Here is a 141773-nt window from a genome sequence, read left to right as displayed (position 1 = left end):
AACACCAAAGCCTGGGCCCCACCCTTGCAGCCCTTCTGATTCAATTACTCTGGGTGGGACCCTTTGGTAGTAGCATTTTTGAAAACTCCTCAGGTGATTCTAGTGAGCAGCCAAGGTTGAGAACTGCTGCCCAGCTCTAAACCCAGAAGAAATGAGAATATTTCTTGCACCCTCGTTCATAATAGGAAACAAACAAACAAACTGGAAACAACCCAAATGTTTATCAACAGTAGAAAGGATTAATAAACTGTAATTAGTAAATTACAGTCCTATAATGGGATACTATACAGTGAGAAAAGCAAAAACTCCATGCAACAACTGGGATAAATCTAAAAACATTGTGTTAAGCAAGAAGAACCAACTCAAATACAGTTAGTTGGATTTACACAGGTTCAAAAGCAGGTAAATGAAACCCTTTATTGTCCAGGAATGTATATGGAGGTGGTAAAACTATAAAGAAAAGCAAGGAAATATTTACTGCAAAATTCTGGAGGGTGGTTAGTTGGGGGCAGAGGTGCTTCTAGAGAGGTTTTGATAATGTTTTGGGATTTTTTTTTTTTTTTGACGGGGTTAAGACATTTTTTTAATTGGAGTTGCTTTACCATGTAACAGCAAAGTAATCAGCCAGAAACACAGATATCCCTCTTTCTTGGATTTCCTTCCCACTCAGGTCACCACAGAGCATTGAATAGAGTTCCTTGGTTCTCATTATTGGTTATCTATTTTATACATATGGATGTCAACACCAATTTCCAAATCCATCCCAGATAATGTCCTATTTTAAGCACAGAAAGATGTTATTAGTCTTGAAACTGTACAATGGGCAATTTAGACACTCTTGCTAAGAATGATATATTTAACACATATTTTAAGTCACCTGAAGGGAAGCATCTCTGAAGATCCTAGCCAAAGTAGGATCCTGCCTTACAACACATCTTTTTTATTCCATTGCCTGCATGCTCAGTCATGTCGGATTCTCTGCGACCCCATGGAGTAGTCCGCCAGGCTCCTCTGTCCATGGGATTTCCCAGGTAGAGTGGGTTGCCGTTTCCTCCTCCAGGGGATCTTCCCCACCCAGGGATGGAGCCTGTGTCTCCTGCACTGGCAGGCGGATTCTTGACCACAGAGTCACCGGCGAAGCCCTTTTATTCCATTTACCCCATTCAATTTTCTTCAAAGCACTTAGTAGGGGCTCAAACAAGTGTTTGGTGAATGATTACTGGCTGGACCTTCTCCTAGTCACCCTGTGCAAGTCACTCAGCCTCTCTGAGCCTCAGTTTCCTCATCTGTACAAGGTCAGCGTCCTGTCTCCCTGCGATGCCGGATGGGTAGTGGCCGGAGGCGGCTGGTCCTCGAATGCAGTTGCCTGGGCCTCCTGCTCTCCCTTTCGCTGCGGACGGACACCCGCGCCCTGGAGGAGGTGTAAGGCGCCGGTGGCGGGGCCTTTCTCCGTCTGGCAGTCCCTTCCCTTCCGACGGAACTGTCCGGGCGCTTTATCCTGCCGGTTCGCCCACACACCCCTCCCTCCCAGAGACGGCGACGTGCGAGGGAGCTTTGGGCGAGGCGAGGCCCAGGGGCTCCAGGTCAGCTCCCGGGGATGCGGTCCAGGACTATACTTAAGATGCTGCGGCGTCAGGTCCTCCCGGAAACGGACCGGCTCTGCCCCCCCGCCCCACCCCGCGCCCTGCGCCCGGGGCCGCGGCCCTGCGGCGCCCTCTGCTGGCTGTCATGTGGGGCTGGACGCGCGTGCCGTGGATGGGGATGAAAACTGGTCCAGCTGCTTTGAAGAGCAGTTTGGGAACACTTCTTAGAGCCAGGACGAGGTGGCCGAGTGGTTAAGGCGATGGACTGCTAATCCATTGTGCTCTGCACGCGTGGGTTCGAATCCCATCCTCGTCGGCTTGTGGCTTCCATGCCCTGCCTTTAGCTGGGGCTTCCCAAGTGGTGCTTGTGGTTTTTAAGGGGGGGAGGGGGGAACCTCTTCTGCCAATGCAGGAGACACGGATTCCATCCGGAAGATCCTCTGGCAACCCACACGAGTATTCTTGCCTGAAGAATCCATTTCCCTCAACAAAGGCAATTATTTTTACCAGCGTCTTGTATGACCTTCCAGAGATAGTCTGTATAGAGACAAGGAGGTATATATATTTCCCTCAGCAAAGGCAATTATTTTTACCAGCGTCTTGTATGACCTTCCAGAGATAGTCTGTATAGAGACAAGGAGGTATATATATTTGTGGATGTTAATATGTACGCCTCATTTTATATAACACCAAGGGGAGCCTATACTTTAGCCTACTTGCTTTTACCTCTCAAGTAACTAACTATACTGCGTGTCTTGAAAGTTGTTCCGTATCTTTACACGTAGCTCCGGTAACCCCTTGTAGGGCTGCAGACTCTTTCATTGTATGGATTATATCATAATCACACAATTTATCTTACAAGGGGACTTGTGATAGGCATTTAGATTAGAATATAATTTTTTGCTACTACAAACAAGGGGGCAATTTCAGTGAATGTCTTGTACACACATCTTTGACCTGAAGTGCAAAGATATCTCATAAAAAATATTGAGGGAATTCCTTGGCAGTGGTTAGGACTCTTTGCTCTCATTGCCCTGAGGGTCTGGGTTCAATTCCTGGTCAGGAAACTGAGATCCTGCAAGTCATTTGACATGGCAAAAAAAAAGTTGTTGATACATTTGTCCAAATGTCCTCTAACAAGGTTAAACTAAATTGTACTTCCACCAGCAGGGAGCTAGGGGCCCTTTTCAAAACCTGGTAGAGGCAGGGTGTTGTCAGCTTTTTTTTTCAATCTTTCCCCATCTGATAAGGGAAAGTGAGATCTCCTAGTTACAATTTGCATTTACGTGATTGGGGTGGAGCAGTTTTAACAGCCTGTATTCTTTTCCTTTTCTCACTGTCCTGAACTGCATCTCTGTCGTTTGGTCACTGATGTGATGAACTTCTTAATCAATAAAAACTCGTTGTATATTAGGCTAGCTGACCCTGTTGATTAGATCATTAACCACTGAGTGGATCAATCAGAGAGTTCATCTCTGCCGGGAAGAAGATATTACCCACGAAAAGTTCAATGAATGAATCAAGGCTCAACCTCCACCCTTACCCTTGATTTCAAGAAACAAAACCTCTTGAGTGTCTCCCACCTGCCTGGACACAGTGATTCAGCCCTGGGCCTGACTCAGAAGTCCCTCTGAGAATCAAAAGTCACCATCTCAGAATGCGAAAGGGTTTCAAGGGAAGTTTCTGGGTCCAAGTCTGTTGGGCGTGGCCCAGAGCTGGGGACTCCAAGATGGATGAGCATTTTTTGTTCCCATTTGCTGAGCATCTGCTGTGTGCCAAGTTCTGTGCTTCACCCGCGTAGGTGTCCCGTTAGCATCCCCAAGTGGTATTTGACACTCTTGGGGAACAGTTAATACATTACAATGCAGACAGATTAGCCATCTGTCAGAAAGGAGAAAACTCTAGATGTAATGGAGTGGAATCGTATCAAGACATGAAGTGATAAAAAGCCAGGTGCAGAACAGCATGAACAATGTGATGGCATTTGCATAAAAGAGGGAGAAATATGTGAGTATTTCTTAGAAACACAGAAACAGCCTTTGGCAGGAGGACTGGAAACTGGTCTCCGGGATTATCTCTGAGGAGGGGATCTGGGTGGCAACCAGGCAGGAGCAGGAGAAGATGGTCTGTTACATGCCCTTTCCTGTGTCTTAAAAAATGTTTAAATCACTTGCAAGTATTAACCTCATTAATTTTTAATAGGGTAGCAAAAGTTGTCCATCACAGATGATCTGTTAAATACATCAGTCCAATCAATGGAATACTTTGCAGCTGGCAAAATCTCAAATCCTGTCTAAGAGTATATAGAGCCTCCCAGGCTCCCATCTCTCTCATAGAAAAAGCCAAAATGCTCATGATACCATGAGGCTGTGTGGAACTGGGCCCCTCGTGGCCCCTTGTGGCCCCTCTGAGCTCATTTCCAGGATGAGGCTGCAGCCACAGCGGACCCCGCCAGCCTCAGCCACTTGGCACGCGATGCTCCCTTTCTGTGGAGTATCTCCCCCGGAGACGGCCACCCGGCTCACCTCACCTCATGGCCGTCTCCTCTGGCACCGTGCCACCCCCTCTACCCTCCACCAGTCTCACACTCCTTACCCACCCACCCACCCCAGTACTCCACACATATCTGACACTGTGTGTATTTTATTTGTTTTGCTGATTATCCTTCAGATCAGAGGTTGGCAAACAAGAGCCCCCAGGCCAGATTCAACCTGTGGTTTATTTCTCTATGGCCCTTGTGCTACAAATAGCTTTAAAAAAAAAAAAAGAAAAGAAAAGAAACCACTGGACACCCAGGGAGGTCCACGAACAGCTTTTATAGACAAACATTTTATCAATTTGAAGAAAGGAAGCTCTACCCAGGCAGGAAGTATCTGTTTGGTTCACTGCTGTGACCTAAGCCTGGTTTACAGTAGGTGCTCAATTAATATTAGCTGAATGAATGAATGAACCGATATAACCTTTTAAGTGAAAACAAAACATTCAGGTGATCAGAATATCTCATAGGCTGCCTGTTGTGCAGCCTACATGTAGGCCCAGACTGTACAATTAGACCCAAGAATCTGGTTACTTCTGAGGTGGAAAGCAGACAGGGGTAGGAAGGAGACTTCTTTTTCTCCAAACTGTTTTGGTTTTTTAAAAATTATTTTATCATTCTTATTGTTATTTATTTTTTGGCCATGCTATGAGACATGTGGACTCTTAGTTTCCTGATTAGGGATTGAACCTTCGACCCCCTGTGTTGGAAGCATGGAGTCTTAACCACTGGACCAATCCCTCCAAACCATTTCTGAGCGGTATGAATGTTTTATTTCAGACAAGATCAGGCAGATTCAGGGTGGTGTGGCTGTAGATTCAACGTCTATTTCAGATGCATGTCACCATTTCAAATAAAATACTTTTTCATGAAAAACATCCAACCACAAAACCCAGGCAAAATTTAACTGTCTGCCGCTGAGACCTGGTTTCTTCATCTAGTGAATGAGGATAGTAAGTCGGGTGACCAGCCGGCCCTGCTTGCCCAGGGCTGCGGAAGCTCTGGGATGTTCCTGGGCAACCAGAAAGAGGTGATTTCCGTGGTTAGAAGGCAGTCGTCCAAAGCCTTGAGGGTGGCAGGCGGATGTGTGGGGACTGGGTGGGGCCCTGAAGGTAGACGTCTCTACACCTGCTGGGCCAGCATCATACCTAGAGGTCCACCGATGCTCCAGACCCGACACGGGTCCCTGGGATCTCGCGAAAGTGCAGTGCGCTTCTTGCCTGGCTAATCTCCGTGCATTTGCCACGGGGGTGGCCAGGCATTATCTCACAGAGTATCTGGAGCCCTAATTTGCTTTGGCAGCCTCGCCCCTCAGACTGCTGATAGTGCCATTATCTCCACTTCTGGGCAGAAGGCTGAACCTGTTTCCAGGAAAAGCCCCAGGGCCTCCTCTCTCCCCACCTGCGCCCACCTGAAGAACTTTGTGCATCTCTGGACAAAGATGTCTGGGAGATACTGCCAAGGAGGGGAAAGTGAGAACAACCATGTCCTTAGGTCAAAGGCTGTCACAAGATGCTACCTTGCCTGGGGCTCATCTCCCCCTCTCTCTCCACTGCTCACCTGCTCCAGCCTCTTCCTGCTCCCTCTTCACGCAGGTTCTGTCCCACTGCAGGCCTTGGCCTTTGCTGTTCCCTCTGCCCGGAATGCCCTTTGTTGGCTCTTCCTAGAGCCGTTCCCAGCTCATCCGTCACCTCAGAAATGCTCCTGTCATCGCCCTTTGCCACTGCTGCCACACTAGCCCATCTGGACGCCCCAGCAAGCCCTGAGTGCTAGGCGAGGTTGTTGTTGTTCAGGTCACTAAGTCATGTCTGATTCTTTGTGACCCCATAGACTGTAGCCCACCAGGCTCCTCTGTCCTCCACTATCTCCTGGAGTTTGCTCGAATTCATGTCCACTGAGTCTGTGAGGCTATCTAACCATCTCATCCTCTTCTGTAAAACAGTCAAGATTATCAACCCCATTTTACAGATAAAGAAACCGAGGCTCAGAGAGGTGACATGCCAACATGCTCAAGTTACAGTGAGCAAGCAATGAAATGTCCCTGGCTTAGTGGGTTAGGATTTTATAATAAACCAGCCAGACACAAACAAGCTCCTGTGCCCATGGAGCCCACAGGTGAGGGAGGAATCTGCCAGTTTGAGGGACTCGGCTGCGTCAGAGGAGTGAGACCCCAAGGGACACCACACTGAGATCACAGGGATGGGCAGGTGAGAGAGGGAAGTGAGGAGACATTCCCAGCAGCAGAGACTGCTGACCACCGTGACTAAGAAGCCCGGGGGCAGCTGAGTGCTCCAGGATGCGAGAGCCCAGGCCCCTTGGGCCCACTCCCCCAGGTGGCTCCAGCCACCGTGGGCCAGAGCAGGCACGCTCCAGCCTCAGCAGCTTTGCATGTGATATTCCCATTCTGTAAATAACTTCCCCACAGGTGGCCCTGGCAGTTCTTGAGATTGCCAGTCTTTTTTTAAAATTAGAAATGTCCAAATGAGAGTTTAGAAAACTATGGTCTGGGGACTTCCCCAGTGGTCCAGTAGCTTCAATGCCCAGTTTCCACCCCTGGTCAGGGAACCAGATCCCTCACACTGCAACTAAGTTTTGTGCTGCCGTGAAGATTGACAATCCTGCGTGTTGCAACTAAGACCCAGTGCAAATAAATACTTAAAAAAAAAAACAAAACTGTTGTGTTTTTAATGTATTTAATATGTTAACACTTTAAAGACATGTACACACATCTCTGCAGAGCACAAAGCTAGGGTCCTGCCTAGCCCTACCACCTGTGATTATATAATCCTGAATAGATCCCTTTAGAACTACAACCACCACGTAGACCGGGAGCTAAAACCTGAACAAGCCGTCTCAGAAGCCCTCCCTGAAGGCACGTGTACACAGACACACACACCCTCTGTTTCGACTTCACCTTGCTGTTCTCATTGATTCTAGAGATAGGGTTGCCAAACAAAATGCAGATATCCACTGAAACCAGAATTTAGGGGGCCTAGGATGGTTATGCACACACTGCTATAATCAAAATGGATAAATTACAAGGACCTACTGTATACCAGACGGAACTCTGCTCAACGTTAAATGGCAGGCTGGATGGGAGGAGGGTCTGGGGGAGAATGGATACACATACATGTATGGCCGAGTCCCTTCAATGTTCATCTGCAACTACCACAACACTGGTAATCAGCTTTACCCCAATCAAAATAAAAAGTCCTAAGTGTGAAAAAAAAGAATCTCACATAACCACAATAAACTTTTAGTATCAGACTGCACGGGACAGACTTCTTTATCTGAAATACAAAATTAACTGGCCCTCTAGTATTTTAGGGCTTCCCCCATAGCTCAGTGGTAATATGCACCTGCAACGGAGGAGATGCAGAAGAGCTGGGTTTGATCCCCGGGTTGGGACGATCCCCTGGAGAAGGGAATGACTACCCACTTGAGTATTCTTGCCTGGGAAATCTCATGGACAGAGGAGCCTGGTGGGCTAGAGTCCATGGGGCCGCCAAGAGTCAGACGCAGCTGAGCATGAGCATACACAAGCACAAAGGGCTCGCATTTCTATTTGCTAAATCTGGCAGCCCTGCTTAGCGGCTGGCGCTGCAGCACTCAGAGCACAGTCCCTAACCAGTCCCCCACTGGTGACTGACTTCTCATCTTCTGCTTACCGGGAACAATAGTCCCAGGAAAATCCTTGCACAAAGGGCACTGACCTCGTCTACAATTGTATCTCTAGGGTGTGTTCCTCAAAGTCGCTTAGTCACTCTCTGCCTGGATTCCTGTGGCCAGAACGTCAGGGCGTCTGCTCCATCTCCCCCGACAGCAGCCACCTTCTCTCTCTCAGGCTATCCCTCGACCTTGCGCTTTCTCCTTGTCTCTCTCCATCTCTCTTTCACTCTCTCTCTGGGTGTCTCTCTCTATTTTTCTGTCTCACCTCGTGTACGCTTCTGTCTGTCTCCCTGGACTCTGTCTGTCTCAGTCTCTCCTAGTCTTTCTCTGTATTTCTGCCTCTCTCAACTTCTCATTTGACACAGCACCTCTCTCTATAAAATACTTAAGATGTTTTGAATTTTTTATAAGGGAATTAAAACCATTATTTTAAAATTAATGTCTTAATTGAAGGATTACTTGACAATATTGTGATGATTTTTGCCATACATCAACATGAATTGGTCACCGGTACACACGTGTCCTCTCATCCTGAAACCACCCCAACTTCCCTCCTCACCCTATCCCTCAGGGTTGTCCCAGAGCACTGGCTTTGGTGTCCTGCTTCATGCAAAGCTTTGAATTAAAAAGAAATTAACTTGGCTGCATCGGGTCTTAGTTGCGGCTCGAGGAATCTTTGCTGCACACAAGATCTTTTCATTGTGGCCCCTGAACTCTCTCGTTTCGGTGTGAAGGTTTAGCTGCTCCACGGCATGCGGGATCTGAGTTCCCTGATGAGGCATCCAACCCGTGTCCCCCTGCATCAACAGGTGGATTCTTAGCCACTGGCTGGCCGGGGAAGTCCTGTATATAAAGCACTTAGATGGGTGGGCAAAGATGTATTTGGAAGGATGTTCGCTGTAGCACGGCCCATAACATAGTTGTGAAAATTAATAAAGGGTTATTGTTGTTCAGTTGCTAAATCTGAATGATTAGGCTCTTTGCAGCTTCATGGACTGCAGCACACCAGGCTTCTCTATCCTGCGCTATCTCCTGGGGTTTGCTCAATTTATGTCCATTGAGTCAGTGATGCCGTCTAACCATCTTCTCCTCTGCCGCCCTCTTCTCCTTTTGCCTTCAATCTTTCCCAGCATTGAGGTTTTCCCCAATGAGTTGGCTCTTCACATGAGTTGGCCAAACCTCACTAAAACGGAGTTGGGAGGCCAGAAAGGGGAGCTCTCACGCATAGACCACTAGAAGTCAACACAGACCCCGACAGATGTCCCTCGCATCTGCGGTAGGAAGGGACACTATTTTACTACTGCCAACAGTAATAAGAAAGATTTCCTCCTTACTCGTCAACAGCTTGGCCACTGAGAGACTGTTACCATGCAGCCAATGAGAAGGCACTGTCCTTCAAACTCCCAGTTCCCTCCAAGGGCCTTTGTGTTTACAACAGCCTCTCCCAACTTCCCCTTCTCTGAGTTTCCTCTCCTTTATTTTACTGGACTCGCATTGAGTTTGCCACCTGTGCATGTCTCAAGTTGAAATTCTTTGCTGTTCCTGAATAAACTCATTTTATTAGTTAAAATCAACAACAACCGATTGTGTTACTGTTTTAGGTTAACAGAGTCAAACTGGAAACCTAAATACTCATTGATAAATAAAAGTAAGGTCCATCCTCACCAGGAGGGTCAGGCAAGCGTTAAAAATACCACAATGACAGGAAAGATGTTGAGAGATAAATCATGGAGTGAAAAATGCAGGTTATAATATAGACAAGAAGTAAAGCATTCACTTATTTTAAGTTTCAACCAAAACTATGACCCAAGGACATGTATTTCATTACTAAATGATCACTGATTGTCTGTGGGGTAGGATGAGGAGTGGTTTCCACTTTTTTGTTTTTCTGCTTTACCTGTCTTCTGTTATTTTCTAAACAATAAGCATTAGAGTTGTTTGTTTAAGGGGACCCTGGTGACTCAGCGGTTAAGAATCTGCCTGCAACGCAGGAGATCCTGGAGATGCAGGTTCAATCCCTGGGTCAGGAAGATCCCCTGGAGGAGGGCATGGCAACCCTCTCCAGTATTCCTGCCTGGAGAATCCCATGGAGAGAGGAGCCTGGCGGGCTACTGTCCCTCAGGTCACAAACTGTCAGACACAATTGAAGCAACTGAGCACGTATTACAGTTTTTAACATCGTACATATTTGCTCTTTATCATTTTATGTATTTATACACAGGGGCACACCATTTTTTCCTGAGCCATCTGAGTAACTTGGAGACATCATGTCCTTTACTTTTATCATTTTGGCGTGGCTGCTCCTCGTGGCATGCAGGATCCTAGTTCCCTGACCAGGGACTGAACCTGTGTTCCATGCAGTGGAAGCAAGGAGTCTTGACCCCTGGACCACCAGGGAAGTCCCATCACGTCCTTTAAACTCTTCCACGTCTATCTCCTAAGAGCAAGGACATTCTCTTATGCGACTGTGGTGTAACTCAAAATTAGGAAATCTCACACTGATAAAATACTGTTCCTTGTTCCACAATCCTTATTCAATTGTTAGCAATTGGTCCATGAACACCCTTTAGAGGAACCCCCGTAACGTCAAGGATCCAAGCCAGGATCACGCAGCTTTGCAGCTGGTTGCAGCCTCTCTGGTCTTCTTCGACCTTGACATTTTGGAAGAGGTGGAGCTGTTTCGTAGCCTGCCTCCCAGTTTGGATGAGTTGCCTGACGTTTCCTTACAACGGTCTGAGTGTGCGCCCTCAGTCGTGTCTGACTCTGCGACCCCAAGGATCGTAATCTGCCCGGCTGCTGTCCACGGGATTCTCCAGGCAAGAACACTGGAGTGGGTTGCCATTTCCTTCTCCAGGGGATCTTCCTGATCCAGGGATCAAACCCGGGTCTCCTGCATTGGCAGGCGGATTCTTTACTAGTGCCACTTGGAAAGCTGTTCCTTACAATTAGACTCTAGTTAAATGTTTTTCTGTCGGGACTCTCAGAAGTGCTGCATTCTCCACTGTGTCCCATCAAGCCACCTGTGACTTGTCCCATTATCAGTGATGTTAATTCTGATCCCTTGGTAAAGGAGGAGTCTGCTAGGTTTCTCCACTGCGAAGTCACTCATTTTCAGTATTTACTTTTACTTATTTTGCTGCGCTGTCTTAGTTGCGGTATTCAAACTCTTAGTTGTGGTGTGTGGGATCTGGTTCCCTGAACACGGGTCGAACCTGCGCCCCCTGCCTTGGGAGCATGGAGTCTTAACCACTGGGGCACCAGGGAAGTCCCAAGGTTAGTGACTTTTCCTTTGTGAATAATTTGAGGGGTGATCATTTGAGACCAAACAGTTTAGATGATTTTTATAAGCAGAAAAGGTATCATTAAAGTCTTGCAACCTTTAAGAACTGAGCTTGCCCACCCAATTCTAACCAACAACGGAGTGGCTGCCCTACCCCAGCAGCCAACAGATGTGTTCTAAGACTAGCCTGTCTTATAAGACAGAATTTCCTACACTAGCCTAAGGACGGCTTCCCTGGTGGCTCAGGCGGTGAAGAATCTGCCTGCAATCTCTTTGCAACCCCGTGAACCATAACTCACCAGGCTCCTCATCCACAGGATTCTCCAGGCAAGAATACTGGAGTGGGTTGCCATGCCCTCCTCCAGGGGATCTTCCCGATCCAGGGATGGAACGCGGGTCCCCTGCACCGCAGGTGCCTTCTTTAACTGAGCCGCCAGTGAAGCCGAACAGGCAGAAGGATCCCACATGAGCCTCTTTAGCTCAGAAGGGGAAGCACTTTCCAGACGTCCCACAGCCAGAGGCCAAGTGCAGAACCGCGACAGGCCCATGACCTCAGACCTCCGCGTGTGGAACCCGCTACTGCGATGTTTCAGGGCTGTTGCTAAGGCACCTGAGGTCTTGTTTCATGGAACAGGGTCACTTCTTACCTCACTGGAGCTCCCAAACGTGTGTGTCTGTGGTGGAGGACGGTGGGGACAGGGGTGGCAGGGAGGTGGGTCTGTTCTCCAGAGAAGACAGGCTCAGTAAGGCCAGCTGTTGAAGGGTCAGAGCTGATATCAGAGCCAGATGGGACTCCCTCGTGACAGACAAGAACTTCCCCTTAAAAAGCCCAACAGTCTTCTGGAGGCTCCCCAAGCAAACTGAGGTTAATAAAAACCGGCATTACAGGGTACCAGTTGGATAAATCATGAGATTTATTTATATTTCACTTTAAAAGCCAGAACATAACAAACGTCACTTTCTGGAAAGTCATCTTATTAGAAATACATGAAGTGCACTTAATACAATGAAATTCGTTTCTTGGTACCATTGTGAGACCACCATCAGGTTCCCTCAAATGAAGGTTTTGTTAAATTTCCCTCTAAACCTAGGCTGAGATGATCTCAATTCAGGGGGATCAGAGCGAACTTTTTCCAGAAATTACAGTGAAGAAGCTGTTAACAACACCCGGGCCCTCCCAAGCGACAGCACATTAGAGAAAGTTACTTTGCCCCACAGGGCCTGGTCCCTGCCGGTTCCTGAGCACGTGCGATCTCAGTGGCAGGGAGGGTGAGGCCCCAAGCAGCGGTGTCCAGGCCCAGAGCCCTGGGTCACCTGCAACTTCAGCCACTAACCAACAAAAATATCCCTATTCAGACAGGAGGTCTAGTAGGGAAAAATGAACCTAAATAGGGAGCCTTCTGGTCTACCAGAGGTTCTGCTCCTCCAGATGAGACAGCCCATGGCCTTATTTGTTAACATTGGTGAAACAGGGTGAACGTGAAGCTTCTTGAGCTGTTAGCAAAGCAAGTTTCCGGCGGACAGCTTCCACGACCAACTGCTCCCAGAGGTGTGCTGTACCTCCTGACCTGCAGGTCTTGTCAGAGAGACAGCAGGCGGGGAGGCTGACTTCCCCTAACTCCTCCGCCTTGAAGGCAGGTCTTCACACACTGATTTATGTGTTGAAACCAGTTTTATAAGGAAAAAATTTGTGATAGGAAAGCAACCCTCAGGTTAATCTAAGTTGCCAAATAAGAGATGAAAGAACTAGTACCCACTGGGGCCCTGGACCCCTCTTTGTGCTTCGAGGACAAGAATGTAAGCAGGTTCCCAAAGAGAGAGGCAAACATGAATAAATCATTGGAAAATAACTCACTGGTTTGAAAAAAATCAGAACCCAAAGCTGTGGCCCTCCCACCTCACTTAAGTTGACCCTTCTCCTTGCTTAGGAATAAATGGAGTTTAAGTTTCCTAAGTCAGAAACACTTCTTTTCACTAAAAATATGTGGTTACACCTTACCCTAAGAAGGCACCATGCAGGCATTTAAAGTTGAACCAGTTAATCCTAAGGGTGTGCAGGAATGGGAGGGAAACAACGCTCATCAGAACTTCCAGGATCAGACCACGGCAAGCTCAGGACACCTACTCCCACGGGACTCATGAACCGTTTCCCATGAGGCGACTCCAGCTTCCGGCGGCTGCTGCCAACAGCCAACAAACAGGAACTCGCACAGCACAGGAGCAGCTCCATCACCCACGAGATGCCTGACCGCCAGAGCCCACACCGCCCGGGGGCAAGGAGAGGAGACACTGGTCTCACCTGCGCTATCCATGACCCAGAAAAGGTCCTGGCTGGCTCGGAGGACCTGAGAGATCAACACGGGACAGGACAGGAGGTGCGAGCGTGATGCACGGACACGGGGGCAGCTGGGCTCCCTTCTGGAGACGGGACAGAGGCTCCTCGGGGCGGCTGAGGAGCAAGACGAGAGCAGACGGGAGACACGCAGGTGAGCGGAGCCCCCAGGGAGGGCGGGCCCGCTCCCTGTGCGAGTGACCCTGCCCGAACACCAGGCCCGCTGCACACTCGGGGGGTGAGTTCCATCCTCCACATGGAGCTGAGGCCGGGCGCACCGGGCGCCTGCTCACTGGTCGATGATGGAGCGCTGCAGCACCTGGTTCATCATGTCCTCTTCATCCACGTCGTAATCCTGCGGACAACACAGACGCTCAGCAACCGTGTGCAGCTGAGGGACTCACTGTGGGGCGGAGAAGGAGGGCGTCTGAGCAGAGCTCTGGAGGAGGGCCAGGGCCCAGCTGCACAGTCTGCAAAGCCAGCTGCCTGACCCTGGGCAGCTGCTTGATTTCCAGGCTGCAGCTGCCTCACCCTGACTGTGAACATGCCCTCGGCACCCTCAGACGGGTGGGCACCTGCGTGAAGCCTGGCACAGACCAGGCACTCAGAGCTGGAGTGCCCGGGGTGAAAACAGCCTCTCTGGTTCACTGAGGCAAAGCTATCTACTTTGGCCTGTCTTGGCAACTGTATTCATCTTTAACAAAAAGATGCTAATCTTGAAGTCTGAATTTCAGATACTCTCATTAGGACAAGAGTAAATTACTCTTTAGGACAACTCAGGTAAGAGTCATGCTTTCCATCTTAGGTCCTGAAACACAGCATTGAGACGGAATGCTATTCTCAAATCCTAACCTGACACCTACATATGTAAATAAAAGGTTTACCTGAGACAACTAGCTGGATCTGCCACCATAATGCCAAGACAACAGTGTGCCCTTCAAACCACTCAGCTCCAGGAGAAGGGTGCAAACTTGATGACCACGTTTGGCTCTTTTCTTTAATTTTTAAATTGAAAAAACATTTGGCTGCACCAGGTCTTCATTACGGCACACAGAGTATTCAGTTGTGGCGTGAGAAATCTAGTTCCTGATCAGGGATCAGACCCAGGCACCCTGCACTGGGAGCATGGAGTCTCAGCCACTGCACTCCCAGGGAAGTCCCAGAGTGTCTGATTTGACCTGAAGTACTTTAAGAAATAAATATGGGACAGTTCAGTTCAGTCGCGTCTGACTCTTTGTTACCCCATGAACTTCACATGAAATTCTGCATTTCCAGCTCCTTGGTATCTGGGCAGGAAGGAACCTGGCAACATAGTGCCCGGCTCTGCCCCCATGAGCTGGAGCCGCTGGCAGCATGATGAGTCATATACACTGTCCAGCTTGCAATTCCCCAGGACAATCACTTCCATGACTTGCCGGACCCATGGGCTTCTGGGCTTAAGGATCCCAAACCAGGTTCTGTAACAGCTAGAAGCCATATATGAAAGAAAGTGGATAAAAATCTTGGAAAACATAAAAGGAAGCTCACTCTGTCTCAGTCTCGATGGCTGGCCAGTTCCCTTCCTTAAACGCCACAGAGCTGTCATTTCAGGGAGCACATCACATCAGTGACAAACCCCCCGGGGGCCTGCAGTTCTCGGGTGAGGGGAGGGAGGGAGCCGTGTGGCCTGCCGGGTGCGAGGGGGCGGCCAGGAATCAGCGCCCAGGCTGCAGACTCACCACAAAGGTGTCGTAGGAGAACTGGTGCCGGCGCTGGAGGTGCTCGATGAAGTTGGCGCTGCGGTAGTTGGGGTCTCCCCAGGGCATCGAGGCGCATATGGGACACACCTTCCAACACAGAAGCATGGTGTCAGGGATGGCTTAGGTACTTGGTGCCTGAGCAGACCCCAGCCCTCTGGGGACTGTGTCTGGCCACCTTTCCTGACTCCCGGCGCAGCACCTGGTCACACCCTCAAGGGCACATCCACATCCCAGAAGACATCAATCTCCTAACGGACAGGCAGGGCAGGGTGTGGGTGGTGGGTAAAGGCTTAAGGCATGACACCACCCATTTCTAATCCCCTACTGAGGAGAGAACAGGGTGTCAGTGTGTCAGACCAGGAGGGGCCCAGACAGAGCCTTCCAACCCAGTGGGCAAAATGATAATAAAAGCACAAAGAAAACCAAGGAAATGACAGGTGAGCAATGTCCCAAGGAAGAAACACAGTCTTACATGCTATTTTTATAAAGTAAACGTTCAGATAAAGGGGTTCAGGGGGAAAAGCCTTCACACAAGAGGCTGATTCCGGCTTTGAAGAGTCGGAGGTATTGGAAAGACAAAGAGTACATGGCAAACAGCCAGTCAGTGTGGCTAGAGTGGAAAATTCCTGGAGAGAGGCCGAGAGGAGTGGGAACAGGGAGACCAAGGCCTAAGTGGGCTGGATTGGCGATGGCATGTCACCATTTACTTTACAAGGAAGATATGGTGACAGAGGGGGTTGACATGAGAAGAATGTGACATGATGGGCAGCTCCTCGAGTGGAAGAGCTGGTGCTATGGAGCAGAGCACGGTCAGGACCAGAGTCTGAGGAGGAGACTTCCGAAGGGCAGGGCTCAAACACTGACCGTTATGGAGTTCTGCAGGAGGGCAGAATGGGGAGGGGCAGGGGCTTTAAAGAAACAAAGTAATCAGAGGGATTTCAGGAAGACAAAGGAAGGGGGAAAAGGAGACAACTAAGCTGTAGTATCAGATACCACAGAGGAGTTTACCAATACCTATCAAGATTATGAATATAGTTAACCTTTGACCAAATTAATCCATATCTAAGACTTTACTAAGAATAATTTTTTTCTTTTGGTTAGAAGTAGAATTTACTGATGGCCTTGACTAAGGAAGGGACAAGGCCTTGTCCAGGGGCCTTGATTAGGGATGAAGCTGACCCTAGAGCCATTTGGGATGGGCCTACTTTTCAGCCCCCAGGTTTTCAAATTCATCTGCATTAAACTTAGCAAATCCCTACTTCTTGAAGATATGGATCTTCTGGTGGCCAGGGGAACTTGAGCTTGGCCTTGAAGAGGGCTTCACTCACACGTGCCTTGTCCAGCGGCTTGGTGCAGATGGGCATTATGGCTTGGCCCATGTGGGCCCAGGCCGCCGCGCCTTGGGGCTTTCCAAAGGCACCCTACATCCCGGGCTGGAGCCTAGACTGGGAACAGCATGAGGCCAGACAGGAATGTCCGTGGAAAAAGCCTGTCTCCAAGGTCCCTTAGGGCAACCCATCCAGGCAACAGGTCGCACACACTATCAGGGAGGATGCTGTCTGTGGTCACTGCACGCCAGGCCCCAGAGAAAGGAGCACAGTCTGCTTAACTGGCGTCAGTTCAAGACTTTGCTTCACAGACATAAAAAAATACAGGTGAAGGTATCTCAAAATCCATGGCAGGCTTTTCAAATGCACCATGAAAAACTTCACAACTATAGGAAATAATTTAATAAACTATTCGTTATCCCCAATGCCTAGATTTAAGTGTGGCACACTTTCTTCAGCAATAGATGAAGCATTTAAAAATCAGATAAAACAATTCACCCTTAACTCTTTCAGAACAGTCCTAAAAATACGTTTCCTTTACAATATTACTTATTATCTCACCAATCAATCAACCATGTTTTAGTAGCAATTAATATCCAGTCCTTAGATTTTTAGATACTGTCAGAAGTAACACTGACATTTGTCAATAAGGGACCAGTTAAAATCATGGTACAGACCAGTAATGGAAAACTGGCAGCTCATTAAAACAAGAATCCGATCCACAGGTACTGACATGAAACCAATGTCAGCGACACCGGTTACAGTGTGCAGAATGCGCTGTCACTGGCATCAAAAGGGGGACAAGAAAAGGAGGACATGCATGAATCATATTTCCGATCAAAAGCTAGAAATGTCCCTGGGTGACACATTTTGTACTTTCCACACACAGAGTGAGCACTACTCAGAGGCCAATGGGCAGCCCACAGAGGTGCCTCTGATGCCTTGAAGGCAGAACTGGTTTAAGTGCCAGGATACTGCTGGGTTCCAGTACTGATTTTGCATGAACCAGCTTCATCTGCTTAGCGTGGGTACCATTTGTAGGCTTCCAGAAATGAGTGCAGGGAAGATGGTGGCAGGAAATGAATGAAAGTATCTCTGTCATTTGATTTAACATCCATTTTAGTTTTCATAATTAGCAACATAGGTAAGTTTACCTGGCTAACTCTAAAATGGAAATGGGTAGTGGGGGCAGGTGGTGGTGGCTGTCTCTGTGTCTAAGCTCACTTGCTCTTTCAATCAGTAATTAGTTATTAAGAACTGTAACTAAAACATCTTGAAGCAGCAGCTGAAAACTTGGCTTTGGGGTGTAAGATAAACGGGAAAATAGAAATGAAACTAGAGAGAAAGTTGTATTAAGACCCCGTCTGTCAATCATGTTAAGAGGGTAGGGTAACACTGCTGAGATGGACCAAATTCGAACTTTTTTTTTAAAGAAAACCACGTCAGCCTTGATATTTAAATTAAATGTCAAAGACTGATAAGCACTTTCCTAATACTTCCATCTAAATTCTCTTTCTCCACAACTATGAAGAAGCTATTCAAACAGAAAACAGTAACTTCATGCAGAAACTTGGCAGACACCAGGAGATCCAAATTAACATTACCAACAGTGGGAGCAACAGAGGTCACTTGACTCCCCTGATGTGTACGCAGAGGACAGAGCACCCACGTGTGTAATCATGAAGAAACAGACAAACCCAAATTGAAGGACAAGCTACAAAACAAGCGGCCCACCCTCTTTAAAAAATGTCAAGGTCATGAAAGAAAGAAAAACTGAGGACTAAAGGGACTTAGCATTCAAATATAACACAGATCCAGGATCTGTGGGCTGGGGAAAACTGACTTGAAGGACATTTCAACTGTTAAAATTTAAATGTGAGCTGCAGATCGGGTATTGGCTTGTATCGATGTGACAATTCCTGAGTGTGAAAATTAAAACACACAAAAAATGTGGTTTTCTAAGAAGGTACACTTCTTCCTAGGAGATACGTGTTGCAGTATTTAGGGGCAAAGGATCACGGTATCTGTAATCTACTTTCGAATGGCTAGCACAAAATATGTATACAGAGCATGGTTAAGCGAATACGGTAAAATCTTAATCTGTGAGTCCAGGTGAAGGGTACATTAGAGTTCATTAACTAATCCTGTAACTTTTTGTAAAGTCTGACTTTTCCCCCCATAAGAATTTAAACAACAAAACCCACAAAACAAAAAAACTCAAGTTTCTCTTACCACAGATTTGGTGTCCGTGCTATGGGATAACTTGCAGTGTTCCACAAGTCCTTCTTGATCAAAATTCTTCTCAGGACAGTAAGGACAAGGGAAAGTGTACCGGTTTGGGACACTTCTGGAAGATGAAGGCAGGAAAAAAGAAGAAACTTCTCTGTGGGCACCTTTCCACACAATTTCAACCACTGGCCCCTCCCCAAAGTAGCAAAGTTCACTAAATGCATTAGGACAGGGATTCTGGTGATCACTTCTCAGTCAGGTCAAATGTTTTGAAAGTAACAGTCTAGCCCGCATTTGAAGCGAACATGCGAGTCCTCCATAACCACCCGAAAACAAAAACTTACACCAGCTTTAGCCAGCCTAACAACTACACCTCTGTTCTCCAAAACTCATGAAGACAGACATCGACCAGAGAGAGTGACAGAACCATTTACCTTGGCTGACGAGACGCGTCCTTGGTGGTGGCCTTCACACCTTCCATGATGTAATTCTGGTATTTGGAACAGGTAGCCACATGTGCCCGGATCTTGGACAGGAAGAACTTAGGCAGGAAGGATCAAAGCCCACAAGTTAGCTGGGATCTTGTACCCAATCCAACACAGTGCCAAAGCAAAGGCAAGATGTAAACTAGACCTATACTGCCCTGGGGAGGCAAAGAACCTCACAAGACTCCTGGCTCCATGGAAGGGACTGAAACTCTGATTTTCTGCAGGGTTTCTATTAGTATCAAGGCGGATGTTTTACTTGAGCAAACCAGGATATCTGCTTCCACTTTAAAATCACTCTTGGAGAGGTTTGTTTCATGATATGCTCTCTGCTCACAGAGACACTCCAAACCCAGTTAAGTGTCTAAAGTTTTCTACCCCAGCACTTAAAATTAGCCTCCTTTCAGCATGCCAAGAACCATGTTCTAAGTGCAGCAGAGACAAGTGATGATTTACATAAAAGGGATAAAGGCCAGTAATCCTAGTTAAATAATATTCTGTCACCAGATTGTGATCAATGAAATTACCAAAAAAAAGAAAAATCAGATTCTGAATTCTACCTAATAAAATCTAGTCTTTGCAAGACAGAAAGACAAAATTTTACTTCAATATCTTGAATTTCTAAATCAAAAGAAACTGGAAGGAAAAATATGTTTCAGTACTTGCGCTCTGGCTTATCATGATGCTTCTGTCTTATCGCTAGCTAAAGAACTTGACTTCAAGCTGCCAGTCAAAGAGCTCCAGGTTAAAGGGGATGGGAACTAGCTCTACTCAGAACTATAGCCACTGTGTACCTGTAGCGCCAAATCCTCTGAAAGGAGGCAGGGTAAAGGGACACCCAGTCCATGCCTGCTCTCACTAAGGTTTAAACTGAAGAGACTGACATGCAAGGGTGTCCGGTAAGTCATGGAGTGAAAGAAGTTTTCAAAAGTGCAAAGAAGTTGTAGAAATACATATTATAGTAGGATCCTATTTTGTAAAAATCCTACATCTGTTTATATAAAACCCACACCTGTGTCAGAGAGCAGGAAAATGTTTTGCAGCCTTCTAAACTGAAGTATTTTTAAAAAGGTAATCTCTGGAGTGGGGAACAAACCTACATTAATTTATATTTTTGTGCTGTCGGGAATTAATGAAATCACAATTATTTAAAACCCAGTAATTCTGTATATATCACTTTTGAAAATAATAGTATTTCTCCTGTGCAGTTATAATTATTTTAAAATAAATATTCTTGACTCTAATACGGTCATACAAAAAAAGAACATAGATGCATTTCAAATACTGGACACCGCTATTATCAAATGTCCTCATACTGACCTTTGTACTACAATTCCTCCTTGCCAAATGCCAAAAGCTGAACAAGTTTTATATCTGTAGTAAAATATATCACAAAATTTCCCCTCAAACTCACTGCAGCAGGTAACTTTGAGGCATTGACTTCATTTTATACTTTAAAAAATGGAGAAATATCACTTTGTCATATTCTAATTAAATTTGTGTATGCTGCTTTGGGAAAAATGGGTCTTTTACAGAAAAAAAACTGGGATAACTGATTTCTATGGTTTTCAAAGCTAAGCTATGTAATATGCTAAACCAATTCTTTAAAAGAAAAAAACAAACCACACAACCAATCAGGTTACCAAAATGCAACAGCAGGGCCACGGCCAGCCAGCATGCACACGTGCTGCTCGTCACTCAGCCACGCTCTAAGTTCCGAAACAAGGCGGCAAGCCTGTGTTACCCATCTTACAGAGGCCGACTGCTCCGCCCCACTCCCACATACATTTTTACGGCAGCCGTGGCAGGAAGTCTCTGTGCTCTCAATCTGCCGCTCGAGCTCCAGGGCTCGGACGCCAGGCGCCAGAGCGCTGCGACACACGCCACAGACAGGCTTCTTCGGCTTCAGACACTCCTGCAGGCATGCAGAGCAAAAGCTAGAACAAGACACACAGAGAACCGGCGTCATGCATCGTGGAGACAAGACGACAAAAATGGATCAACTTTTCAAAATGACATCAATGGATAATGAACTAAAAACTACTCGATCTCTGCTCTCGATTCAGTCCTTCTGGGCAAGAAGAATGGTGGCGGTAGGTAGGCAGTGTTCCTTGCAAAGGACACACAGGTCCAACGACAGAAATGAACGCAAACTACCACGACACATGGCAGAAGGTGCCACGGCACAGTCTTCAGTCCTTAGCCCTGGCCACCGAGGGATCCTGCTGGGCTTTCCCGAGCTTCAGCTTCTCTTCTGTGAAGTGGAGACCGCAGTGCCTGCCTCGAGAATCTAGGGAGGATGGGTCACGTACAGTGGACTCTGAGGACAGTGTCTAGCACGTATGAAATGCACCATAAGCAGGAGCAGCCATCAACAGAGGTGAATGCAAAGCGCTATGGAAACACAGTTAAGAGCAGCCAGCTGTAACCCGAGAAAGACAGCAGTGGTTAGACTGCAGACAGCATACACGAAAGAGCTTAGAAGAGTTCAGTGGCAGAGGAGGGGAAGAATATTCCAGGCCCCTAGACTTCTATTTCTTTACATGCATTGTGCATGTTTACCACTCTGCCTCATAAGCCCCAGGTACTTAAAGCAAGGTACCAACCAAACCAAAATCGAGTTTTAGAAAAATAATTCTGGGATTAGCATGGACAATAGAGTTGTCAGTTTTAAAATTTTTTTTTTTCAGATGAGAAAAGAAACCAAATAGATGGCCAAAGGCAAGAGATCATGAGGGCCTGACTGAGGCAATAAAGAATTCAGGAAATGATTTGGGGATGGATTCAGGAGGACTTGGCAATTTGCTAAATTTGGAAAACAAAAGAAGTTAAAGATGACCAACTTTCTGTATATCTGAAGCCTAGACTGGTGGTGATGCTGAGATAAGGTACAGAGAAAGAAGGAATAATGAGGCAGGAAAGCACCCCAGCTGCATTTGCAACTCAGAGATCTAAGGCAAGATAGCAAGATCTGCCAGGAAGAGCTCTGGATATGTAATCCAAGGTAATCTGCACATTTGTTTTTTACTGTCTCTAACATTTTTCTCCTTTTTGTCCTTTCGCTGGACGTCAATGCTGCTTTTTATAGCTGTGACTCAGAGATCAATGTTCACAAGCCACTCTGTGCCTGTCACACCTAACAAACAAGCCTGCTTTTAAATGGCCCCTGTATCTTGGACGGGCTTCCCTGGTGGCTCAGTGGTAAAGAATCTGCCTGCCAATCCAGGAGACACAGGTTCGATCCCTGGGCTGGAAAGATCACCTAGAGAAGGAAATGGCAACTCACTCCAGTATTCTTGCCTGGGAAAACCCATGGATGAGGCGCCTGGCAGGCTACAGTCTATACGGTCGCAGAGTCGCAAAGGACTTAGACAGTGAACAGTGTTGGTCTGGCTTTCAGTTTCCATTTCCTACTGATGGGCCTTTTTCAGTCTTCTAGATGCCCCACCCTTCCTCTTATAATTCTCCGCAGACAAGTCGTCCTGGGCACCCAGCCACCTGCCAGCCTCCAGCTGTTCCACTAATGTGGAGAGGGATGTAAAAGTCAGGGCTTGAAACAAGTTTTATAAGAACCCAATGCCCCGTGCGGCTAGAGCTGCAGTGATGCCGTTTTCAAGCACAAGAGCTAGCAAAAAGCAACCAGGCAGAGCAAAATGCACTGGGTGGGAGTTAAGGGAGATGTGGGGGCCCTCACAGAGATCCTGCCATCTGTTTTGAATCAGCATCGAACTGATGAACACATGGAGCTAGTATGGCGAGTATAGACAAGAGCCAAGGTTTGCATATCAGTACTGCCCCTTGACCTCTGACCTTGGAAAGGTCCACCTGGCTCAAGGAAACCTCAAATTTTGCTGCTCTTTAGTTGGTAACCTGGGCTGGGTCAAGCCTATTTATAAGCCTATTTATAAATGTAAATTAAATCCAGTGAAGTAATCCAAAATTAGGTAACCCTAATGAGGGCTGATTCACAGAGAAGAGAATTCAACTGGAAAGCTACCTAGGGGCAACTTCAACTCTCACAAAGTGTGCCTTCACCAGTTTCTTAAGTTTGTGCGGCCTTTACCCGATCACTCCCCCATCCCCCACTCACATGGGCTTTATCTCTGTGATACTTTCCCAGTGGACAATGAGTTTGACTGACAAGAGTCTGAACACTGCTAGTACTTATTTAATGATCAATTCAGTGGACTGTGAACTTTGAGGGCAGAATCACCTTGCTTCTTAGGATGTTCGCCAACCTGGCACATAGTGTGTATACAAGTATTTTTAGATAGTTGAATATAAGATTGGAAGATGGTTGCTCAAACACTACACTGGGTACTTGGGACAGAAAGAGGTGCAAAACACTGCCCTCATGAACCCTAAGTTTTGCTCTCTGAAAGGCAGGAGGAGGAGTGCCCCGGAGAGAAGCAGGGAGATAACTGAAATGGGGAGACTGACAAGGGAGGTTACTAGAACTGGGCCTTGAAGTCTGGAAAGGATTTGGACAGGAGAGGGGCTGAAAGGGCAAGAAGACTTCCAGGCTAACTGAACTGCAAGCAGAACAGCCTGAAGCTGGAAAGAGCGTCGGGGTGGCTGAGGAGCCCTTGCCAGGCAAACAGACACCCGGTCCATCGGGGAAGGACAGGCAATGGTGAGCCAGCCCCGAGGGAGCCTCGGTGCCCTCACCTGCAAAATGGCTGCCACGTCTCTGTCCCCACAGGACTGCTTCAGGAGCAAGAACGCCCAGCAGGCGCCTTCTGTGCCTCCTGACCAGCGGAGGGGCCCTAACACCAACCCCAAGCGATGCCCGCCGGGATAAGCGCTGCGGGAGGCCACAGAGCAAAATCCAACCCCCAGCGGCAAAAGGCGACAATTCTTTCCACTCAGCCGTTTTGCGGGTCTGATGGAGCAAGGCTTCCATTCAAATCTGGCCAACCTCAAAGCCCACCCCAGAGCCAGTTACTGCACATTCTCACACAAGCTCCTTCGTCCTCACAAGCATTCTACTAACAGCATGGAGGCTCTGAATTTCAAACACAGCGCAACACGCCCCGCACGCCTGCGGGAATGCGGACCACCGCTACCTGCCAGCCCCCGACCTCCTCCCCGTGAAGGGCAGACGGGTCAGGTCTCCTTCAGGACTCCCCCTTTGTCCTTTTGGTCCAGTCGAGCGTGTCTCCAACTTCCGAGCACACTGAACTGCCGGGCAGGGCCGGACACTGGACATGGCATACCTGAGGCGCCACGGGCAGCCTGTTCGCGGGGACCCGGCGGGGCTCGGGCTCCACCAAGCCCCCAGCAGGGCGCCACTCCGCCATCACGCGTCGGAGGGGGCCCGGGACACAGCGGACGCTCAACCGAAGAGCCGGACGCTGGGGAGGAAGCGGGGCGGAAGAGAAGAGCGCCCCGCCGACGTCCACGGGCCCCCGGGAGCCCCGCGGAGACGCGCCTCGAGGCCAGGCCTCCCGCTCCCGCCGGAGACCCTTCCTGCTGGGGCCTCTCTCCTCAGCTCCATTTTCCTCCCCCCTGCCCACCACCACCCCTATCGGGCCCCAGCCCGCCACTTACACGTGTCCGCAGGGCACCTGCACCGGCTTCTCGTACACCTCCAGGCACACGGGACACGTGAAGCGGCCCAGGGGGTCGGCCTCCGCCGCGGGTCCTGCCAGCTGCGCACCACCATCACGGGCCTGGGGCTGCGCCTGCGCCGCCATCTTGCCGCCGCGGAGCGCCGCGCCTCAGCGGCCGCGGAAGAGGCGAAGGGGCGGAGCGAGAGCGGTGAGGACCGCTCGGGGCGGGGCTTATGGAACGTATGCCGGGATTGGGGCGGGGCCAGCGGGCTGGCCACGCCTCCCGGCCCCTCAGACGCTAGGGAAAAGGGCAGACCCGGATCCAGAGACTGGTATGAGGGGAGGAGGGATTGTGCTTTAGACACTTTTGCCCAAAATTTAAATGGTTGGTACCATTGCTTAATATTTACGTATGCACTATTCTTTAATCTTTCTCTTCAGTCGAGTTTCAGCAAACAAATTTTACAGGGAGATTTGATATCACTCCCAAGCTACAAATAGAAAATCAACACCACTTATTTCCACAAGGCACGGGGAACAAATACGATAGAAACTGTATAGTCTTATGAATTCGTGCCGGATACTGTTGACGTAGAAAAGGGAGATTAAGCGTGATTAGAGAGGTGTTGAAGACAGGCTATCACCACATTGAGACGTCCTAGTGAAAGCAGAAGTGATAAAATTACTTAGTATTGTCTTCACGTGCCTCCTGGCCACGGGGTCCATCTCTAGCTCTGTAGAAGATGGGGAGCCTGGGGTTTGGAGAGAGAGACTAAACCTCAATCTTGAAAGCAGCAGGCCTAGAACCCAGACGTTCTGAATCTCATCTTCCTTTACTTCCCACTGTACCCAGCTGGCTCTCATATGCAGCCTGTTATAACGGAAGCTACTTTTTTTTTTTTTTTTTAAGGCCGGCTTTGCTAACGGGTCTATGCGGTTGTCTTACCCAGGAAAGTCAATGATCAATTAAACTCTATCCTGTAAGGCCACAGAGGCCTCACAGTAAGGAGTCTGCACAAGACAAATAAATCAGTTTGCTAAACCAGGTTAACTGAATGGAAATTTGCGCCTCATTTGGGCCATTCCCAGTCCTCTGGATTGATTCTGCTTGACCTGCTGGCAGCAGGAGGATTATTTTTAACTAGCCATGTGGGCCATCTTTTCACTAACCAGTAACTTGGTGTGTAGGCAGCAGCCCAAGAGAGCCAATGCTTCCATTTTACCATTTCTTTTTCTTGTTCCTATGACAGGCACTGTGCATCTGACATCTCTCCGGCCCAAAAGTGCCCTGTCTCCCCTTCAGGAATGGGGGTGCTTCTGTGGTGGCAGAGATGTGTTGTAGGTGTTTGTAAGCTTTTGTTTTGGCCTTGTAACTGCCGCCAGACTGTGCTGTGAGCAGGGAGGGTGGTGAGGGAAGGGGAGTCCCAGACTCAGGCTTCAAATCCACTGAGCGCCTCCAGTTTGAGCTCTTGAAATGAACTTTCCATAAATTCATACATACCTTACCTGCCTCTTGAGAAACCTGTACAATTAGAGCTGGGTATGGGACAACGGACTGGTTCAAAATTGGGAAAGGAGTACATCAAGGCTGTATAGTGTTACTCTGCTTATTTAACATATGCAGAGTACATCATGTGAAATGCTGGGCTGGATGAAGCACAAGCTGGAATCAATATTGCCGGGAGAAATATCAATAACCTCAGGTGTGCAAATGATACTACCCTAATGGCAGAAAGCAAAGAGGAACTAGAGAATCTCCTGATGCAGGTGAAAGAGGAGAGTGAAAAAGCTGGCTTAAAACTCCATATTCAAAAAACGAAGATGATGGCATCTGGTCCCATCACTTCATGGCAAAAAGGGGAAATATGCAAACGGTGACAGACCTTGTTTTGCTGGGCCCCAAGGTCACTGAGGACAGTGACTGCAGCCCATGAGCTTAAAAGACGCTCGCTCCTTGGAAGAAAAGCTATGACAGACCCAGACAGAGTATTAAAAAGCAGAGACATATTTTGCTGACAAAGGTCTGTATAGTAAAAGCTATGGTTTTTCCAGTAGTCATGTATGGATGTGAGAGTTGGACTATAAAGAAGGCTGAGCACCAGAGAACTGATGCTTTTGAACTGTGGTGCTGGAGAAGACTCTTGAGAGTCCCTTGGACAGCAAGGAGATCCAACCAGTCCATCCTAAAGGAAATCGACCCTGAATATTCAGTGGAAGGACTGATGCTGAAGGTGAAGCTCCAATACTTTGGCCACCTGATGTGAAGAGCTGACTCATTGGGAAAGCCTCTGATTCTGGGAAAGGTTGAAGGCAGGAGAAGGGGGTGACCGAGGATGAGATGGTTGGATGGCATCACTGACTCAATGGACATGAATTTGAGCAAGCTCTGGGAGGTAGTGAAGGACAGGGAAGCCTGGTGTGTCTGCAGTCCACGGGGTCACAGAGAGCTGGACACGACTGAGTGACTGAGCTACAACAGTGAAAGAGAAGAGGACAGGGTTGAAATAATAGTATATTAATAGTGAACTTAGGGGTGCTTATTATTCTAAGCACTTTACATGAATCCTCACAGCAAGCTGTGACAGGTTCTACTATTTGCATTTTGTGTGTGTGCTTAGTCTCGTCCAACTCTGAGACCCCATGGACTGTAACCCACCAGGCTCCTCTGTGCATGGGATTTCCCAGGCAAGAACACTGGAGTGGGTTGCCATTTCCTCCTTCAGGGAATCTTCCTGACCCAGGCATAGAACCAGCGTCTCCTGTGTCTCCTGCCTCAGCAGGGGAATTCTTTACCACTGAGCTATCTGGGAAGCCAATTTGCATTTTACAATCACGCAAATAGACGCACGGAGGTATTAAATCACCTTTTAACACAGATGGAACACAGGAGTCAGGATTTTCCCCAGCAATCCAGTGGCTAAACTTCTAATACGGCGGGACCAAGGGGAACTAAAGGCCCATATGCCACAGGGTGGGGCTAAAATTTTTTAAAAGTAAAAAACAACCACAAAGGAGTGCCAGTTGCTCTCAAACTCTAGTGTACATCGCAGTCACCTGGGGGGAGATTCTGAAAATAAGAGTTGCTGGGGGCGGCCACCCAGAGTTTCGAATTCAGCTGGTCAGTAAATCTAGAGCGTGGCCCAAGGATCTGCCTTTCTAACATTTTCTCCAGGTGGTGCGGGTGCTGCTGGTAGGGGCTGCACTTTGCAAACCATTAACCTACATTATCAGAGAAGGCAATGGCACCCCACTCCAGTACTCTTGTCTGGAAAATCCCATGGACGGAGGAGCCTGGTGGGCTGCAGTCCATGAGGTCGATAAGAGTTGGACATGACTGAGCGACTTCACTTTCACTTTTCACTTTCCTGCATTGGAGAAGGAAATGGCAACCCACTCCAGTGTTCTTGCCTGGAGAATCCCAGGGACGGGGGAGCCTGGTGGGCTGCTGTCTATGGGGTCGCACAGAGTCGGACACGACTGAAGCGACTTAGCAGCAGCAGCAGCAGCAGCAGCCTACATTATACCCCACACCCCGCCCCAGTCAATATTTCTGTTGTTGTTGCTCACTTGTGTCTGACTCTTTGGGACCCCATGGACTCATGGGACCCCATAGTCCACCAGGCTCCTCTGTCCATGGGATTTTCCGGGCAAGAGTACTAGAGTGGGTTGTCATTTTCCTACTCCGGGAGATCTTCCTGACCCAGAGATCAAACCCGTGTCTCTTAAGTCTCCTATGCTGGCAGGCGGCTTCTTCACCACCGAGGCAGCTGAGAGTCTAGCACAGGTGGTTCCTAGCCCTGAAATCAAGTAGCTCTCCGAGTCTTATATCTCAACCTCAGGTCACATGTAAGTGTATTTATTACTATGCTTATCTAAAGTAGGTAGAACTTACACCATTATGCATTTCTACATTTATTAATCTAGGGGTAGGTAATTTCATCTCAATGTCAGCAGTTCTTCAAGACTGCCAAATTGCTAACAGAAAGCGGTAGGAATTCCCACGTGCACCACTAGGGGGCAAACAAGTATTTCACAGGCTCGCCACACCTGGCCCAACTAGGTGGAACAAGGCTTCCCTTGTTCTTAAATCTTCCCAGTTGCTTAAATGTTGACTACTCCTATCCCTTATAGCTTACTCATGGCAAATAGATGGGGGAAAAAAATGGAAACAGTGACAGACTTTATTTTCTTAGGCTCCAAAATCACTGTGGATGGTGACCGCAGCCATGAAATTAAAGATGCTTGCTCCTTGGAAGAAAAGCTATGACAAACCTAGACAGAGTATTAAAAAGCAGAGACATCACTTTGCTACAAAGGTCTGTCTAGTCAAAACTATAGTGTTTCCAGTAGTCATGTATGGATGTGAGAGCTGGACCATAGAGAAGGCTGAGCACCAGAGAATTGATGCTTTTGAACTGTGGTGCTGGAGAAGACTCTTGAGAGTCCCTTGGACAGCAAGGAGATCAAACCAGTCAATCCTAAAGGAAATCGACCCTGAATATTCAGTGGAAGGACTGATGCTGAAGCTGAAGCTCCAATACTTTGGCCATCTGATGTGAAGAACTGACCCATTGAAAAAGACCCTAATGCTGGGAAACATTGAAGGCAGGAGATGACAGAGGATGAGATGGTTGGATGGCATCACCGACTCAACGGACATGCATTTGAGCACTCCAGGAGACAGTGAGGGACAGGGAGCTCTGACATACTGCAGTTCATGGGGTCACAGAGAGTCAGACAGGACTGAGCAACTGAACAGCAACAACTTAGGATGGAAATAAAAACCAAAAAGGAAAAAAATACTGGAAAAAAAAAAAAAGAACACAGTCTTGGATTGCAAGGACTTTTAACATGAGTGACACTGGCATGTGAAATGTCTATTTAACTAATAACTTCTGTGTGTCAGGTACCCTGAGAGGTGGTGGAATCTGGGCAGTGAATGATTCAGCTATAAAAAGGAAAGACACAGGAGGATGACCACATAAAAAGGCTGCTTCCAGAATATTGCTGTGCATCAGTCACTCCACCAGCTCACCACTTTTGCACAGCATTTTGCAATTTGTATTATATCAAGCCATGCAATGAAGTACAAACAACATTAACCCAGCAAGATCTGATAATGACTATAACTGAAAAGTAGATATTATGGTTGCCCCTGGGAATGTCTATTCTACTTTCTGTCTCTTTGAATTTGCCTATAATAGGCATTTCTGGTAAGTGGAATCAAACAATGTTTGTCCCTCTGTGACTTGCTTCTTTCACTTAGCACAGTGTTTTCAAGGTTAATTCATGGTGTAGCATTCATCACAACTTCATTCCTTTTTAATGGCTGAATAATATCCCATTGTGTGGAAATACCACGTTTTGTATATCCACTCATAAGTTGATAGACACTTGGGGCCTCCCTGGTGGCTCAGACTGCAATGTGGGAAACCGGGTTCGATCCCTGGGTCGGGAAGATCTGGAGAAGGACATGGCTACCCACTCCAGTATTCTTGCCTGGAGAATTCCGTGGACAGAGGAGCCTGGCAGGCTACAGTCCACGGGCTTGCAAAGAGTCAGACACATTTATTGACTAAACACTTTCACTTGGGTTGTTTCCACTTTATTGTTGTTGTTGATTTCTTTTTGGCTGCACCACGTGGCATGCGGGATCTTAGTTCCCTGACCAGGGATCAAACCTGTGTCCCTGCAGTGGAAGCACAGAGTCCTAACCACTCAAACTCCAGGGAATTCCTTTTTTTTTTTTTTTTTTACAGTGGTGTCATTTCTCATAGGCACCCTTTGTTGGCAGAACTAGGAAGTGTATATATATATATATATATATTTTTTTTTTTTTTCTTTTAAGTGGGGGCTACTCTCTAACGGTGATCCACAAGCTTCTGCTTGCTGGGGTTTCTCTTGTTGTGGAGCACAGGCCCTAGGGTGTGCAGGCTTCAGTAGTTGTGGCGAATGGGCTCAGATACCCCGTGCCACGTGGAATCCTCCTATACCAGGGATTGGACCCGTGTTCCCCGCATTGCCAGGCAGATTCTGTTCTTAACCACTGGCCCACCAGGGAAGTCCCTAGGAAGTATGTTTACGTACGGTGTTTATAATTGAGAAATTTCACTTAGAAAGCTGGACCTCTAGCTTCTCCTCAGAAACCTGAATGCCGGATCATGATCAGCTGGGAAACTGGCGATAATCAGCTGGCAGATGGTAGGGGTTCAACAACATTTGTTTTCTCAGTGAAGTATTTATTGCATGCCTACTGCAGGCCAGGTACTAGGTTGTATGACAGTTCTAATTTCTGGCACTATGTAGTATGAGACGATAGTACTCTAGTAGCTAGTTACACCCACTGTATATGCTTGTAGGCAGTGGAATTTCAGCAGTCCTCACTTTTAACTGCTTTCTTCCCTCCAGCTGGAAGGAAAGCTGGATACCCTTACATGTCCAAAGCCCATGCCACCTCCTCCTTGGGGCTGTCCCCAGTGTGCCATCTCTGACGTCACTTCTCCATTCTCTAAGCTCTTTGTCCTTCTCACAACATTCATCACCTTCTCTCCTGAATCACTGGTTTTCAGTTCAGAAAGGCCACTCCAGTGCTCTTGCCTGGAAGATCCCATGGACAGAGGAGCGTGCTAGGCTACAGTCCATGGGGTCGCAAAGAGTCGGACACAACTGAGGGACTTCATCATCTTTCTTTCTTTACTCCTAACTTATTAATCTTCTCTTTCTGGTAAGGAGACGGTACACTCTTTGAGGGCAAGCACTGTATCTGTCTTTCTTGGGTCTATGTCCTTAAATCTAACATCAGTCCTGGCACATTGTAGGCATTCGATGAAAATTTCAGTTAAAAACAGTTGCTGTTGAACTCTCTGATGGGTACAGCGTAGTGTAGCATGGCATGGAGTAGTAATAAAATTGTAAGCAAAACAGACATAGTAGTTTTGTCCTCAGAGAGTTAACTGACTTCTACGGGAGAAAGATATTCATAAAAATCATATAATTTGTATTTGTAGACTGATTTGAAAAACATGATCTCTATTTGCATTATTGTCCCCAGTTGGCTTCATACATACACACCCTTAGAAAATATATAGTGTTGGTTGATGTTGTGTTTTCCACTTCAGGGTATTGCTCTCTTTTTTCCTTCCAAAATATATCTTGCAGAGTTATGTAGGGTTACATCACCCTTTTAAAGTGATATATAGTAGTCATTAGTGTGGCTACACCATTCCCCAATGATGGGCACTTAGAAAGTTTCTGGGTTTTGTTTTTGTGTTACAAACAATAATGCAACAGGTCTTTGTGTGCACTTCTGCTTTTTCTCTGGTAGATTCCAGGAAATCAAACTGGTGGGTCACAGGCTTGCTTTCCTTTTTCATTTTTTGTTCTGCACATGCCTATGTCATTAGAATTCATACAGCACTTTTGTGATTTAAAAAAATACGCTAAAAAATAGAAAGAAGTAGGTAGATGGTTCATGTTGCTGGCTTTTAGAAAGTAGAGGTGCCTGATCACTGTCACATGACTGTTACATAATCCGCTAACCATTATGTAATAAAATCTGCAAAGGATGCTCCTGCGATTACACGTCACCAAGCAGAGAAATCTCAGGCCTCCAGCCCTGCATTCAAGATGAGAAATATGTCTCCCTTCAGAGATTTTGGTATTTTTCTGATACAAAGTGTCACCGAGAATCAGTGACCAGGGTTTCCTACCACTAAAGCCTTCTTAAAACTTTTGTTTTCTTTTTGGCTGTCACAAAACCACAGAGCTGGAAGGGACTTATTAACAGCCTCATGCACTCTTGTAATGGTTTCAAAAGTACAGTTTTGCGTTGTTGCAAAGGCGGAGTTTGGGTGGGACCGTTTTTCTCAGCTGGGCTTCCTATAAACACCATCACCTTAGGAGTGATTAAGACAGGAGCTTAAGCATGAGCTGGTGACAGCAGAGGTGCACAGCGATCGAAAGCGATGCTCAGACAGCAACAGATAAATACAGTGACTGCTACTCTGAATAGCAGGTTGTTGGTTCTCCAAATGCTCTCCAGGCACCATGTCACTGACTCCTGAGACAAGACCCACTGACTTTAGCTGGGGACACCAAGGCCTAGAGAGGGAATCCTGCACTCATACAACACCTGTTGGACAGCTCCTGATCAGACATGTGCAGCGCTCATGGGAAACACAGGTATTATGAAACACAGGGGACTTCTCTGGTAATCCAGGGGCTAAGACTCTACACTTCCAATGTAGAGGGCAAGGGTTCTATCCCTGGTTGGGGAACTAAGATTCCCATGTGGCGCGTGTCAAGGTCAAAAAATTGTTTTTTAACTTTTTAAATTATGAAAGATGTTCTTGTGGGGTGGGAAACCAGGGGAAGGTGGGTCTTTGCCTGAAGAAAGCAGAGAAAGCTTCAGAAAGGATATGACGACTCAGTTGGGGCTGGAAGTCAAGAAAACAAGGAAGGGAGGAAAGGAAGAACATTCATACCCGGTGAACAGCATATACGGGCACAGAGGCCAAAGTGGTAGAAGAATATGGTAGGTACAGAGAGCCAAGACCATGCTGGAGAAAGAGAACTTGGCATGTTGTGGGCCCTGAGTCTTCAATAAATATCTGGGGTGAGTTAGAGAGAATGAGGGGTTCAGTGGTGAATGTGTTCAACAAAGTCTTGCGTATGTGCTGGACACTTTGCAAGTACTAAGGGTTCAGCGAGTGATGAACCACAAAAGCAAAGTTCACAGTTAACATGGTGTGTGTGTGTGTGCTAAGTAGCTTCAGTTGTCTGACTCCTTGCAACTCTATGGGTTGTAGCCTACCAGGCTCCTCCGTCCATGGCATTCTCCAGGCAAGAAGACTGTTGCTGCTGCTGCTGCTCAGTCGCTTCAGTCGTGTCCGACTCTGTGTGACCCCATAGATGGCAGCCCACCAGGCTCCCCCGTCCCTGGGATTCTCCAGGCAAGAACACTGGAGTGGGTTGCCATTTCCTTCTCCAGTGCATGAAAGTGAAAAGTGAAAATGAAGTCGCTCAGTTGTGTTCGACTCTTAGCAACCCCATGGACTGCAGCCTACCAGGCTCCTCTGTCCATGGGATTTTCCAGGCAAGAGTACTGGAGTGGGGTGCCATTGCCTTCTCCGCAAGAATACTGAGTGGATGCCATTTCCTCTTCCAAGGGATCTTCTTGACAGAGGGATCAAATCCGAGTCTCCTAAGTCTCACTGCACTGGTTGGTGGGTTCTTTACCACTAGCCACCTCTGGGAAAACCATCAACGTGATGGGTGGAAGACAAACCCATGAAGTGAAGTGTGACAAGCCGCCAGAATTGATGCCAGTGTAGTCTACACTGCAGGTGTCTGGTGAAGTGACAAGCCAAGGAGACAGTGTTTGGCTTGGTCTTCCTCAATGCTGGTTTCCATTCAGGGAATTTGAGGGCTGAGGAAAGTCATTTCCTTTGACTTACCCAGATTTTATTTTATATTTTATTATTTATTCATTTATTTTCTGGCCATGCCATGCAGCTTGCAGGGTCTCAAGTTCCTTACCAGGCATTGGACGCAGTCGCTCAGCAGTGAAAGCGTGGAGACCTAAACACTGGACCACCAAGGAATTACCAACTTAACCAGATTTTTAAACAGTGTATTTAGAGATTATTACACTAATGCAACTACTGTGGGGTTGGAGAAGACTCTTGAGAGTCCCTTGGACTGGCAAGGAGATCCAACCAGTCCATCCTAAAGGAGATCAGACCTGAATATTCACTGGAAGGACTGATGCTGAAGCTGAAGCTCCAAACTTTGGCCACCTGATGTGAAGAACCGACTCACTGGAAAAGACCCTGATGCTGGGAAAGATTGAAGGCGGAGAAGAAAGGATTGAAGGAGAGGACAGAGGATAAGATGGTTAGATGACATCACCGACTCAATGGACATGAATTTGAGCAAACTCTAGGAGACAGTGAAGGACAGAGAACTCTGATGTACTGCAGTCCATGGGGTCGCAAAGAGTGGGACACGACTGAGCAACTGAACTGAATGTAACTACTTTAATACTTTTAGTAAGTGGCTTCCATACTCACTTGAATCCCAGGAGGCAGTATATTATTATTATTGCATTTATAGGTGAAAAGGCCGAGGCTCAAAGAAGTAACTATTCCAAGGTTATGTTGCTCGTAAGTGGTAAAGGCAAAACTGGAACCCCCTCTTAGACACAGCCTGTAACACCGCAAGTCCCCTCAAGGCTGGATTCAGTCTCACGTGACACTGGGCATCTCATTTGCTTTTTTTTAAGCCTTCGTATTTCCACCTGCATAATGGGGGTGAGGGATCCAACTGTCAGCTTCTAGTCTGGCGCGGTCGGGAGCTCATGGTCAGATCGCAAGGATAACGGGGAAGACCGGGAGGTGGAAGCCGCGAATTTCTCCATCTGAGCTCACAGCTCCAAGTTACCACCTCCAGGCTCCAGCCAGGTTCCCATGACAACTCGGCCAGCCGCCATCCTGGGACGGAGGGCGTGCGTCACTTCCGGCCCGTTTATTTCCGGGTCCCAGCCCCAGCCCCGCGGCGGCGGGCCTTTAGGCTCCGAAGCGGGACGCCGCCGCTTCTCGCTCACCTTTCTGCCTCCGGCTTCTTCTCCGCCTCCGGCGAGTGCGGGCCTCTCCCTGGCCCAGCGCGCAGCCGCGGCCTGGCCTCCCTTTGGGCCCGCCTTCGAGACGTCACTTCCGGACTGAGTGCTTCCGGGTCGCCGCGGCCCCAGGGTACTGGTCTCTGTCTCCCGCAGCCGGCCGGAGCTCCGAGCGCCCAGCCGGGCCCGGCTCCGGCGGCGGCCGCGGCTGCTTCCTGCTCACCTCGGCCGGGGCGTCCTCGGTGGCGGTGCCGGGGTAAGGGCGGTTCAGCCGCGGGCGGAAACGGCGTCTGGGGCTTCCCTGGGCGGAGGGGGCGCCCGATTCGGCGGGGCTCGGCCGGTTCGGGAGCGGGGTCCCTTCGCGGCCGGTGAGGGGGCGATGGGCGAACCCGCCTTTCCGGCACTCCGGGGCCCCGGCTGCTCCTCAGGATCCCGGCTCCCCGCGAGGGCTGCCTTGCAGCCTCCTGGAGACCGGCGGTGGGAGGCTCGGGGCAGCTCAGGAGGAGCACCCCTTGTTCGGCGACGGCCGCAGCAGCAGAACACCCCGATTCCAGCCGCAGGCAGTTACCGCGCAGTTGGTCATCAGCCCGGGCTCCGGTGGCAGACCGGGGTTTGTACTCATTATGTGACCTTGGACAAGTCACTCCATCGTCTGAGTCTCAGTTGGCTGGTTAGTTCAGTGGGGAGTGAACCTGTCTGCTCGGGGCCGGGGTGGGGATGAAGGGAGATGCATACGAAGCACAGCATCTGGCATACAGCAGCCTTCCAGTAAATGATGCGTGCGTGCTCAGTCGCTTCAGTCGTGTCCGACTCTCTGCGACCCCACAGGACTGTAGCCCCGCTAGGCTCCTCTGTCCATAGGATTCTCCAGGCAAGGATACTGGAGTGGGTTGCCATGCCCTCCTCCAGTGGATCTTCCCAGCTCAGGGATGGAACCCGGGTCTCCTGCGTTGCAGGTGGATGCTTTACCATCTGAGCCACCAGGGAAGCCCCCCACCCCCACCCCCGCCAATAAATGATAGCTGCTGTCGATTCGGCCACAGTCCCTGGGGAGGGCCCGAGATTGGGACTAGGGTGTTTTGCACAACTGATGTGGCGCTTAGAGGCTGTAAGAATTACCAGACTGGGAATAGCAGTTGCCAGCTTCTGTGTGCTGCAGGGAGGGGAGCCTGCTTGCTCCAGAGCCCCTCTGCCAGTGGCAGCTGCCACTGGGGAAGCCCAATTTCAGCATCGGCTGAGGCTATTTTCAGAGGTCGGGAAGCCCTCTCTCTGAATCTCTCTGGGATTGGGTTGGGGTGTGGGGACCCTTTGGTGTTTTCACTGCCAGTGGAAGGTTGCTTAGGATGTGTCTCAGGGGCTTGGGGATGAGTGCCAAGGAGTGGGGTGTGGAGGTGGAGGGGGTTGATGGGCACTCCCCTTGCTGCTGTTTGGAGGCCCAGGGAACTCTGAGCGGCCTGAAGCTAGACCAGGGATCTGTAAACCTGTGGACTGGGGCAGTGCCGGGCCCAAAATAGCTTCTGCCTGTGCAGGGAGGAGGAAGCCTTCAGATGCTGCTTGGGGAATGTTTCTGCTTGAATGGGCCAGCTGAGGTAAAGCCAAGCTCATCCTTTGCTATCCAGAATCATTTCAGTTCTGTTCAGTGAGGTTTTAAACAGATCCAGCTTTCCTCTGAGATGTTAAAAAAATAATTGAAATACCACCACCACCCCTCCCCCTGCCCCCGATTGCAATATCTCTCTTCAAAGGGGGGCCCAGATTGTGGGTGCAGGAAGGTGCTGACCAGGTCTCTTGGCTCTGAACACCCACCCGATTCTGTTAGGGATGTTCATGGTACCATGCTTTTTTTTTTTTTTTTTTTTAATTCTGCCACCAGCCTGGCATGTCTTGGCATTCCAGTCCTTGGGTTGCTTGGAGAAATTAACGGCTTCTGTCACTGCGCTGTCTTGGTATCCTGTAACCACGCTGTTTTTGCAGAGAGCGTGTTTTTTGTTGTTCTTGCAGAGTGCTAGGAATAAATTGCTGGCTCTGTGCTCAGAAGAGACATCAGCTATGACCAGCTACAATGCAGCCTGTATTCTCAGAAAATGAATTCAGGAGGGATGATGTCAGCTGCTTTACCACTGGCCAGGCGCTGGTCAGCCTCCCCTCTCAGCCCTCGAGCTTACGTCATAGAGAGATCTGTGCTCTTCCAGTCCTGCTCCGTGTGAGAAGATGGGAGTCTTGCTGCCACCGAAATTTTTAGAACTCAGCTCTGCTGGCCCTGCCATAGGGTGTCTGACTTAGTCAAGCCCTTCTGAGAAGAGCTGTCCAGCAGCTGGACGGCTGTGCCTGAAAGCAGTGCAGCTCAGAGCTTGAGTCAGGGTTTTGGCATCAGACCCAGGTTCAGATCCCTGAGCCCCTTCTCCTTGTCCTTATGGCTTAGGGCGAGTGACTTGGCCCCTCTGTGTGTGCACGCTGAGTCGCTCAGTTGTGTCAGATTCTTTGTGAGCCCATGGCCTATGGCCCGCCAGGCTCCTTTGGCTGTGGGATTCTCCGTGGCCGTGGGAATACTGGAGGGGGTTGCCGTTTCCTCCTCCAGTTGGCCCCTCTGAGCCTCAGTTTTTCCTTGTCTAACCTTGGGGTTGTCGAGTGGATTCGTTGATTTTCACGGGGCACTTAGCAGAGGGCCCTTCTGTGCTGACTCTTGGTGAATGGCACTCATGGTACCTGCAGATGATGAAGTAAAGGAGGAAGATTCCAGGCCAGGGGCTGGCCACCCCAGGTTCCAATTCCAGCTCTGACCTTTTCAGGCTCTGTTGAGCAGGTTGTTTAGTGGCAGAGCCTCGGTCTCCTCGTAGAACTGTGAGGATTAAACTGGATGATGCAGTCAAAGTGGACAGCCCGAGGCCTAGCGCACAGTAGGACCACGATCATTGTTCGCCTTTCCTCCAGGGTCTTGTAGCATTTTCTTTCACCTGTTTCCTCACCAGTGTAGGCTGGTTCAAATTTCCCCTTAGATGTGTTTCCTGCCCTTCACTTTAGGACTTTGAATACCAAACTGGGCTGTTTGCAGTCCTTTTGTTTGTTTATTTGCCAGCCACAAACAAGGGTGGGGACTGTGGTATGGTTACAGCGCCGAGCAGACGCTGAGCTGAGCTTGAGGGTGGCTGACTCTGTTTTTTTAAAAAAAAGTCAGTCTCTATTGGCTCAAGCCTGACTTTGGAGAAAAATCATAACAGTGTTTTGGAGGCTTGATGTCGCTCTGTCTAAATTGTTCTCAGATGTACTAAAAAACAGTCCCTGGGGCCAGAGGCTGGATGGAAGCCTCTTTTGGATAAATAAAAAAAAAATGGTAAACGCATATGGGTTTTTTTTTTTTTAGCAAGGACAGTGATGTCTTCTCTCAGGTTGCAATGCAGTTTTATTTTTAAAGCGAACACACATACTTTGATACTGAGCAGTAAGCCTGTTCAGCTAGAATTCAGGGCAGAGCTCTGTCTTCTCAATCGCTGTGCCCTCCTGTCCCCTGCCTACGCCCTGTCCTCCCAATTGCACCAGCCTGGGGCCTGGCACCATGGAGGCCTGAATATCACTGAGCTCAGGAATCATGGGGTGGCGGGAGGAACACAGCTTTCCAGTCCTTAGGCCAGGCTTGGAAGCTGGGGTCCGCCTTTTCCTAACCCTGAGCTTACATAACCCTGTGGCAGATCATGTCATGGAGCCTTGCTTTCTTCCCTCTCCTGCTGGCCTTCCAGAACTCTAAGGAGAGCTAAACGAGAAACGCAAGCATGGTGAATGCTGACGTGCTTAGCATCATGTGTTTTGCCTGTTTTATCAAATACCTACTGTGTGCCAGGTGCTGTGTTAGGCATCATGGTGAACAAAACAGATATTGTCCTTGCCTTTGCAGGGTTGACTGCTTACTGGATATTGAGGGGAGACAGACAGGAAGATAGTAAATGAATAAAGTTGAAAATTTCCCAGAGTATTTTTTTTTTTGGCCACACCCAGCAACATGCAGAACTTACCCCACTAGGGTTCGAACCCATGCCCCCTGCAGTGAACTGTGGAATCTTAACCACTGGACCTGCCCGGGATGCCCAGAGTTGATGATTTCAGATGGTGATTACCCCAGGATGATGGGATGACAAGGGCCGGGCAGGTGCGCTTTGCTGAGCTGGGGTGGTCAGGGAGCGCCTCAGAGGAGTGATGGTTGAGCTGAGACCTGAATGATGAGAGTGAGCCTGCGACAGGAAGAACATGCAGAAGGGACAACGTGTGCAGAGGTCCTGCGGCCAAAATGGGCTTGATGAGCGTGAGGAGCAGGCAGAAGGGCCTCTGTGGGTGGACCTTAAAGGGCAGGGATGGCTGTTCTGAGGGCCACAGCGACCTTGGGTAGGAGGGAGAATCTGATCCCAAGTGGCACTGTTCACCTGGGTGCAGTTCAGGTCTGAGCCTTGGGCTTCCTTGGCAGGGCAGTGGGTGGGAGAAGGTGACCTCTCTGTGTCCCTAATTCTCCTGCATGTCTTACCCCCTGGGCGTCTCCCCAAAACTGGAGAAGCCAGAGGAATGTCCATTACCGCCTGCATGATTTTATGGACTTCCTGATCGTCGCCAGGCTGATGGGCACCTAGGACTTCTGAGCCGGACTCAGAGCTGCTGGAGGACTGTGCAGGTCCATCCCATCCCACCGCAGCTTGTTTTTGGTCCCTCACCATCTCCCACAGCCAACAGGAACCGCCCCCCGCCCCCAACAACTCCCACAGCCAACAGGAACCGCCCCCCCCCCCCCCCACCCACTCAGACAGCGGCAGGGTTTTATGAAGCGTGTGCCCTGCCCTGGCACTGTGACCTTTCCTCAGTCACTTGGTCACAATCTCTGCACCCACGGAGCTTGTGGGCAGGAAGGGCAGGACAGGTGAGTGTGAAAGCACATGCCCACCCCAGTGGGAGATGTTTGCCTCACTCTGATCTCACCTCTGGGAACGCTTGGTAGGTGTTGCACCTCCCGACACTGGGAACGTCTGCTGGTGTGCCTCGTGGGCCTACTCTGAGCTGGCATTCTGGAGAGCATTCTTTTCCTTTCCTTCCCTTGGCTGTACTGGGGCTTCGTTGCAGCGTGCGGGCTCTTTGTGGCGGTGCACAGGCTGCCCTGGTTACCCCGAGGCGTCTGGGGTCGCAGTTCCCTGACCAGGGATGGAACCCTCACTCCCGGCATTGGAGGGCAGGTTCTTTACCACTGGACACTGGGGAAGTCCCTGAAGAGCTTTCTGTACTGACTGCGGAGAATCCTTCTGCCAGCTCTGGACTGTAAGAGTTATTAACCCCGTTTTTCAGATGAGAAAACTGAGTTGAGTACTTGGCCCACGTAACCTGGAGAAGCAGACCCAGGGTTCACACCCAGGCAGGCCAGCTTTGAGGTCTGCCTGTGACCCCCGTGGGCCATGTTGCCGCCCCGGCCCCGGCAGTATCCCTCGATGGATACGGATGTGCTGCAGCACCGTAGCGCCAAGAGTACTGATGGATCTGTGCCTACTCTACTAACAGGTGGCCAGGAAGATGGCAAGAGTGTGTGAATCCTGTGCGTCCAGCCTAGAAGGTTCTGTCCTCTCACAAGAGGGAACCGTAAAAAACAAAGGTGGAGTGGGATTCCCTTGTGGTCCAGTGCTTAGGACTTATGCCTCCACTTTAGGGAGCACAGGTTCAATCCCTGTCGGGGAACGAATACCCCAGAAGCCACAGGGCATGGCCAAAACCACCACCCCACGCCCCACGCGTCCCCCCCCGGCAGAGAAACAAAGGCAGATCAAGGGACTCTCCAAGAGTCAACAGCCAACGTAGCCTTTTTTTTTAATGATCACAGGTGTGATCATGCTCCTATCCTCCTTGCTTTGAACCCTTCAGGGGCTTCACAGGGCTCTTTGAATGAAATGTCTGACTCGTTGAGACCAGGGGCTGGGATCCTGCTGGTGTGGGCAGCCTTGTGTCCTGTGACCCTCCTCCTCTCTCTGCTTCAGCCTCACTAGCCTGCTTGCTGTTCGCATGCCAGCTTCTTTCTGGCCTCAGGAAAGGGGTGTGGCAGTGAAAGGCATGGACTTCGTAGCAGCCTGCCTGGGCGCTCACCTCAGCCCTGCTTCCTGATAGGCCTGTAGCTTTGGGCGCGTTTCTTGGTGTGTCTGTGTCTCAGTTTTCCCATATGTGAAATGGGGGTAATGATGCCACTGACCTCCTAGGGCTGTTGGAGACAGGATGAGTTAGGAGGCGTGTGCACCTGGCGTGTGGCAAGCACTCATAGTGTTAGCCCGGGGCCTGACTCCCTGCCAGCACCTCCCGCTTTGGGTCTAACCCTCACTTTCTCAGGGGCTTTTTAACCCTCCCTCACCCCTGTGAAACCAGGCTCGATGCCCCTAATCCTACTTTCCAGCAGCATCAAGGACCTTGCCCGTCCTGTTTCCACTCCTGTCCGGTAAGTGTGTTGAAGCCCTGGTGTAGCTCAGGCCGGCTCTGCTTCTGGTTTGGCCTCGGCAGCCACCAGATGGGACGTGGACCATTTCGAGGAATGACGTGCTTCTCGGTCTTCCCCTTCCAGAGCATTCTGCGGGTCCAGGCAGGCAGCATGTTGACGCTTCTGGCAGTGTCCCTGCCTCTAAGCCAGAAGCCATGGAGGAGATAAGGTAGCCCCTGTCCCTGGATCGGATTGGATGGGGAAGCCCAGTTCAATGGATGCAAAATACAAGGATGACTTGTTCCGGAAGTATGTGCAGTTCCACGAGGGCCAAGGGGACGCCACCCCCAGCAGTGATGAGTCCCTGCGGGCGGCAGCCTCCACCCTGCTCAGCCTGCACAAGGTGGACCCCTTTCATCGATTCCGGCTGATCCAGTTCTATGAGGTGGTGGAGAGCTCCCTGCGCTCGCTCCGCTCCTCCAGCCTGCGGGCCCTGCGCTGCGCCTTTAGTGTGCTTGAGACGGTGGGCATCAACCTCTTCCTCTGCCCCTGGAAGAAGGAGTTCAGAAGCATCAAGGTAAGGTCTGGGGACGGGCCCTGCATGCTGCTCTCCCCTCTTGTGCCTTGCTGTCCATCTTGGGAAGAGGGTTTGTGACCGTGTAATCTCTTTCCTCTGCTTGGGCCTTCCTGGCTTCCAGGCTGCCTCTGAGATGAGGACCAGAATTGCCCACCTGGCCTCCGTGCATAGTGCCTTCTTCGCTGGTTGCCCACCCCTGGCAGCTCACATCTGAAACTGTGAGGTTGGAAAGGAGGGCAGCACCCAGTTACACAGGGCCTTGGAGCCCAGAGTAGGGGCTGGAATTTATTCTAAGGGGGCAGGGAAGCGGGCAGGGCCGGGATCCGGTTTCCGCTGGAGAAGATGACTCCTGGTGGTTGTATGGGAGGTCCACAGCGTGGAGGCCTTGAGGAGGCTGCCCCAGAGGGAGACAGGGATGAGGGGGGAGGAGGAACTGGAGACGGAGAGTTCTGAATCATTCCAAAGGCGGTGGTGGCTCAGGAGAGTTTCCGCCGGGTCAGGCTGAGTCTCACCGAAATACCAGAAAGGGTACTCGCATTGCTCCTGGGTGTTTCTGCCTCTGACCCAATTCCCTTTCTCCATCAGTGTTTGCCCTGCACCTCCCTAAGGAGCAGGGCCCCTGCAGCCCATGTGGAAGGCCAGTGGCTTTGCTCCCTCCCCACCCCCACCCCCCGGGTCATTTCCCTCAGACCCCTGCGCTGAGTTGTTGGGGAGCAGTAGCCTCCACTTGCTGCCCTGAGATGGCCCCGACCCCCGCTCCCCACGTGCCCGTGTGCAGACTGGGTGCGCCCCGCCCGGGTACAGTCTCCGCGGTGTGTCTGGGAGAGAAGAACCCAACTCTGCTCCTCTGCCCTCCCTTCCCCTAGACCTACACCGGCCCCTTCGTGTACTACGTCAAGTCGACGTTACTGGAGGAGGACATCCGAGCCATCCTGAGCTACATGGGCTACGTGCCCGAGCTGGGGACCGCCTACAGGCTCAAAGAGCTGGTCGAGACGCTGCAAGTGAAGATGGTTTCCTTCGAACTTTTTCTGGCCAAGGTGGAGTGCGAGCAGATGCTGGAGATCCACTCGCAGGTCAAGGACAAGGGCTACACGGAGCTGGACGTGGTGAGCGAGCGCCGGGGCAGCGCGGAGGACGCGCGGGGGTGCGCAGAGGCCCTGCGGCGGCGCGCCGAGGCCCGCGAGCCGCTGTCGGCCTCGATGGCGCGCGTGGTGCTGCAGAAGTCGGCCAGCGAGCGGGCGGCCAAAGACTACTACAAGCCCCGCGTGACCAAGCCCTCGCGGTCGGTGGACACCTACGACAGCTACTGGGAGAGCCGGAAGCCTCCCCTGAAGACCTCGCTGAGCCTGCGGAAGGAGCCGGCGGCCGCCGAGCCCGGGGACGAGTTCAAGGACGAGATCGTCCGCCCGCCGCCCTCGCTCCTGACGGTGGCCGGCGCTCCGCACGGCGGCGCCGACGACCTGCCGGCCCCCGCTCCCAGCAACGGGCTCGGCCTGCTCCGCGGCCCCTACCTGCCTGGCCCGGACGACGTGGATCTGTACACGGACGCGGAGCCCCGGGCTGCCTACCGGAGGCAGGACGCCCTGCGGCCCGACGTCTGGCTGCTGAGAAACGACGCCCACCCCGGCTACCACAAGCGCTCGCCCCCCGCCAAAGAGTCCGCCCTCTCCAAGTGCCAGAACTGCGGCCTGGCCTGCAGCGCCGCCCTCTGCTCGCGCTGCGACAGCCAGCTGGCCTGCTCCCCGGCCGCCAAGCCCAGCGCCTTCCCCGGCAAAGCCTCCGGCCACGACAGCCTGGCCCACGGGGCCGCCCTGCGGGAGAAGTACGCGGGCCAGACTCAGGGCCTCGAGCGGCCGCTGCACCTCCACTCCAAGTCCAAGCCACCCGCCGCCGCCGCCGCCACCTCCCGCTGTGGCTTCTGCAACCGACCGGGGGCCGCCAACACCTGCACCCAGTGTTCCAAAGTCTCCTGCGACGCCTGCCTCAGCGCCTACCATTACGACCCCTGCTGCAAAAAGAGCGAGCTGCACAAGTTCATGCCCAACAACCAGCTGAACTACAAGTCCACCCAGTTCTCCCATCTCGTGTACAGATAGATGCCACCCCGCGCCTCCCTGCTCCAAGGGCTACACCTCCGACCTTTCTGGTGTCACGGGGAAGCAGTGTTAAGGCATAGATCTCAGAAACAGAGCCCTGCCCTTGACCATGCGGGTGTTGGGAGATCCTGGGACCGGCCACCCCACGTGGGAGTTCCCTTACCGACTCAGATTATTTCAACTGATGGCTGCTTTGTCGTCTGGCAGGAGAGAGGGTGGCGCTTCCGTTGGGAATCCTTTTTGGCTAATCTCTCCACTCCTTGTTCTTTTTTTTGGGGGGGGGTGGTGGGCTTGTTTCTTCAAGATGGTTTCTATCTCTGGGACTCTTGCCGACCCCTCACTCCCATGGCAAAGCCAACTTGGAATGGGAAGGCCCCCCCCCCCCCCCCCCCCCCCCCCCGGGTCGCTTCCAGATGCACACCTGGAGCGGTGAGCTAGAGGCCTGTTGGCTTGTGAAATGAGCCCTCCTGCCACACCGGGCCTCCTCCACTGGCTCATCCCTCCGCCGCCGTCCCCAAACACCGGGACCGCGCTGGGCCCCCCCCCCCCCCCCCCCCCCCCCCCCCCCCCGCCTGCCTTCCCTGCCTCTACGCGTCAACGGTGACCTGAGCCCAGGATTCACTGAATGTCATGCTGTTGCCTCCACGGCTCAGTGCAGCCGTGGGGTCTGTGAACTTCGCCCTCACGCTCTGCAGTGTGGACCTTCCACCGCGGCACTGACCTCCCCCCTCCTCCTGTTGTTTGCACATCTTTCTCTTCCTGTATTGTACATAGATATTTTTGAGATTTATTTTTAAATAAATATTCAACTTGCCGTGTGTTTCAAAGTGGTGAAAACATTACCGATGTAGCTATTTATAAAGATGCCCCAGGTTCTTTAGTCTTCCAGGGGAGGGGCTCATGCCCTTCCACCTTGTTGCCTCTGCTCGCCACCGCCCAAAGTTCGAGTGGAGCGTGCAGGCTTGGAGAAGGAACAGAGATGATGTCCCCTGGGCTCGTGGAGAGCCGCTGTCTTCCCTGCAACCAATCTCAACACCTACCTCCAGTGCGCACCTCGGGGGGCTCGTCCGGGCTGAGAGGTCTCTGCGCCTGCAGACTGTGACCACCCAGTGACGAGTCAGGAACCTCACCCTGCGGACCTCCAGCCTGGTCTTCACCGCTTGCTGAGTGTGGGCCTTGCGCTGCAGTCTCCTCGAGTCTCAGTTCAGAAGGAAGAGGGTTTGGATCCCCACCACCCCTCCACCTCAGTCCTCTCCTCTTCACCTGTTTCCAGGACTCCTCTGTAACCTACATGACCTTTTTGCACTAGAGGTGGGCAGGAGTCGGCGTGCGCCCAGCAGACGGGTGCCTCCTGAGATTCTTAGCCGAGCCTCAGCGCTTCCAAACCCGAAGGCCCCTTAAACTCCTTATGTGAATTAACTGACCCCGGATTATCCTTTTGGGTTACAGAGGAGGAGCGGGGCAAGAATCTGAAAATAAAACTGCTTCCGTGTGAACTAATAATATATTTTAGCCATAAGTGTTGGTGATGTACAGAATGTTACGGGGATTGACCTGCAGTGGGTTTTGTGATGGGAGGAGGTATTCAGCTCCTGAGCACATTTCCATCTGGCTGAATCCTGAGGCCACTGTGAATTTGCTGATGTTCTTCCAACTCAGTTGAGAGATTTTAAGGTTTTCAAAATCTTCTATGGCTTTTATATATATATATATATATATCTAGTAGATCACTTGTAGATATTCCATGTGTATATAAAGCTGAGTTTCAACCAACTTGATTACTAAGGCCCTCCCACTGGGGGCACCCATCTTTGATGTCCTCCTTCCTTTTCACATCTCAGAGGTGTCAGTGCCTCTCCCAGTCCTGACTTTTCCAGTTTTCCATTTTCAGACTGCTCTAGCACTACACTAACTCTTAACCAACCGTGATGCCACGTAACTCACAGAGCAGACAGAAGCAGGAATAACCCACTTGTTCTGGAAGAGAAAGTCCAGCGTGGGTTATCATCACGGAAACACTGTGTTCGTGGGTTGGAATAGGAAATGCTGTGACCGTGCTCCTCCTCGGTGTGTATCTTAATTGTATGAGGTTGCTGTGATTGAGATAAATAGATGCTAATTTAAAAATGCAGATGTTTGCATTTGATTTCTACCAAGAGTTGAAATGTTGAGAGATGCTTTAAAAAATAATAATAAAGTGTCTTCCATTGTTAATGAAGTGTTTGGGCTTTTATGTCTCTTCCCCTCTGCCGCTCTGAAGTTTGGGTTGCTTGGGTTTGTTTTTTTGCTATTTTTGTTTGTTTTTTGCTCAAACCATGTTTTGTTCTTTAGTGACAGGACTCACATTTTTTCCTCCATGAAACTCACAAATGATAACAGCCAGCATTTGAGTGCTTGTTCTGTGAGACAGACTTTAAAAAAAGAACAAAAAGATTTGTGTATGTGTTCAGGTTGCTGCGGCCTCTGCTGCGCGGCCTCCTCTCGCTGTGGTGGTTCGGGGCTGCTCTAGTGGTGGTGCGCCGGTCTCATCGCACTGGCTCCTCTTCTTGCCAAGCACAGGCTCTCGGTGCCCACGCTTCAGTAGCTGTGGTGGGTTGGCTGTTTCTGCAGTACAGGAGCTGAGTTGTCCCCTGGCACGTGGGATCTTCCTGGGCCAGGGATCAAACCCGTGTCCCCCGCATTGGCAGGTGGATTCTTTACCGCTGAGCCACCAGGGAAGCCAAGCCAGGCATTTTATATGCTGAGACTTTTGAGATCTCATGTAATAGTCTGAATCCTCCTGGAAGATAACCTAAATCCCATCTTACAGATGGGGGAACCAACGTGTGCAGAGTTCAGCCATGCTTCCTAGGAGTGGGACTGTAGATTCCAGCAGAGATGATTGTTAGTGGTGACAGACAGGAATTAAATAACAGTGAAGGGTATTGTGTTAAAAAAAAAAGCAATCCTATTTAAAAATGTTTGATTCATTTAAATGCCTCAAGAGGATCCTGGTCAGTGTAATGCTAGCTTATCTCTAAGAAAGAGAAAGCAGGGCCAAGAATCTTTAGCAGAATCTTGGGTTTTCAGTTCTCCTCTATTCAGGGCAGACCATACTACTTACCCATTATAGCAATGATAGGTGATTACTTTAAAAATCAATTTAAGCTTTCTTTTTAAAATGAAGTTTCCAGAAACTGATATAACATGCCAAATCAACTAAACTTCAATAAAAATAATAAGTAAATAATGAAGGTTGACTTAACCTACATGGCAAAAATCTTCAGGGCAGTGTAAAAAGCAGCTGTGGTTTGGGTACGTCCTGGCTTTATCCCCTGGTGGGGTGTCTGTGCCACCATACTGCCCACTCTGGGGGCTTGGCCCCCATGAGGCTGCTCAGCTGTCCAGGAAGAGACTAAACAGTTCTCTCCAGCTCACTCACTGGCTGAACAAATATCCAGGCCTTGGGCCAGACGAAGGCCCAGGTGCTGGGTTTGATTTTAGCGACAGCATAGGAAGTGGCACTGCCATCCTGGCTTCCTGGAGATGAACACCCAGCCTGGGAGAGCTAAGGAAGCCAGACACTCGCTCCTGACGCTCCTGTATCTATCTGAAGGGGAGCAGAGACTCTGAGCAGCTTGTTTGATTTGCATATGTAAATGACAAGCATATTTAAGCATCACCAGGCCCACCAGCTGTACAGCATTACCATGAGCCTTGTTGCCAGCTCTGAGCACCGACCTGTGGTACCCCACATGCTCAGAGGGATAGAGCCGTGGCAGACACTGCCAGTTAAACTCTGGTAGCGGCTCACCCACCCTCCCTTGCTAATAGAAACCCGGAGGTTTAGACATCTGGCCAGCAGGATAAAGACTGCCTTTCCCAGCCTCTCCTGCAACCAAGCACGGTCATATGGTTAGGTCTGGTCCATAGGATGGAAAAGTGCTGTGACTTCTAAGACTTGTCCTTCAAAGAAAGAAGATTGTGCCTCCCACCCTGACCATGCTGGCTGGAATGGAGCAGCTCTGTGTGACTCTGAGGCAAAGGTCAAGGCATGGGGGGCATGGCAAGTGGCTGGAAGGGGCTGGCTTCCTGACACTTAGGAAGCCACCATCTTACCTGGCCTGCCCCACCTACCTTCAGATTTTATATGCAAGAAATAAACTACTCTCTTGCTTAAACCCACATTTTTATTTTTTCCATTTGCTCATTTTAGAAAACTTGATTTACAAAGAAAGCCAGACTAGAATAATGATGCCACATGTACTCTGAACCCAGGGCTTCAGTCGTTGAATGGTTAACAACTTCCAGCCAACCTGATTTTTTCTGCACCTGTCCATCCACTTCCCCGACTCCTAAATTCCTTGGAAGCAAATTCCAGACATCTGTTTCATTTCGGAACATTTCAGTTTGCGTATCTAAAAGACAAGGACTCTTAATACCCTGACCGTATTTAAATTTTTATAACAATTCCTTAATTAAGCAACAGATATCAAGTCAGTGTTCCCAGGCCTAGTTGTCTCCTAACTGCACACTTTAAAAACTGCTTGCCCTGGGGTCCCAATAAGGTCTCACACTCCAGTGGATAGATCTTTAAATCACCTTTATCCTAAAGGCTGTCCCCACGGAGGGACACTTCTCGTTCTTTTTTTTTTTTAATTATTCCTCTTGGAATGTATTTGTTGAAGAGACTGGATTGTTTGTCCTTCAGAGTTTGCCAGCGCCTAAATTCTGCTGTAGGCAGCCCCTGCTGCTATCAAGTTCCTCTGTTCTCTCAGCCTCCTGAAAATTGGCAGTTGGATCTTTTCTTTTTCGATTCCTTTCTGTTTATTTGAACATGTTCAAAAGTAGAAAAATAAACATTTCTTTTGCAGCGCCATCAATAAGGGGTGAGAGAAGGTCACAAGGGAGGATTGGGGCTTATGAATAAAGAGGGTCAGGGTCCCAGACGGGGGAGGGCTGGGTCCAGGTCTCCAGACGTGCACATCTCCACTGGCAACACCTCTCAGGTCCTTATAAGGAGACTGAAGGGGGGGTTGAAAGGGACAGAGGCCTCGAGGCAGCCTTGGGACCCCTTGGGCCTCCTGGAGATGCAGCCAGTGGTGCAGGCGGCCCCCGGGGCAGGAGTCCCACTCTGGGCCGAGCCAGGATGCAAGCCTGGCGCTCCGGGCAGACGTGGCACGGCACGTGCAACGGCTGGTCACGGACCGCCCCCAGGGACAAGTGGGCCACGGCCCCCACGACCGTCAGCATCAGGACTAGCTCCCCCTCCAGGCCACAAGGCGCTCCACACCTGCAGCTGCCTCAGGTCCTGGGTCTCGGGGAAGAGGTGAGAGCTGCGGCTCCCTTTCTTCAGTGAGAGTGACTCTGCCAAGGCGTGCTTGGCGCTCTTGAAGCCCTCCGGCTCCCGTGGCAACAGGGAAGGGAACCAGCCCCCGTGGCAGCCCATCCCCGCCACGGTGGGCTTGGATGTGGGGACAGGGCCTGTTCTGGCCAGGTCCAGCCAGGTCCAGTCTCACAGTCACCAACACCAGGACCCAAGCTGCAGCCACGGCTAAATCCCAACGGCTTGTCTGGCCCCAGGGCTCTGCTTTCAGCCAGGCGCACGGGGCAAGCCCAGCTGATGTGTGTCAAGTGAAAAGGCAAAGGAAAACAGGAAATCTCCACTTGGACTACAGAGGGGTGAGTGCGTGAGGCCAGGCGCCCAGCCGGGTGAGCCGGCCTGTGCCAGGAACGAACGAGAGACTGAGATTCAGCTGCAGAAGAGAACTTTGTTTCTGAGAAGACCCCGCGCCTGGAGAGACTCCAGGTTAGGACTCCTGGGTAATGCCTTTAGCTCGCTGACTTTGGGGAGCCCCCGAAGGAGGCTGACGCAGGTGGAAGGATGGGAAACTGACTCAAGACTCTCACGTTGGGGCAGGGACATAGAGGGGGTGGGTAAGACTGCCTGAGCGGCAGAGAAGGGGCATCCTTTGAAGGTGCAGAAGTTTTAAAGTCCGCTGTGGCCCTCTTTGGCCCTCTTTTCCACTGCTACTTTTGTTACCTATGCTTTTGGCATTAAATCCAAGAAATTGCTGCCAAATCCAGCGTCATGAAACTTGCGTTTTCTTCTAGGAACTGTTTTTCAGTTTCAGACTAAAACTACATTTGGATCTTTAATCCATTTTCGGTTTTGTGTATGCTGTAAGGGAAGGGTCTAGCTTCATTCGTCTGCATTTGGATGTCCAGTCTTCCCGGCACCCGTTTGTGGAGACGGTCCTTCCCCCACTGAGTGGTCTTGGCATCCTTGTGGAAGATCTTCGGATCACACGCGGACGGGCTTCGTTCCGGCCTCTCTGTTCTGTTGGTCTCTGTGTCTGTCTGTATGCCAGTAACACTGTTTTGATCACTGTAGCTTTGTCTGTATCGTGTTTTGAAATCAGGAAGTATAAGCCCTCCAGAGTTTCTGTTGTTCTTCAAGATCGTTTTGGCTAATCGGGGTCCCTTGAGATCCCATTTAAATTTTAGGAACTTTTTTCCCCATCTGTGCAAAAATGCCATTGGGGTTTGGATAGGGATTACATTGAATTAGTAGATTGTTTTGGATCATATGGACACTTTGAATGATAGTCAGTCTTCCAACTTGTGAACACAGGATGTCCTTAATTTGTGTCTTCTTCCATTTCTTTCAGCAATGTTTTGTAGTTTTTGGTGTACACGTTCTTCACTGCCTTGGTTAGATTTACTCCTAAATATTTTTTATTCTTTTTGATGCTATTGTAAGTGGAATTGTGTTTGTAATTTCCTCTTCAGATTGCTCTTGATTTGAGTATAGAATCATGAATCATAGAGAATAATGTGTTGATTTTGCATCCTGCAACTAATTCTTATATTAGTTCTAACAGGTGTGTGTATGTGTGTAAAATTTTTAGGGTTTTCTACATGTAAGATCATGTCATCTGAGAACGGATATAATTTTACTTCTTTCCTTCCAATTTGAATGCCTTTTATTTTTTTCCAGCCAAACTGCTCTGGCTAAGATTATCAGCACAATGTTCAATAGAAGAGGGAAGAGAGGGCATCCTGGCCTCTTCTAGAGGAAACACTTCCAGTCTTTCAGCACTGAGCATGAAGTTGGCTGTGGCATGCGTGTTTTGGTATATGACTTTTATTATGTTGAGATAGTTTCCTTTCATTCCTAGTTTTTTTTTTACCGTGAAGGTGTGTTGGATTTTGTCGCATACTTCTTATGCGTTAATTGCAATGACCATGTGGTCTTGTCCTTCATCCTACGTGCTCTATCACCTGGTAGCTGACTTTTTTTTTTTTTCTTTTCAGTAGCTGACTTTTGAGGCTTGCTCATTTGTGGGTTGGGTTTTTTGTTGTTGTAAGAACACTTCATAGATGTTGTCTTTTTTTTGTCAGGAGGCACATGGCGTCGAGTTCTGTCCCTTTGGGATATGAATAGCCTTTAAGGCTGTTACTCAGTACTTAGATCGGTTATTTAACTGGAGACTGCAAAATGGAGATATTCCAATTGTAGTCTTAATCGTTTGGCAACTGGAATACTTCTATAAAAAGAAACTTTTCTGCGGTGCTGTGAATCCCTACCCGGGACAAAACTGTATAAAACTGAATACATGGGCACACACACACAGGAGAGCATGTCAAACTGATGTAATTGGAGCAAGGTCCATGCATTTTACCAGTTGTGCCAAAGTCAGTTTCCAGTTGTGATATCCCCCTATAGCTCTGCAAGAGGTCACCTCTGAGAGAAACTGGCTGCAGGGTACATGGAACCTTTCTGTACTATTTTTGCAACTTCCTATAAATCTAGGACTTAAACAAAAGTTAAAAAGAAACTTCCCTCATCAACTATTTTGCTACTAGTGATATAGTTTAAGAAAAACAGGATAGATGTTTACTTCTTTCCCTTTATTTTTACTTAGAATAATGAGCTGGTGCCTTAGAATCCCCTAATGGTGACTGTGATTCTTTTTAAACTTATTTTGTATTGGGGTATAGCCGATTAACAATGCTGTGATAGTTTCACTTCAGAACACTGAAGGGAGTCAGCTGAACATATAACATGTATTCACTCTCCTCTAAATCCAGTGACTGATTTTTAAAAAGTATTACTCTGAACTCATTTATTTCAGTATATCTTAAGTATTTCAACCCACTCCATTATTAATGTTATCGACTTTCAAGTCCCATCTTTGCTCAGTGGGAACCTCCTCAGGCTGGCTCCCGAGTCCTTTTGACCTGACCCTGAAACCCCACTTGCTTCCTCACCACCTGTTATAATGGGGCTCCAGGTTCACCTTATACATTTCCTGCCCAAGTCCTGGAATTGAAGGTTTCTCCAAAGAGCCCTGGGTCCTCTCCCTGTGAGATGACGTAAAACCCAACCCAAACAGCATCAGAACGTGTACTGTCTCCCGCCTCGAACTCCGCAGGGAGGTCAGTTCTAGGACCAGTTAATCCCCTCGTCGGACAGAGGCGTTAAGGACCGGCCCGGCTTCCTGCTCAGCAGGTGGGCAAGGCTGTGCCTCGTGTTAGAGTTGCCGCTGCAGGTCCACTGCATCCGCACGGGATGGGAGACAAAGGCCAGACAGTGGGAAGAGGGCGCTTCCCTGCTGTGAGTGACTGTTTTCAAGTGTGAGGCAACAGCTGGAAATTCCCTAAGATGTTGCTTTCCTCTCCTGCCAGGACTGGGTCAGAGGCCCGTTGCTCAGCCTTCTCAGGTGAGACAGCGGAACAACCAGGAACGGCTTTACCTCCGCTCGGCTCCTCTGGGTGTCCTGTGCTGGTCACGGGGCCTTCAGCTCTGTGCGTGACCCTCCCCTGCAGCTTTCCAGCCTCTCAAGGAAAACCCTTTTTCCCTTGCTTGCTCCCCTTCACCTTGTTCAGTTCACTCAGTTGTGTCCGCCTCTTTGCGACCCCATGGACTCCAGCAGGCAAGGCCTGCCCTGTCCATAACCAACTCCCAGAGTTTGCTCAAACTCATGTCCATCGAGTCGGTGACACCATCCAACCATCTCATCCTCTGTCGTCCCCTTCTCCTCCCGCCTTCAATCTTTCCCAGCATCAGGGTCTTTTCCAATGAGTCAGCTCTTCACATCAGGTGGCCAAAGTATTGGAGTTTCAGCTTCAGTATCAGTCCTTCCAATGAATATTCAGGACTGATTTCCTTTAGGATTGCATAGTTGGATCTTCTTGCAGTCCAAGGGACTCTCAAGAGTCCTCCCCAACACCACAGTTCAAAAGCATCCGCGTCACCCCGAGTGCCTTTCCTGGACAATGAGAAGGTTGAAACGTGAATGACGACACCCGCTTCCCCGGGTGCCAGTCTGGCTCCCCTCACCCTGACTCTGGTGCTCTGTTCCAGGCTGACTGGGCTCAGCAAACTCCACTTCCCAGCCTCCGCCCAGCCACCGGGGCCTTGGAAGAGCCTGCTTCCTATCTGCCAGAGTTCCCACCGCTCCTGGGCCCACTGGCATCACCGTCGTGCAGTTTCACTAGGCGGGAGAACCCCTTCTCTGAGCCCAGTCTCTGTCACAGGGGGACGGGAGCTGAGGGGAATGGGCGCTCCCCCCAACCCTGCTCCCGACCTAGTTTCCCGCTGACACTGGCAGGCGTTGATCGGCCACACGGTTGGCAGTCCAGGAACCAGAAGGGGCGAGCATGTGATAGATGCTTTCCCCGAAGCCTCCTTTGGGGCCAGGGGCGGGAGAGGTGGGGTAGCAGCGGGAGGCGTCGCAGGGTCAAGGGGCCCGAGAGGTCCAGTCTTGGCCTCCTGCCGGAAGGCTGGTCCTCGGGTCAGGACAGGTTCTCTCGCCTGGTTTTGTTTATCTCACATGTGTTTTCTGTTTGCACCTGTGACCAAAGGCTTCCCAGATGGCTCAGTGGTAAAGAATCCGCCTGCCAGTGCAGGAGACTCAGGAAGCACAGGTTCCATCCCTAGGGTGGGAAGATTCCCTGGAGAAGGAGATGGCCACCCACTCCAGTCTCCTTGCCTAGAGCATCCCATGGACGGAGGGGCCTGACGGGCTACAGTCTATCGCGTCACTAAGAGTCAGCACACACGCACAGCCTGTCACCATAAGCAGCTTAGGACGCCTTTTGGAAGTATGAGAGGGTAAAAGCCAAGTGAGCCTCAAGACTTCCCACTGAGCAAACATTGCCTCCACCGTCCACCCAACTCTTGCAGCCGTGTGGGCTCAGAGCCTGGTTTCAGCCAGGCAAAGGCCCACCAGGGGCTGGCCTGCAACCCCAGGGGCCCCTGGTGAGGATGTGTCCCTTGCATCCATGCGAAAGCACTCGTGGGCTGGCTGGAGGCTGGGCGTGGCCTGAGCCCTTCCCACAGAGAGACTCTATGCTTAGGCCACTCAAGATGGTTGCTCTCTTGCTCTGGGTACATCTCCTGTTCGACCAGCCCCTGCTTCCCTCACATGACTGTCCAGTTCTCTTAGTTACAGGGCTTAATCAGATCCTGGTAACTGAGCCCACCTGTCATCAATCCCCACCCCGCCCCCACCTATAAAAGGTAGCCGCCTCCTCCCTGGGGTACTGAAGGCCGCTGCTGTGTTCTGCCCACCAGCTGCCATACATACGGTAGGGTATCGCTCCACCTTGTGTATCGACCCCTTGTGTACAATCCCTCCATCTGCCAAACCATTACACCTTCCCTGGTGGCTCAGACGGTAAAGAATCCGCCTGCAGTGTGGGAGACCTGGGTTCGATCCCTGGGTTGGGAAGATCTTCTTGAGAAGGGATAGGCAACCCACTCCAGTGTTCTTGCCTGGAGAACCCCATGGACAGAGGAGCCTGGTGGGCTACAGGCCATGGGATCACAAAGAATCGGACACGACTGAGCGACCCACACACACAGCAAACCATTGGTGTCTCTGCTGCTGCCTCTGGGCGATGGTCTCAAGGCTCGTTGGCCGGTGGGGTGCAGCCCCACAGAGACAGAGGCAGGAATTGGGCCCCCAGAGCCCATGCTCCTGCCCATCACCCCCCACGTTCTGCACCCACCTCTGGCCTAGAGAGCCGAGCCACATTGGCAGAGCTGGGCCTAGGGACGCACGACCCCTGCCTTTGCAAAGCCACGGAACACAAACACAGACAGTGGTTCAGGTTCAGCAGCTTTTGTCTTTATTTCTAAAGAAGCATCCAGTGACATTACTGTTTTCCATCTACTTCTAAACTCTTAAAGAGCCCAATGAGACGAGGCAGTGGCTCCAGCGCAGCAGCCGCAGGCCCCTCCACCTCTGACTCCCCCTCCCCAACCCGCAGCCCCACCAAGAGCAGCAAATCATTCCTCAGAGACCAGGACAGGGAGTGCCTGGGGGAGGACAGAGGAACAAGGCTGGCCTCCCCACGGTCCTAGCAAAACAGAGTGCTTTAAAAATCCTTCATTTTTACAAAGAAAACCACTCAAAAAAATACAAGATTCTGATTAACCTTGAACACACCAAGTTTTGCAGGAGCTGTACTGGAGAAAACGTTCTACATTCCCAGGTGGCGCAGTGGCAAAGAATCCGCCTGGCAAACGTAGGAGACTCATGAGACGCAGGTTTGACCCGTGGGTGGGAAGATCCCCTGGAGGAGGAAATGGCACCCCACTCCAGCATTCTTGCGTGGGAAATTCCATGGACAGAGGAACCCTGGAGGCTACAGTCCATGGGGTGGCAAAGAATCGGACATGGCTGAGCACACACACGTTAACACACACGTTCACACACACAGCCACACACCTCGAGGAGGCCCAGCGAGTAAGGCGCCTTCTCAGCTCCACAAAGCAGGGCTGGGCCCAGAGAAGCTGCTCTCACGCGTGGCTGGCCAGCTCTTTGGACGGGCCCGCAGCGCCGGCAGGCAGCCTTTCCCTTCCAACCACCAAGCTGCACGCTCCCCATCAGCCCCGAGGACTCAGGGGCCCGTGGCTGTTTTCCAACCACTCAGCTTTCTCCCCCAGAAGCCGGGACGCTCCCGCAGAGCAGCTGGGAGAAGTCCTGCTTCTGGGTAGGAAGCACCACGCGTTCTGTTTCCCGCCAGGATTAGGGACCATGTCATCTGGGGTGAGCATCGGTGACGTGGGGTGGGCCGGGGCCATTAGAAAGTCTGCCTTCGCCTGTCGCACAGGGCAAGACGGTGGAAGTCCCTACAGGTCTGGCTCCACTTGTGAGAGAGACGGCGGGAGCCTGAGCAGCAGGGAGCTGCCTGTTCCTCCTCAGCCTTCGCTCTGACTGCGGTGTTTCCATTTGACACATATTGTCTGGGGCTTTGGAGACCGGGCTCCCGGTACAACAGCTGTTTAATAATCCTGGCTGCTCCATCGGGAACCTTTCAGATTTGGTTTCCTACCCACCACCCAGCAGGAGACACACACGTCTGCGTCCTGGAGCCAGTGAACAGGGAAGCCGAGAAGGTGCTCTTTTTGGCATTTAAAGTCTAACTGACGGCCAGTCACTGCTGAGAGTCCTCCTCACGCCAGACTTGGGGACCAGCTCCAAGGCCAGACCCACCCTCAGCCAGGCCTGTGCCTTGCACCGCCCCCAGCCCACCCCACCCTGGCTCTTCTCAATAAAGCAGAACGATCCTGACTGTGGCCTACCCGCTTTGGGCTCTGCCAAATGTGTGGGCCCCTGGGGGCGTGTGGACCTGAGACCCCACAAGGCCACCTCTGACGCAGGCTGCAAGGAAAAGGCGCCCCACTCAGCGATTTTTCCACTTGCCACTGCACACAAGGAGTCTGCAGGCAAATGAGGTCGACCTGGCGGGGGGCGGCGGGGGCAGGGGCTGCCAGGGCCCCACCAGCACCCTAGTCTGAAGAGGTGGCTTGCCTGGGGGTGGGGGGCCCTTTGGCCGGTCCCTGGGCCGAGGGTCTGAGCCCCAGATGACGGGACTGAGCCACCTTCCGCCTGGCTTTGCGCCAGCCCAGCCCAAACTTGACCTCTGGGGGCCCAGGAAAAGCCAGCTTCTTCCCCTGGAAGGCCTCACGCCCCAAACCTCCAAGTACGGTTGTTCCCAGGGGTCCTACAACCACAGGGCTGCTCAAGGGGCCTTCGGGTGTGGGCTTACTGCTGCAGGACTCCCCAAGACAGCCTGTCCTCAGAGCTCACTGGCGGACTACCTTCCCCAGAGGCACTCACGCACTGCAGCCCTCACCTCTCTCTAAAGTCATTACCTTCTCTGTGTCCTATAGATCTCCTGTCCCATGGCCTGGACCTGAAAGGAAGTAGGTAGGAAGTTACAGTTATGCTGGGCTTTAAAAAAATCTTCTCGGCATTTACTGCCCCAAACAACAGACTATTAGGAAAGGGAAAGACAAAGTCAAAGTCGCTCAGTTGTGTCTGACTCTTTTCGACCCCATGGACTATACTATACATACAGTCCATGGAATTCTCCAGGCCAGAATACTGGAGTGGGTAGCCTGTTCCTCTCTCCAACGGATCTTCCCAACCCAGGGATCGAACCCAGGTCTCCCCCATTGCAGGTGGATTCGTTACCAGCTGAGCCACCAGGGAAGCCCCAGGAACGGTAAAGGTAGACAGCAGTTTTTGATTCTCAGGCAATGACAGCTGAAAGAAGTCCACCAGAAAAACCTCTCCACCGGCTCTGGCCTATGCAAAGGTGAAAGGGCAGCAGCTGAGGAACACGGGTTCCCTGCATCCTGGCGGGCTGCTCTCCCACACTGCAAAACCTCGACTCAGCCAGCAGAGGGCAGCAGAGGCTCACGGAAGGCCCAGGCTGGTGCCGTCCAGACTAGGAAAGGTTCCTCGGCAAGCACCTCCACACAGCCAAACCCCAGACACCTTCCACCAAGCCCCTCACGTGCTTCTCTACTTAACGTCCTTCTCAGGTCTCAGCTACAACTGGGAGGCCAGGTGACACCTGGTGACAAGGGCACAATGAACTGAGAAGAACCTATTTCCATTATCTATGAACTCACAGCCAAAAAATATTTTCTGGCAGGCTATTGAATTTACAATGTAACTTACACCTTAAGATCTGACTGAATTTCAAGGCGGGTGGGGGGAGCAAGTTACTGATGAACTGAAGAATGAGAGGACAATCCGGTCTCTGAGCCCTGCTGCCCTCCCCCAACCCTACGAATGGACAAAGGTCTCCTCCGCTTGATCTTTTAGTTTTCCACTAAAAAGAAACCGGAAATGATGGAGACCAGAATCAAGCCTGGCATTAATCTTCCAGTGGGGAGATTAGGTGAAGTAAAATCATCCTATTTGGCTCAAATTATGAGGTTAACGTGGGACGTGACAAAAGGAAGTGGTCACCTTTTAGCAATCAAGTACAGATTTACTTTTCATGCACAAAAAGGAAGCCACGGGCTGCCTGCCTGGCTTCACACCTATACTTTGGGGAAAGGGAAGGGGTGAAGGCAGGGGTCCGGCCTTGCACGCAGGGCACGTGAGTCCTTAAAGGCCCTGAGGTCCGTCCCTCCTCACACCCTGAGCCACCCTGCCTGGGGCGGAAAAGACGGAGACAGCTCTGCTGCCAGCCCAAGATCCACGCCGGCCCACCGGGTCCCCAGCAGAGCCAGGGATGGGCTCGTGATGAATTACACCACGCCAGGGGGTGCCGAGTTCCGAGGCTCCAGCTGGGACCCTGAGCCACATACAGAAATTGCCGTTGGCCTGGGGATGCACAGAGCAAGCAGGTAGAGAGAAGTGTTCAAGGGCCGGTGAGGCGAGTGGACGCCGCCAAGTCAGTAACTCCAGTCATCTGGTCATGATGGGCAGCTCACCCCTTGAGATGGCCCAGGAACTGGACCACGGTTCTGTGTGTGTGAGAGCGAGCGAGCGAGCACGTGGAAGGGCCGAATAAGTCCGGGTGAGGAGCGGATGTACCCGGCTCCCGGCTACGGGAGTCCCGGGAGGGGCTGCAGGGAGGACCCAAGACGGCAGAGAACAGGGAGCAGGAAAGAAGAGATGCTGATGAGCTGACGGCGCAGCCGGTGAACGGCGGGCGGAGCCCAGGGAAAGGGGCCTGGGCAAACAACGACCACTGAATGAGGAATCAGGTCAGGGAGGTACTGCTAGGCTCTCACTGCTCCGTCAAAGAGCATGAATTTAAACTCAATTCAGACAGCAGCTGCTTGCTAGCCCGCATAAACCCCGCGCCTCCAGGTTTCCCCTCCAGAGGGCGCTCTGACCCCGCAGAGAGGCTCACTCACCCCCCCCAACCCAGGGCTACAGCTTCCAACAGGGCTCCAGGAGCTGTGCCCGCGCGGTTCCAGTGTAAACATTCACAGCATTCCCAGAGAAGGCGGGAGCCGCCTGCCGCCCGGGGAGACAGCCTGTGAGGTGCCAGTCGGAGGTAAAACAAAAAAGGCCTCTTGGTTTCTCTTTCTCACGGAGCTCAAGCAACATCACGAAGGGGTGGGCGAGGGTCCGAGGGTTCTGAGCCTGCCGCTTGGATGAGAACTGCTGCTGAGGAAGCCAGCGGCACCGTGATGAGGAGCAGGCAAGTGGCGGCCGGCTTGCGGCCCCGTGGGTCCCGACGCCCACCCGGCAGAGAAGGGCTCCGTGATGAAGGCAGCGGCCAGGGACGGCGGCGACTGCGCACCGCGCTCTCGGGCACCTCAGCAGCAAAGATCTACCTGCACGCGGGCCCTCCGGTCTGCGGTCAGGCCCAGTAAGGAGCGGGGAGGGGGCACTGCAGGGCAGCCGGCCGGCCCCCAGGGTCTGCGGAGTCCTGGGCTGGGACGACCCTGGCCCGGGTGTCACCCTCCTTCTGTCCGCCCTGAAGAGCGGAGAGCTGCCCGCGCGCGCGCCTTGCGGGGGTCCGTCCCGGGCGTCCTGGGCATCACTCGGTCACAGCAGCTCCTGCTCGTCGTCCTCCGAGCCTGAGGGGCCCTGGCGCACCTCTTCATACCACTTGTTCGTCAGCGTTTTCATCTGGATGCGCCCGTGGTGGAGGTCCTGGGGCGGGAGACGGGGCAAGCCCTTGTCAGTGGGTCAGGGTCAGGGTCAGGGTCAGACTCAGGGGCAAGCCCTTGGCAGTGGGTCAGGGTCAGGCTCAGGGGCAAGCCCTTGTCAGTGGGTCAGGGTCAGGCTCAGGGGCAAGGCAGGGAGGGACAGCTGCTTTGTGCCTTGTGGGAGGAGACGGCAGGCAGGACGCACGGGCAACTTCAAAGTGTTAACTGACTAAGGGCAGGCTGAGATTTTTCTCTGTGGGCAGGAGGTTAAGGGTCTCACTCATAACAGGAGGAGGCGGCAGGATGGCGCGATGTTAAAAAAAAAAAACCCTGGCCTCCGCAATCAGACACACCTGGGCTCTGCTCTCAGCTCTGCCCCGCACTGGCTGTGTGACCCTAGGACGGGGACTCCACCTTTCTGGGCCTCAGCCTCCCTAGCTATCAGGTCAGACAGCTCACTGCGTCTGCCGCGTGGGCTGGTGGGGCAGCCCACCACCCACGCACCGCGCTCCCGGAAATGACGCCATCATGGAGAACACCTGGCTCCCACTGAGCGCTCACGTGCTGAAGGCACCCTGACGCTGCAGGAGGAAGGCGGGGCTCAGTACCAGAGCGGAGCCGCCGCAGGGGCAACCCCAGCCCCGGCCTGCACGGGCAGGTGACCGTTTCAGCAGAGCAGACCCAAGCTGGCCCAAACGGGCATCACTCCCGGTCACCCAGAGGCCAGTGGTGCCCGGAGGGGTGGATGGTGCGGGAGCCCTGAGCCTCGGGCCACGGCAGGGCTGAGATTCCTCAGCCAGGTTCGGAAGCTGATCAATATACCAAATCTATCATCCAGGGAAACCAAACTGTCAACAAGCCTATTATTATTAAACTAGCACTAAGTAAGGCAGCAGAGGAGAGACAGCAGATGCCCAGCCCCACAAGCCTATCCAGCCCTCAAGCCTGGGAAGGAGAAAAAGCTGAGTGGGAGGACACCCCCAACCCACCCAGCCTTCTTGCCCACCCTGCTCCGGTCCCTGGCCTGCGTCCCACCTCCTGGGTCAGCCGCCGCGTGAAGAAAGGGTTCAGGTACTTGGCGTCCAGCCACAGGAAACCTTTGAGGTCCTGCCGTCTGATGTAGTGGGCCTCGTACTCCTCCTCCGTGAGCTCCGACAAGTGCTCCGACTCAACGGTGTTGCCCTGCGGGGGGAGCGGAGGCAGCCCAGGAGGCGTCAGCTGACCCTGCTGGGAAGCCCGCACACCACCCAGCCTAGCTCGCAGGCCTGCGCCCCGGGCCCCTGGGTCTCCAGCCCTAACTGCAGCAGCCATGGGCCTCCTGGGAGCGCGAAGGGCGGCGGGAAGGTGTGCAGGAACACGGTGGACACCCGGGGAAGTCAGATGGTGACTAAGTCGGCAGCTCGGGGCTGGGGCTCAGCCTGTAAGTTCTCTGGCTGCTTGCCGTGTGCAGTCAGGACAGGGAGCCGTTCTGGGCTGTCTCTGTACCAGTGAACTGAACAAGGAGGTGGCTTTTGTTGCTTTTTGCCTGCAGTGGCCCACTGTGGGGAGTTTGCTGGTCAAGTGGAGAGAGGGCAGAAGGAACAATCCTGATAGGACCTGGAGAGGGAGGCGCAGGACCACCGACCCTCTGCAGGGGCCACCAAAGGCAGTTTTGCACCGTTGCCCCCAAGCTCAGTGCCCCCCAGGCATAGGAGGTGGGAGAGAGGGAGGGCGCAGTGCTTCTCACACTGGGGCCACCGCCAGAGTCGCCTTGAACTTCGGGAGCCTAGAACACAGCGCCCACTAGGCCCTCCTGCAGCTCCTGACTCAGCAGGGCTAGGACGGGACCCAAGAGTTTGCATTTCTAATGAGCTCCCGCTGATGCGGCTGGTCCAGGAACCCCCACCTTGAAGACTTGCGGTGGCAAGTGTGGTTAAGAGTCTGTGGGACCTCAGCTGTGCTCTGGTCTGTGTGTGCCTCAGTGCTCTCATCTGCAAAGTGGGGCTCACGAATGGTGACCACCTGCTTCCTGCAGGTTATCAGGAAGACTTGAGGCAGGCCAAGCAAAGCATAGGCACCGCAGGAAACAAGCCCCTCGCGACAGCTGCTTCCCCTCTGAGCACACATCCTGGTTCTGTTTGAGCTGGGCTTGGCCAAATGCGGCTGCAGTTCCTAGCAATGGGTTAGAAATGCAAATTCTTTGGGCCCCCGCCCCAGACCCGCAAGACCCTGGAGCCCTCCACCAATTATGACCCCCGCTGAAAGGTCTGAGAACCTACACGTAGGCTTTGGTTAAAAGCAGACAAGACAGTGGTGGAGGGGGTGGGGGCGAAGGGCTGTTGAGAGCGCAGGGCACTCACGAGCCCGAGGTCACCTGAAGGTGCTGCCGGGCACAGCCCTGGCTGTAGAGGCCCTGGGCAGAGCCTGGAGGCCAAGGTTCCCCCAGACCGGACTGGACTTTGTTAAGTGGCAAGTGGGCACATCGTTTCCCCATCTTCTGGCTGAGGACTTCTGTGCCTTCCATGACTAAGTCAAGTTACTGACGGCCTGGGATAAGCGAACTAGAAAATGCTGTGTTTCTGGAAATGTGTGTGCAGAGCAGAGGGCGGTGCAGGAAGGCCCGACTCCCCCTAAACCCCGCACCAGAGCTCTGCACCCAGGCTGAGGGAAACACAGGCAGGAAAGACACCACCTCAGTGATTCCAGGCACAGGGGCTTGGAAGAGGCAGGGGCGAGCAGGGGTCCGGGGGCCTTGGGCTCATTGCAACTTGCCCTGAGCACCCCCAGCCCCAAATCAGGACCTCTCCTGTCCTGGGCAGAGTGCCTGCTCATCTGATCCTCCCAGCCACTGTGAGAGCCTTTCTCTTCTCACGCCCCAACAGGAGGCTCTACTAAATGCTGGGGAGTGAGGTGATTTTGTCATTTGGTGACCTTGAAACCACCCTCCAGTCCTGGCCGAGGGGGTGGGGTGGTTACTGGCGGGGGTGGAGGGGGGGGGCGCTACTGGGAGGCCCTGAGACGGGGTTCACGTCTGGCTGCAACCTACACATCACCACCTGCGGGGTTTCCATGAGGCTGGCAGACAACCCACCCGAAAGAGCCAGGTTTCAGACCCTGAGTCCAACCTCCTCCTTGGCTTGGGAAGCTGATGTGTACACAGCTCAAGTGTGTGTGTGCCATGAGCGCTCGTGCACCCTGAGAGCGTGTCTCGCCCCCGCGTTCCCACCCCCGCCGTCGCCACCTGGCCCGCCCGGCACTGACCATCTTCTCCGTCTTGCTGAGGTTGACGTCCTTGCGGCCCCTGCGGCGCGCCTTGGCGCCCTCGATGTCCACAAGGCGGATGAGCGGCATAGTGCTGCCGCCCAGCAGCAGGATGGTGAAGAGCACGATGACAATGGTGGTGGTGCCGATGAGCTGCCGCTTCTCCATGGGCTCCAGGTCCAGGTGGAGGCTCAGGGCGTAGGGGATGGCGCCCCGCAGGCCTGGGCGACAGGGAAGGGACAGGGTCGGGGGGCGCCATGATTCTCGGGGGCTCTGGGTCCAGCCTGGCACCGCGGCCGCTTGGACACTCTCCCGCACCCACCGGAGCGCGCAGCCTCAGCCCGTGCGGCGCGGGGCAGCCAGGAGACGGGGCACAAACACGGGGCCTGGGAGACGCCCCCCTCCGCCCCCGCTTCCCACCGGCCGCCAGGTGCATCGTGGTGGGGATTCATCCCGCCTGGCAGTCACGCTGGTACAGACGAGCCCTCCCTGCGGTGGGGGGTGGGGGGGACGCTGCGCTCCGTGTGCGCAACCTCATCGGAGCCCCACAGGAAGCCCTCAGAGCTGGTCCTGTCACGCTCACGGCACATGGAAGAGGGCCCGGGGCTGCGAAGGAGATGTCCTCCCAGGGCCCGTGCCCTACGGGCAACAGCCCAGGATGCCATCTAGCGCCTGCTGGGCCCGAGGATGCTGCGCCTCCGGGCAGGGAACCGCGGGGGAGCCTCCCCCTGATTTCCTGCTTTGGTCCCCAGGAGGCTGCTGGCTGGACTGGGGCATGAATGCGCTGAGAAGTGGCAAGTTCTCACTAGAAAGTTCCTAGTGCCCGAGAGGGAACAGGAGCTCCCTCAGTGACTGGGAGCAGAGACACCAAAGAAGGACTCAAGGGAGGGTGAGGGCCCTAAGGAGCAGGGCGGGGAGGAGAGGGAGGGCGGAGCACAGGGACAGGATCTGACCCAGACGGGTGGCTGGCGCATCACAGCGCGATCTGGGCCAGCTGCTGCAGCCTGGACCTGACATGGGGACACAGCAGAGAGGAGCAAAGGGTGGATCTCAGAGAGACACGGGGAGTGGAAGCAGCAGGTCCCAGGAGAGGGAAAGTGTGGCTGACCAGGGAAGGGCCCGGAGGATGCCCAGTGGGCCGGGCACGTGGTCAGGAGTCTGGCTCCTGGGCTCAGCCCGGCCCCTCCTGTCCCCGCAGCCTCCCAGGCTGGGCCAAGGAACCAGACGCGGCAGGGCCTGCCCTGACGGTGGCTGAGGATGAAGCACCTTGGCACAGAACAGCATGTGCACACAGCAAACTGAGGGAGCCACACCTCTGCTATAAAACAAGTTATTGTCTCCTGTGGAAGAAAGGGGGCTGCTGGTAAACAAGCAGCCTGGGCAGGAAGGTAGGTTCAGTCCTAGACAATGAGCTCACAAGGGCTCCATGACACCCAAGGAGGATGTAGACACTGTGGTCTGGATCAGAGGAAAGGCCGGGTCAGAGGGAGGGTGGCAATTTGAGACCACAGGACAGGTGGGCTTGTGAGGGCTCAAGAGATGAGGCGGGTCTGAGACAGAGTCCTGGCGGGGGCCAATGTAACTGAGGTGCTGGTGCAGGAAGAGGGGAGACCCCTGGGGAGAGGAAGGAGCCCAGGGAAGAGGGGAAGCGGGGAGCCTCAGCCACCACAGGCTGGGGAGGAAGGAGCCCCAGACTGAGAAGGTCTGGACGGCCTCAGAATGCCTAGAACCAGAATGCCTCCCAGTTTAAACCACCCCCACATCCCCTAGAGGTCTCTCTCCACCCGTCCCTACCCCCAAAGAGCTCACATAACTGGAAAATGCCTTTATGGGGGGATTTTGAAGACCTTGGATCAATTAACTCCCTTACAATTTTTTTTTCCCCTCACTGGCAAAAAAGATTTAAGAAAAAAGTATCCTTCACTATCTATACATAAATACACAACTACCTGCATGTCCTCCACACACACACACACACACACATATACTTTAAACAAGATCTTTTGAAAAAGAAATCTTCAAAAAATGTACAGATATGCTGTTGGACAGAAAACAGCCTATAAAGCATATTGCTATACTCTGAACCCACAAAGAAATAAGTAAATTAAAAAGTGTCTACAGATCCAGTGCTTTAGGAGCCAAAGATTTATTTATCCATCCTTTACTAAAGGAGAATGAGACTGAATGGTGGCTGAAATGGTCAAATAAATTATCAGAACTTAGTGACTGAATAAAAAAAAAAATCCAAATCTAGCCTGTAGTACAAAAAGGTTTGAACTTTAACCTTTTAATTTTGAGCTCCTAGACTTCCTGGGTGGTTCAGTGGTTAAGAATCCGCCTGCCAATGCAGGAGACCTGAGTTTTGATCCCAGGTCCCGGAAGATCCTACATGCCAGGCCTAAAGCCTGTGCTCAGCAACAAGAGACACCACCATAATGAGAAGCCCTCACGCCGCAACTAGAGAAAGCCCGTGAGCAGCAACAAAGACCCAGTGTGGTCAAAACATAAATACATAAATAATAAAGTTAACTTCAAAGTATTTGAGCCCCTTGTCTCTTCAGCCTGGACAGCATGCAGGCAGAGCGACGCCATGCACAGCCTATGCTGCTGCCCCTGGGACAGGGGGGTGGGCAAACCCCAGCCCTGCCCCCCAGGGCCCCTCAGAACGGGGGTGGAGGGGGGTGGGCAAACTCCAGCCCTGCCCCCCGGGGCCCCTCGGAACAGGGGGTGGTGGGGGCCCTGCCCCCAGGCTGCTCGATGTCCAGCAAGCCCTCTGCCCTTAGATCTGGGTCTCCCCATCTGTGGGGCAGACACACTCCCCTGCTGGTGGCGCTGTGGAGAGGGGCGCGGCCAGTGAAGGGTCATGTGGATTTTGAGGGCTGATGAGGCCCCCTCAGTTTGGAAGGGCTCTGGGGACAGCTATGTCCACTCTCCAAAAGGCCAGTTTGTGCCTTAATGACACGGTCTCCTCCACGGCTCACTTGAGATTGGACTTACCACTGAACCACATGATGAACATCATCTTCGGGGTGATTTTATGATCACGGAAGAAATTCAGGAGGTAGGAGAGGGGGAAAATGTTCACGGCTCTGCCAAACAGCACAAGCACCTGCCAACAGCAACAGACGAAGTCTTACATGGAAACCTCCGGTTCTTCAAGCTTATCGAGGTGAACACACCTGCTAACACCCCCGTGATAAAGGCAGCATCCCTTTGTCATCAAAGACATGAACTCAGTGCTAGGCAGAGACGCGGGGATGCCAGTTTCTACGTGTGGCAAGGATTAAAGCTCTGGATGTTATGTGTCTACTGTGAGAAAGAGAGGACTAACAAGGTATCAATGTCGGCTTTAGCAACACCAAGAGGAATTCATTTAAGGGCCACCTGGCTCCTCTGAAGGTGCCTGGCTGTGGGATGGGCTAGCTCTGGGGAGACAGACAAGGTGTTCCTGCCTCTCCCATCGGGGCCCCACTCCTCAGGGAAAGGAGGGAAGATGGCCTACCCATGCCCGTAAATGCTGCTCACTGAGCACAAGGAATATGCAGGTAGGTTCTAACAGGAGGTCACATACACCCTGCCAGATCCTAGCCATCTCCAAAGGCAGGTCAATTTTAACAAAATATAGCATTATGTAAAGTCCAAATCTTATCTAAGTGGCTTTTTAGAACTACTTATTAATTATCTTTTCTTCTCTTCATCCTGGTTCTCACTACCACTAACTTGAACAGAACAATATAGCCATAAGCTATATTATGGGGAGTCTAAGTTTGTCCTTTTAACCAGCATGAATTGAGGGTGCTTTGGACTGTGTGTCCTGGAAAGTCAAGTTAACATTAATTGCCCCCAATCACCTAACACTTATATGCCAGACAATGTTCTAAGCATTTTATATGCATTATCTCGTTCAATTTCCATCCTTCCGAAGGTCTTACGAGGTAGGTATTACTGTCTCTGTTTTAGAGACAAGGAAACCGAGACAGAGAGGTTAAGTATGAAGTGACTGGTCCAAGCTGACACAGGCAGAAAGTGGTGGAGCCAGGTCCCCCAAGCCTGGCTCAGTCCCCTGTGCCCACGCCCTTGACCGCTGAGTGAGCCTAAGGTGTTCCATCTGAGTGGCACAGGCCGCCTCCAGGGGCGGCAGGGCCAGACTGACCAGGTGCTGGGGGGAAACTGAGTCACCATCCCAGGCACCCCCTTCGTTTTCCTTTCCCTCCTGGCCCATGGCTGAGCTCGCCATGTCCCTGTTTCACCCTCTGAGGGCGAGTCCTCCACCCCCAGGTCTGTGTTCCAGGTGTGACTAAACTGGCCTCTTCTACCCAGTGACCACATTACAGGCTATCAGACTTGCTGTAAAAGACTTGGGCTCCTGTTCTCTTGTCCTGCGTCTGGAGGACAGATAACAATAACAAAAGCCACAAGGTCGTGCTGACTAAGGCAGAAGCTCCCAGACTGCAAAAAGAAAAACATCTTTCTTCCGCGGGCTCCTTATCCTCTATGCCTCAGGTTCCCCATATGCCAAACAGGAAGAAGGCCTCATGGTCTGTACATGGTAGGTGACGGTGATTTAAAAAAAAAAAAAAGCCTGCCTCTCAATAGCTGTGTCTTGTTAAGTGGAGTTGGTAATAAAAGTTAACTCAGGATGAATTACAGTAACTCAACAAGGTATGCTTTACAAGTGTCTTAACAGGATCTAAAAGACAACACAGAGACCCAATTTGGGCCGGGAGTATGACTCAGCAGGAGGACCCTGGGTTCACACGGAGAGAGCAGAGACACAGGGGGCCACAGGCGAGGGGCCTGGGGCACGAGGCGAGAGGCCTGAATGCTCCCCACTCACGCCACTTTCATCAGATGCCTGAGCGAGCCGGACCTTTCTTTCAAGTGCTGAAACATTTGTTTTTCTCCCGTTTCCCAAATCTGATTTTAATTCAAATCACTAAACTTCCGTTTTCCTCTCTTAAAAGGCGTATCTTAATTCGTTTTCTACTGCCAGCACCCCTCTCCTGTCCAGTTATAACACTTTCCCAAGTCTACTTGATGGTAAGAATCACTGGGGATGATGATGCCTCAGGATGAATCTCCAGAGGACGGAAGGGCCCTGGAATCTTTACCTTGAACAAGTGTCCAAAGTCACTCTTATAAATGGACACATTAGAAGGAAACCATAGTAAGAATTTGGTATATTCATTACAATCATCCAAAAAAATGTGAAAAGAAAATCATCCCCAGTTTGCCAACCATTGTGAATATTTGGTGTATTTTCTTACAGATTTTTTTTCTAAGATACTGCTTTTACATGGTCATAATCAATTACACATTCGATTCTGAAATCTGCTTTTGCCATCGAACATTAAAAACTGGCATTTGTGTATGTGTGCACACATGTGTCCCACACCCTCAGCACGTGGGATCTCAGTTCCCCAACCAGGGATCAAACCCGTGCCCCCTGCAGTGGGAGCATGCAGTCTTAACCACTGGGCTATCAGGGAAGACCCAAAAGAAGTGATAATTTCTGAAGAAGACTAACAATTCAGGGCTTCCCTGGTGGCTCAGATGGTAAAGAATCGCCTGCCAATGCAGGAGACCCAGCTTTGACCCCTGGTTCAGAAAAAGCCCCTGGAGAAGGAAATGGCAGCCCACTCCAGTTCTTGCCTGGGAAATTCCATGGACAGAAGAGCCTGGCAAGCTACAGTCCGTGGGGTTGCAAAGAGTCTGACACGACTTAGCAACTATACAATGCAACAGGTCACGTAAAATTAAAAACCAAGCAAAAATTCTTTTCTTGGGATATTTATTTGATTTCACCCTTTCCCATTTATTGTATGTTTATGATTTTTTAACGAAAAGAAACTTGCAACAGAGGTTGTCTATGTAGCTGTTGACTATGACCAGTTAACAGTTACATAAATGAATCTACAATATGTGGTTATTGATCTACAAATAAGTCATTAAATAAAAAACAAGGAAAATACTTACTATGCACCAGATGACAAAGGAAATTTCAAACTTGTGAGGGAAACTAAAAATGGACAGGCCAAGAAATGCAAACACACAGGTTTCTGAAACAAACCAAAGAACGGATTATTCAGCCTCGACTATTTTCTCCCAAGACAGGATGGGCTCGCTATGCAAACACACATTTCAGATGTCAATCAGAATCCAGTGTAACACTTTGCTTATTTGCTGGAAAATCTTGGTCAAGCTTGTCCTTTGAGTCTCTCATTTTTTTTTTCTATCACAACAAGCAACATGTGCTTCCTATTCAGAATCTCTTAATTTAATGAGCCAGCTGTCAAATACCCATGCAAATAAATACTTTCCCACCCAGGGACAAGGATAAATATATGAATCTGTCCATTTGCTGAACACTGTGATTAGCAAGGATCCTGACTGCGGCAAACTGGCAGAAACTCAGAGCAAAGTGGCTGCAGACACCACATGACCAGTGTGAAAGGGCCCTTTGTCAACTTCTTTGCTAGAGCGGACAAAGCCCACTGACTTCACATATTTAATGCCACCACAAGTTTAGAAGGCTTACACCCTGCAGGATTTGCAGGAAGAGATATGTTTCAACTCTTGGCTCCCCTCCACAAATCCAAGAGAAGCTGACATTTACTCTTGCCGTACAAGCAGCCACTTGTGTATCCTAAGAAAAAGCACCTTATAAATTTCTAGCACTAGGCTCCCTGCTTAGATTGTGACATCCTCCAGAAGAGCGCTGGAGCCAGGGAGACAAAGACTCTATTTTAAAAGCTGAACATCATAAAACATCAAGGCTGTTTTAAAACATTTTAGCAATGGTGTCTTTTTTTTTCCTTCTTCAAATGTGTATCCCTTTCGAACAAGTCTACAAGCTGGACAGTATACATATCCTTCTCGTGCTTGAATGTTTTTCTTATCAAATATTTTGGTCACCTTTTGAAATCAGCTCATTTAGAAAACGTTCCAATCTAGGTAATGCTGTTCTCCGGTAGCATGAATACAATTATGTGGATAAGTCATAGTTAAAAATGAATCTGTGATGGATATTTAGATTGATTCTATTTCTAGTATTCAGAAATTCTAGTCTACAACAGGGACTTCCCTGCCAGACCATGGTTGACTCCATGCTTCAAATGCAGGGGCTCAGGTTCCATGCCTGATTGGGAACTAGGATCCCATACTCCTGGGCGCACCTCCCTCGACCTTCCCCAAAGAAAAAGCAACTGCAAACACCCCTGTGCACAAGCTAAATTCCTGATGGTAGAATCACTGGGTCCAAAGAATGTGTGCCTCTGAAATTCTGACTGATGCTGCAAATGACTCTCCTAAAAAGATGGCAACAACGTACATGCCCATCAACAGGGCCTATTTTCTATACATTCATGCCAGAAGTGGGGAATCACCAAATTTAAAATCTGATGGGTTCAAAATAGACTCTGACGGATGTTTTGCTTTACATTTCTTTGTGGTGAGACTCAGAGTTGTTGGCCATGACTTTCCGAGAAAGGTGCTGTGCAAACAATACCCGCTGGGCTAGGAAGGGACAGACCAGCTTCCAGACTCACTTCTTAGCTACGAGACAGTGCTCAAGCCATTGGACCTGAGCCTCCCTGTCTGTGGAATGAAGTCTCTGCACAGCTTGCCCCTGACCCCTAGCCCGTGACTGTGGAATTACCGCTTGGATATGAGACGGCCCATAGAAATGCCAGAGGTGGTGCTGACGATGATAAGCAAGGGAGTCACTTGGGGGCCTTCACTCCCGGGTATAAACTTGGCGGGGGCTGGTGGGGGGTCCAGGTTTCATCAGAGTTTGGTGCCACACTGAGACTGCTGGAGAGAAACGTCAGTGTGGCCCTGACCGCCTCCTCTAATGCAGGATCAGCCCAACATGTCCTTCAAGACACTTAAATGCTTGGGACATTTTGGGAAATGCTCTGCTTGGGACATTTTGGGAAATGCTCTAACTCTCTCTCAGAAATTCACAATGCATGTTAGCTGGAAAGTCTCACAGTTCGGAAACTTGTTAAACTTTTTTCAAAATACTTATTTATGTATTTATTTCTCTGGCTGTGTCAAGTCTCAGCTGTGGCACGTGAGCTCCTCACTGCATCGTGCAGGATCCTGAGTTGCGGTGCACGAGCTCTCTAGTTGCGGTGTATCGACTTGAGCTGCCGGGCGACGTGAAGATCTTAGTTCCTCGACCAGGGATCTCACCCAAGTCCCCTGCACTGGAAGGTGGACTGAGCCACTAGGGAAGTCCCTGTTAAACTTTATTTACCCCAGGATTTCCCAGACTCTTTTTTTTTTCATTTTTTGGCTGTACCTCGAAGCACGTGGAACTTCCCCGACCAGGGATTGAACCTCGTCCCGTGTAGTGGAAGCATGGGGTCTTAACCACTGGACCACCACGGAAGCCCCATGGAGTCTTTTTTTCACTGAACTCATCAATCTCAGTTCCAAGGAACAGATTTTTGGAAATGTCGCTTTCACATATTGTAAACGTACGCGTCTCAAATGTTCGTAATTATAGCAGTTCTCATTATTTTTGGTTTTAAAGTTACAGGAATCAAAAGTTCCACCTGTTACATATTAGAACTCTTTATGGAATGTGAAAGCCAGAGGAACTAACGAAAGATAAGGCAGTGCGGTATCTGGCCCTGAGGGCTTCTGCTGCCTCTTCTGCCAGGGAAGATCTCAAAGGACTCCTAGAACAGAGGAAGGAGGACAGCAGCTCTGGGAGGCCCCCACGGGACCGCAGAGGCCGAACTCACCGCACAAGAAGGCCACAGTCCTCAGGGTTTGCTGCATGAGGATCTGGGTGACCGGGGACAGGTTGTGGTGCGTGTAGTGAGACATCACGATGCCGGAGAAGAGGATGGCCATGATGCCTGCAGCAGGACAGAGGGGCGAAGCGCACAGCCATGAGCAGAGCAGAGAGGCACCTCCACGTGACACGCAAATCCCGTCTCATGCTTCCTACAGTCCCCGCGGCCTCTAGCATTAGGTGCTTCAGGAAAGAGGTGAAGTAATACCTGAGGCTTCCCAGAGAAATGTTACGGGCCCAGCTCTCTGGCAGCTTCATTACCAGCTGGGTGACCTTGGGTCAAGTTTCTTCCCTTCCCCAAGCCTCAGTGTTTACTGTACAGTGGGACTAACAGTACCTGCCCACGGAACTCTTAGGAGGGTAATGAAGAGAAGCCATGTCAAGTGCCCCTCACGAGACCAGGGCAGAGCAGGTGTGAGCCATCATCATCATCAGTGGATAGAAGGGGGGCAGGTATCATTCTTGGGGGCAGAAAGGGGACATAAGAATCTGGGTATAAAGAATGGGTGGATTTTTACATTGCTGTACTTTAATTTTTTAAAAAGCATGTATTTATTTGGCTGCATCGGGTCTTAGCTGTGGCCCTAGTACTGTCAGTGCATCATGCAGGCTCAGTACTTGTGGTGCACGGGCTCAGGTGCTTAGTGGCACGTGGGATGTAACTTCCCCAATCAGGGATCGAACCCAGGTCTCCCGCACTGCAAGGCAGATTCTTAACCACTGACTACCAGGGCAGTCCTTGTCGCACTGTAATTTTTAGTTTTCCCACAGTCACCATGAGTCAACCTTATATATCAAAAGAAAGATGTTTTTCTTTTTTTTTCTAAGTGACGTGTTTTTTCTTTAATGGTCTCCATGAGAGCATCTGCAACTTTTCTTGTGCTCTGAGCATGTGAGTTTCAGCTTTTGTCCACTGCCCTAATCACTGCTGAAGCCACTTAACACAGGGTTTCCTCTCCGTGTTTTCTTGGTGAAGCAGCAGCAAAGAGATCTTTATTTCATGTAAAGAAGCTGAGATTTTTACAAAGCCTTTTAACAAGCTGCCAAGATACATGAATTCCAAATCAAAGTCTAAATGCAAAAACTTAACTCACTTCTGCCATTTTGTAGAAACAGATTACCAGCTAACTTTCCAGTTAAAAATAACTGAAAAACACGGAACTGCACTAGAGATGTTTCAACTGGTAAGCTTGATATATAAATGATACTTTACAAAATATAGGAAAACCCCACTCTTTGTGGCATCGAAAAGGTATTTACTGGCCGGAGAGATAGCACAAGCTGGAACATTTAATCCCCTGGCCCTTTTAGGAAAACAGCACATTCTTGTCTGCTTTTTCCTTTTTGCTCCAAAAGGAGGCCAGGCTGGGAAATTCCAGCAACGTTGCCCATGAGCCACACCTGATGAGCTTGGAGAAGGAGGAGGAGAGGGCAGCAGACTTCCTTACAGGCGACTTCAGAGCAGCGACGAGCCTCTGGCAGTCAGGAACCATTCTGCCTCTGCTCCACTAGATAAAACACGACCTCAAACCTCTGACTATCCCCTCGATTCATCTGCTCCTCTTGGTAAGTTCCTGCAGGCGACCACCTGGAGAGCTTCTTCCTGACTCTGCACCCAAATCATGGACGCCACAGGCAGTGTGAGGTGACAGAGGGACAGCCCAGAGCCGCGGGGCTGGGGAGGCAGATGGCACAGCTCACTTCCATTCTGTGGAGCTGCTCCCAAGGGCCTCTTTTTCTTCAGCACAATCCAGTGCTACATGGTTCTGGTCTGGGCTCTCAAAGGGCTTTGTTTCGCTCGCCAGCTTCAAGAAGGGTTCATTGCAAATTCACTGCAAAGCTGAGACTTGGGGGTTCTTACCCTGAACGGAAAGTCAACCCCAGAGGAGCCTGAACCATGTAAGCTGTAAATCTCAACCACGTAAATTGTGACAGGAGTGGGCTTCTGCCCATATTGTCATTCTGCCCACAGACAAAGGTTGTCACAGCCCTCGGGAGGCCTGACATTAAATAGCCACTCCAGAAAGCCCCCGACTCAGGCTTCCCTGGTGGCTCAGATGGTAAAGAGTCTGCCTGCAGTGCAGGAGACCCGGATCTGATCCATGGATCAGGAAGATCCCCTGGAAAAGGGAATGACTACCCACTCCAGTATTCTTGCATGGAGAATTCCATGGACAGAGGAGCCTGGTGAGCTACAGTCCATGGGATTGTAGAGTTGGAGACAACTGAGCGACTAATAGATGGGGAAACAGTGGAAACAGTGACAATTTACTTTTTGGGGCTCAAAAATCACTGCAGATGGTGACTGCAGCCATGAAATTAAAAGACACTTACTTCTTGGAAGGAAAGTTATGACCAACCTAGACAGCATATCAAAAAGCAGAGACATTACTTTGCCAACAAAGGTCTGTCTAGTCAAGGCTACGGTTTTTCCAGTGGTCATGTACGGATGTGAGAGTTGGACTATAAAGAAAGCTGAGCGCCAAAGAACTGACGCTTTTGGACTGTGGTGTTGGAGAAGACTCTTGAGAGTCCCTTGGACTGCAAGGAGATCCAACCAGTCCATCCTGAAGGAGATCAGTCCTGGGTGTTCATTGGAAGGACTGATGTTGAAGCTGAAACTCCAATACTTTGGCCACCTGATGTGAAGAGCTGACTCATTGGAAAAGACCCTGATGCTGGGAAAGATTGAGGGCAGGAGGAGAAAGGGACGACAGAGGATGAGATGGTTGGATGGCATCACCAACCCAATAGAGATGGGTTTGGGTAGACTCCAGCAGTTGGTGATGGACAGGTGATGGCGTGCTGCGGTTCATGGGGTGGCAAAGAGTAGGACAAGACTGAGCGACTGAACTGAACTGAGCGACTAATACTTTCACTTTGCAGAAAGTCCAAGGCTCCAGGAAGTCAGATCCGACAGCGAAATGTGGAAGCTCCCTTGGGACTGAGGCCACTGCCCCCTGGGAAACAAGGAGACAGGCTCAGTGCAGAAGGGGTCAGGCTGGCCGCATGAGTCTGGTGCACTAGGCCAGGGGTTGGAAACCCTAATTCAGGGGCCAGACAATAAAAACAAAGATAAAAACAGTAAGTGGGTGTGCGGCACGTGTGGAGAGAAGGCACAGGCCCATCCGCAAAGGGATGACAGCAGCTCTGTGGGTGGGGGCCGAGTGCCGACCAGTCTTCCTTTCCTTCTGGTTTTTGAGAGATGCCAGAAATCTGCTTCTTAGGAAACCTTCCAGCGTCTTCCTTCTTGGGCTGCACCGTACAGCCTGTGGATCTAGTTCTCCAACCAGGTATTGAAACCCACACCCCTGCAGTGAAAACACTGGGTCCTAACCACCGGACCTCCAGGAAACCCCAGAAATCGTCCAACTTTTAATGACAGCAACTAACTCCAATGTTTAAAACTTTCTGAACAGATAAACCCCATTTGGGGGCCGAATTTGGACCATATAGAAATGGGCTCTCTGGCCAAGAAAAGAGTGGACAGCCAGCCATGCATGACCCATGCCAATCCAGTCTGGAGTCAGGGGAACTCCCAAGTTCTGGGGGCTGACGGAGAGTCAGGGTCAGCAGTGGGTGCCAAAGCCCCAGGGTCAGCTCACACACCCTCTCTAAGCCTGGATGAGGTCACCACCCAGAAAACCCTCACCCACTGCAGCTGCTCAAAGATACTGAAGGGGAAGATGGTGCCAGCAGTCTCTGTCCTGGAGATAAAAGACCTGAGAACTTAAAACATGACCTGGAATGAAGAATCCCGACATGTTCACTTCTTTCAGAAGGCAGCATTTAAGGAAGTGGACCGCAGTGCAGCAAATGATCAGCCTCACAGAAGGGAAGGAGAGAGGGAGGCGGGAGGAAATCCATTTCTAGTCTCAGTTAAACCCATGGCTTCGACTGTAATTGAGGAATACAGGGATTCAAGTCCAAAAGGCAGAAGCTGAAAGAGTACCGTGTGTAATTTCTACTGCATTGACCTTTACTGCGGGTGAAACACACTGCGCTTCTCGAAGGCTACGGCCGAGTCAAGCCCTAGCCAGTTTTGCTAACGACCCAATCAGAAACATACTGCACTATAACATCTGGACTCAGAGGTAAACAGTAAAGCAGACTCTCCATTCACACCGCCTGCCCACAGGCAACTACTAGTAACAGCTGGACGTGCAGACTGCCAGCTCTTTTACTGCATAGCGCTGTTGTAGAGTTTATCCATCTCTAAAAAGTAATAAACAGGGTCGTATTACAGATATGGCATGGACTCCTAGCACAGTGGTTTTTAAAAAGTCGTTCAACACTTAGCTCTGCCCGTGTAACAGAATCCCAACTCATTTCCAGGTCTAAGAACCCTATGCGGGTCGGGGCCTTTGCCCCTTTGGCCCAGCCCGTCTTCCTGCTCTTCCTGGACCGAGTCCAGCTCCCCTCCGCGCCCCCACCTGGATCCCTCAGCATCTGCTGCCGACCCTGCCTTCCCTGGCGCCTCCTGTGGCCTCCCTGGCAGCCAGCTCCCTCTTGCCATGTGGGTCTCAGCCCCACGGCACCACTTCGAGGACAGCTTCCTGACCTCCCGCCTCAGGATGCTCCTGCCCCCCTGCTGCTCTATTACGTTACTCTGATTTCTCTTTTTCACATCATTTCTTTTTAGAAAGGTACTGATCCATGGCTGCACTGGGTCTCTGCTCCTTCGCTCGGGTTCTCTCTGCTTGCAGGGAGCGGGGACGACTCCTCGCTGCGTGCACAGGCTCCCAGTGCTCAGGCTTCAGCAGCTGCAGCTCACAGGCCCTAGAGCATCCGGGCTTCAGTAGTTGTGGAACTCGAGCTCAGCAGCTTGCAGCTCACGGGTTCTAGAGCTCGGGTTCAGTACCTGTGGCACACGGGCTTAGCTGCTCTGAGGCGTGCGGAATCTTCCTGGACCAGGGACTGAACCCGTGTCCTGAGTTAGCAGGCAGATTCTTACCTCCTGCGCCACCAGGGAGGTCCGGGGGGCACCCGTATTCTCATGTCCACTTCCTGCCTGCTGTCTGAGATCACACAGCTAATGAGAGGTAGGGGCAGCATTCCAACCAGGTCTGTCTGGCGCTGTGTTCTGAACACACAGACTTACACAGGGGGCGTGTGCTGTTTGGTGGGCCTGGTGACCTCAGCGACAGGAAAAGCAGAGCACAAAGAGAAAGGTGCGGGGGGGGGGGGGCGGCGGCACTGAAGTCACCCTTTCCACTGCTACTGTTACAGTAACAGGCCGAGCCCCTCTTCTCTGAAAACCCTGCGTGACAAACATCCCACCCACAGAGTGTGGGCAGAGCCAGCCTGTTACTCAGAGGTGAACGAGCATGTTCTTGGCTTGCATGGGCTCTCTTTGGCCCCATTAGCGTGCAGAGCAGAAGTTCCTAAGGAAACGAAACCCCTACAAACAGAAAACACTGCCTCTCTGAAGAAAGGACAAGAAAAACATCCCCTTGTTTTAATCACAAATTTCCAAAGGACGCATGAAATGTATGTTTGCCAACAGGTACTCAGTGTTCCCCTCAAGGAGGGTGGGACACGATTTAGAAAAACCCATGTAAACACAGTCACTAGGGCCAAGTGACTCACAGGTAATGTTCATTTAAGAGCCAAAAGATAAGAGAGGCATGGGATGGCAGAGGCTGGGATGGAGTTATCCAAGAGAACTGGCTTGGGGTTCAAAACAAACAAGACCCTGAGGTTCACAAGCTTCTCCAGCGAAAACGGCCAGAGTCCTCTCTCCTTCCTCCTTGGCAAGACCTTCTCACAGAGAACCCATGTATGACACCAGACAGCGACCCAAAGGAAAGAGGATTCTGTTCAACAGCAGAGGAGGAACGGAAAAAATTTCAAGAAGCCAACAGCCATGTACTACATTTGATAAAAGCCATAGACTTTACATAAACTATAAACCCATGAAGTTCAAGAAACCCCGAGAGGAACAGGAGGCAAACTGTCGAGGCACATCAAAATCAAACTGCCACATACCTGTATCAACATGGCTAGCTTTCCAAATTAAACTAAAGTGTTGGTGAGGATGTGAAGCAGCTGAAACTCTTCCATACACTCTGGTGGGAATGCAAAATGGCCCAGTCGCTCTGTAAAACACCTCACAGTTTCTGATAAAGTAGAGAATACACCTACCGTAAAACCAGGCAGCTTTACTTCTACGTGTTTATCCAAGATTAATGGACATAAACACATTAACAGTCAAAATCTGGAAAACCCCAAATGTCCTTCGGAAGGTGAATGGAAAAAACAGCTCAGTAAGAATGTATAAACTATGGATACAGCAAAAATGTGGTGTCTCTCAAGAACATTATGACAGCTGAAAAAAATAAGTCACAAAAGACTACATACTACATGATTCCCCTCATATGACATTTATATTCTGGAAAAGGCAAAGGCATAGTGAAAGAATGCAGATCAGTGGGGGACGGTGCCCGGTGACTGCCCTTGGCAGTCAGACCCCATGCTCCGAGGGAAGGCCTTGCAGAGGGCTTGCTTCGAGAAAGAGGCAACCTTGGAAGACATATTTTGATCTCTGCTACGGATGGTAAAGAGAAAAAGGCGGCCGGGGGAACCCTGAGTCCCTGCACCCAGCCAGACCTAAATCCAGACGCGCCCTAGAGGTCCAGGGCGCCCTGTTCACTGCCTGGGCTCTTCTGAGCTCGGGCTCTTCTGAGCTCGGGCTCTCAGCCGTGTGACTGGGAGTGACCCAAGTGACAGCAGCTCTCTCACCAGGCAGGACAGCGTGCTGCCCACCCCGGGTGTCGACACTCCCCGTCACTTACCCGACAGTGAGGTCCCTTCTGCGAGCCCATATGGAAGGTAGGCAAAGATGATCATCATGCCGAACTCCAAGGAAGGCGTCTTCCTCAAGTCAACGTGCTTCAGCACGTGAACGACAACCGTCAAGGAGGAGAACCCGAGGACCCTTATGGGTGAGCTAGAGAAGCCACAGACCCACGGCCTTCCAAACAGAAAGGGTGAACACTGGGTACAAAGATGCGGGAACAGCCAAGGGAACGAGCGAAAAATGCGTCATTACGGACTTTTTCCTCGGTAGGGAGGACTCTTGTTTTAAGGAAGGGAATCTGACAAAATACTGAAAGATGTAAATTCCTGAGACAGGCAACAGGGAGCATTAAAGCCACCCAGGTCAATTCACTTGGAAACGCTGACCTGGAGGGCCCGGGAGCAGTGGGGGCAGAGCTGGGCCGGCAGACGCCTGAGCACAGCCCACCCTGCCAGCCCCTTCCAGGGCGGCATCCCCCTTCCACGCCTCCTCCTCCATCAAACGAGGTCACTGCGCGGTTTCCAGAAGCGTGGGGATCAGTGCGCTACTGCAGGGCCTTCTCTCCTGTCCCTGGACCTCTACAGACCCCTGCTCCTGTGAAAGGAGAGTCTTCTACGTGCGCTTCTGTCGTCCGCAGGCCTTCATTAAGGCAGAGGCTCTCCCCCCTCCTCTACCCTTCTAAAGAGAGAGAGAAATGCAGAGGAAAATACTGAACTGGAAAAAGTCTTCTTTTCCATTCTGTTTATTGGTACAATATGAGAAGCTGTCAGTTGACTCAACAACACCTTGAGACTTCTGGACGTAGGAACTGAAGAGAAAATTCAACAGGACGGCAGACACGCGTGCCTGTCTGAGGCAGAAGCAGCCCTTCTGGCCGTCTGCTAGACAGACTGCTCGTGGAGGAAGGCCAGGTGGCCATCTCCCTTGCTCAGGCGCACACAGAAATGGTCTGGTGCCTGTTCCTGTCTTAAACATGGCATTTTCTACAGCAATAAAGGTGTCAGCGGCCTTAACAAGTTTCTTTGTTTCTCTGGCTGGAAGAGCTTATGGGTCGTTAAGCCACAAAATCAGTGCGAATAACTTAGATGGAGCTCATTTTGAAAGCCTCTTTCCTGATTCATCCAAATAAATACTTTCAGTGGGGTAGAGATTTGCTCAATTTGACATTTCCAAAGGAAATTAATTTCCAATTTTCTTAATGTAAAAAGTGAGACAGCAGAAAATGAAATTCATCTGAATGTGGTGTTCATACTCTGGGAACTGAGAAGACCCTAAAATCAGACCTGATATTCAACCGTGTACATGTTTTTTAAGCTTTGAAAAGTGACATGCTACATTTCACAGGTTAAATTTTAAAATCCTTGAGTTTAAAGTGCTCTTCAAACCAAAACTAAGCATAAAAATCCTCCTTAAATATGACTTTAGACTACCACTGGTTCCCCTTAAGGAACTGGAGAAAATGATGAGAGATGGAAGTAATCAGGAATAATCGTTCTGGCCACGCGTGTTCATCATATTAAAAGGATATCAATGCAGATATTAAGCCAGTGAGGGTGCCGAGTGCCGCAGAGCCAAAGAACATTTTGAGGAAGTAGCCAAGGGCTTGTAAAAACGTCTGCCACCCACTGACATCTGACATATTTTTTCTTGTTAAACCTTCAGCTGTGCTAGGATATAAAAGAAAAAAACACAAAGAAGTTAAAATGTTATAGACAAAGTTATCAGAAATTAACTTAGGACTCAAAACTTAACTTCTTGCTTAATCTCTCATTCATTCATTCTATCATTCAACCTGTTAGCCAAACATTTATTTGTTCACCTGCTTTGTTCTAGGCACCGTGTTAGTTTCTAGGGGTCCGGAGATGAGAGCAGGTCCCTGCCCTAAGGGAGTCCTGTAGTCTAACAAGGGAGAAAAACAGATGGGGGCACTTTCCTAGTGGATCAGTGGCTAAGACTCCAAGCTCCCAATGCAGGGAACGCGAGTTTGATCCCTGGTCAGGGAACTAGATTCAACTAAGAGTTCTCACACTGCAGGAGAGATCCCATGAATACAAACTAATACCCAGCATGGCCCAAAGTGAGACGACACAGACACACGCACACACAGACGGGAACTAGGGCCATCTCCGTGCCAACGACAAGTGGGCGCTTGCCAAGGGCCTTTGCCATATGCCTCTGTGCGGACTGAGCCCTGTACTGCTGGCCGTCAACACACATCCCCTGCAGGGACTTCAGGGTGGAGAGTGCACTCTGTGCTCCAGGGAAACTGGTGGAACAGGTCTTCAGATAGTTATTTACAGGAACTGACTGCATGGTCCCAATCCTTGCATCTCCTCGTATCTAGAGCACTAAATCCCTTCCTGATGACATCAGCTCCTCGTGACTAGCAGAAAACCTTTTGTCAAGTAAGTGCTTGACTGCACTGAGTGCTCCCTTCACCAAAATCACATCAGCTGACCTTCCCCCCACGCCTCTCTTTTGATTTTTTTTTCCTTCCACTACCTCTTTGGAGCAGTTTCTTAGAGCTGGCTGAGGTGCCGTCTCCCAGGATGCAGTCCTCATTTTGCTCCAAATAAAACTGAACTCGCAACTCTCAGGCTGTGCATCATTTTCAGTCAACATCAGGAAAGAGCAGAGGAAACACGTGGAGGCATCTAACTCAGACAGGTGGGGGTAGAAGCAGGCTCTTTATGGCACACAGGCTGGGTTTCGGCTTAGGCTAAAGAAGAGCTAGCCAGGTGAAGAAACGAGGGAACGAACTCAGGGCAGAGGGGATGGCATGCGCGGAGGCACGGCGCCTCCAGGTACTAGCAGCACACAAGTGCTGCGCTATGCCTAGTCTCTCAGCTGTGTCCGACTCCGCGACCCCCAAGGACTGTAGCCCGTCAGGCTCCTCTGTCCATGGGATGCTCCCGGCAAGAATACTGGAGTGGGTTGCCGTGCCCTCCTCCAGGGGAATCTTACCGACCCAGGAATCGAACCCAGGTCTCTTGTGTTGCAGGCAGATTCATTACCGTCTGAGCCACCAGGGAAGCCCAGCAGCACGTTGCAATCACACAGATGACTGCGGATAAAACACAGGAACAGGATGTGGGGGGAGGGGTCCATGGGGAGGACAATGTTAAGAGGTGAGGCCAGAGCAGCAGGCAGGGCGAGACTGTGAAAGGCTGTTGATAAACCCAGCTAAGGAGCCAGTCTTTTATCCGGAAGGCCCGGAGGAGTCACGGGGAGTGTTTTCAGGATGGAGTGGGGGTGGGGGAGTGGGGCTCCTGTAAGATGCACATCTGAAACTGAGGCTGCGGCATGAAGCCATGAGAATGGAGCCGCCTCAAGAAGACATGTCTGTGGGTAAGGCCCAGAGTGAGGATTGGAAGGCATTAGAAGGAAGAATGGAAAGGACTTTCCTCTCACTGTTAGACAGCAAAGTAAAATGTCAGCAGCCGTTAATGCAATTGTTGGTTTCATCCCCAAAGGTAAAACCATTTTACCATTAAAATATTTATTCTCCTTAAGTATCTTCCTCCTGCTAATTACACCTCTCAAATCCATCCACTTCTCTCCCTCCCTCCGCTATCCTCCTCCAGGCCAGGGCTTCTGCCTCTCCGATCTTTGCATATAAACACCCTGCTCTTTCTAGGAGAACCCAGCACTCAGGGGCCTGAATGATCCCTTGAAAATGCATATCTGATCAGGTTACTCTGTGTGTCAGTCATCAGTCAAGTCCCACTCTTTACAACCCCAAGGACTGTAGCCCACCACGCTCCTCTCTGTCCATGGGATTCCAGGCAAGAACACTGGAGTGATTGCCATTCTGTTCTCCAGGGGATCTTCCTGACCCAGGGATAGAACCTGGTCTCCTGCACTGCAGAGGGATTCTTTCCTGGTGAGCTTCCTGGGAAGCCCCGATCAGGTTATCAGCCCCGTCAAACCCCATCCTCAGTTTCCTGCTGTGTTTAAGAGGAAACCCAGTCTGACCCTGATCCTCCCACCACACCTCTCACCCATCTCCTATTCAGGCTGGTCCCCACCGCCACCTCCCTGCAGGTCACCTGCCATTCTTTGGGCTCCAGCCGACTGCAGTTTCTTCTCAGAACCCAGTCAGTGACCCTCCCTCAGGGACATCTACCTTCACACAGGCCGGCCCACTTACAGGCTCTCCTGGTGCCTAACTTCCCCTGCACAGCACTCAGAACTAGTGAATCCTCCCATGAGGACCCCGCCTGCACCCACCTTACTCGCTGCCGTATGTCCAGGGCCTAGGGCAGAACCCAGGACACAGAAGGTACTCAACAAACTTTTGCTGAATCAGTAAACAAAACAAAGACTTGTCTAGAGTAACATTCGGCCTCATTAATCAGTGTTTCATGAACTGGTATCGGTTTTTTTAAGTTTTTTTTTTTTTTTAATTTTTATTTATTTATTTTTGGCTGTGTGAGCAGGGACTCCTCTCTAGTTGTGGTGTGCAGGCTTCTCACTGCGTGGCTTCTCTTGCTGTAGAGCCTGGGCTCTAGGGTGAGTGGGCTTCAGTAGTTGTGGTGCATGGGCTTGAGCTGCCCTGCAGCATGGGCGATCTTCCCGGACCAGGGACTGAACCCGTGTCCTCCGCACTGGCAGGCGGATTCTTGACCCCTGAACCCCCAGGGAAGTCCCGAGCTGGTATAATTTTTTGGTGGGGGGCAGTTCTTTGTTTGGCTGTGCTGGGTCTTCGCTGCTGTGGGGCTCTTCTCTAGCTGCACCGAGCTGGGGCGGCCTTCCAGTGCGGAACACAGGCTCTGGGGCGCACGGCCTCCCAGACCATGGATTGAACCTGTGTCTCCTGCACTGGCGGCACTTTCTTTACCACTGAGCCACTAAGGAAGCCCCACACTGGTATGCCTTTAAAGCAGGATCATCTCAGGAATTCCCTGGCGGCCCAGTGGCCAGGACTCCGGGCCCTCACTGCTGAGGGCCTAGGGCTCGACCCCTGATCAGGGAACTAAAATCCCACAAGCTGTGTGGTACAGCCAAAAAGGATGGCTTGGTCAGATAACCTCAGCCTTTTGTGCTGATTCACAGTGCAATATAACATAGTAAAGGTTTTAAAAAGTCCTGAAAAAAAGAAAACTAACTTTTCTCACATAAATGTTTTCCAAACTCACTCCAATCGCCCCCATTGCTGTTCTTTACTAGCAGATCATGGGTTAACATCCCACCCAGGGGAACACTGGGAACCAACAGGGTTCTTATTGGGAAAGTGGTCTTGAAAGCAAAGGGCACCTCCAGCCCTCAAATGGACCCGCGGATGACCTGAGTAGCGTCCCGCCCTCACCCCATTTCATGACCACGGCTAGGACGCTGGCTGGCGTCACTGCTTTCCTTTCACGCAAAGGAGGCTGAGGTCCAAAGACAGAGGCTAATGGGTAGAGGGCACAACAATGGTTAACAGCAGACCCCGGGCCAAGGCCAGTGGTTCCTGAACTCAGGATGAATGAAGGGAGGATTCAGACCTCTTCTGGCCTGGAGACTTTGTGCATTTTATTTTTCTTTAGGCCATGTTTCTCACCTTAAAGAACAAACAATAATACTGATTCAGGATCCCTTTCATGAGCTTTAGCTGCAGCTGGAGACAACAAAAGGTTTCTACAGCAATTATTTCAAGAATAGACTGTCACAGCAACAAATCAAAGCTAAAAATAATTTAATGAAGCTTAACGAAGAAAACAGAAGATACTTAGCTTTTCTGGCATTTATGAAAGTGAAAACGTTAAAAAAAGGGGGTAGTTCATTAACATCTTCAGTTACAAAGATAAACGGATGATCATCAGATCGCTTTGAAAACAGTCATTTATGAAGCATACACTGAAAACCAAGATGTGATTCTTCCCTGTAACCAAGGAAAGCTGACACCTCCTCCTTCCTATACGGCAAACACAAGGCAGGCCTGCCACGCCCCCCCTCTCCCCTACCTCTCTCTTCTACCTGAAAATGCCAACAGGCTCACAGGATAACCGATCTGAGTGAGAGAGGCTGACTTAGGTCAGTGACGCCCGCCCCAGCCTGTGTACCAGCATTAGAGGAGGTGAAGGCTGGAAAATGCACGTGGCCCACGGATCCAATTTTGGGAACTGTCATCAGAGGTGATCCTGGCCTTCAAAAGTACTTTTCCAGAAAGAATGTGTGGCTAGTTACAGTAACTCCATCCTTTCTCATTTAAAAAAAGAAAGTATCTCCTATGCTTTGGCCTTTTTTTGTGGCCAAGAGACCTGGAAAAGCTCAGAACTAAGATTTAGGAAATCAAGAGATCTAGGGAAAAAAAAATCAGAGATAAATCAGTTGAATTTAGCTCCTAATCTATAAAAATAACTCCTGACGTCACCTCCAATTTAGGCAAAATTCTTTTTTTATAAAAAGTGACTCATTCATGGCTGCGTCAGGTCTCAGCTGTGGCACGCGGGCTCTCTGCTGCGGTGCGTGTGCTCCTTAGTATGTGGGATCTTGGTTCCCTGACCAGGGATCGAACCCACGTGTCCTGCACGGGAAGGTGGATCCTTACCTACCAGACCAGGGAAGCCCCTCAGCAAAACCCTTTATCACAATGTTCAAATGCACAGCCAGGACACCAGATCAAAGGAAGACCCGAAAGCTAAGAAGTTTCCAAAGCAGTTTCCAAAAAAAAAATGACTGCCATCAGATTATTTTTTAAAGGTCTTACAGCATGATATATGATGCTCTCCTAATAAAGCTATAAAAAGTTTTAAGAGAAACGTAAAAAAGCCAACAACAGGGAACTGGTCAAAGAGAGCACGGTAAATCCATAGAAGGAACACTCTACAACTGATAAAATGATGTTATAGAAGACTATTTTATCAACTCTGCTCAATGGAAATGTTACAATACAGTATATTTCCATCTAAATAAAATACATGTATACATCTGAAAATACATGTATACATCTACCAAACCGTCAACTGTAATTATCTCTTGGGAGTTACAACACATGTATTGTTTTCTTTTCTTTTTTCTTCTTCCTTTTGGAGTTTTCTAAACTTTATATGCAGAATGTTTGTATTATTTTAGAATATATACATATATTTTTGTTTTAAGGTCTGGTGAGCCCCTCTTTCAATTAAACAACATTTGCTAAGTTCTTCCTGCAAAAGGAGGACAAAAAGGGACAAATAAGAAACAGCAGCTGGGGGACAGGAGGAGAAGATGAAAGGGTCTCACATTAGCTGACGGCAAATGCTTCCGTTTTTAAAAAATATTTATTTATTTATTTATGGCTGCATTGGGTCTTAAGCTTCTCTCTAGCGGTGGTGTGTGGGCACATAGGCTTTGTTACCCTGTGTTATGTGGGACCTTAGTTCCCCCAATCAGGAATCAAACCCGCATCCCCTGTGTTGGAAGGCAGACTCTTAACCACTGGACCACCAGGGAAGTCCCCTAATGGCAGATGCTTTTCACATAGTGTATTTACCTAGTCACCTCCCAAATCAAATCCTACGCTGAGGCATTATCACCCTCACTTTAATATTGAGACACCAGTGGCTCAAAGAGGTGAAAGAGCTGACCCAGGGTCAAATAGCTATGAGTAGCCATCACTGGAACCCAGGTCAGTCTGACTCCAAGATCTGGGCTCTTTCCACTAAAAAATATTCTTTTATTCCAACACAATAATTGTGAATGTAGTCTATAACGGGGCTTTTAAGAAAACCAGAGTGGTTATGCTTTGCAAGGAATCCCACAGCAAAGAAAGCAAGTCCAAAATCAGAGAAAGGAGAAGCTACTCTAACAGAACACACAGCGGCCCCTCGAACGCTCCTCACTTGTCTCTGACGCCCGCTCTGACGGCTGCTCTGTCTGTGCCTTTGCTGTTTTCTGGCAGAACTGTCGGGCCCTCCTGGCAGGACCTGTTAACAAACACCACAGCTGCAGAGTGCAAGGGCAAGGAGACAGCCCTGCATCCAAGAAATGCATCTGAGATGTACTCAGACTCACTTCCTTTGCCCAAGGACTTAAAAAAAATATTTATTATTATTTATTCGGCTGTGCTGGGTCTTAGGCGTGGCATCCAGAATCTTTAGTTAGCGCATGTGGGATCTAGTTCCCTTGACCAGGGACTGAACCCAGGCCTCCTGCCTTGGAAGCAAGGAGTCTCAGCCACTGGACCACCAGGGAAGTACGCACAGTGACTTCCTGACATTTCATGACACACCTTTAATTTCTCAGCTGCTGTCAACATGGGCAGTAATACCAATGAGCAACTGAAAAAGACCTGCAGTTTCCAAAGCAGCCTTCACACTAGAGCAGCTTAAGCCAGGATGTCCATCAGTATCATTACCTTATCTTACGGTGGCAAAAAGGAGGGTGCCCTGAACCGGCTCACAAGTGGGAGAACAGGGCCTCTGCTGACTGCTTTCGTCTGGAATAATCCTGTCCAAATACTGATCCCTCAACTGGCTGCTCAGCTCTCCTCCGGGGACTCACCCCAGACCTACTGAATCAGGAGCTCTGAGGGTGCCGCCTGGCAATGCGACCTTTAATAAGCACCCCGGGGATGTTGATGACAAGCTGGGCTTAATTTAAGAGCACTGCTAAGGACTTCCCTGGCAGCCCAGTAGTTCAGACTCTGTGCTTTCAATGCAGAAGGCACGGGTTCAATCCCTGGTCGGGGAGCTAAGATCCCCCATGCTGTGTGGCCCAGCCTAAATAAATAAAAGCACTGCTAAGAGGTAGGTCCTACAGGGCGGATTCTCCTCTAATCACCCTGGGCCTTGACAATATTCCTGAGGCACATCAAGGTTTGTCGGGACAGAAGGATGGACAAGCGGTGAACGAATCACCCACAGGACGAGCAGCTGTACGTGCAGCTGCATGGGGATATCTGCGTCTGATATGAGGCCCTTTAGTTCCGTCGCTTGAGGAAAGCACACTTACTTGGTCAGGACAATGGAGACTGCGTCATTGAGAATGCTCTCTCCAAACACCAGCATGTTGAGCACTGGGTCCACATGAAGGGCGTTGAAAATAGCAATAGTGGCCACTGGGTCAACAGCAGAAATCAGGGAGCCAAACGCAAAACTGTCAGGAAGAGAAAAGGAAGGGGCAACTCTGTAATGCTTGACCCCTGGTCCAGAGGGTGAAACAAAGTCAAAGACTATTTAGTGTAACGTTAATAGGACACCCTGCAGCTGAAGAGCTACAGAAGATGGTGTCTTGCTTTCCACTTAAAATACCTGCTGATTTGACACTGTGGGTGGAGCAGTGAAAGGCCCACTCTACAAGGAGCTGCTAGGAATGGCCTGGTTTTCCACCGCAAGTACCAAGACTTCATCTTGAGCAGTGACGGAGGGAAGGCTTCTGCTTAAATACATGATGGACATCCCAGCCTTCTGGGTCAGGGCAGCTGGAGCCGTGATGCCCAAAGGGCCCATGTGCTCCTGGGTCTGACCTGTGCTCTGCCCCTTGTCACCAGGCCACCAGAGTGCCATCTGTGACTGCTGCCAGCCTCCACTCAGATTTGCAACATCTAAGGAGTGCTGGAAGTCAGCAGCACCTCCAGCGTGCTCCAGGGGCTGGGCAGCTTGGGTGGCAGACATCAAAACCAGGGCTGCCTCTCACCAGGCCAGTGCGCTCACCCCAGCACCCGTGAAGGCCGAATTCCTCCAACACACATGCGTTAATCGCCTAGTATGTTTCAAGCGCTGAGGCTAATAACAGCAGCAAATACGTATGTGGTACTTACCATGTCCCAGGCACTGTTCTAAGCGCTTTACAGATAGTGACTCAATAATCCACACAGCAACCGTGTGAAACCGGTTTGCACCTCACACTGCCCCGCTTACACAGGAGAAAACTAAGGGACAGTGAGGTTAAGGAACCTGCCCAGCAGGATCCAAACGCAGGCCAGCTGACTCGCAGCGGGGGACCTCACCCACTGCGCTGGACACAGCGATGCCCAGAGGCCGAGACCAGCTCAGGAAACGGCCAGTGCTACCCAGAAAGTCAGGGTGACGAGAGAGGAACGTGGCAGGATGGTGTGGGTGGGGACCACTTAGATCGGGCGGTCAGGAAAGGCCTCTCTGAAGAGATGAGGGTCACTGAAACAAGGGCCTACGTGACAAGAAGCAGGTGGCCAAGCCAAGGCACTGGGGGCAGCGACCAGAGTAAGCCCCCGTGGAGGCGGAGCAAGCTTGGTTGCCTGAGAGCCAAAACAGGGAGCCTGGCAGCAGTGTAGTGAACCAGAGTGGCTGGAGATGTGGAGGCTGGGGGGGAGGCAGGCCAGGTCACCCCTGGGGGCTGCCTAAGGAACTGGGACGATCATCCTCACATCCATTTGTCTTTTTCCCCTGAGAGTTCTTGTGAGCCTTCGATTCCCTCCAAAGGCCACACCTGGCACTGTTTTCCTGCAGCTGTTATGCAGCAAGTCTCAGGTAGAGACATAAGCCGGAGCCCATCCACCCACTTCCCATCCTCCCTTCTGGGAGGGAAGAGGGGCTACTTGGCCTGGGAACCACGGCGTGCTGTCCCCTGGATGTCCCCAGCAGCTTCCATGATCATCCAGCTCTGAGCTCAGGGAGAGGAGTGCTGGAGGAGGGGACTCCTGGCTGCCTGGCCAGCTCCAGAGCTCTTCATAAATCAATAACCTGGCCTTCTGGTTTTCATGACAGTGCCCTGGGACACTCTCAGCTCAGACTGCAGTTCGCAGACTTGCCCTGTCCCCACAGACGGTCATGCACTTTGTGAGCTGTGACCTTACCTCTCGCCCCACCGGGAGTGCCCAGGCGGTGGGTACCATGTTTTAGTCATGGGTGTTCTCAGGGTCAGTGCTGCTATTTGGGGAAGGCAGGCAGGTGGGAGGGAGGGAGAGGGGATTCCACCAACCCGGGAGGCTGTGACCTGCTGGTGGCTGGCCTTGAGGCCCTCGCTCTGGAACCCACTGAGATTCTCTCTCTTAGTCCCACTCTCCTCACCCATAGCACATAAAAGGGGCCTTGAAGGAAGACGAGTGTCTAAAAAATACATCCTGGGGACTTTCTTGGTGGTCCAGTGGTTAGGACGCTTCCATTTCACTGAAGAGGCCTGAGTTCAATCCCTGGTTGGGGAACTAAGATTCTGAAAGCAGTGAGTTGCAGCCAAAATTTTAAAAAAGCAAAGTACATCCTGAAGTGGGATGGGGACCTGGGAGCCATGGCGGGTCGTGCGTCAGGCACTGACTTTGTGTGGCTCGGCCGGCCCCTCCTCATGCCTCTCAGGGAGCACCGCAGCCCCAGATCCAGTGACCTTCAATTTTCCTTTGTGGAGCCTGGCCCCCTCCACTCTCCAGCTGCGGAGTTGTATGGGGTGTGAGGAGTAGGCAGGGGACCCAGGCCTGGTCAGAGGACCGTCACCAGGCATTTTAACAGGTCACTGGGCATCAGGCTGGCCCTTCTGGCAGGGGTAGCTGAAGTGAGGGGCACTGTGAGCCCGGAGCCACTGGTGCTGCCAACCGGGGTGAGCACGCCCATGGTGAGGCTGACCAGGGAAAGGCTGAGCCAAGACAGTGAGAGGAGGGGTTCCGGACACGAGGTCCCCAGAGGCTATCGTGCAGGAAGCCGTGATTCTGGGGACACTTCAGTTCTGTGAGTCAACAAACTCCTTTTTTTTTTTTTTTGCTAAAATGAGTTCGTGCCGGGTTTCAGTGGCACTAAAGAGGACTGACTGCTGCTCTTTGTAACAGTCCCCATGGCATCCTGACCTGGAAATCCAAGAGCGGGAATGAGAAGACGGACTGATGAATTGACAGAGGGATGGAGAGGTGGCAAGACCTGTGTTAGAGCAAATCTAGCTAAACAGTGACTGCGGAATCCAGGGGGTCGTGTGCGCGCCGTGCCTCCCCTTCCCATGTGTCTGACATTCCTCTAAGAAGTCAGGGGCGACGCACTCGGCACAAACAGCACACGTGGCTTTGGTTGTGAATCTAAACTAGGGCACAGTGTTTCTGACAGAGAGCACAGAAAGGCTGAACTACGAGCTGTCTGGATCACAGAGGGCTCTGCCTCAGCGGCCACTGAACCTTGTCCTCAGCTGCTCCACTTCACACCTTACGACCCAGTCTGTCAAAGGCCAGGAGCTGGAAGTTCAACTGAACAATGCGTTTCTTGAGTCTGTCGTCCCTGAAGATAGCAAGCTTCACAAAACAGAAAGAAAATGGACTGGGGTGGTGAAATAATACAGCGTGTATCTACGAGGGAACTAGCTTTCTGGTAGAAACACCCATAAAGTAAAATCTGTGCAACAAAGTTATTTTCATGTTTTCTACAGTGCAGAGGTCCATGCTTGACCTGCATGGTGTTTTAAACTGGATTAAGTCGTCAACATTTAAAACTGGAAATATTCCCTATTAGAATCTAGAAACTTGGCCTCTTCTGAATTAAACAATTAGGTATCTGGTCATTCTGGGCCCACATTTCTACACAGTAGTTACCATTTGCAGCTAAGAGGTGGCGGTCCCCTTCAGCCAGAGTGGGCTCCCTGGTTCACCACCACCACCAGCTCTAGACACACACCTGGCCAGCTTCCTTCTGTGAAGGGTTCCGCCAGGCCCTGCAGCTGTGTGGTTTACAACTGCTGGCTGATTTCCCCCAGAGGACACCCCCTCCCACCCCCACAATCTGTGAGACAGTCACTTTCTAACAGGAAAGGAAGTGTCTGCCCAGAGAGAAACACCACCTGGGTCTTACCCTGCTTGTCTAAGGGCCAGTTCTTTTACTCCTTGCTTCCTGAACATCCCATCCACCGGTTCCATTCAATTTCACAAGGATTTATCAAGCATTCTTTTGTATCTCTAATTAGCTGTCCCTAAACAGGCTGAAGGACTGAATGCCGTGACATCTGCCTTCACAGCCACTGGGTTTTGAGCGTTTCTTTTCAGTTGCAAAATACCTACAAAATACAGACCGTCAGTTCTGCTCTGCTTCCGGCTCCCTGTGAATCAAGAATGCATCTTTCTCTACTTGTTTATGTATCGAGACTATCTTACAACAAAAGCTTTGAAATCTATGTCCTTGTAGAGAAAACAAGATTGGACTTGATGTTACTGAAGGCACATTTCTCACGAAAAGGGCTCCAAGGTGCTGCTGTAAAGGCTGTAAGCTCCCGCCGGTCCAGTGAAAGGGACCCCAGGGCTGAGCACTGGGTCCGACTTCCAAGCGCCCCAGCCAGGCCAGAGGACAGAAACCAGTGTTCTTGGCAGAGAAACAGAGATGGGCTGCAGACTGACTGGCTGTCTCAGCGAGGGGAAAGCAGGTCACACTCTGTGTGTGTACTTTTTTAGCACTAGAGCTGGTACCTTCCAAGAGACAACTGCCTAAGTTGCCTCCTGCTAAGCCGATTATGGAAATTCCTGGATTGGGCTCCTAGGCAGCAGCTCTGAGTGTCCAACGGAGTAGCTTCAGCCCGGGGAGTGTGCCCACAAAACGCCCTGGCCCTGCTGGCTTCCACCACCCCCTCCCCGCTCCCTTAGTGGGAATCCCAGAGTAAAGGCTGACACCTCACCCCTGACTCCATCCCCAACCTGTCAAGGAGACAAGTTTCCATTATGGCCACTGAAAAGCTTTAGAAATGAGCTGCAGGCGATCTTTAATAATAAAAGGACAAATGTGTAGCCTGCAGTGTGTGTGTGTGTGTGAGGGGGCCAGTTAACGACCCAAGAGTTATTCCCTTGAAAGCGGAAACTAAATCATTCCCGTCAGCAACTCTCTGACTGGATATCTTCAAAATTCTTCAAGATAGATTTGATTCATTTTGGAGATACACATTAATTCAGAATAGATTCTACAGCAGAAATCATCAGCCAAACCATGAGACACAATAGAGAAGTCAGGAATCAATACGGAGAAAACTTTCCCCAGTAAAAAAGTATAGCCACACGGGTGTTACAGGATGAAAGGTTTACCTGTCTGTCATGTTGAGTTTAGAGATTACATCAGCCTGTAAAATAAAACACACAAACACACAGACACACACAAAAAAAACCCCTGGAGAACAGCCAAGAAGATTAAAATGTCCATTAGTATTTTATTGCAGACTAATAAGGACATTAATCTTCAGTCCCCAAACCACTTGAAAAATACAGAAAACTCCTAAATTTTAGTTTAGGCATGCATCTGATCATCATACGTCAAAAGTATGACAGAGAATGCTACATTTGTCAAGCAAAATTAACTAGTTTTCTTCTCTAAAGTTTATTCCCCTCTGATGCTGGAAGCTGAGCAATGAAGGCTGCGTGACAGACAGATTTATTCTGGTGCCATCGAGGCAGCGGTAAAGGTGAAAATCAGACGGAGCCATCAAAAGAAGCAAACACATCTGACACACATAGAAGAAATCTGCAGTCAGCCCAAGGCCTGAGCCTCAAGCTGCATTCGCAGAACTGGGGCCGATGGACTTTCTACAGCTGACCGTGCTGGAGAGAACTGGGACGTGCCATAGATGCGAACAAGGCGAAGTCACAGACACTGCCTTCCTAGGCAGGTCAGAATCAGTTCAGATTAATCTGAACTCAAGATACAAAGCACTCAACTGATGACACTGGGAACTGCTTTAGGAATGGTGGAGCATCCAGGGAAAATAATTCTACAGGACAGTTTGGAATGGAGTGAACACATTCACAACCATTTTTGATTTTTAAAATGCAAATTTTTATTAAAGAAACAGAAATTTAACTTTGCTTCAGTCTGATAACATAATTGATATTGTTATAATTTGAAGAACTTGATGGTATATATTCTGTTTTATTTTTAGGTATTCCAATTAAGACAATATTGGTTTGCAAATATAATCAAATACTTTGGGGGATTATGGAGAAGATTCACTCAATTCCAGACAGCAAAGCTTCCCGAGGACGCTGAGAAACCACTTGAGCATGCCTTTACTGTGCCAGTTTGACTCTGGATTTCTTGGCAGGAGAGCATTTACTGCGACTGGAAACCCAGGCCCCATCAGGTGTCCCTACCCCACTTCCCTGCATGAGCTCTAAGAATGTAAGGTTTTCAAGGTTTTTCAAAGATATTTTCCTTACCTGACCCAGAAAGTAAATTCCTCCACCTACTACAAAAGCGGAAATTGCTGTTCCAAAAACAGCAAATAGGGTGATGGAACCAATATTTTGAAAGAAATTACCCTGTTTGAAAGAGCAGAGATGAGAGAAATGATTAGAAAGGCTCAGTGAAGTCATGGACCCCACAACTGGCCCTCCTTATATGCTTGAATCTCTGTAAAGGGCACCGTCACCTCGAGGGGTGGGCAAGCTGGAAACCTGGGCGCCCTCCCTCACCCCCACCTGCAGTGCAGTCAGTCCCGCGGCATCTGCCTTCCCCACGTCACTCACGTCTCTCTGCTTGTCTCCACTGCCCCTGCCAGCGACCATCATCTCTCCCCTGGACTACTGCACAGCTTCTGTCTATAATGAGTCTCAACCATCCCTGGCCTTGCCCTCTGCTCTTCAAGGGCTTCCGGAACGATCTTTGCAAAGGATAAATCTGACAGTGCTGCCTTCATTCTGACCCCCATTTCCACTGAAAACACACATAAAACGTAAACAAAGCCTGGATGGTTCGACCCCTTCAGAGTCTCCAACTTCCCCTGTGTTCTCTGGGTTTCCAGTCACACTGGTACCTTTTTTCTCCTAATTTTTTCGATCTGGCTGTGCCAGGTCTTAGCTGCCACACACGGGATCTTAGATCTCTGTTGAGGCATGCAGGATCTTTAGTTGCAGCATGTGGGATCTAGTTCTCTGACCAAGGTACGGAACCTGGGCCCCCTGAGCTGGGAGCTCAGGATCTGAGCCCCTGGGCCACCAGGAAGTCTCCTCACTGGGAGCTTTTTGTTCTTCAAATACATCGTCATACTCTCTGGGCTTGGACCACCCTTCCCCTCTGCCTAGTGAACTTTCATCATCCAAAGACTTCAGGACATTTTTTACTTTCCCTGAGGGAAGCCTTCTCTGATCCCTCTGCCAAGTCAGATCGCAGCCTATGTTCTTGATGCACAATGCCTCTTCTCCTGGTAGCACTTGATGCGACTGAAATGTGACATTTACTTACGTCATTACCTGACTACTATCTGTCCTGCCCACTAGGCTGCAGGCTCGGGGGGCGGGGGACAACGACCACATCCGCTCCGGTACGACACAGTCGCTGGCATATGCCTATCAGATGGATGACGCCCAGTGAACAGGTACTGAAGGAATTAACTGTGTTTCATGTCTGATCAAAGTCCAAAGTCTATACAACGATAATTTTTTCAATTAATTAAGAAGAGCTACATTACTATAAAGAATGTCAAGATAACAGGTTATACTATCAGAAACTCCTTTCTGCTGTCCACGTCTTTTAAGCAATTTTATTCCATTCTATTAGTGAAATCGCAGAAGGCACTGGCACCCCACTCCAGCACTCTTGCCTGGAAAATCCCACGGACGGAGGAGCCGGGTGGGCTGCAGTCCACAGGGTCGCTGAGAGTTGGACACGACTGAGCGACTTCACTTTCACTTTTCACTTTCATGCATTGGAGAAGGAAATGGCAGCCCACTCCAGTATTTTTGCCTGGAGAATCCCAGGGACAGGGGAGCCTGGTGAGCTGCCGTCTATGGGGTCGCACAGAGTCGGACACGACTGAAGCGACTTAGCAGCAGCAGCAGCAGCATTAGTGAAATAGAGTGAAATAAATATGACGAATATATTCCCATCTATACTTTACAGCATTTAAGACAAGATAACTGAGTCCAAGCAGTAGTAACATCTTTCACATATCCATTGAAGTTAAGAAAAACAAGCTGTTTATTAGAATCCTGTGGACTCTACTTAGGGACAAGGCCAGGGAATCTTGATGGCCTTTGACTGTGGGCCTGAGCAAGGAATCCCTTCTTTTTTTTTTTTTTTTAGTCAGAAATTGTCAAGCCACAGACAAAAGGAACTGATACTTTTTTTCTGGCCACATCATTCAGCTTGTGGGCTCTTAGTTCTCTGGCGGGGGACTGAGCCTGGTCCTTGGCAGTGACAGCACCGAGTCCTAATGGCTGGACTGATACTTTAAATCTAACTTCAACAGACTGTCCTCACTCCACACGGAGAGCCCACTAAGCCTATCTCCTTCAGGAAGTATCTTTGCTTCATTTTTTGCAATTTTGATTTCGCTGCCCACGATATGACATTCAATTACTTTGGCATATCAATCTTTAGCACACAAAGAACTTTAAAATAACTTAAGGCAAACACAATGATTGGGTTCTTTCCTAAACAAAAGACTTTCATCTATGAGTTTTTCTTTGCAAAGAGCTGTTTTTTTTTTTTTTTAAAGAACAGATTACACTAACTCTTAGTCTGTTTGTGCGTGTTTAGTTGCTAAGTCATGTCTAACTCTGCGACCCCATGGACTGCAGCACCCAGGCTTCCCTGTCCTTCACTATCTTCCGGAGTTTGCTCAAATTCATGTCCATTGAGTCGATGATGTCATCCAACCATTTCATCTTGTGTCACCCCCTTCTCCTCTTGTCCTTAATCTTTCCCAGCATCAGGGTCTTTTCCTGGTGCTTCCCTGGTGGCTCAGATGGTAAAGAATCCACCTGCAAGGCAGGAGACCCAGGTTCGATCCCTGGGTCAGGAAGATCCTCTGGAGAAGGGAATGGGTACCCAATCCAGTATTCTTGCCTGGAGAATTCCATGGACAGAGGAGCCTGGCATGCTATGGTCCATGGGGACAGAGAAGCCTGGTGGGTTACTGTCCATGTGGCTGCAAAAAGTCAGACATGACTGAGCGACTAACACTTTTGTCTGTTTACAAGGATCTAATTCTGCTATAACTTATGTAGTTGGCTAATATTAATCTGGATATTGAAAATTTAACAAAATTCAATTTACCCCACTATAAAAACTTCCCTTTGCTACATAAGGCAAATTCATCTGCTTCTTTCTGATATAATTAATGTTCTATTCTTTATATGATACTAATAATTCAAAGAACCAAATAGCTGCCTACCTAATGCATATCAACCGATGATAACTGTATGGAGATTTTTAGTCCAAACCCAAATTCACACCGGCAAATACAGCAATATTAAAATAAAACAAAGTCAGCTTCCTGTTCTTTAGGGAAAAGTGCAGGCAGTGGACAGAAGTCTCTAAATTCACACTTTCAACTCACATTAGTCCCTTTCACATAAACTGTCACATTTTCTGCTGGAAAGTCAGCTTCAAAGAATTTTTCTCTCAAGAAACTATTTTCCTCAAATTCTGAGTAAGTTTATTTCCCTCTACTCCAAAAAAATTAGAAGATAAAAACTTTACATGCGCTAATATAATAACCAGCGTCACGTTTTTAAATCAAACAATCATTTTCGGGAGTTCCAGTTCAGCGGTTAGGACTCCATGTCTCACTGCCAAGGGCTCAGGTTCAAGCCCTGGTCAGGAAACTAAAATCCCACACACCGAGCAGCACACTAAAAAGAATATAATATGCACACTGCTTTCTTCAGTACTGTTGTGAAGTATTCTCACATTCTGCTCTCAGTTCTTCCAAGATTTGTCCACAAAATTAAAGAGTAAAAGACACTGACCTTCAAATCCTTCTTGCTTGTTTTTCTAACAATTATCTGATGTCAGTTTTATAAGATATAGGATTTTTTTTCTTTTGGTTAATACACAGTAAAATGGTAACTAAAAAAATCTGTACTGAACATCTTAATTCTGCTTTACTATTCAGGAGGAAAACTAAAGATTTAATTTGTATGTTTTTACCAAAACTCTCATGACAAATTTAATTCTCAAGTTTATTATGTTATAAATATTATTTAATTTTTATTTATTTTTAATTGGAGTATAATTGCTTTACAATGTTGTGTTAGTTTCTGCTGAACAAAGTGAAACAGCTATATGTATAAATATATCCCCTATTAAATTCTTATTAATAATAACATTGCCTAGAGGCTCTGATTCTTTTTGATTTCCTGGATTGAAGCTCGCCAGGCTCCTCTGTCTATAGGATTTCCCAGGGAAGAATACGGGACTGGGTTGCCATTTCCTTCTCCAAATAGTCAGGTTATAACAGATAATACAAGAAGCACTACCAATTATTTAATGTGGTGAGTGGTGAGTTGCTGACATTCTTTCATCTAATGTAAATCTCAAAGCAACCTAGGAGGTAGGGTTTTGGGGATCTTTTTGTTTGTTATTTTAAAATTTCTACTCTACTCAAAACGGGGCATCCCCTGTGGCTCAGCAGCAAAGAATCCACCGGCAGTACAGGAGCCGCAGGAGCCGTGGGTTTGATCTCTGGGTTAGGATTATCTCCTGGAGGAGATCTCCAGGATGACAACCCACTCCAGTATTCTTGCCTGGAGAATCCCATGGACTGAGGAGCCTGGCGGGCTACAGTCCACAGAGTCGCAGTCGGATACAACTGAAGCAACTTAGCACACAGGCACTACTCAAAAGGAACCCATAGGGGGCAGCACATGACTAGACACGGGTCTCTGGGTCAAAAATCCAGGCTCTTCCCCTCTCCAAGGACAGGCCAAACCTCAAGTCCTTCCAACCCTCAAATTTTTTAAAAATCACATTTACAAAATAACTGTTGTACACTAGTATTTTAAGTTGAATCACCTTCTTATTTCAAAACTTAAATACACGAATATTTTAAAAGAACTCACAAAGAAAAGCCTAGGGTACACAAAGTGAGAAGCTCCTGCCCAGGCAGAAAGAGCCCCACGGAAGCTCGAGGACAGAGACCAGAAATGTCAGACCAAAGCAGAGAACCGGGCGGGGCCAGACGCTGCGCTGCAGGGTCGGGAGCCAAGAATGGGCAGAGTAACTGTGGGAGTCAGCGATGGGCCAGAAGGAGCTGGAAGCCTCGGGGGAAGGTAGCGCTCTCCTCTGGAGAGGAGAAGCAGGGCCAGGGAGGGGCTGGGAAGGAACGGGGACGGGGCTTAAGTCGGGGGGCTTAAGTCGGGTGTCTGAAGGGTGGGTGGGCCCAAGGAGGGAGAGAGGGAGAAACAGGAGTGGGAGAGAATCAGCAGGCCCGGGGCACCCGTCCTATCATCGCAGGACACAGTCTGACTTTTTAACATGGGTCATTCTACCTCCAAGAGGAGTCAGTATAACAGCCACATGCATTAAAATCACTTTGGGAGACTTTTCTGGTGGTCCAGTGTATAGAAATACACCTTCCAATGCAGGGGATGTGGGTTCGATCCCTGCTCGGGTAGCCAAGATCCCATAGACCTCGGGGTAACTAAGTCTTTGTGCTGCAACTACTGAGCGTCAACTAGAAAGAAGCCCGTGCACCGCCACGAGAGACCCATGTGCCACAATGACAATCCCGCGTGCAGCAACTAAGGGCTGGCGCGGCCAAATAAACACATATTTCTAAAAAGATCACTTTGGTCATCTCTAAGCAAAGAACCCCTCTAAGGAAAGCACTAGTAAGCCACACTGCCTGAAACCAAGAAAGCAGCCCACTGATCGTGTCTGCTCCTCTTCACAAGTCAGGCATGATGGTCCAGCTTCCACCTCATATCCCAGGCTGTTCACACAGAGCCACTGCTGCTAAATTAACACCCAAGCTTCTAAGGAAACACAGGGAGTCACCCAGACCAAAAGCACTAATACGTGCCCAAGTCTTACCTTGTGCAACGAATATCCTGACTCAAATATAATAGGTGGAAGCAAGAGGAGGAAAAACATATTTGGACGAAACATTTCTTCCTCCTGTAAACATAAAATGGGTATTTTCAGAGGCATGGGATTAAGAAATAAATCCATCAGTGAAGAGCCAAAGTCATTCTTCTCTTGGAACCTGGCCCAGTGGAAACATACAAAGTTTAAATCGCCACCTGATGATAAAAGCAAACAAAAGCAGTGACAAAACAAACAAACAAACAAAGACCTCAAAAGAAAACCTATGTGTAAAAATGTAGAACAAATGATTTTTAAAGGTGCCCAGAAAAATAAACAGCGGAATGAACTGCTTCCAAATGTACAGCAGTAGGCTCTTCATTCTACTAAGGAAAGTAAATTAATTTTAATATAGAAAACATTTCAATTCAAAAAGAACATTTTCAAAATCAAGTCCACAAATTGGAATTCCTCCCGGGAAAAGGTAAGAGCCCTAAAACAATTCACTCAGAGGGAGGGTAAACCCCACTCATGTTTAAAACAGCCCTGCCTTTTCTCTGCTTATCACAGACAACTATGCTATGTTCCTAAAAAGAAATATATTAAGCATATGACAACAAAGGTAGAAGGCCCGCCAGCAGGAGAGTTTGGAAACAGAACCACACGGGAAGAAAACACCGCTCCATCACTGTTCTTCCCTCCCACCGCCCCCCCCAGCACCAGGTTTCCAAACAGGCCCTGCTTCCTACTGTGGCTTTCCACAAGCACCGGCTCCTCTGGAGAGCCTGCCCTACTGCCTTAGCCTAACAACCTCACCCTTTTCTGAGGTCAAGCACTGGCTGCCTGAATGTGGTTCACTTGTCTATACTATTAAATGCATTACTATTCTTTAACTTGAAAACCAACCCCCACTGAAAAATATATTTAATAACTCTGAAGCATAGAAAATTCAAAGATAACTCTTCTCCTCGTCCTGCTCAGAGCAGGCCCACTCCCTCACAGACTTCCCTGGGCTACCGCGCAGTCCCTAGGGAGCAGCTGCACTCAGCAGGGAGAGCGTGGGCCCGGGACTGAAAGAGTTTCCGCTTCCTCCAGAGACGCCAGAAATTCACATTTTTACATGAAATTTCTAGAATTTTATATAGATTAATAATATTTAAAAGAAAACTAATGATTTTTTAAAACTGGTTTTAAATTGATTCCAATTTTGATCAACTGATTTTAAATCAAACAAAATGTATCGGGGGTGGTATTACACATCAGGCTCTATCCAGGGTTAAGAGCAGAGAAAGGGTGTATGGTCTGTGCTCCCTGCCCGAGAACGCGCCACTGTGAGGAGGTTAAAGTGAACCAGCTGCAGGAAGGCCAAGCTTTATACACAACGCGCTCCAGGGGGCCTGCCCAGTCCCTTCCCAGGCGGAGGGGAGTTCTAGAAATATTCCAAACTCAATACACATACTGGGAATTCGTTTAACACATACAATATGTCCTGAATACTATTATTATTTTATAAATGTAGCCTTTCTCTTTCTTATTGGAGTATAGTTGATGTGCAATATTGTGTTTGATTCTGATGTAAACTGACTCAATTTTACATATATATGTATATATATATTATTTTTCACATTCTTTTCCATTATAGATTATTACAGGATACTATTATTTATAACAGTTTCAAACTGCATTTTCCCTCAGACTATGAGGCTCATTTTGCAAATTTTATACTCTATAGTTCCACAAGTAAATTTATCTTCACACCTAGGAGCTGGCTCAAAGTAGGGGGGCTCAAACGTATATTTTTATCATACAATTCTTTTAATATTTTGAAATGGACCTTCTTTCCCTTCACAAAACCAGTTTTGCTAAGCTTCCTACTCAAGTTTCAGTCAGTCCGTGGCCCACAGACAATGGTCATGCGCTAACGACCCCGAGGGAAGGGAAGGGTATGAACATCCACAGAGTGATGGCAGTGTGGTGTGGAGGAGAAAACACAGAGCACGCAGACCAGGGGGCCTGGACGCAAGGGCCGGCTGCACTGCTCTCCAGCTCTGCGACGCCGGACACGTCCCGACCCCCGGAGGTCACCTTCTTCACCTGTGAAGATGGAGATAATGTGAGGTCCATCCAACTCCACGGCCGTCATGAGGATGACAGGAGCTGGTGAGCAGAGCATTCTCTAAGGTCTACAGCGCTGGACAGCTAAGCCTCCTTAGCTGCAGTCGTTAGAACAGAATCAGGAGAAACAAGCACTGTTCAGCATTTAACGCTGGTTAGAGGGCTCTATACGGCAAGGGCTTTGCTGGCAGCTCCGCTGGAAGCTCAGCTGGCGGTTCAGCTGGCGCTCAGACAGTAAAGAACCCGCCTGCCATGCAAGAGGCCTGGGGTTCGACCCCTGGGCTGGGAAGATCCTCTGGAGAAGGGAATGGTCACCCATTCCAGTATTCTTGCCTGGAGAATTCTATGGACAGAGAAGCCTTGCGGGCTATAGTCCATGGGGTCACAAAGAGTCAGACATGATTGACTGATGAGCACACAGCAAGGTAATCTTAAGATTGTGAAAATGCACACAAATAACAAAACATGGCATTGAATGCTTCTTAACTCAAAACAGAGATGTATGCTTTTTCAGAAAACTCAGATGTAAAGATATCAACCCTAACCTACTAAAATCAATGGGACAATACAAACTTCATAGACAGTCAAGTAATGATAAGAAGGCCACCATAACCTTCACTGTCACTAAAACTAAGAACCAATCAAAATTGTACTTATGTTAAAAAAAAGAACAATTGGGTAAACCTACCTTCCAATTTGCCAGTTTTTTAAACTCTATAATTTTTATAACTGCTCCCATGAGAATACCTAGAAGAGAAAATGTAGAGATTAACAAGAAATTAAAGCTATAAGAAAGATTTCTTGAGTTTATTATTCTAAAGAAACTGATTACTATTACATCTCTCAGTGGCTTTTATGAATTTCTGCAAGTTTTGTGTCTGAAAACATAAGAATGGAATTTTATGAATAGTGTGGAGTTTTACGAATCATATGAGTTTCCCACCTGCATCTCAGGCAAACCTCCCATAACAAAGTCTACAAAAATCTGGGGGTGGGGAGGAGAGGGCGGAGAGGGGCAAAAAAAGCTTTATAAAACAAAACCAAAGGGTAGTTTGCCTGGCATGGAAGACTTAACACTGCTCATTTTTGCTTTATCTGCTCATTTTCAATGTAAAATGGCAGAAAGCTAAATTTGCCCTGTTACTGCTTATTCCTATCATTTTCACAACGGAATTAAAGATCACGTTCTCAGGCTCAGATGACAGAGCCACGTAGAGTATTTAGTTAGAGATAAAGTTCTGATGCTGAAAATAATCTAAAGGCAAGGTTCTGTGAAATTTCTGGAATAAAACAGACCATCTAAGTTCAGGCATGTCTCCACAAAGCTGACAGGCTCACTGCTCTCTCATAAAGAACCCACCAAAACCAATTCTCGAAGAAGCGTCACAGGTACAACTTATGACTGCTCTGTCCCTCACTAGATAAATGATTCTTGAACCCTTAGGCACATCAGAATAGAATCAGCAAGGGAAATTTTCATAAAGTAAAGACATCCGAGTAGAACTCGGGACCTGCCATACCACCATCTCTGGTACAGGGGATACAAAGTAAGGCTGAAGACCACCATCTCAGACACTTAAAGACTTCCCTGGTTGCCCAGTGGTTAGGACTCCACACTTCCAATGCAGGGGGTACAAGGTGGATCCCTCGGACAGGGAACTAAGATCCCACATGCCTTGTGGCCAAAAAATAAATAAAAAAGACTTTTCTTTTTCCTAGAGGAAGAAGCTTTTCTCCATCAACAACAGAGAGCTGAAGAAACATACCTTATTGGGTGGGGGTGAGGAGAAAATATGAGAACACAGTTTTATTAGGAGAAGAAGCTGCACAAATGCTAACTGTCATGGGGAAGGAGGGGTCTGAGGCGAAGAGAAGAAATAAGTTCATTTTAAGTTTATAAATCTCTGTACTATTCGCACATTGTTATATATTAATAAAACAACAATAAAACTTTTGATCAAATGGAGTAAGAGAAAATCTGATCGATTTGCACTATAAAGGGAATAATGATCAATGACATTTTCAGGACAGTAACCATACATTCCTAGGGGCTTCCCTGGTGGCTCAGACAGGAAAGAATCTGCCTGTGTTGCAGGGAACCTGGGCTCAGTCCCTGGGTCGGAAAGATCCCCTGGAGGAGGGGACAGCAACCCCCTCCAGTGTTCTCGCCTGGAGAATCCTGGACAGAGGGGCTGGGAGGGCTACAGTCCATGGAGTCACAAAGAGTCGGACACGACCGAGCAACTATCACCTCCACTTCCAATCAGGCACTCACTTGCCACGTGGTATGAAAGCACCTATTCTAATCTTTCTCAGAGTTCCCCAGTTGCTTCCTTTTTCTTATCTTTTCAAATTGTGTATATATTTTAAGGAGTTTACACACAAATTTTTTTTATTAACCAGATAGTTTATGAATCCTTTGTAAGACGTTATAAATAAGAAAAAAGAAAGAAATCCCACCCCGTCTAGCTCTCTGTCTCCCGTTCCAAGGTAACCAACTGTCTTGATAAGTCTGGGGAATATTCCAGCAGACCCTTTCTCCACCCTCTTACATATTTATATTAACCACACAACTCTACAGTGTGTGTGTATCTGTACACACAAGGCACACCTGTGAGTATTTATATAAAATGTACTGTATCTTTCTGTTATTTGCTATTTTGCTAAGTGTTAGGATCAGGGGTTACTACACACAGATCTGCCTCATTCCTTTTTAACAGCTCTACAGCATAGCATAAACACGCCAGAGGCTGAATAGACACTTCTCCAAAGAAGGTACACAAATGGCCAATAAGCACAAGGAAAGACACCTCACATCGTTAGTCATCAGGGAGATGCAAATGAAAACCACAGTGATTCGTCAGTTCATACCGACTAGGATGGCTAGCATTGTTTAAAAAATGGAAAAATAACAAGTGTCGGCAAGGATGTAGAGAAATTGGGACACTTAATATTGATATATCGATGGTGGGCATGTAAAAACGGCACAATTGCTATAGACAAGTTTGGCAATTCCTCAAAGAGTCAAAGTTACCATATGACCCAGCAATTCCACCCTAGAGAACAGAAAACTTGGATGTTCCTAACAGCATTCTTAGCCCAAAGCGGGGAACCACCCAAATGTCCACCAACTGATGAGTGGATACACAAGATGTAGTACATCCACAAATGGAATGTTATCTGGCGACACAGAGGAATAAACCACCGATGCATGCTGCGATGTGGATGAGTCCTGAAAACATGCCAAGCAAAAGAAGCCAGACACAAGAGACACCTTATATGAAATATTCAGAACAGGCATATCTACAGGGACAGAAATGTTTTCCTGGACAGTATTAGGGATGACAGCTAAAGGGTATGGGATTTCTTTTGGGGATGAAGCAATGTCCTAAAATTGCTGTAATGGTTGCACAACTCTGTGAATATATTATGCTAAATCCCTGAACTTTTATAGGGTTTAAAGGTTACATTTAAATACAGGTTACATTTGATGAGTAACTTGTATGGTGAACTATCTCTCATAAAATGATTACCCCTTCCCCACCCCCCAAAAGCCAGATTCTAATACCTATAATTCCCACGGTTCCAATTCATATGAAATGTCTAGAACAGACAAATGTAGAGATAGGAGGGAGGTTAGCGGTTGCCAGGGGACAAGGCAAGGGGAAGATGAGGAGTGGCTGCTGATGTGTAGGGAGTTTTTTTTTAATAAACGTATTTCTTGTCGGCTGGGTTGGGTGTTTGCTGCTGCATGGGCCTCTCACTGCAGTGGCTTCTCCTACTGTGGAGTAGGGGCTCAGCACCTGTGTCTCCCGAGCTCCAGAGCGCAGGCTCAACAGCAGTGGGGCACGGGCTTAGCTGCTCTGGGGCATGTGGGATCTCTTCAGATCAGGGATTGAACCCGTGCCTCCTGCACTGGCAGGCAGACTCTTCACCACTGAGGCACCAGGGAAGCCTCAGAGAGTATCTTTTTGAGGGGATAAAAATGTTTTGGAATGAAGGAAGATAGTAGTGAGGTTGTGCAACCCTGTGGATATACTTAAAAGCACTGAACTGTACACTTTGAAATTTATGGTATGTAAATTCTACTTTAAATTTTTTTTAATTTTATGGAAGCAGAGTTGATATACAATGTCGTTATTTTCAGGTGTATAGCACGTGATTCAGTTATACACATATATATTGTTTTTCAGATTCTTTTCCCTTACAGGTTATTATAAAATACTGAGTATAGTTTCCTAGGCTATACGGCAGGTCCTTGTTGGCTATTCACTTTATTTATAGTAGTGTGTGTTAATCCCAATCTTCTAATTTATCCCTCCCCCTGTATTTTTTGAAAGTTTCCTCCCATGATGGCTATCTCCAGCTGTTGACCATTAACAGCTGCAGTGAGCGTGCATATACACGGCTCTTTGTGAGTATTTATTTCCCTAGGGCAGATCCAGAGACAACGAATGGCATGAGCATTTTTATCTCTGAAACTGTTGCCAAACTATCCTCCAAAGTGGTTATAAGAATTTAAACCCCTGCTCCAAAGCATCCTCACCAACCCTGGAAAATCATCGGCCTCTTCTGCCAATAAGACAGGTGAGAAACTGTACTTTTAAGGCTTCATTTTGCATTTACAGCGCATTCTGCACCCAGCAACTGTTCCTGATTACAAGGGAAACTGATCCTTTTTCCATGATTTCAGACTTGATTTTCAAAACTAGTGTTTTTTGTTGTTGTTGTTGCTATTAAAACCACAACTTTCTTTTTCCCTTGTAAATGTATACCAAACTTTAATACTTACAACAAATGCTTTTGTAATTACACATGAAGCAATCACATCTGAGAATCAGTGATTATTCCAATGCCTAAGCTTGTTTCTGTATTACTATTTATGAGGAACTGGAAGCTTTGTAAAATATAGTATGATGTTATTATTACTACTAATACTATTACACGAGTAATCCTTTGAAGTGTCCTAGGATTTAACTACAGTGTAGCATCAAATTGGCCAACTCCTCCTTTACCTTTTGAGATTGAGGTTCAAAGTTAGGTCAAATCAATCTAGTATACAGAAGAAATTAATTTATATCACACAACCAGACACACTAGAAATAAACCCTAGCTGCAATTTTGTACATCCCTATCAGTAAAAAGAATTTGAGCATGCATCTCCAAGTTACAAATTTTTATTATTACTAAAAAGGGCTTCCCTGGTGGCTCAGAGGTTAAAGCGTCTGCCTGGAATGCGGGAGACCTGGGTTCAATCCCTGGGTCGGGAAGATCCCCTGGAGAAGGAAATGGCAACTCACTCCAGTTCTCTTGCCTGGAGAATCCCATGGAGGGAGGAGCCTGGTAGGCTACAGTCCATGGGGTTGCAAAGAGTCAGACACAACTGAGAATAAGGAAGGAAGATTACTAAAAAAGTGCTACTTCATCACTGTATTTTAAAATAACACAGGAATTCCGTGGCAGCCCAGTGGTTAGGACTCTGCGCTTTCACTGCCGAGGGCCCAGGTTCAACCCCTGGTCTGGGAAACTAAGATCTCACAAGCTGTGCAGTGCAGCCAAAAATAAATAAATAAAATAACACCAAAAGTAGAGACTGTGACAGAGATTCAAGTTAAATAGAAACGTAAGTTCTAATATCTCCTTTTGCCCCAATGAATCTTCATACATACACCTGATTATGGATACCACTAGATTAATTCAAAGGATCAGGAACAATTCATAATTATTTGTTGAGCCCCTTCTCCCAGGTTTTGTTGCTTTAAATTATCCTTAAAAAAAAAAAAATTATTTGGCTACACCAGGCCTTAGAAGCAGCACGCAGGATCTTCGATCTTGGCTGTGGCATACAGGATCTAGCCCCCTGGCCAGGGATCGAACCCAGGCCCCTGCACAGTGAGTGCAGAGTCTTAGCCACTGGACCACCATGGAAGTCTCCACTTTAAGTCATTTTTCATCCTCGAGAGAATGCTTCAGGCAGGAAGGCTCAGAGAGTTCACCCAGCTTTTCTGACAGCTCAGGGCCAGCGAGTAACAGTGGACGCTGGCTCCCGGGTGCATTCTACCACCTCCTGAGGCTGAGACACGGGTAGACCGCACCACGGCAGCCCACCTGCCCTGCTGCCACAGACTAACACCCCTCCTTCTCTCTCCCAGGGTGCACTGCTGCTCTGCCATCACCACTGTAGACCACAAGTACTCTTGAATATGAGCATTATCGGAAAATGCTTAAAATATATGAAGTACAACAATCAGGTTACGAAACAGGATGTAGGACATGATCCCAGTTCCCTTAAAAAAGCAGGAATGTATGTATGTATATATATGCACACACACGTATTTATTTGCATTGTGTTAAAAAGAAACACACACACACTGCGGTGTTAGGCACTGTCCTACAGTGTACAATGTATATTACTTCAGCTCATTCTCACCATTACCCTACAAGGTAATAGACCATAATAACATAAATGATAATAATATTAATAACAGCACGTAACAGTTACTGACTACTTAGCACATAGGCATTAGACTAAGCGATTTCTACGCCTTGCCCTGTTTAGTATCATCAGTCCTATGAAGTAAAGGCACTGTCACATGCATTTTACAGAAAAGGAAACCAAAGGCCAAGGACCAGCACCACCCAGCTAGTAAAAAGCAGGTCTAGACTTGTTTTAAAACTTGAAAGCTCCAAGAGAGTCTGCAGTGAAAACAAGTCTCTGTCCTATCCTGGCTTCTTTTCTCCTTTTTGGAGGCCACCAATGTTACCAGTTTCTTGGTTATACTATACATTTCTGCTGAGTGTCTGTACATTTAAAACCATATACATGCGAGAGGCTTCCCTAGTTGCTCAGTGGTTAAAAAAAATATCCACCTGCCAATGCAGGAGGCACAGGTTTGATCCCTGATCCAGGAAGATCCCACACACATGGAGCAACTGAGCCTGTGCGTCACACCCACTGGGCCTGTGCTCTGTGTCCAGGAGATGCAACGACTGGGCCCACGTGCCGCAACTACTGAAGCCCGCGTGCCCTGGAGCCCGTGTTCCGAAACAAGAGGCCACGGCAGTGAGAAGCCCAAGCCCCGCAACTAGAGGACAGTGCCGCACTTGCCACAAGGAGAGAAACGCCTGTGCAGCAAGAGAGACCCAGCACAGCCAGAAAGAAACAGAATTTAAAAATCAAACCAAATCATATACGTGCACAGGCATTCACGTGTGACACAAATTTTAAGTTAAATGGTAGTACGGTATCAACTTTTTTAACTTACCACTACCTCTTAGAAACTACTCATATCAACACACAGAGCTTCCTCAGGCTTTCCGCGTTTTCAGTGGCTGCAGCGCCTTCCACTGTGCCATCCAGTGATCCGCCCCTCGGAATGGACACACAGGTGTCTTCCAGGCTTCGCTCTCACTGCCATTCCCATCTGAGCAAACACATCGCTTCCCATGTGTAAGGGTATCCACAGGCAAAACCCCTGAAAAAGGGGTTGCTGGGTCAAGCGTCCAGGCATTTTAAACGTCGTAAAGAGCTTACCATGGTAAACCCCGGGCCATGGGGCCAGCCCAGTCCCCTGCACTGGGCCCAGCTGTGCGGCTCCTAAGGGCTCACAGCTGTCCCCTTGTCCAGACAACTGCCCTTAGCTGCCGCGAGGCAACTCATCTTGGAAGCTGTGCCCGCCCCACACTCACTCACAGCCACTGACCACCTGATGGGGGCAGAGAAATCCCACCCCTTTGCCTGAAGGAAAGACAGAGGCTCCCGGGCAGACTTGCCCCAGAGCCGTGTACCGAGGCCAGGCGAGGGCTACGCTGAAGTCACACCCACCGTCTGGCGTGCTCCCTGGTTGACTCCCTCCTTACAGACTTACTCCTAAAGAGCACCCCACAATGCATGACCTGTCCCCAAGCCCGTCTCAGATTCTGCATTTAGGGAGCCACCTGGGACCACCAGTTCTTGGAGTGGGGTGGTCGCGGGAAGCACACTCGAAGAACGGGATTCTGGAGTTGGACCCCTCCACAGCTGCCCAGCAAAGGGCCCCAACACTGGAGGCAGAGCCCTGCTCGCCCCTCACCGCGGGTGGCAGGGCCACTGCTGAGACTCTCACTTGTGGTGGACTGGCTCATGGCTGCTGGAGGAGGCAGGGGCTCGTGTCACATCTCTGGTGTTAAAGAGGTTATGGCTGAAATAATAACTGTAAGAAAAGCAGTGGGACTTCCCCGGTGGTCCAGTGGTTAAGACTCCACACTTTCAATGCAGGGGGCACAGGTTTCATCCCTGGATGGGGATCTGAGATCCCACACGCTGCAGAGCAGCCAAAAAACAAAGACAAAAAGAGGAATTGCGGTTGTTGCTGAGTGCCACTGACGCTCTGAAAAGAGAACACGAAAGGCTGAAACAATCACCAACCTCAAGCAAAGGGTGAGAGTCAAAGGGCACTGACATCGACCCTCATCTCCTGCAGTCGGACGGTCTCCAGAGCTGAAGACCGGGCAAGTCTGAACCGCAAGAGTGGCAGACCTTCAGAGAAAGGTGGACTCAGGAAGACACACCTCCCACACCTTCTCGGAGCAGGGCTCCGATACGAGAGAAGTGGGGTCAGACGTGTGGGTTGGGGAGCCTGGAGATGCTCACAAGCACCTTTAACCTGCAGGTTCCTGTGGACCTTCCAGAACCTTCCAGAAGTGGCCCCACCACCCTGCTGGAATACAGAGTTCCCAGGCTACTTCAAGATTACACAGATGCCCCCAAACGAGGCCTTAGGCTAACTCCTGCTTCCTGTCATAATACAGCCCCCATGGACACAGACCATTCAGGTGTTCAGGACAACACACTGGCCCACTACTGACCTCATGCTAATCTGATAAGCACAACGTGGCAAGGAGATGTCTTGGTAAGACACAGATACTTCAGAGGATGGAGACTTTTGGGGGCCTGCCCATCTGGGAAGTTTTCGGGGATCAAGTGGCCTGGAGCACACCAAGACGCTGCCTCCAAGTAAAGGACAAGGTCAGTAACTTCTACTCTAATAAAGAAGCACAGTGCTTGGGAGGCCTCCCCCAGGTTTTGGAGGCAACACACCCCACACTTGAGAAAACTACTCCCACCCATTCACTGGTGTTTAAGGGGCCGATGGTTTTGAGTGAGGCAACAACCACCGGCCGCAGCTCCAGCAGCTCTGCCGCTTCCGCCATACCATCCGGCTGACTCCAAGGGACCGAAGTATCTGCTAGAAAGGAAGGCTGGCAAGCCCCCAGGGGAGGGTCTCTCAGCAGAGATCCCTGGGGTTCTAGAGCAAGGTCACGCCACATGCAGAAGAGAACCATACACCCCTCGGAAAACCCCAAGGGGAAAGAACCCCAACAGCTCCTGGCATGTTCTTGGGCCGTGGCAGAGACAGAGCCCCTAAGTATGGGGCATCAAGTGCCCACACAGCCAGAACCATCCTTCACAAGCTGGGATGCCACATCTACCGAGTTATGAGGCCAGACAGGCCCAGGAACAACCCACTTTAAGATGACATTAAAGACCAAACTCGTGTGGGTCCACAAGGCACAAGTACTGGGGTACTGCACAACCACACGTCAAACCAAGAGACTCGCTCTGTGACAAAGGAGGTGCAGAAGTGGGCTGCGGCCGTGGACGTCACACGGTCCTATCCCGAAGCTACCAGCTGGAGTGGCCAGCGGCCTCTTCAAGACGAACCTGAGGCACCAGCTTGGAGATGACGTCTGTGAGGAACAGAGCCCTCCTCTAAGATGTACTGTGCTTCTTAAGCCACTACAGGGGGTTACATACCCAGCAGGCAAGCGTGGGTCCAGCGCACAGCGGGAGCACCACCCGACACCACTCTCAGGGACTCCCTTCGGAGTGGAGATTCCCACTTGGAGGGTTTCTACTTCCCTTAGCCTGAAACTTTAGGCTCGGTGTGTTGAAAGGACCTGGCTCCCAGAAGGGCACGTGGCTACCAGGGTTCACACAGTAAGAGTTAACCTCAGAAACTGCCTCATCAGTTTGGGCTCTTTGTGCCTACAGACCAGCAGGCCTGGGAACCTCCCACACTGGCAGGGGTGACTGAGGCTGATCACCATGAAGAGACAGGTCTGGCCACTACATAAACGAGTGGAAACTAATACAATTACTGAGGCAATATGTTTTTAACCACAAACGATTTTTTAAAATACTGTTAGCACATTTTGTCAGCTATAATCATAGAACTACTTATCTTATAATAAGGTTAATTTTGAAATTCCTGTCCTTGATGCTGCCACCTATACTAAAATAGCTACTCCAAAGATAGTATTCTGAAAGACAGAGACTCGCCAGAGAGAGGAGAGTCGGGGCCTCAGGGCCGTCTGTCTGGTTTCTGGGGAAGTGCTGTTGATACAGGTCTTGTTTGTTTTTGGCTGTGCTGAGTCTTTGTTGCTGCGCCTAGATTTGCTCTCCTAGTTGTAACAAGCGAGGGCTACTCTCCAGTTGCGGGGCGCAGGCTTCGCATTGCGGTGGCTTCTCCTGTCGCAGGGCACGGGCTCTAGGGCATGCAGGCTTCAGGGGTTGTGGCAAGTGGGCTCGGCAGTCATGGCTCCCGGGCTCTAGAGTACCCGCTCAGTAGCTGGGGCACAGGGGCTTAGCTGCCTCTGGGGGCTCTTCCCAGACCAGGGATGGAACTCATGTCTCCTGCACTGGCAGGTGGGGTTTTTTTTTTACCACTGAGCCACCAGGGAAGCCCTGTGCACACATATATTTAAAGGCACTTCTTCAGTGGAACATTATTCCTCTCTAACCCACTGAGAGCATGTATGTGATCAAAGAGGAAATGTCTAGAAGTCAGCCCAGAAAAGCAAGTTGCAAAATGCAATCCTTTAGCCACCTTTCTCTTCTAAAGTTGAGACTACTTCACTATTCTGACATATCTGAAAGATTTAAGTGTAAAATGTAACTTCAAGATGGAAAAAATGCTGAGCCAAGAAAAGATGGTCAGGAAACTAGGAGCAGGAGTCCAGGCAGAAGGGCAAGTATTCCACTGCGCTAATGGCAGTGAAAGAGCAACAAGGCGCTCCAAGAATAAACTGTCACCTCTGATCCATGTTTCCAGAAACATAGAGGTTAAAAGTCTTCTTGGAATGCAACAGCCTGGAAAATCTTGAGACTCTAATGCGATCATTTTGTCAATTTGACAACCAATTTTGGCCTCTTACCTCTAAGACAGCTACTTTAATGCCAACAAATGAACGCCTGTTCTTTCTCTAACATAAATCAAAGTATCTAAGGTTCAGGCAGAGTTTACCCACGGGACAGTTCAAGCTGCATCACCGTCAAACTCCCATTAAAGCTGATAACAGTTACAGTCGGGATTCTTGCTTTAAGTTTTCTTTAAAAAAACAAAACTTTTTTTAGAGCTTAAGTAAAGTTAGATGGAAAAGGAAATAGCAACCCACTCCAATATTCTTGCCTGGGAAAGCCCATGGACAGAGGAGTCTAGCGGGCAATACTCCATGGGGTCTCAAACAGTTAGACAAGACTTAGTGACTAAACAACAAAGCTATCTATTTATACATTTATACTTATATAAATTTCTAAGGCCTATGTGTATATATATATATGTCTACAATCCCCTTTTTTTTAAATTTTACAATTTAAAAAATCTGAGGGCAAACACGTTTTTTTTATGATCCGTTTGGTTACTAAACCTGAGATGACCTGAATTTATTTGCTGGTGAAATAAAGACTGTTTATCCTCCCCCTCCCCCCGCAAAAAAACCTTAAGTAAAATTAGAACTACAATCACTGTATATGCTATTTTCAGAATTACTCAGGGTCAACAACGCAGGAACTGAGTGATATTTTTTCAACTTCCACTGAAATCTTCCATAGACAAAAAGAGCCCTACTCTTAAAAAATTACAGTCTTAACATAACTAAAGGAGCTAACATAACTAAAAGCATAAAGTTAAGAAGACTGTGACAAGGAAGCACATTTGTGTATTTCTATTTACTCAATGATTCAATCAAATCAGTTACAAGTTAAAACCTGATTTGTGTGTCAGTAGCATTTAGGCTCGGAGAAAGGAATGGCACCCCACTCCAGTACTCTTGCCTGGAAAATCCCAAGGATGGAGGAGCCTGGTGGGCTGCAGTCCACGGGATTGTAATGAGCCGGATGCGACTGAGCGATTTTACTTTCCCTTTTCACTTTCATGCATTGGAGAAGGAAATGGCAACCGACTCCAGTATTCTTGCCTGGAGAATCGCAGGGATGGCGGAGCCTGGTGGGCTGCCGTCTATGGGGTTGCACAGAGTCGGACATGACTGAAGCGACTTAGCAGCAGCAGCAGTATTTAGGCTAAACCCTGGAACATGTAGTCAAATTTCCACTCTTAAACCTTTTCTGGCCTTTCCTCACTCTACAGTAAAGTATAACTAAGAAAAAAAATCTACTCCTGTTTCTGCTATAGTTATCAGAACAGTGGACAGGATAATTATTTATTTTCACTCTTTATCAATTTCAGTCCCAAATATAAAAGTAAATATGTGAACTTTACTAATACGTGGAAAGAACAGGAAAAAGTAAGGAACACAAAAAATGGTATCAACTCAAACCAAGTCAAGTCATCTGCTGGATATGTGTACTTCCAACCATAGTTTGGAGAGAAAGAGGCATGATAAGAGGAGCTGGTTGTCAAAAAAAAAAAAAAAAAAAGGATTTTTCTTTTTTGGTATAGCTATTTAAATGTGCCCCAAAAAATTTACTTAAAAAGGCCCAAACTACAGAATCCCCTCAATATAGAAAGTATCTGAAAGCTGTGAACAAGGGTCAAGGAAATATCTTCAGAACTTTATGCTGATATTATGTTTTTATAAAGAATGAAAGTCTCAGGATTCACTTGAAAATATAACAAAATAGAAGAGTAGAAATGTGCTGTTTAGAATATAGATAGTCCTTTTCTCTTTTTTTTCTTCTTTAATATTTTAAAATCTATTTCTTTGCCTGCACCAGGTCTTAGTTGCGGCATGTGGGATCCAGTGCCCTGACCAGGGACTGGATCCAGGCCCCTTGCATTGGGAGCCCAGAGTCTTAGCCACTGGACCACCAGAGGTCTCTGGACAGTACTTGTCCATACCAACAGTTTCTTAGGAGCTCTGAATGCTTAACACAAAAGGTCAACAATATCTCTAAATGACTATGGACTAAAAAGTAACTTCTGGTTAGAAGAAGTAGGCTAGGAAAACGTACCCCTGAGAGAATGAAAACCTCATTTTCTTTGGCAGCTGTTTTGGCACAAAAATTGGAAATTCTTTTGTTACACTTTGCTCCAGTAGAAAAAAATTTTCCTCTCATCTACATAGCTTTATGAATTACAGGACTATTTTGAAAGCTCTGTCAGCATCTCTAAATTCTATCCAAATGTCCTCTAATATAACAAAAACTACTTTCTGGACCCCAGCAGGATCCCCAGAAGCGCTTTGAGCATCCCAATCACCTGAGTTAGAACACCAGTACTGAAAGTAAGAAAGATGGGCTTTCCACCTGAGACCTGGCTCTTCTAGCTACAGTTATCTGTGCAGCATCAGTGGAGACGTAAACTCCGCCGCCGAACAGCCTTGGCTGGCCCCCACCATCACTCCACTCCATGGCCGGTTCTGGGTGGCCATCTGGTGAGCTCCTCTTACAGCTTCTGGTGGGACCTGGGAGGAGAGCAGGGCACCTCGCCCACTGTGACTGCCACTGCAAGGAGAGTGAGCCTGAAGCTGGAGAGGCTCACCACGTGGAGAGAGCCTGACGGGGAAGCCTAAACAAGGGAAGCACTGTTGAGAAACGGAGAAAGTCCAGGAGACTTGATCCAGTGGAGTCTGACGCTGGCACTGCCTGTAGCTCTGCTCGTGCCCTGAGCCAATGGGTGTGCAACCACACCCCCACCAATTTGTGTTCTTTGACCCTTTTTGAATTGATATTGTCCACAGAATGGAAAGAGTCCTGTATCAGTTAAGATGTTTTCCTCTGCAAGTAAAAGAACACCTGACTAAAAATGGCTTAAACAACAGATGTTTATTATCTCATATAACAGGCAGCTCTGAGATAGGTGGTTTCAGGGCTATCAATTCAACAGAACAACAGTGCAGTTGAGAATCCAGGTTTTCCATCTGTCCCCTTGGCAAGCCCTAGCATTCTGGCTTTGTCTTTGAGCCACGATGACTGCAAGATGGCTGCCAGTGCTCCAGACATCATATCTTCATACAGCAGTATCGAAGGAAGGAGAAATTTCTTTTTACCAGAGAGAAAAAAGTTTTCCAAAACTCATCACCCCGGCCTATTTCCCTTCGATCTCACTGGCCAGAACTGGGTCTCACACTGTCCACTGCCTCCACCCCTCTCAGACAATCACTGGTAGAAGATAACACAATTTTCATGATGGCAAAGCCCAATCTTGACTCGGAGGGGCCTACCTTCCTTAAGTGTACTGTGGCAAGACACTAGGTTCAAAACGAGGACTCTGTTTCCAGGGCAGGGGGGTGGCTCTCGGCAGGCCCCTAACACCACCTCTCGAAGTCCTCTTACAAGTGCTGGTGCTCAACAATCCCCGGTCACTCAAACATTCAAAAGTCAGGACCCTGACATCCCAAACCAAATCATACGAACCACCACTTTAATTGCCACGTGCACCATGCCAGATACACGGCAACTATGGTTCTTATTCGTAAGAAACTATGTAAACTGACCACAAAACTGTAACTTCCTTGAGTGGTTTTTTAAGTCTTTACTGGATGCCCAAGAATAACAGGTATTAGCTAAATAGGTTATTTTCAACATGCCCAATATCAGGAAAGGAATGTTAATGAATGATCTTCCTCTTCTTAGAGCTCGAAGGCTCTTGTTAGCTAAGTTAGAATCTGCCAGGATGTGCATATGAAGAGCCTGTTCAATACAGAACAGGAACTCTCTGAGTAAAACCTGTTTCTAACTCTTTACTGAAGATCAAAACTTTCTAGTGGTACCTCTTCCTTAAAATATGACATCACCTGGGGCTATGGGGCTTAAATGAGATGACACTGTGAAAGCTCACAGCCCAGAACCTGGCACTGAAGGTACCATGAAGTCCAGGGAAGACAACGGAAGGGCTGAACCAGAGTTGTGGGACTGCTGGCAGGGGAAGAATGGACAGAGTCTGGTCATTCAGTTTATTTAGAGATATTCGTGATGTGGGCCATTTTTAAAGTCTTTACTGAATTTGTTACAATATTGCTTCTGTTTTGTTTTGGTTTTTTGGCCTCAAGGCATGTGGGCTCCTCAGCTCCCTGACCAGGGAACAAACTCGCATCCCTTTACTGGAAGGCAAAATCTTTAACCACTGGACCATCAGGGAGTCCTTGATCATTCATTTCTAAAGTTAACCTGTGCTGTGCTATGCTTAGTCGCTCAGTCCTGTCCAACTCTTTGCAACCCCATGGGCTGTAGCCTGCCAGGCTCCTCTGTCCATGGGGATTCTCCAGGTAAGAATACTGGAGTGGGTCACCATGCCCTCCTCCAGGGATCTTCCCAACCCAGGGATTGAACCCAGGTCTCCCACATTGCAGGTGGATTCTAAACCAGATCTAAGGCAAGGAAAATTAACTTACAGAGGACTAAAGGTGATAAGGCAGTATTAAATATCATCAGTAGGCAAGTGGAAATTAGTGAAAGTAACGACAACGTAGTAAGCTGACTACTAACCTTTAGCTAACCTTAGTGAAACCCTATTTACTATCCTGTAAGCCTGAGATCCAACCAGTCCATTCTAAAGGAGATCAGCCCTGGGTGTTCTTTGGAAGGAATGATGCTAAAGCTGAAACTCCAGTACTTTGGCCATCTCACGCGAAGAGTTGACTCATTGGAAAAGACTCTGATGCTGGGAGGGATTGGGGGCAGGAGGAGAAGGGGACGACAGAGGATGAGATGGCTGGATGGCATCACCGACTCGATGGACGTGAGTTTGAGTGAACTCCGGGAGATGGTGATGGACAGGGAGGCCTGGCGTGCTGCGATTCATGGGGTCGCAAAGAGTGGGACACAACTGAGCGACTGAACTGAACTGAACTGAAGCCTCCCCACCCACATCTTGACTTTAACACTTACTGAAGAGTGAGGCCGCTCCTTCTTCCTTCTTCCTTCTTAAACACTTCAATGAACTCACATGTGAGCTCAACTGTTATTACACTGATTCACACACTCTAAATTGAGGCTAATTACCTTTCAACAAGTTGCCACAGGAAACAAAAGAGGGAAATGTAAGTGAGGTAGAAGGGAATGCCCTCTGACGACTTTAGATGCGACTAACGTTAAACCTTAAAGTGAGGATCTCTTCTGGCTGTAAAATTCAGTGATTCTATGAATTACGTGTCGCTTACTCGCCTCAGTGGAGTGACAGCACAGCCTAGCAGTAGGCCTTAGAGTGAACAGTGTGAATGTTTATTTCCAAACCTAACCTAAACCAATGCTGCATCGGGAAAGAATTTCTGAATATACTAAAGCAGATCTACAAGGCAAAGAAAGCTTATAAAGCGCATACAACTGTGTGTGCATGTGTATTCAGATGCTCAGTCGTGTCCACCTCTTTGGGACCCCACGGCCTGTAACCCGCCAGGCTCCTCTGTCCATGGAATTTCCCAGGCAAGAATACTAGAGTGGGTTGCTATTTCCTACTCCAGGGGATCTTCCCAATCCAGGGATTGAACCCATGTCTCTGGTGTCTGCTGCACTGGCAGGCAGATTCTTTATCACTGTGCCAACTGGGAAGCCTGTCATGTAGAAATATATACATAAAACTAACTTATAAAGCAGTGGTGATAAGACACAGATATCAGCAGCAGGCTACTGGAAACTAGAAATAAAGTAACCACAACATAATAAACTGATGAGAACCTTGGATGTGCCCTGGTTTCAGAAGTAGAAAGGGCTCTTGAGCATATAGTGGGGCTTCCATGTGACTTTTAGGAAGTCATCACTACTCTCTGAGCCCCCGGTATACTCACGTGTAAAACAGAATCATAACACCCTCACGGCAGTTGGCAGAGAAGATGAAATGAGCTCAGGTGTAAACCACATCTTGTGTGCTTAGGAGCACTTGGGAGGCACTCAAAAAATGGTACTGTTACTGCTTTAAGTATAGGATCGCCATTAAGCACTTACCTAATGAGACCACAGCAACACTCTCTGGCAAGAAATGTAATCTGTATCGGATCAGTAAATGCACCAATATGATGCAGATAGCTGTGGGAAAAAATAAGACACTGTTAAAACAACCCAACTTTGAATGGAAACACCAAGCCCAAGGCAGCAGTTATTTCTGGGAGGCCGCCAGGGAAACGGACAACTGGCAGTGACACAGTAAACTTCAGCTGTCTTTTCAACTTCTTATTTCTGAATCTGGAGGTACTTCACTACATTTTACATCATTTCTTTACACGCTTGAACTAGCTGCTGCTTTCCAGTTGTTGAAAGAGCAACAGACACCTATCTTTCTTCTGAGTGATTAAATCTCATACAACCATTTAAAATTATTCAAATTTCCCTTATTCCGAGAAATGATCCTCAACAGTGAGGAAGAAGTCAATGAACTCAATCAGTTTTATGCAAAGACAGCTACAACAGAATATATGTTGACAGCAAGTATTTTGCAGCCTTGTGATGTGTTCTCTTTCAACACAGAAGGAAGTCAGGGTGTTTTACAAACAGGACAAAGTTAATCCTAATCTGGTGATAAGAACATAGAGACCTAGAGATGGGGTGCCTGCTTCCCAGCTGGGTACTGGGACTTCCACCGGTTGAGGGCTCCCCATGAGCCAGGGGAGGCCCTGAGCACTTCCCAAGTGCTCTCTCAGCTGACCATCAACACCCTCTCTGAATGAGCTGGCATCACCTCTGCCTCCTTTGATTAAAGATAAGAAAGCTGAGGCTGAGCGAGGTCACACCACCGCTGGGTGCCACTGGCCCAAGCTCAAGTCCAACCCTGTCCCCTTAATCCTTGGCACCCACCACCCACTACTGGAGGCCTTCATCCTCAACCAGGAAAATGAGAATAATGTCTGACTTTCCTCACAGGGGTGTTGTCATGAAAGAAAAGATCCAAAAAGATGTAAAATTGTTAGAAAGGAATAGGTTTTTCAGACCAAAAAAAGCACACTTTCACATAAATAACTCCTGAATGTAATTTCAAGGCCCAAGTATTACTGTGCATTTTCTTTTACTAGGCACCTGGGTGGTATGCCATCTCATCAGAGTATTATAGTATTAAAAATAAATGAGTTGCTTTTGTAAAAGGAAATGTTCAAACAATCTGCATGACTGTGAACGGGCCACCCTCAGAGCCCACGCTGACAAATTAGGTTATCTTTAGTCCCACCAGAAAGCACCAGGTGGCCAGAGAAAGGAAACAGCTGTAAATATGGAAATTGTGTCCTCCTTTCATTCTGTGCTTTAAACTATCAATCTGTGGTGTGATTTCATTATAAATATTTAGCCTAGTTAGAAAAGTCCTCCATTAAATACTAAGAGCAAGAAAGAAGTTCCAATGCATAAGCTCAACATGGAACCAGTGAGAATGCCTACTGTATAAAAATGTAGACACACGAGCACATAAGTAGACAGAAATATATAGATCTAAGGAGCTGAATCAGTTGCTGCTCTTTCTTTGCACCAATCTGGATGACAAAATTTAAAAGCTTCTGCTCGTAAATCAGATAACTATCTGAAGCTACAGAGGAAAAGAGGGACTCCCTTGGTGGTCCAATGATGGAGACTCTGCACATGCAATGCAGGGGGCTGGGCTCCATCCCTGGTCGGGGAACGGAGGTCCTGCAGCATGCAGCAACTAAGACCTGGTGCAGCACCCCCACCCCAAAACAAGAGCAAAAGAAAAGCTGTCTATCAGCAGAGAGAGCTGCATGTAAGGACGAGCAATGCCGCAGAATGGTCTTCAGAGATAAAAAGGAGATCTGCAAAGACAACCCACAGAATGACAGAAAATATTTGTTGGTCATATGTCTGATAAGGGTCTAGTGTCCACAGTATATAAAGAAGAACAAAAAGACAACACACTTTTTTTAAATGGGCAAAAGATATTTTAGACATTTCTCTAAAGAAGATATGCAAATGGTCAATAAGCACATGAAAAGGTACTCATCTTCGTTAATCATTAGAAAAACGCAAATCAAAACCACAATGAGACACAACTCCACAGCCTTTAGGATGGTAACAAGGATAGAGAGCAACCAGAGCCCGCAGCTACGGCGGGAAAGTTCAGCAGTTTCTGAGAAAGCTCCTCAGAGTAACCACTCAACCCAGCAATCCCATTCCTAAGTACATATATCCAAGAGAAATGGGTTTTAATATGCCCACATAAGAACTTGAACAAAAGTGTTCATAGCAGCACTATTCACAATAGCCAAAAGGTGGAAACAATCCAAATGCCCATCAGCTGATGAATGGATAAACACGAGGACGATTATTCAGTCAAAGAAAGGAAGGGGATTCTGACACACGCCACAACACGGATGAACCCTGAAGACATTGCGTTACATGAAAGAAGCCAGACATAAAAGGCCCACACCGTATGGTCCCATTTGTATGAAATACCCTCAGCAGGCAAATTCCTAGAGACAGCAGAACAGTGTTTACCAGAGACTGCGGGGAGACAGAATGGGGAGTGGCTGCTTTTAACAGGAACTGGGTTTCCTTCAGGGGTGCCGAAAATGTTCCAGAACTAGATCATGGTGATGGCTGCCCAGATTCAGATTACATTACTGTGAATGTAATGAATGCCACTAAATCATATACTTCGAAATGGTAAACTGGACGTCTATTTTACTACACACACACAGATTTTTGTCTTAAAAAAAAAAACAAACAAGGAAAGTTACATGCAAAAAGCACTAACATGGAAAGATCTCCAAGCCATTCTGTGAGAAGAAAAGCCGAGCTACAGGACCCCTCTTACGTTAAAACAAACTCCGGACAGTATGTGCCTATCGCTGCCTGTGTGCTTATGAATGTACATATGTATACATACACATCCGAGCACACATTTTCAAGAACACTTGAGAAAATACAGAGCAAGGAGGGACAAAACCTTCTGGGTGATATGGATGGTATGAGCACCACAAATTCCCGTATTTCCAATTTTCCATGCCTGAAGTTTTAATTATGGAAAATACATTGAAACATAAGACATGTCAATTTTAACAACTCCATTAAATTTTACGGCCCATAAAATGTGTCGAATGATGCTAATAGTTAACTCTAGTGTACATCAGTAACAGTGACTCACCACTGTCACTGTGGAGTCAAAGATCAGCAAAGGAAAAGTGTAGGTCAACTGACCTCAAACTTCTTGAAGTCAAAATTAGAATTTTGGCATCCTTTGCACACACAAGTCACAATCTCATTTGATTTGACTACAATAGTAAACAAAAGCGGTAAATCTGTTCCAGGTTAGGAACTCCTGAAGTCTAGAATAACAGACGGACTGTTTCCCTCAATTCACTAGTCTATGCATTAAGTGATCTGGCTAGTTATCTATTAATAGACATTTTTTTTCCTTATCAGATTTACATTGTGTGGACATATAATCAGGAATAAATATACAAGATACGTAATAATTTGCTGATATACAAGAGAGAGAAAACCTCCCTTCAAATTTACATAGAAAGCATTCCATTCCGCTAACACATGCTAATCTACCCGTGCAAAGTGAAGATACCAAATCGTCAACTGATTAGGGGAAACAGAAACCACCTGACCAATGTCAGAGGCTTACGATGGGTTTGTAGAGAAGACAATGCAAGAGAAATACGCAGCACTGCTAAATACAGCTCAGCCCTTTTTGGCCTCAAAGATGTACAAACACTGGGCAGCATTTTATCTGGATTAAAAAGCACATCATAAAAACCTGCTTTGTGATCGCTGGCACAAGCTAATCCGAGCTGCTCCACACCCTGAAAGTTACTTTGAACGTCTTATTTCTCACTCTCCAGTGAAAAAGGTGATCACAAAACGAAACTTTTTTTCCCAAGGCTTGCCTTTTATATCCCCTAACATATCATGCTGACAACAGTGTAAACAGACTAACAATACTCCCTCAGGATTAAGGATTCGGTACTAAAGACTTCTTGGTCAAGAAAACAACTGCTTTTCTTCTTAGTATTCAAGTACTATAACAAAAGGGGGAAAAAAGAAAACAAGAGTCCTTGATCGTTGAAGTAATCCCTGAGAAGCAGAATCACCTTAACAGAGTAAAAAATTACTTGGGCATATCCAATCTAAACGGACACCGTGCACTTGTGGTTTGTGTACTTTTTTGGGAAAAAGCTTTTTTAAAACTATATGGGAATTCCCTGGCAATCCAGTGGAGAAGACTCTGCAGTGATGCCAAGGGCTTGGGTTTGATCCTTGGTCAGGAATTAAGATCCCACAAACCACACTGCATGGCAAAAAAGAAGAGTTTTTAAAAACCTATAAAAGACAAGGATGAGTTCTGAGATTTTAAATTAAATAAAATTATGTAGTAAAATTACTTAACAGTCTAAATATAAATGTGAAAGAAGTTACACTTTTCTGCGAAAAAATAAACCAAAAACAATCCTAATTGCCATCAGAGAAATACTCTGCACTCTTATATTTTTTGTACCTTCCATTCTTCTGAAAAGATCTAACTAGAAATATGACTCAATATAATTAAAGAGGAGCATAAAATGTAAACGTGCCAACTTCACTTTACAAACAAGTTTGGAGAATCCTACTCGAAGTTATTTCTTTCTTAGCTGATCCAAAGTGGTTGTGCAGTTTTAACTGGGTTTTCTGGTCTAAGACACTTGTCTACTGTCCATAGTGTCTGCAAGGCAGCTAACAAATTGCCTTTTATCTAAACTTCCTGACCGATGTCTGGCAACCTGAAAATTAGCCTCTAGTCTCCCCTAAAACAGATCTGTCAATTAATTTAAACTCTATGGGCCTAAATTTCTTCACCTGTGAAATAAGGAGGTTGAATAAAATGAGATCTTAAGTTTGAGAGAGTGAATCTCTTTAAAGAAAAATATCACGTGAGTAAACAGCGGCACAGAGAAGGCAATGGCACCCCACTCCAGTACTCTTGCCTGGAAAATCCCATGTACGGAGGAGCCTGGTGGACTACAGTCCATGGGGTTGCAAAGAGTCGGACACGACAGAGCGATTTCACTTTCACTTTTCACTTTCCACTTTCCTGTATTGGAGAAGGAAATGGCAACCCACTCCAGTGTTCTTGCCTGGAGAATCCCAGGGGCAGGGGAGTCTGGTGGGCTGACATCTCCGGGGTCGCACAGTCGGACACGACTGTAGCGACTTAGCAGTAGCAGCAAACAGCGGCACAGGCGGTACACAGACATGGCAAAAGCCATGACCACAGTTATCGGGAACAACAGAGGTTAAAGAAAATAGTGTGCGAACACGAGGGGGTCTGGTCTTCCACTCACAGCAAAACTCTTAACTAAGTGAACGTTTACATGGAAGCTGAATGGACACAAGAGACAAAACGCAGCTCTGGTCAGAAAGTCAGATGCTTTGCCGTGTGACCCCCGACCCCCAGACACACCGTCACACACAGAGACTCATGAGCAGAATCTGAAATACACTGAACTAGAAGATGTTCAAGGTTCTTTCCAGATCAAGAATTCTGTCTTTGTTTCAAAGGACATCTATGATAAAGACGTTCTTCAGAATGACTAAGCTCAATGATTTTATAAAGAAAGAGGACTATGAGACGAAACAGTTATAGCATCATGAACTGATCAGTGACCCTCCGTGTATGAACTGAAAGTCAAATGAGAGGCAGACTTGACAAAGTCAACAGTAGCTGACCCGGGTTTGACCATACAGATAGCACACACAGACGCTCAAAATGCCAGGGGATGGTGTTTCCGAGAACATTCCCCGAAGACCTGCATTCACCTAGGACGAGGAGGCTGAAGAAAATGGTCATGCCGCTCGACTGCTCTTCCTGCTGAGCTTGCTCCCCTGTCTGCACCGGGAGGATGGGCTTGGCAGGGGTCGGGAGCACCAGTTTCGTAGTGACCACCAGGGTGGTGTGCAGGGTGACATTGAAACCTTCATGAGTCGTGTTGGGGAACCTGTTGGAGAACATAAAAAGCAGCTGAATTAGACAAAGGAAAGAGGGCCCTGAGTTATCAACACATACACAAACCAGAAAGAGAACTTTGGCCTGGAGCTCTATGGCATTCACAAGGCTTGCAACCAAGAGGCAAGCCTTGGAGAGAAACTGGTTAGGAAGATTCCTGCCTGCTGCTGCACGAGGGTACGGGTGGCCTCAGGTGCACTGAACACAACCACTCAGAGGTCAGGGACAAGGGGGAGTCAGGGCCAGTGTAGAGCCAAATGCTGCCTTAATGGGGATTTAAGGACTGAGCACAGCACAAAGGGAGGCAAACTGGAGTCTCATCACATTCCAAGTTCGAACATCATTTACTAACCACCTTTACTTCTCCAGTTTACATTCTTTTCCTTAGATCGAATGTGCAAGAAGCCACAGATTTTACTCAATTGTTGATTAAGTCTGAATGCCCTACCCTACTTTACAACCTCAGTTCAATGGCCCCAAAATAATCCCCTCTGTAACACCCCCACTCCACCCCACCACTATGTTCCTCACAGCTATCTCCTCACATTGTGTTGGGATTGTAAACTAGTGTGATAATGACATAATAACCATTGCAGCTGTGATTGTAACAACTGATGTTTTTTGAGTACAGCCTCATTCTGGGGACCAGGTAACATACAAACCTGCATTTAACACGCATAACAAGCCTGAGGTGGACTTTGCTACTTTCTCTTTTTTACCTGTGAATAACAGGCTCAGAGACCCTTTTGTTATGCCTGCTGGCTTAATGTGGCTAGTATCTCAGTAAGTCAGTGGCAGAATCAAGCCAAATTTGAATCCAAACTTGAAATCACTGAGCCATACCACCTCTTTTCCTTTGTGCTGCTGAGGCCCAGTTTAGTGTCTGTGACAGCCAAGATGCTCAGTAAGTAAGCTAACTGAACGAAATGACCCTAGGCTAAAAGACATATAGAAAAGTTGTCAGGCGAGGGAGTACAATTTCAACTGTTGGCTTGGTTCCTTGTTAATTTTCATACACTCCTTCCACGAAGACGGGCTTCTATAACATGCAGCAGACTGTGCCGGGCAGGTATGCAGAAAAGACTAAGAGTGGTCCTTCCTGAGGCAACTGAAGGACGGAGACACCTCACTCCCTTTATCTTACACAGCCAGCTCCCTTGCTCTCTACACTCCAGCCTTCCTTTTTTTCTGTCCTTAGTGTCAAAAGGCACTAAGCTCTTTCTTGCACCTGTCTTCCCTCTCCTATTCCTCCTTTTGGCCTCTAAGGCTTCATCCGGCACGTCACCTGCTCCTGAGAAGCCTCCTCCACCCCAGTACCATTCCGCTTCCTTCAGAACACTGAAATTATCTTGTCTATTTACGGTCTTCTCTTTCCACTAGAACGAAAGCTCCTTGAGAGGGGCTCCGGGTCGGTCTCCCTCTCTACCATGTGACCAGGGCCTGATCGACAGTAGATGGCCACCAGTTTAATGAATAAATGGATTTCATTGAAGGAAACAAGAAAACATGATCGTTACAACGGAGGAGGGGACTGGCTACGTAAGGGGGAGGGGGGGGAGGACTTTCTGGAGGCGGCGGAGCGCTGCGTAATCAGCAGATGACCGAAAAATGGGAAAGTGAAATCTGGGCTGCGGTTTCCGCAAGGCAGCTTCCGAGATCTACGACCAACGGCCGATACCTAGCCAGAGGGTCCAACCTCAAGGGGGCTGCGCGGCCCAGGCCCGCCCCTCCCCCGGCTCGCAGGCGCCAGCACGGTCAGTCCCGGCCAACCCGCGCGAGGAGCTCCGCCTTCTGGGGCCGGAGGGCGGCCTGAAGGGCTCGCTGTCACCCGACCGGGCCCAGCCCTGCCGCCTCAGCCGCCCAGGAAAAAAAGCCCACTCACTCCTCTTCCGCCATCTTCTCCCCAATCCCGCGGAGCCTCCGAGACCACCGAGCGCGGGGCTAGCAGGGCCCGCTTTTGCTTCCGGCTTCCGCTGGAGGCGCGGGCGGGCCGACCGGCAGCGGGGCGGAGTCTCGGCTGCGCGAGGCCGGCATTTCTGTCCCTTCGTCTCTATGGCCGGAGGGTGGGAGGATGCGCGTGGGAGGACCCCGGGGAACTTTCAGGGTGTGTGGCCGCACTTCTTTTGGCCCCTCTGGCCCTGCGAAGTTCCGGCTGTTCCCTTCCACAGGGTTGGGACGTTTTGGGGAAACTCCTGAGTTGACTGTGACTCATCCTGAAAGCGCGCGCTTTCCTCCCGGTGTCCAGGAATTGACCATAGTTAAAGTGGGACGGAAGCTTCTAGAGTAAGCTTAGCAGAGGGACCCCACGGGTATACCCCCCCAGTCTCAGTTTTCCCCAGCCCAAAAGAGGACTAGCCACCTGGGTTTTGCAGAATTGTGCAGTATTCTATCTGTAAACATATATTGAGTTCTGACTGTATTCCTGTCTTTAAAATAGAGGATGATGATCTTAAGAATGAATCCTCCATTCATTTGTTCATTGTCTCAACAAATAATCAGACGCCTATACGTGGTTCCAGGTGGCTCAGTGATAAAGAATCCGCCTGCCAATGCAGGAGACACAAGAGACACCGGTTTGATCACTGGGTGGGGAATATCACCTGGAGGAGGAAAGGGCAATATTCTTGCCTGGAGAATCCCATGGACAGAGGAGGCTGGTGAGCTACAGTCCATGAGGGTCGCGAAGGGTCAGACAGGACTGAGCATGCAGGCGCGTGGTTAGTGTCCTGGTCTGTGTGGGTTATAAAAGAATTTCCAGACACCAGGCAGAATGAAAGGAGAATAAAGTTTATTTCCAAGGCCCCCCTTGGTTTTGTTTTGTTTTTTTCTGTTCTTTTGTCCTTGGGAAACCACAGTTAGCAGTGATCTGTGGGGTTGGGGAAACAGGAAAGAACAAAGTGAAGTTGGAGGGGTAGGAAGGCCCCCACCTGGAGAGCTGGTACCTTCTTGTGAGGCCTTTGGCTTTGATGCCAGCTCTGCGGCTACTTCCCTCCCTGGTGGAAACCATCGTAGCTCGGCAGCTGTGATAGCTGTTTAAACCCTTTTTCTGACTCTGCTATTCTTCCTTAAGCTTTTCCCACAGCGGAGGAACTAAACACACACAACAGAGGCCCCAGTGAACCTTTTAAACTTCAGTCACTGCCCTGCTTAAGCCAGGTACCCTGGCTTCCAGTCTCAGTCAGAGGGAAAAAAAAGGTGGAGAAGCTCCAGGACTCAACCCTGCCCCCTCTGCCTTGTGAGGTCAGTCCCCTCCCTCCTACTCACATTTTCCGCTGTGGTCACAGTGACTTCCTTGGGGGCACCTGAAACACACCAGGATCAATTGTACCTCTGCACTGGCCAGGCCCTTGGTCAAGAATCCTCAGCCCTGGGACTTGCCTGGGGGCCCAGTGGCTAAGACTGCGCTCTCACTGCGGGCAGCTGGGGTTCCAGCCCTGGTGAGAGAACTGCGTCCCACATGCTGCAGCTGAGACCTGGTGCAGCCAAATCAATAAAACCTTTTAAGAAAGAATACTCAGCTCCTACTTGCTTCTTGACACCCACCTTTCCCACTTTCTGTTTACCTTTCTCTTGTCCAATATGCCTTCCCTGACCAACCTGTCTAAAATCCAAGTGCTCTTCCCTTCTCTGCATTCTTCTCCTCCATAACCCTGAACATATTATATGTTTTACTTATATGTTCATTTACTGTTCTTCTCTCCATGAGAACATAAACTTCTGAATGGCAAAGTTTTGTTCTCTTTTAAGTACCTAGACTAGTACCTGGCATAAAGTAGCAACTAGAGAGAAAGATGACCTTGAGATTTCCCTGATCCTCCAGTGGTTATGACTCTGCACTTCCAATGCAGGGGCCGAGAGTCTGATCCCTGCTCAGGGAACTAAGATCCCACATGTATTGGCGTAGCCAAAAGTAATTTAATTTAATTTAAAAATGAACAAATAATCCATTTTGAGTTTTTTTTGGGTATGGCGTTAAAGAGTGTTCTAATTTCATTCTCAGAATAGGAGAAAATATTTGCAAATGAAGCAACCAACCAGGGATTAATCTCCAAAATATACAAATGGCTTATGCAGCTTAATATAAAGAAAAAGCAAAACACATAACCAAATCAAAAAATGGGCAGAAGTTCTAACGGAGACGTTGTTGTTCAGTCTATTTGTCATGTCTGACTCTGCAACCCAATGGACTGCAGCATGCCAGGCTTCCCTGTCCTTCACCATCTCCCAGAGTTTGTTCAAACTCATGTCCATTAAGTCAGTGATGCTATCCAACCATTTCATCCTCTGTCGCCCCCTTTTCCTGCTTCAGTCTTTCCCAGCATATGGGTGTTTTCCGAACAGTCGGTTCTTCGCATCAGGTGGCCAAAGCATTGGAGCTTCAGCTTCATCATTAGTCCTTCTAATAAATATTCAGGACATAAAGATGGCCAAAAGAAAACATAAGGATGACCAAAAAGTGCATGTTCAACATCATTAAAGATTCAGTTCAGTTCAGTTGCTCAGTCCTCTCCAACTCTTTGTGACCCTATGAATCGCAGCACACCAGGCCTCTCTGTCCATCATCCACTCCTGGAGTTTACCCAAACTCATGTCCATCGAGTCAGTGATGCCATCCAGCCATCTCATCCTCTGTCATCCCCTTCTCCTCTTGCCCCCAATCTCTCCCAGCATCAGGGTCTTTTCCAATGAGTCAGCTCTTCGCATGAGGTGGCCAAAGTATTGGAGTTTCAGCTTCAGCATCAGTCCTTCCAATGAACACCCAGGACTGATCTCCTTTAGGATGGACTGGTTGGATCTCCTTGCAATCCAAGGGACTCTCAAGAGTCTTCTCCAACACCACAGTTCAAAAGCATCAATTCTTCGGTGCTCAGCTTTCTTCACAGTCCAACTCTCACATCCATACATGACCACAGGAAAAACCATAGCCTTGACTAGACGGACCTTAGTCGGCAAAGTAATGTCTCTGCTTTTCAATATGCTATCTAGGTTGGTCATAACTTTCCTTTCAAGGAGTAAGCATCTTTTAATTTCATGGCTGCAGTCACCATCTGCAGTGATTTTGGAGCCCCCCAAAATAAAGTCTGACACTGTTTCCACTGTTTCCCCATCTATTTCCCATGAAGTGATGGGACCGGATGCCATGATCTTCATTTTCTGAATGTTGAGCTTTAAGCCAACTGTTTCATTCTCCTCTTTCACTTTCATCAAGAGGCTTTTTAGTTCCTCTTCACTTTCTGTCATAAGGGTGGTGTCATCTGCATATCTGAGCTTATTGATATTTCTCCTGGCAATCTTAATTCCAGCTTGTGCTTCTTCTTCCAGTCCAGTGTTTCTCATGATGTACTCTGTGTATAAGTTAAATAAGCAGGGTGACAATATACAGCTTTGACGTACTCCTTTTCCCATTTGGAACCAGTCTGTTGTTCCATGTCCAGTTCTAACTGTTGCTTCCTGACCTGCATATAGGTTTCTCATGAGGCAGGTCAGGTGGTCTGGTATTCCCATCTCTCTCAGAATTTTCCACAGTTTATTGTGATCCACACAGTCAAAGACTTTGGCATAGTCAATAAAGCAGAAATAGATGTTTTTCTGGAACTCTCTTGCTTTTTCCATGATCCAGTGGATGTTGGCAATTTGATCTCTGGTTCCTCTGCCTTTTCTAAAACCAGCTTGAACATCTGGAAGTTCACGGTTCACGTATTGCTGAAGCCTGGCTTAGAGAATTTTGAGCATTACTTCAATAGTGTGTGAGATGAGTGCAATTGTGTGGTAGTTTGAGCATTCTTTGGCATTTCCTTTTTTGGGGATTGGAATGAATTAAAGATTAGAGAAAAGCGAATCAAAACTACAGTGAGGTGTTACCATGTGCTATAAAAATGGCCATCATCAAAAAAATCTACAAACAATAAATGTTGGAGACAGTGCGGAGAAAAGGGAACCCTCCTACTCTCTTCATGGGAATGTAAATTGGTACACCCACTATACTAAAAATAGAACTACTGTATGACACAGCCATTCCTGGTCATATACCCAGAGAAAACCACAGTTCCAAAAAGATGCATGCACCCGATGTTCACTTATTATTTACAATAACCAGGACATAGAAACAAACTAAATGTCCATCAGTGGAGGAATGGATAAAGAAGACATGGTACATATATATACACAATGGAGTATTCAGTTCAGTTGAGTCGCTCAGTCGTGTCTGACTCTTTGCGACCCCATAGACTGTACCACACAAGGCCTTCCTGCCCATCACCAGCTTCCGGAGTTTACTCAAACTCATGTCTATTGAGTCGGTGATGCCATCCAACCATCTCATCCTCTGTCGTCCCCTTCTTCTCCCGCCTTCAATCTTTCTGAGCATCAGGGTTACTCAGCTATAAAAGCACAAAGTGATGCCATTTGCAACAACACAGATTGTCATAGTGAGTGAAGTCAGAGACAGAAAACCAAACGTAATATCACTTATATGTGGAATCTTTAAAAAAAGATACAAATGAAGTTATTTACAAGACAGAAGTAGAGTCACAGGTGATGAAAACAAACTTACGGTTACCAGGGGATAAGTAGGGGAGGGATAAATTAGGAGATTGGAATTGACATATATACACAACTATTTGTAAAATAGATAACTAGTAAGAACTAGCTGCATAGATATTCGATAACAGCCTGTAGAGGAAAAGTGAAGAGTGAAAGTGAAGTCGCTCAGTCGTGTCCGACTCTTTGTGACGCTTCTCTGTCCATGGGATTCTCTAGGCAAGAATACTGGAGTGGGTTACCATTTCCTTCTCCAGGGGATCTTCCTGACCCAGGGATTGAACCCGGGTCTCCCGCATTAGAGGCAGACGCTTTAACCTCTGAGCCACCAGAAAAATCTTAAAAAAAAAAGAGTGGAGGGACTTTCCTAGTAGTCTAGTGGTTAAGAATCCGCCTTGTACAAAGGATGCAGGTTCAGTCCCTGATTGGGGAAGTAAGATTCCACATGCCTTAGAGCAACTAAGCCCACGCTGCAACTACTGAGCCCAACACAGCCAAATAAATAGATGATTTGAAAAGAAAAGTGGATACATGTATACGTAGAATTGATTCACTTTGCTGTACACCTGAAACTAACACAACATTGTAAATCAACCATACTCCAAAAATAAAGTTTGTCAGAAGGGATTTGAAAAGAGGAGTGCTGTGGAGAGTCAGGGGCGGGGAAGGGGGGGAAGGGTGGACGATCTCAACCAGGAGGCCTTTGCAATGATCTGGGCGAGAGCTGGTGGCGCTTTAAACTAAGGTGATACCGTGGGTATGGCAGGAATGATTGGGCTGTGGGTGGGTATTGAAGGCAGGATTTGCGGATGGACTTCGGAGAAAGAAAGGAGTCAAGGATGATGTCAAGTTTTTGGCACTTGAACTGGGTGGAGAAAAGATCTATCTATCTGGCTCAAATTCTCTGCCGAAAGGATTTAAGCTCTCTTGACGCTTGTTGTCCGAGCTGACTGAGAGAATGGGCTCGTGATCAGCCGACGTTTGCTGTCCTTCCTGTGGGTGTGGTGCTGGACTATCGTTTCCTCGATTCCTTACTTTTTTTTCAGGCATGTATTATCAGCAAAGCACAGAGACATCAAGCTAATTGCCTAAAGTCACACAGCTAGCAAATACTGAGCTGGGATTCAGGTCAGTTCAGCTCAGCTCATTTCAGTCGCTGAGTCCTGTCCGACTCTTTGCAGCCCCATGGGCTGCAGCACGCCAGGCTTCCCTGTCCATCACCAACTCCCGGAGCCAACCTGCTCAACCTCATGTCCATTGAGCCGGTGATCTCTCTGAGTCACATTTATTAGCTGAGACCTCAAGGCTGTCACTTTTCTTCTAGCCCCAGAAAACCCCACCTGGTGGGATTTGGGCTCCCGAGGGCTGGAGGTAGGTTTCTTTGCATCAGGCTGCAGGCTGTGGGCCAGTCACAATGAACACAGGGCTCTGAACTCATCAAGGGCTGCCTGTTTTTGTTTTTTCCTGTAACATCTTACGGAAAAGCCTGAATGAACTTTTGGGCCAACCCAATAGTCCCCATGCCACCCACTGCTCTTGCCACAGGTCCTGCTATCAGGGCCAGATCCAGGCTTCGTGCCAGTCACGGACCTACTGCCAACTGGGAGGCCGTTCTCAGGACTGTGGGCCAATCCCAGGTGCTTCTCACAATTCCTGGGAATGAATCTAAAATCTCCGGTCACTGCCCTCAGGAAGGTAAATAAAGCCTTTCAGCACGTAATTCTGGTTTCCTGTCCCATGTCAGCAGAGCGAGGGCAGGCTCTGGGGTCAGGCAGCCCTGGCTTTCCACTCCAACTGTTGGTTTCATAACCCTGAGACCCGCCCAACACCCTCAGAGCTGCAAGGTCCTAGTTTTGGACAGAGCCCCTCTTTGGAATGTTGTAAGATCGGGGAGAAAACTCTTGCCTTGGTTCTCTGTGCCCTCTTACCCCTAATCTTCCTCTTTCTTGGCTATTTAGGTCTCAGCTCAAATGTCACCTCCTCAGGGAGGCCCTCCCTGACCAGTCTAAAGCAGGGGTCAGCAAACTTTTTTGGCTAAAGAACCAGACAGTAAATGTTTTAAGCTTTGTGGGCATTCTGCTTTGTGGCAACAACTCAACCCTGCCATCACAGTGGGAAAGCAGCGATCTCCAGTTTAAATAGGCATGGCTATGTTCCAGCAAAACTCTATAGATACTGAAATTTGAATTTCTTGTGACTTTCACATGTCATGAACTATTCTTACTATTTTTTCCTACCATTTAAAAATGTAGAAAGCAGGCTTCTCTGGTAGCTGAGAGGTAAAGAATCTGCCTGCCAATGCAGGAGACACGATCCCTTATCTGGGATGATCCCACATACCCCAGAGCAACTGAGCTTGCGTATGGCAACTACTAACCCCGCACTCTTGAACCTGGGAGCCGCAACTCCTGGGCCCTTGTGCTGTAACTACTGCAGGCTGAATACTCTAGAGCCTGTGATCCTCAGCAAGAGAAGCCGCCGCAGTAAGTCTGGGAACTGCAACTAGAGAGGAATCCCTGCCCGCCACAACTAGAGAGGAGTCCACGCAGCAAGGGAGATCCAGCACCACCAAATTAATTAACTGATTAAATTATTTAAAAGTATATTTTAAAAATATAGAAACCATTCTTAAGTCACAGACCATATAAAAACAGCTGGCAGTCTGGAATCTGGTCTGCTGTGGGCTGTCAACCCCGGTCTAGTTTTTATTTTTATTTTTTTCCAGCCATGCATCATGGCATGTGGGATCCTAGTTCCCCTAGCAAGGACCAAACCTCTGCCCACCCCACTGGAGGTACTGAGTCTTAAACATTGGACCGCAAGGGAAGTCCCACCCTGGTCTAGTCTTTAACGTGTTTCTGAGACACTCATAGCCATCAGGTATTTTTCCCCCTTCTTCCCTCCCTCCCTTCCTTCCTTTCTTCCTGAGTTTGTGTGTGTGTGTGTGTGTGTGTACTCCCTGGACTATCTCTTTAATTAATAAATTAATTTTAATTGGAGGCTAATTACTCTACAATATTGTGGTGGTTTTTGCCATACATTGACATGGATCAGCCATGGGGGCACATGTGTCTCCCCATTCCAAACCCCCCTCCCACCTCCCTCCCCATCCCATCCCTCTGAGTTGTCCCAGAGCACCAGCTTTGGGGGCCCTGTTTCATGCATCAAACTTGAACTGGTCATCTGTTTTACATGTGGTAATATACATGTTTCAATGCTGTTCTGTCAAATCATCTCACCCTCACCTTCTCCCAGAGTCCAAAAGTCTGTTCTTTATATCTGTGTCTCTTTTGCTGTCTCACATATAGGGTCATCGTGACCATCCTTCTAAATTCCATATATATGTGTCAATATACAGTAGTGGTGTTTTTCTTTCTGGCTTACTTCACTCTGTATAATAGGCTCCAGTATCATCCACCTCCTTAGAACTGACTCAAATGCGTTCTTTTTAATGGCTGAGTAATATTCCATTGCGTATATGTACCACAACTTTCTCATCCATTTGTCCGCCGATGGACTTCTTGGTTGCTTCTGCGTCCTAGGTATTGTAAATAGTGCTGTGGTGAACTTTGGGGTACACGTGTCTCTTTCAGTTCTGGTTTCCTTGGTGTGTATGCCCAGCAGTGGGATTGCTGGGTGATAAGGCAATTCTATTTCCAGTTTTGTAAGGAATCTCTGCACTGTTCTCCAGAGTGGCTCTACTAGTCTGCAGCCCCACCAACAGTGTAAGAGGGGTCCCTTTTCCCCATACCTTCTCCGGCATTTATTGTTTGTAGTCTCTCCCGTCTTTCTTCTGACCTCTAGCTCTCCTAACATTTCTTGAACACCTACTCTGTACCAGGCATTATTCCCAGTGCGTTATGCTCAGTGATTTATTTAATCCAGTCAATAACCCCATGAAGTACACTCATGCTACCCAATTTCACACATGTGGAAACCTGAAGTCACACTCATCACTCTGTTCCCAGAGTTTAGAAAATGCTGATGTTGTCAACGAAACAGAGGTACCAGGGAAAAGGTTTTTTTTTTTTGGTCAAAGAAAGGAAATCAAAGTGATTACCACCAAATGGTTATCAGCTGAGTTTCAATCAGAGAAGCAGAACAAATAGGAAATATTCGTTAAGGGATTTAGTGTAAGGAAGTTTCTGCAAACAGCACAGATTTATTATAACTCTGTGGGTTAGAAGTGTCAGGGGGGGATTTCCCTGGCTGTCCCGTAGTCTGTGCTTCCAACTCAGGGGGTGCAGATTCCATCCCAGGTTGGGGAATTAAGATCCTTCATGCCATGAGATGCAGCCAAAGAACAAACAAAAAGATGTCCCACGATGCTGCGGTCGCCACTTCATCTCTGACTCTGGCTCTGCTGCCCGCTCTCCTTTTGTGTCTACATTGAGTCCACCCAGATAATCTGGAAGGATCTCCCCATCTCCAGGTTAACAGATTTAACCACCTTAATTGCCCCTTGTCATGTGACATAATACATTCACAGGGGGCCAGGAATTAGCAAGCGGACATCTTTGGGAAGTATTATTCTGCCTACCATGCCATGGAAAATTAAATTCTGTGTTGGCTTTCCCTGTAATTTTTTTTTTTTTTTTTTTACTATTTGGTATTATTTCACATTCATTTACACACTGGGGAGAGAGTTGTGGATAATTTCTTAAAGCCTGCTGACATCAGTGTTTTAATCTGGCCCTGGCCACTTAGCATTTAGTAAGCACTAGAGTTACCAGGCACAAATGAAAACACTGAGCTTGTAGAATTCAGTAAAGTCAGGTGCAACAGGTATGCTTAAGATGTGGTGAAAAGGTACAGATTCCAGTTCTGTCATGGACCACTGGATCTTGGGCTGGAGCCTGGGAACCTGAATTTCTGCTTGGCTCTCCCCAACTCTTCTCAGACTCTGCCGGCGCCTGCTCATAACATCTTGGAGAGGCCTTCTGCAGCCTAATGGCTTCCTCTCGACACAACTCAATCCAGCTGTGCCGGGCAGCTGATGGTCCCAGAGCAGCCCTCAGCCAGTGAATGGAAAGAGTTGGAGGATAAACACCCTCACTCCTTTGCCCCTCGGGTAAGACAAATCTCAGGTTATATTCTAGTGTCCCAGAATCCTCCAGTGGGATTAAGCTGCCCACAGTGGTGACCCACTAGAATACACACAGGCACCCAGAGCCAGCCCACCTTCATATCGTGGGTTCTGCCTCCTCGGATTCAACCAACTTCAGCTCAAAAATATCGAAAAGAAAGATTCCAGAAAGTTGCAAAAGCAAAACTTGAATTTGTTGTGCACTGGAAAGTATGTACCTAGTGTTTATTTAATATATTGTGCTAGGTATTAAAGTAATCTAGAGATGATTGAAGGTATGCCAAGGGTGTCCTTGGTTATGTGCAGATGTGATATCATGTTACGCAAGGGACTTGAGAATCTATGGATTTTGGTATTCGTGAGGATCCTAGAGCCAGTCCCCCTAAGGATACCAAGGGAGACTCTGTGTGTGTGTGTTTACGTATTTATTCTTGGATGACATAAATGTCCAGGAGTTTACTCTGTTTTGAAAACCTGCTTTGAGGATATCACATGAGTTTTGACCCATGATTCTCTTTGTGGTTTCTTCTTTGAGACAAGACTTACTCAAGGAGGTATTTTAGAATTTTGTCCTTACTGAGTAACTTTTGTTATTCATTTCTAATTTTATTATACCCAGTAGTATATACTAAACATGTTCTGCTTTTATGGCTTCACAGAGATTTAGTTCATTGCCTAATTCATGAATAATTTTTGTGAAGTACAAAGAGAAACAATAAAATTTATTTTTTGCTTTCAGAGTAAAAATATTGATGTGCCTATAGTAATTCATATTATTTAAATTCTATATACATTTAATTAGGTTTTTAGATCTAAGAAGGTTTTCAATACATAAGAAATGAAAGAATACCTTTCATAAACATTAACATTCTGTATAATAGACAATGCCCCAAATACCTTTCTTCCTAGTTTAATAAAAATTATATACTTTTAAAATGCAACTTATAATTGGGACTCTGAACACGTATACAATCATATTTGAAGTGTCCTTGATACACAGTATTGTGTTAGTTTCAGGTATACAGCAAAGTGATTCAGTTATATGTATTTTTTCAGATTATTCTTCATTATAGGTTATTAGAAGATGATGCTGTGAAAGTGCTGCACTCAATATGCCAGAAAATTTGGAGAACTCAGCAGTGGCTACAGGACTGGAAAAGGTCAGTTTTCATTCCAATTCCAAAGAAAGGCAATGCCAAAGAATGCTCAAACTACCGCACAATTGCTCTTATCCCACACGCTAGTAAAGTAATGCTCAAAACTCTCCAAGTCAGGCTTCAACAGTATGTGAACCGAGAACTTCCAGATATTCAAGCTGGATTTAGAAAAGGCAGAGGAATCAGAGATCAAATTGCCAACATCCATTGGATCATAGAAAAAGCAAGAGAATCCCAGAAAAACATCTGCTTCTGCTTTATTGACTACGCCAAAGCCTTTGACTGTGTGGATCACAGCAAACTGTGGAAAATTCTTAAAGAGATGGGAATACCAGACCACCTGACCTGCCTCCTGAGAAATCTGTATGCAGGTCAAGAAGCAACAGAACCGGATATGGAACAACAGACTGGTTCCAAATTGGGAAAGGAGTACATCAAGGCTGTATATTGTCACCATGCTTACTTAACTTAACTGCAGAGTACATCATGCGAAATGCTGGGCTGGATGAAGCACAAGCTGGAATCAAGACTGCCTGGAGAAATATCAATAACCTCAGATATGCAGATGATACCACCCTTAGAGCAGAAAGTAAAGAACTATAGAGCCTCTTGATGAAAGTGAAACAGGAGAGTGAAAAAGTTGGTTTAAAACTGAACATTCAGAAATCTAAGATCATGCATCTGGTCTTATCACTTCATGGCAAATAAATGGGGAAACAGTGGAGACAGTTTTTTTGGGCTCCAAAATCACTGCAGATGGTGACTGCAGCCATGAAATTAAAACACGCTTGCTCCTTGGAAGAAGAGCTATGACCAACCTAGACAGCATATTAAAAATCAGAGACATTTCTTTGTCAACAAAGGTCTGTCTAGTCAAAGCAATGGTTTTTCCAGTAGCCATGTATGGATGTGAGAGTTGGACTATAAAGAAAGCTGAGCACCGAAGAATTGATGCTTTTGAACTGTGGTGTTGGAGAAGATTCTTGAGAGTCCCTTGGACTTCAAGAAGATCAAACCAGTCCATCCTAAAGGAAATCAGTCCTAAATATTCATTGGAAGGACTGATGCTGAAGCTGAAGCTCCAATACTTTGGCCACCTGATGTGAAGAACTGATTCATTTGAAAAGACCCCGATGTTGGGAAAGACTGAAGACAGGCAAAGGGGACGACAGAGGATGAGATGGTTGGATGGCATCACTGACTCAATGGACATGAGTTTGAGCAAGCTCCAGGACTTGGTGATGGACTGGGAAGCCTGGTGTGCTGCAGTCCATGGGGTTGCAAAGCATCAGACACGACTGAGCGACTGAACTGAATTGATAGGTAATTATAGGATATTCAATATAGTTCCCTGTGCATGCATGGTAAGTCACTTCAGTTGTGTCCGACTCTTTGTGACACTATGGACTGTAGCCCGCCAGCCTCCTCTGGTCCTTGGGATTCTCCAGGCAAGAATACTGGAGGGGGTTGCCATACCCTTCTCCAGGGGATCTTCCCAATCCAGGGATCAAACCCAGGTCTCCTGCATTGGCAGGCAGGTTCTTTACTATTAGTGCCACCTGGGGCAGTTTCCTGTGCTATAGAGTAAATCCTTGTTGCTTATCTATTTATATTCAGTGGCGTGTATCTGTTTATCTCCTAATTTATCCCTCCTTCCTTCCCCCATCGGTAACCACAGATTTGTTTTCTGTGTCTGTGAAGTTTACAACCATGTTGATTTCAGAGTCCTAAAATTAAGACTGTTGATGTTCTCCCTATAGACTTTAAAAAATACATATGTATTTTTTTTTAACTGAGCTGTAATTGACAGACAACATACCTATACTGACTTCTTTGTTTTCCCAATCTTAGTTCTCCACTTCTGTACCTGGGGAAACTTAGACATCCCCTTCCAGAATTTCTTACGATAATCACACTTGGTAACAAATGCTGGGGATGATCCTGTTTTTTAAAAAAAAATCCCTGTGCTTACCATGTGGCAGGCCCCACTCTTGGCATGGGGAACAGAGAGATGAGTCAGGTTTGGATCTCTAAGGAAGGAGGAAGTGGGATTTCAGCAGGTGTTCAGAGCAGCATCTGGACGTTAACCCACTGAGACTTGGGGAAAAAGGGCCAACTAAGCGCAGACTTCTGCATTTTTTTTTTTTTGGCGGCACTAGGTCTTTCTTACTTGCTGCACGCAGGATGTTTTGGTGTGTGAGATCTTCAGCTGCAGCATGCAGGATCTACTCTCCTAACCAGGGATGGAACTTGGGCCCCTGCACTGGGAACTTGGAGTTTTAGCCCCTGCACCACCAGGGAGGCCGCTGGATTCCTACTTTTGCTATACCCCTTGACTCCTCTAGCTTGACAATAAAGGGTTGGTTTGTTTGTTTTGACCCTTAAGGACTGGAGAACAGGAGAGGAGACAAGAGTGAGAACATTTTGGAGAAGAGAAAGTACGTAGATTAATCAGCAGAATTGAGAAGACCCAATCGTCAGGCAGCATTGGGAAAAGTCAAGGCCAACCTGATTTACCCCTAGAAATTCCTCCCAAAGGGTCATGAGTTGGTGGCACCAGGTAACTCTGAAAGTAAAATTGAATGGGCAGGGGAGTGGGCCTCAGGGTGGAGGCTGGGAAATCAAAGAAATCGCCCAGAAGTCTGTTTAAGAAGCAGTCAAATTTGCAGATCCTCCCAGCCCCTACCCAACTCTAGGTGACTGGGCACCTGCTTCAGCAAAAGCCTGGCAGTTTTTTCTTTGGGGGCAGTAAAACAGAGGGTCTGGGGGTGGGGACCCCAGCACATTTTAGGGCAGAGGTACTATATTGAAAGCAAGAGGATTAAGTGAAATCTTGTGTCTTAATTTCCTGGGAGTGCTGTAACAAATTACCATGAACTGTGTGGCTTCAAACAATAGAAGTATATCCTCTTACAGTTCTGGAGGCCAAAAGGCTGAAATAAAAGTGTTGGCAGGGCCATCCTCTCCCAGAGGCTCTGGGAGAGAGTCTAGCCCTCGTCTCTCCCAGCTTTTGGTGCCTGTCAGCACTCCTCGACTTGTGGCCCTATCCCTTTCTGCTCCGTCTTCACTCTGTTTTCTCCTCCAAGCTCCTCATCTCCATCTGCCTGTCTCTTTGAAGGACATTTGTGATGGCACATGGGGCCCACCCGTGTACACCACAACTATCACTTCCCTGGTGGTCCAGTGGTTAAGACTTCATCTTCCAATCTGGGGTTACCAGTTTGATCCCTGGTCAGGGCCGGTGACTCAGCAGTAAAGAATCCGCTTGCAATGAAGGAGACGTGGATAGACCCAGGATAGATCCCTGGATCCAGGAGATCTCCTAGGGGAGGAAATGGCAATCCACAGCAATTTTCTTGCCTAGAAAATTCCATAGACAGAGGAACCTAGCAAGGTGTAGTCTATAGGATCACAAAGAGTCAGACTCAACTAAGCAAAAAGCACAAGGTTACAGTACTAGCCCACAGATGCTATAGTGAAAAACTGGGAGCTAAGAGCCTACATGCCTTGAGGCCAATAAACAAAACATAAAACAGAAGTAATATTGTAACAAATTCAGTAAATACTTTAAAAATGGTCCACATTAAAAAAAAAAATATGGTCTATTTTTTTTTTTTTTTAAAGTCAACTTAATCATAGTTGCAAAGACCCTTTTTCACGATGAGGTAACATTCACAGGTTCCAGGAATTTAACATGGAATCTTTGGGAGGCGTCTTTTGGGACCTGCATGCTGAAGATACCCTTCCCAGTCCTTCACCACATCAGCAGGGCCGGCCCCATGGCTCAGATCAGGGGCCAGGCAAATCATATGCACCGGTCTTCCCCAGGCCCTTCCACTCCAGGTAGGACACTGGAAGAGTCTTCTCCAGAAAAATCTGGCTAGACTCAGAGGAATCACCTAAATACATT

At 48.7% G+C, this 141773-nt stretch overlaps 3 protein-coding genes, 1 long non-coding RNA gene and 2 other non-coding genes across 9 annotated transcripts; 2 read left to right on the top strand and 4 right to left on the bottom strand.

Annotated features, from left to right (window-relative positions):
* The first annotated feature begins 1817 nt into the window (after window positions 1-1817).
* TRNAS-GCU (transfer RNA serine (anticodon GCU)) lies at window positions 1818-1899 on the top strand. The gene has a single exon. It is a non-coding gene; the product is annotated as a tRNA-Ser (tRNA).
* A 10065-nt stretch (window positions 1900-11964) lies between these two features.
* On the bottom strand, window positions 11965-25522 carry RNF114 (ring finger protein 114). Its single transcript, XM_069547037.1, has 6 exons — window positions 24732-25522; window positions 20968-21118; window positions 19131-19237; window positions 18700-18814; window positions 15119-15226; window positions 11965-13755 (listed from the first exon to the last, which is right to left on the bottom strand). The coding sequence occupies exons 1-6, from the start codon at window positions 24875-24877 to the stop codon at window positions 13690-13692; spliced, it is 693 nt and encodes a 230-aa protein (XP_069403138.1). The 5' UTR covers window positions 24878-25522; the 3' UTR covers window positions 11965-13689.
* On the bottom strand, window positions 16627-16758 carry LOC138417990 (small nucleolar RNA SNORA70). Its single transcript, XR_011248396.1, has one exon. It is a non-coding gene; the product is annotated as a small nucleolar RNA SNORA70 (small nucleolar RNA).
* Window positions 25523-34348: 8826 nt separating the features above from the next.
* On the bottom strand, window positions 34349-35441 carry LOC138417225 (uncharacterized). Of its 2 annotated transcripts, XR_011248040.1 has the most exons (3): window positions 35337-35419; window positions 34804-35223; window positions 34349-34569 (listed from the first exon to the last, which is right to left on the bottom strand). It is a non-coding gene; the product is annotated as an uncharacterized lncRNA (long non-coding RNA). The 2 variants fall into 2 exon arrangements; XR_011248039.1 differs by lacking the exon at window positions 34349-34569 and having other exon boundaries at window positions 34752-35223; window positions 35337-35441.
* Window positions 35442-35447: 6 nt separating this feature from the next.
* Window positions 35448-45262, top strand: SPATA2 (spermatogenesis associated 2). 2 transcript variants are annotated; one of them, XM_069547034.1, is made up of 3 exons: window positions 35448-35604; window positions 41917-42349; window positions 43216-45262. In XM_069547034.1, the coding sequence occupies exons 2-3, from the start codon at window positions 42029-42031 to the stop codon at window positions 44446-44448; spliced, it is 1554 nt and encodes a 517-aa protein (XP_069403135.1). In that variant the 5' UTR covers window positions 35448-35604; window positions 41917-42028; the 3' UTR covers window positions 44449-45262. The 2 variants fall into 2 exon arrangements, with proteins under 2 accessions (XP_069403135.1, XP_069403137.1); XM_069547036.1 differs by having other exon boundaries at window positions 35463-36018.
* Window positions 45263-55543: 10281 nt separating this feature from the next.
* Window positions 55544-127220, bottom strand: SLC9A8 (solute carrier family 9 member A8). Of its 2 annotated transcripts, XM_069548808.1 has the most exons (17): window positions 126963-127220; window positions 124894-125072; window positions 119101-119181; window positions 102628-102686; window positions 99834-99917; window positions 94235-94336; window positions 93110-93144; window positions 88111-88254; window positions 87000-87083; window positions 80723-80861; window positions 79190-79295; window positions 72343-72459; window positions 69566-69648; window positions 66587-66698; window positions 63590-63810; window positions 61385-61531; window positions 55544-60353 (listed from the first exon to the last, which is right to left on the bottom strand). In XM_069548808.1, exons 1-17 carry the CDS (start codon window positions 126974-126976, stop codon window positions 60246-60248), a joined length of 1815 nt encoding a protein of 604 aa, XP_069404909.1. In that variant the 5' UTR covers window positions 126977-127220; the 3' UTR covers window positions 55544-60245. The 2 variants fall into 2 exon arrangements, with proteins under 2 accessions (XP_069404909.1, XP_069404910.1); XM_069548809.1 differs by lacking the exon at window positions 87000-87083.
* Window positions 127221-141773: the final 14553 nt, after the last annotated feature.

This window comes from Ovis canadensis, chromosome 13 (genome assembly GCF_042477335.2).
Source record: "Ovis canadensis isolate MfBH-ARS-UI-01 breed Bighorn chromosome 13, ARS-UI_OviCan_v2, whole genome shotgun sequence".
Lineage (NCBI taxonomy): Eukaryota > Metazoa > Chordata > Mammalia > Artiodactyla > Bovidae > Ovis > Ovis canadensis.
This window is presented reverse-complemented; position numbering and strand designations above follow the sequence as displayed.

Bases quoted from the DNA above. Each gene is read 5' to 3' on its own strand.
- RNF114 (XM_069547037.1), bottom strand. From the start codon at position 24,877: ATGGCGGCGCAGGCGCAGCCCCAGGCCCGTGATGGTGGTGCGCAGCTG. The intron at 15,227-18,699 runs GTAAGAGAAACT...CTGTGTTGGAAG, and splicing joins GCACGGACACCAAATCTGTG to GTGTGTCCCATATGCGCCTC. The intron at 13,756-15,118 runs GTGAGTCTGCAG...TGTTGTCCGCAG, and splicing joins TCTCCTACGACACCTTTGTG to GATTACGACGTGGATGAAGA.
- SPATA2 (XM_069547034.1), top strand. From the start codon at position 42,029: ATGGGGAAGCCCAGTTCAATGGATGCAAAATACAAGGATGACTTGTTC. The intron at 42,350-43,215 runs GTAAGGTCTGGG...CCCTTCCCCTAG, and splicing joins AGGAGTTCAGAAGCATCAAG to ACCTACACCGGCCCCTTCGT.
- SLC9A8 (XM_069548808.1), bottom strand. The intron at 63,811-66,586 runs GTAAGTCCAATC...CCTGTCGCCCAG, and splicing joins GTTCATCATGTGGTTCAGTG to GCCTGCGGGGCGCCATCCCC. The intron at 61,532-63,589 runs GTCAGTGCCGGG...CTCCCCCCGCAG, and splicing joins TCAGCAAGACGGAGAAGATG to GGCAACACCGTTGAGTCGGA.